The sequence below is a fragment of the Panicum hallii genome, chromosome 5 (assembly GCF_002211085.1).
Source record: "Panicum hallii strain FIL2 chromosome 5, PHallii_v3.1, whole genome shotgun sequence".
NCBI classification, from domain to species: Eukaryota; Viridiplantae; Streptophyta; class Magnoliopsida; order Poales; family Poaceae; genus Panicum; species Panicum hallii.
The window spans coordinates 2,486,347-2,620,126 of NC_038046.1; the positions used below are offsets into that span (position 1 = coordinate 2,486,347).

A 133,780-nucleotide genomic window follows, 5' to 3' on the forward strand; every position below is an offset into this window, starting at 1 on the left:
CAGGAAAGCGCGCGCACACATGCCCACCATCGGATCCGCGCTATCTGCTCACATTCCCTCTTTCCCACCACCACTGCCCCCTTTGGTCCAAACAAAACCGGAAAATCTTTTGTCAAAAGGGAGAAAAAACGGGTAAAAAGGGGGGGGAAGAAGCTTGGGAAAGAGGTGAAAGGATCGAATGGGTTTTCCCCATCCCCCTTTCAAAAAATTAAAGTCATTTTCGGATTCGATTCCAGCCAGCATCATCACACTACGGGCGGCGGGGCAAAAGTTACAAGAAAAAAGCAGTAAAAAAGCTAGGAATGTAGCGTCACAAAGGAAAATATTCTTGGGTCGAGATAAGGCCAGGAAAGCTGCTGCACCATGGAGTCTTCTTTATCCGGATTTCAAGCCCACTACCAGCAGCGGCCTAGGGCGTTCTCCGCTCTCCGGAGTGGAGTCGTGACGGCGGCACACCACCAGCAGCGGCGGCGGCGGATGATGGTGGTGGTGCGGCTGCTTGGCCCTCCTCCGGTCGTCGCACGTGCAGGCGTGTGGATCAAGCCGCTAGGCTAAGCTAATAAGCTGCTTTCGCAAGTCACAAGGCACTGCCGCAAGTGGCCAGCCACATTCTTAAGAAAAGGAGGACCACTGGCTCGCTCGTCGCGAACCAACTTCTCCTGCATCCAGTGTGAATTATGGGGGGGCAGAGATCCATGGCAGCCGTGTGTTGACGAAGGCATGACCAAATTGCAGACGACAAAGATTTATAGTTGTATATATATAAAGGAAATCCTTACCAGAAGAAAATCTAGCGTTGCAGGGAGACAACTTGGGTTGCATTAGGGATGCAAGTTTCTGGTCACTGGGTCGACACAAAACTCATTTGTTGGAGGTGATCCGAGTTCTAAAGAAGAGAAGAAAAAAAAGATACAAATGAGCTAATAAGGTGGTCAAAGGCAACACAGTACTGAGCCACGTCCCACCCCCACCCAGTTCTCATGGAACGTTCTCGGTCCTCAGCTGAAAGGGAACAGATCGTCCTCCCCTGAACATGGGTGCAGTGCAGACGGATCCACCACCTCACGAAAGGGAGATGCATGAGGCCCCCTAGCAACGCAAGAGCAAGCGTGCTGTCAAAGCCACAACAGGACTCGGAAAAAGGTGTGGACTGTTCGGAGCGAGCTCAGACCATCAGCAAGCAGGACGGCGTACGATACGAGGACCACTACTCAGTACTCGCTCACTTGGCAGCTCAGCTGCTTCGCTTCGCTAGACCTACCTAACAGCGAGCGAGAAAGGGCGCAGGGAGCTAAGCTAGCTAGCATTCGAACTGCTGGAACAGGCGTGTACTAATCCAAAGGGGACGCAATGAAATGGGCTAAGCCTGGAGGGGATGATTGGATTAGCTAGTCCTTGCCTTGATGAAAGCAATGCAAAGGGAGGGCATGCGGATGGAGTTTAATGCAAATCTCGTGGGGTGTACGGGTACATGCATGGCTTTATGATGGGCGGCAGAGCAGAGGGGGAGCCGGAGAGTGTACCTCGCTCTGTACCTGGCTGCTGCTCACATAGCTTTTATATGATACGTTTGGGTGCACAGGCACAGTGCAGGTACAGGAGGGCACTGATGGGCCTTGGCACATTTATGCAACAAGGGAAACATTTTCAGAGCGTAAACAAGTTACTACCGCTCGGTGAAAACTTACAAAGGGATCAACAGTTTAGCTCTGGTGTCAGCATTTGATAGACTACTTGCATTGCATGATGCGAACTACTATCCACTAATGTAGATCATGGTCATGTGCAATGCCATGCCTCTCTTTGTTCTTCTTTTTTTTTGCAAAGGAAATGGGACAGGGTGCTAAACCTAACTCCGGAAATCAGGCACGCAATCAGCAACAAACACCGACCTAATCCATGTGCAACGCAAGCATGGCATGGCCTCCCAATGAGGCAGTAACTTACCATGGCAGGCAAGGCAGCGGCAGTACCAGGCCCTAGTCTCTGACTGTACTCTTAGGATAGGTGAGTACTCCACTAATCCCCCGGCGCTGCTGCTGGGCTGCCTACCCAACCCAACCCACATCAATTGCCTCTCCTCTGCTCAGTTATTAGTAGTTGGCGCCCTAGACCAAAAGGCTGCAGCGCCTTTAACCGCGCCACATGACCACTACGACCTAGCATGAAGCAGCAGCAGCAGCTGCTCCTACCTCACCGGCCAGCGTTGCGTTTGGTTTGGTTGCTTCAGGTTCAGGCAGCCACATCCTTGTGTTGTGGTTGTGGCTCATCTGATCTGATCAGAGCCGACCACCACACCGCATGAATGCGTGGGGTCTCGGGGGCACGGCACGGCACGACATGATCGATCGATCGCCTCGAACCCCAGGGCACCTCGCTCGCTAGCTGAGGTGGATTAGAGCGCACGAAACCGGAGCAGATTAGCTGCTGCCTAATTCTGACGTTTTCTGCCTGAAACACTTCCTACCGGAGCCTGTGATCTAGGCTCTGGTTGGTGTCATCAACTGCTCTTCCATGGTGGACAAAAAAAAATTGCTGGCAAGTACCTGTTTTTTCAAGGAAAAGTAATGGGCGCATATGTTCTATTTTTTAAGGGAAAACAATCCGCACAGTATCTTTACCTGGAGGGATGTGTTGTCATGCAGAACCGCAAACAGGTAGGGGCGTGTGTTCTTTACGACTTTTTCGACTCTTTCCTTCTTGGTATGAAATGAACCTAGGGTGTGCCTTAACAGTCAACCTGATTTGACATTACATAGACTTGAGCTGCCTTTAACTTGAAATGCAGCCATTTCCAAACAAGGCCGACAAGACCAGCGAGCAACAAAAAGCTCATAACAAAACCACAAACCAGACAACTAGAGGACTAACCAAGTGGTTTAAGGCACCCCTTTTTTCACCCTCTTCCAATCAAGCGTGTATATCATATGCAAGTACTACTGAAAAGCTAGCAAAAGTTGCCACGAATTATTTTCTTTCTGGCGCAGCCAGGTACCGGAATTAAAACAAAAGGGCCTGATCTAGTGATCTCTGCATGCATGGCTCATGCATGTGAGGCAGGAGGACACGCATCAAGTCCAAAAGTGGCGCCGAGGGTTGGTTGGGTTTTTGTACCACCTAACAAGTGTAGTGTGTAGTGACTGGTGAGCGAGCGAGTCCTCTAGGGCAAAGGTTTCAGGGCCCCAGCCGGCAACCGAGCTGAAGAGAGGAGCGCCCAAGTCAAGAGCATGAGCATCTGCACGTTGCTGTCCAATTAATCAGCTTCCTTGCTATCTCAGCCAGCGCAGCCGGCTGGCCGGGGAAAAGAAGAGCACAAGTGAAGGAAAGGGGCAGCCCCATGCAATGAAATGCTGCTGCTGCTGCCCGGGCCACCACCAGCATGCCCGGCTAAGTGCTTACTTGCAAGTGCAGAGAAGGGGAAAAACAAGGGGAATTGATCGTGCACGACCGTCCAAAAGGTGTGGTCTCACATGCGTGATTGCAGTTGCAGAGCGCCATGCACTGATGGATGGATTGGAGATTGGATGGACGGCTTCAGAGCTTCCTTGGCATCTCGTGGAAATGATGGCGGCTCACATGCGTCGCAACTGTCATTTGTGGCTAGATCCACAGTTAACACCACTGTTTGCCTGGGGGCCAGGACAGATGGATGCGGAGCGGGGAGCAGCCGTGGCCGGCGTTGCGTGGTGTCGCCCAGATCACAAGGGAAAGCCACTGTTTGCTGGATTTGATCGGTGCAGGACGACACACACACACACACAGCTGCATGATGCCATGTAAGCATCTTCTCCTGCTACATGTTTAGTGTGATAGTGTCACATTGATCGGCTCTCAGCAGCAGCTGCTGCAGCAGCACCTTCTCTGTCATCTCCGTGTATGTGCCTGACTGCCTGTGGCATGCGTTGCGAGATGCTTGGTATGCTATTGCTACAGGGGTTCTGGCTGTGGGTGCAGTGCATGCACCATGGTTGTTGTCGCTGGCCACCATCATGTTTGAATCGGGGGCTCATGCGGGTACAGCGGCGGGGGTCTCCGTCGTCTACACCACCTCAGCTCAGCTGTCCGGTGGCCGCTTGCTGCTGCTGCAAACTAGCCTGTCTCCCGTAGGTATAGGAGCGCTGCTGTTCCAGCTCGCCGGCGACCTGATTATTGACTACTCGCCGGCCGGGTCAACACGAGAGGAAATCGGAGTGCCGCCGGATGGCTCCGGGAAAAACGGGACCCGGCACCGGCAGCAGCAGCCACGCCGCGCCAATGGCGACCGAGATCTGAAGCGTAAATGTCTGACGCATGTCCGAGCCTGACGTCGGGCACAAGGAACACCCCCCCCCCTCCTCCTGTCCTGCACGAATTGATCCCCGTCGATCGAATTGATCCTCACGTGAGACGACGAGAGGCCAGCCAGCCCAGCCAGGTGAGTCGATCGAATCAACGCGGCGTGCAGCGCACTCATCCATGGTGCATGGATCCGACACGGAGCGGTGATGAGGCATGGCCCCATGCGCGCCATGGTCCGGCCGGCACTGCTGCTGCCGGCGCCGCTCCTCCCTCCCCGCCCGCAATCAGCAAGCGTGAGGAGGAAGCGTTCCTCCGCCCCGTCCGTCCGTGGATCGATCCCTACCACCACCCCGAGCCGCGACATGGATCCTTCTTGAAGGCGCGCGCGGGCGCCCTCGTCCTCGCGGTCGGCTGGCGGCGGCCCAGCGACGCGATCATCGGCCGTGAGTGATGGCCGAGGGGACGTGGGTTAGGTCCTAGGAGACCGGCCGGCCGGTACCTGCAGTTACGGCACCAACCCGTCTCATCACCGGCGCGCGACGCCCCGGCGGGTCCGGAGCTTTTCGTGATCTGCCAGGAACGCCTGCCTGGGTTTAGGTGCACGTAGGTGACGGGAGGATGCGATGCTAACATGGAGCAGTCACGGCCGGCCTGCCGCTCGGGGTCGGGGGGCCAGCGACGGGGACGGGACGGAGCCCCCCGCCCACCCACGCGGCGGCGACGAGGAAAAATGCGCCGCGGGGCATGTGCGCGGCGCCCCCTACCGGGAGACCTGCCGCGTCAACAGCTGGGTGACTGATGGCTGGGGAGACCGGATGGATGCACACTAGATCGTGGCACCGTTCCTCCCGGTCTTGGTCAGCTGTGGCAATAAAGGCTGGCTACTGCTTGGTCCGCGTCCCATGTCAGAGAGTCTGTTTGGATCCTTTCCTAAATTTTAGTTGCTAAACTTTAGCAACTTTGGATCCAAACAGCTCCAACTAAAATTTTGCTAAAACTTTAATTAGAGCCTCAAAAGTGCTTTAGCCTTTAGCAAGTTAAAGATTGCTAAAAATGATGAAAGTTCAAATTACCCTCGCAATTAAATGAAGGGTGGGGGTGGAGCAGAGAATTAAATATTGGTATTAAGGTCACTTAAAAGAGTTTAGCAAGGGGATCCAAATAGCTCCTGCTAAAATTTAGCAACCTAACCTTTGTTTCGCTAAAAGGATTTCCAAACTTTAGCAAGCTAAATTTTAGTTGGAGCACATTCAAACAGAGCCTGAATCCGGAAGTAAGCAACCATCCTGGTCTTTGGGCGTTCTGCAACGGAAAAAGTAATTGCAGTTACCATTCTTTTCGGAACTATAATTACCATTCAATAATATTGAGCATAATATAGCAAGCTTATTTTTGAGATGAGAGGAGTGTAGCAAATGGGATTAACAATAAATAAATATTGAATTCAACGATCCTCAGCCCATCGGCCCAAATCATTTCCAGCAAGCCGGCCCAATTCCATTTCTCCTTATCTTCCCTCCTGGGCCGGGCCACAGCTAACAAATATGCGGATGAGGACGAGAGCGAATCCCACTCGTTGACGGCGGTGAGCGGCGTATCGCTGGAAATAGCAGTGAGCAGAGGGCGACGAGGGCGAACAGATCGGCGGTAGCCGCGTTCAGACCTGCGGCGGCGACAATCCCACCGGTGGCTGCGATCCACTCGGAGGCGACGACGAGATTTCTATTCCCGCAGCCCCCGCCTCCCTCGTATTAGTTTGATCTCAATCCGGATCGGTCCAACGACTGATCCGGAATTGGTTACGCGCCCCGATCGGGGGCGCACCGCCAACCCAATGGCGGGTGGGCCCCCATCGCGCAGCGCCACAATAAAAGAAAGGGTGGTGGCCGGGGCACGAATGACGAAGTTCGCCGTTTGCCTACGAACCCACCTAAAAAACCCTAATTGATCCGATCGCAAAGGGTGGGCGCTGAAGCGACGGGAAGCACCATCGCCGCCGCCTCTGCACCCACGCCGGCTCCTCTGCATCATCACCGCCGGCACCGCTCGACCTCACCGCCCCTCGTCCGCCCTCGTCCACGACTCCGGCACGACTTCCTCAACCCCATGGCCAACACCAGCGAAGCCGGTTCGTCCACGGGGGGTACGGCATTCTCTCTCTCTCTTGATTCCTATCTAGATCAGTCAAACATTGTTGCCTAGTTAGTTAATTACCGAGCTAATTGACGGTTAGGGGATCCTAAATGTCTATCAATGGTATCAGTTAGCCTCACTAATCGTAATTAGTTTCGGGTAAGAGAGAAAAAGCAATTAGAAGGAGGGGATTTCCAATTAATCCGAAAGACATTGCAAGGGAAGGAGCAAAAGCAAGACTCAGAACCCCTCGGGTGAAAGCCACCTTGCAGCCCGACTCAAACCCTAGCCTGCTAACCCTAACCCTAAGCCTAGATCCATCCCCAATCAAAGCAAGAAAGAAGGAGGAGGACGATTCCTACCTTGACACCGGGAGCTACCTGCTCCACGGGCCAGCGCCGCCAGGGCCTAGGAGCTCCGGCGCTCCACCGACCTCGAATGGACCGAAGCATCCCGAGCCATCCCGAGCTCGCGGATCTCCACCGCGCCGTGATGCGTGGGCCAGCTAGCCACCCCGAGCCCGCTCGACGGCGGTGCGCTCACATCCAGGCGAGCGCACTCGCCGGCGAGGAGGCCCGCGGCGGCGCCACACCTTCGGCCGCTGTCGCGCGGAGGAAAGAGGAGGAGGGAGGAGCGGCTGCGGGGAGCAGGAGAGAAATGCCCTAGGGTTAGGGCAACGCGCGCACCGGGGGTGGGTTTTGATCCACCGGAACCCCCGCGTGACCGTCGGATCTGATCCGACGGCCACAGATCGATCGCGGGCGCGCGGGCCGCTTACGGCCCAGGCGGGGAGCGACTTTCCCGGCCCAGGCCCAGGTTGCGGCCTGGTGCGCGGGTCAGCCCTCCCGCGCGCGCGATTCCGCGTTGGGCCCGCAACCTGGTGCGCGGGTCAGCCCTCCCGCGCGCGCGATTCCGCGTTGGGCCGGGCCAGGTTTGGCCGTTTTGGGCTCCATTTTGGACAGGTTTGGGTCGGGTGCACAGTGAGTTTTGGTTATTTTCTCAGAAACACATTTAACCACTTAATGCATGATTCAATCTCTATTTAATTTTCACCAACGTGATAATTTCTATAGAGAGAAAGAAGTAAGAATGTTTCTGATAGTTAGAACTATTTATTTTTTTTTCCGCTGCCAATTTAATTAAGTTACATCCTTTAATTATTTTAGACCCAACGAGATATTATAATTAAAGGAGTCAGTTTCCAGTTTTTTTCTTCAGTTACAATATTGTTATTTTCTGACCAGCGTTGATAATAGCAATATTACAATTTTTTTTCAAGTCAGTTTTCAGTTTTCTATAGTTATAATATTGTTATTTTCTGACCAACGTTGATAATAGCAGTATTATAATTTTTTAATTAAGTTTTCCATGCATTTGCTCTAATTCTGCCCAACGGTGTTTTAGAATTAATGCAGCTAGTTAATTGTATATCTTATTATTGACCAACGTTAAATTGAGATATGCAATTATTGTTTTATAAAAGCAGTTCTCACCTTTCTTGATTTAAATTTCAGGATCTAATGCAATGACCTTTATTGATGCTATACCGCCGTTGGATGGTTCCAACTACGGGATATGGGCTCAGAAGCTAGAAGTGGCTCTCGCACTCTCAGATATTGACTTAGCTATCACCTCACCATTTCCCGTTGGCCCTGCGGAACTGGTGAGGGATCCAGAAGAGCTCACTGCCGCTTGGCAAGCTCGTCAGAGAGAACATGCAAATGTTCAAATGAAGTACGATCTTGAGAGAGCAAAATGGAACTCTTCCAACAGGAAGTGCTTGATGGTCATCAAGAGTTCCATTATAGACAGTATCAGGGGAGCAATCCCAGATTGCGCCACCGCAGTTGAGTACTTAAAGAAAGTTGAGAGTCAATTTGTTGGCTCTTCAAAAGCATATGCACAAACTCTGATTCAGAGGTTAGTAAATGATAAGTACACTGGCGGTGGCGTGAGAGAGCACATACTGAAATTGAGCAACATGGCGTCTAAGCTCAAACCTATGGACATGGAGCTTCCTCATGCTTTTATTGTCCATTTGGTTCTGGCTTCTCTGCCAAAAGAGTTTGAGACTTTTGTTGTTAACTACAACATCAGCCCAGAGACTTGGGATCTAGAGAAGCTCATTGCGATGTGTGTGCAAGAAGAGGAAAGACTCAAAGCCTCGCATGGTGACACGCTCAACTATGTTAGGCACAACAAAAGAAACAACTCTTCTGACAAATACACGAGGCCACAAGGGAAACCTCAGTTTAAACGAGTTTCCTCTTCTTCTTCTTCTTCGACTCACCCAGGCAAGGGTGGAAAGAAAGATCAACCACATATTGAAAAAGATCAATGCATGTGGTGTCACAAGACAGGACACTACAAGAAAGATTGCCCAAATTTTCTAAGGCATTTAATTAAGAAAGGTGAGGATGTTATCACATTTATAGATGAGACCCTGTACGTAAGTTATTCTAAATCTACTTGGTGGATTGACTCAGGTGCAACTGTTCATGTTGCTAATTCTTTGCAGGGTATAAGTACAAAGACGATGCTACAAAGAGGGGATAGATGGCTGAAAGTCGCCAATGGAGTTAGAGCTGACGTTGAAGCAGTTTGTCAACTCACGTTAGAATTAGAGAATGGCTTTAGACTCCAGTTGCATAATGTTCTTTATGTACCCTTTTTGTCTAGAAATTTAATTTCAGTATCATGTTTGGCAGATGATGGTTATAAGTGTCATTTTGGCAAAGAACAATGTGAGATTATATTTAAAAGTCAGTGTGTTGGTCTTGCCATCCGACAAGACAAACTTTATATGTTGCCTATGCATGACACTGTGAACTCTGTTAGCAATACTACGAGTATTGAACGCACGACTAACGACGCAAGTAATAAGCGCAAACGATGCGACAACGAAAATTCAGCGAAATTATGGCACTGTCGTTTAGGCCATATTTCGAGGGGGAGAATTGAGAGATTAATTAAAGAAAATATTCTCCATCCGTTAGATTTTTCAGATGAAGAACATTGCATCGATTGCGTTAAAGGAAAGTACGTTAAGAAAATAAAGAAAGGAGCCAAACGCAGTTCAGGGGTTTTGGAGATAGTGCACACAGATATCTGTGGTCCATTTCCCATAAAGTCTGTAGACGGTTATGATTCGTTCATAACGTTTACGGATGATTATTCGCGTTATGGATATATTTATCCAATTAAAGAAAGATCAGAAGCGTTAGATAAATTTAAGATTTTTAAGGCTGAAGTAGAAAATCAGCAAAATCTTAAAATAAAAATAGTAAGATCTGACCGTGGAGGTGAGTACTACGGTCGACACACCCCGTATGGCCAAGTTCCTGGACCTTTTGCAAGGTTCCTACAGGAAAATGGAATAGTAGCCCAGTACTCTACACCGGGCGAGCCTCAGCAAAATGGAGTCGCTGAAAGACGTAACCGTACCCTAATGGATATGGTGAGAAGCATGCTAAGCTACTCCACGTTACCGATTAATTTGTGGATGGAGGCGTTAAAAACCGCTATTCATATCCTTAATCACGTACCAAGTAAGTCGGTGCCTAAAACACCGTATGAGTTATGGACAGGGAGAAAACCCACACTAAATTATTTACATGTGTGGGGCTGTCCAGCTGAGGCGAAAGTATTTAATCCAAATATTGGAAAGTTAGACCCTAAGACAGTAAGTTGCCATTTTATTGGCTATTCAGAAAAGTCGAAGGGTTATCGTTTCTATTGTCCTAGTGGATATACAAAGTTCGTAGAAACGAGACACGCTGTCTTTTTGGAGGATCAGATGATGAGGGGAAGCACGGTAGCTTGAAAGATTGACCTTGAGGAGAAGCGGGTTTTCGTACCTACTCCGATGATTCAAGATCCATTTTTCGTACTGCCTGTTGCTGCTTCACCTGTGGTGTCAACACCTGTTGTTAGTTTTCCACCGGTTGCTGAGTCACCTACGGTGCCAGCACCCGTTGTTAGTTCTCCAGCTGCGGCGACGAGTCAGAATCAGGAACCTGTCCTTCAGGATCCGACAGAACCGGTAGTCACACATCAGGGGGAGCAACAGCAGCCCCAAGTAGAAGAAGTGCCGATAGCTGAGGCACCGAGAAGGTCTCAAAGAATTAGAAAGCCCGCTATTTTGAGCGATTATCAAATCTATAATAGCGAGGAAATTCAGATGGAGGGTGACCCCACTTCATTTGAAGAAGCCATGAGGAGCGTTCATTCATCTGAATGGTTGGAAGCCATGAAAGATGAAATGAAATCGATGAGTACCAACGATGTTTGGGATCTAGAAGAAATTCCTAAAGGAGCCAAAACAGTAGGCTGTAAATGGGTCTACAAAACAAAATGTGACTCCAAAGGGAATATAGAAAGATATAAAGCGCGACTTGTGGCGAAAGGTTTCACGCAAAGAGAAGGGATAGATTATAATGAGACATTTTCTCCTGTTTCATGCAAGTACTCCTTCAGAATTATAATGGCGTTAGTGGCGCATTATAATTTAGAGTTACATCAGATGGATGTAAAGACGGCGTTCCTGAACGGGGACCTTTATGAAAACGTTTACATGGCACAGCCAAAAGGTTTTGTCGTGGAAGGAAAAGAAAAGATGGGATGTCGTCTAAAGAAATCCATTTATGGATTAAAGCAAGCCTCCAGACAGTGGTATTTGAAATTCGATGAAACCGTAAGAAAGTTTGGTTTCAAAGAAAATGAGGAGGACAACTGCATTTATGCAAAATTTAAGAATGGAAAATACATTTTCCTTATTCTGTACGTGGATGATATTCTGCTTGCTAGTAGTGATATTGATCTGCTACTAGAGACGAAGAAATTCTTGTCCTCAAGGTTCGATATGAAAGATTTAGGTGAAGCCTCATTCGTTTTAGGAATTGAGATTCACCGAGATAGAAACAAGAGGGTTTTAGGATTATCGCAGAAAGCATATCTAGAAAAGGTACTAAAGAAGTACGGTATGCATGCGAGTAAGCCAACACCTGCTCCTATAGTCAAGGGTGATAGTTATGGGAAATTTCAGTGTCCCAGAAATCAGTATGAAATCGATCAGATGAAAGCAGTACCATATGCTTCAGCTGTCGGAAGCCTACGGTATGCTCAAGTATGTACACGCCCTGACTTAGCTTTTGTCACCGGGATACTTGGCAGATTCCAAAGCAATCCAGGGATAGAACACTGGAAAATGGTTAAGAAAGCTTTGCGTTATGTGCAAGGAACGAAAGACCTCATGCTAACATACAGGAGATCTGAATCTCTAGTGATAGAGGGTTATTCAGACTCAGACTTTGCGGGAGATAAGGATGATAGAAAATCCACGTCAGGCTATGTGTTTACTCTCGCAAGTGGAGCTATATCGTGGAAAAGCTCCAAACAGACAGTCACTGCGTCATCTACGATGTATGCAGAATTTATAGCTTGTTACGAGGCATCGGGGCAGGTTAAATGGCTAAAGAAATTTATACCCGGATTAAGAGTGGTTGATAGCATAGAAAAACCACTAAAGATGTACTGCGACAATGAGCCTGCAGTATTTTACGCTCACAACAACAAGTCGAGTGGAGCTGCCAAACACATCGATATAAAGTTTTATGTTGTTAAAGAGCAAATGCAGGATCATACAATCAGTCTTGAGTATTTGAGCACAAAGAAAATGTTAGCGGATCCGCTCACAAAAGGCTTACCGCCCAATGTGTTCAGAGAACACTTAGCCGGCATGGGTTTACGGGAAAACCTATGATTCCTGGACAGTAAGGGCCCAAAAGTACGGTTCTGTTTCAAACAGAAAAGTGTGTTGTGGCTGTTAATCCAGCGGTAATAACTGTTGAGACGAGGCATGCTCGATGCACTGATCTGAATGAAATCGAACGTAAGAAGTGAGTGAGTAAGTTGAGATCAAAGGGGAGAATGTTAGTTTGATCTCAATCCGGATCGGTCCAACGACCGATCCGGAATTGGTTACGCGCCCCGATCGGGGGCGCACCGCCAACCCAATGGCGGGTGGGCCCCCGTCGCGCAGCGCCACAATAAAAGAAAGGGTGGGGGCCGGGGCACGAATGACGAAGTTCGCCGTTTGCCTACGAACCCACCTAAAAAACCCTAATTGATCCGATCGCAAAGGGTGGGCGCTGAAGCGACGGGAAGCACCATCGCCGCCGCCTCTGCACCCACGCCGGCTCCTCTGCATCATCACCGCCGGCACCGCTCGACCTCACCGCCCCTCGTCCGCCCTCGTCCACGACTCCGGCACGACTTCCTCAACCCCATGGCCAACACCAGCGAAGCCGGTTCGTCCACGGGGGGTACGGCATTCTCTCTCTCTCTTGATTCCTATCTAGATCAGTCAAACATTGTTGCCTAGTTAGTTAATTACCGAGCTAATTGACGGTTAGGGGATCCTAAATGTCTATCACCTCGGTCTCCAATCCGCAACCGATTCTTCCTTCATCCCTGCAGCTCTCGCCTGCACTTGCATTACAATGCACTCGCATGCTTAAGCAAGAAGTAGCCCTGCTGCTCCGCGTCGGCTGCATCTCTGAAATGGCAGAAGTCTGTATATCAGTGATCAAACCTTTTACATCTCTGAAACCCGACATCGAATTTGTTGCAAATGTCTATCAACTCAGCTGTTTCGGCTTAGAATAAATGGATGATCCAGCAAGTTAATCTACACACAAGTACTTAAACACACCAACGACTAAACGAACTTCACCCAGAGGTGACCTTCTTATTTCTTAACAAAACGAGGGGAAAATAAAATCAGATACAAAACGGAATGGGTGCCATGTAGCAGAGCGACTCAATTAGGGCAACTTCTTCCGAGACATCTTTATTTGAGCTTCTTCGTTCGCCATGTATCTAGCTCTCGCATTTGCATGACTAAAATTTCACCTGAACGAGAAAGGTTAGGGCATGTGGCCGTGTCAAATCCCTTGGAGATACAAAGGAAATATATACGTTATGTACAGAAAGCAATAGCAGATTTTTAAATTGGTAATTTTAAGATCAATACCTCTCGCAGTGGTAATGAAATGTAGTGATGGTAACATTTCCCTCAGGTATCTAGCCCTCTTCCTCATCCGTGTAACTCCCTTCCGCGTCCTCTTCCATTTCTCCAATGGTAACTACCCTGGGATGATTGGAGTGGGCATTTGCTTCAGTCCTTATGGCAGCCGCTGCAGCCTTGCTTTCGGAAGATGTCGCGTGTATATTGTGAAGCTCAACATCAGCATGTTTCAGACATGGGAGATGGTTAATACCTAAGCTAAACCCATAAGCTTTTGCCACTGACACAAAGAATGGCACGTCAAGCTTCTCGAGCTTTGGCATCGCCCCTTCTTCAAACTTCACATATGTTGGCCTTGCACCAGAATTACTAATAGAAAGGCGGAATTCCTTCAAACATGGGAATGCATGGCCTCTGATAACGATCCTTTCATTTTGGGCACCCTTGAATGTTAACCACAGAAAAACCAAGGCACGCATCTCCCCAAGTATGCGCAGATCCTCCTCCGTTATTTCCACTAAATTAATGTCTAGGCATGCAAGACGGGTGAGTTTTGGCGCAATCCACTTCGGCATCTTCGGAAAATAATAGCTAGTGCTCATTTGAAAACTTTTGAGAGAAGATGGCAGAGGGGACCAAGAATATAAGAACTGGAGTGGTGTCGCGTTGGGAGCAAATATACACAAAGACTGGAGTTTGCATCCGCCAAGCTTGCATAGAGAGGAAAGTAAAATCTCTTCATGCCTCTTGTATTCCTGAGATCCTCCACCGTCCAGCTGTATATCTAGTTCATTCAAAGCTGTCAGATTCCCCAGCTCCTCCACCGCACCTAATGAACTCTCGATAACATTAAAGCCTGAGATCACCCGTAAGTTTCTCATATTTCCAATCCCATTTGGTATCTTCACTCCATCCGTAAGTAAATGCTGTAGCTTAATGAGCTGAACAATCTCGGGTGGCAACTCTTCGATATATGTACCACTAAGATCTAGCGTCTCTAGACCATATAGCCTCACAATTCCTGATGGTAGCTTCTTAATCAAAGTGTCCCTAAAGCTCAAGTACTTCAGCTGGAAAAGTTTATCTATACCATTCATATCATACTCTTGCACATTTTCGCAACCTTCAAAATCTAGTACACGCAAAGCTTCAAACTCAGCAAGACTAGGCAAGTGTTTGATGCAAGCTGATGTTATCACCGTTAGAGATCGAACATGACTTAAATCTTCATTTGCCAATACAGATGCCTGCTCTTGGTCAATATAATGGACTGACAGTCGCCGTATAAGACCATGGCGATTTGCCAGATCATTCTGCCCATGGCCCATGAAAGCGATGAAATTATCTTCAACCGATTTTGAAATGATGAGCTCAAGCATCATGTCGTGGACTTGACAACCACGAGCCTTTCCATCGTAGCCAATTTCCACTGGTTGGAACATGCTTCTGTTGATTAGCTCATAGAAATGGTTCTCGGCAACCTCTTGTTTGCTCTGTCCACGCTCTTCAGAGATAAAGCCTTCTGCTATCCACCGCCTCACTAACATCTCCCTGTCAATGGCATAATCCTCCGGAAATATGCTTAAGTATAATAAACAGGTCTTAAGATTAGGTGGAAGATCATTGTAGCTAAGGGATAGTATGCTATTCATTCCCTCTAAGCTTCGGTTTTTGTCCAGTGCAGAACCAATAGACCTTCTGACCCTCTCCCACTCGTCTTGTACCACTGGTCGGTTTGCCAACAAACTGGATATACTGATAATCGCCAATGGTAGGCCTCCGCATTTCTTCAATATTTTACTTGAAACCTGTTTTAGCACATCAGGGCAGCAGTCCTCGGAACCAAATATTCTTTTGAAAAACAATCTTTTGGAGTGAAGATCACTTAGGGCTTCCATTTCATAGATGCGGTCAATATCACCACGCGGACAACATGATCTTGCTACATCAACAATTCGTGTGGTGGCTATAATTCTGCTAGAAAGGTTATTCTCCGGGAAAGCACATTTAATAGTGCCCCATGCTGATATAGACCATATATCATCAATAACGATGAGGTACCTAATTGATATAGGTAAATATTGTTAACCAATTATGAAAAGAGTTTAAGTAGGAACAGAATGACATCAAAATCATGCTAAGGCTAGTCAGTATGGGGAGTTTCAATTTGTTGTTTCCAAAAGTGGCACACCATATATAGTGGTTCGAGTTGAAGAATGAAAGAATTGTTGTTTTGTTGTTTCATGCTAAGAATGAAAGTGGCACACCATCTAGTGACACATTTTTACACGTGCTATTTTCTTTTACCATTTGATTCTTTCCCACTGCAATATAGTTGGTCTGTTTACCTCAAATAAATATAGTCTGTCCAGTATTAAGGAATGATCCTAAAACCTAGATAGTTCGTTGAATGAAATTACCTCTTATCTTGTAGCAGTTCCCTTAGCTTCGCAATAAATTTCTTATCATCCCAAGTGTCAATATCTTCTTTAAATTCTTTCTTGCATGGCACTTGGTAGATCAGATCCTTCATAATGTTCTTCACATTCGGCTTTTGAGAGATTGAGACGAAAGCCTGACAATGAAAATGCCCTTGGATCTTGCGACAGACCTCTTTCGCCAACGTCGTCTTTCCCAGCCCTCCGAACCCAACAATAGACAACACCTTGGGATTCTTGGTCGAGCTATCTTTCTCTTCCACCATCCAATTGACAAGATCTTCTCTTGGACCGTCAATGCCCACAAGGTGTTCTTCCTCGACAAAAAGCGCAGACAACCGGGGATCCACAGCGGAATGCTCAAAGGTGCTACCAGCAATATCATCCAGCTTGTAACTGCTCTTGAGCTCTTTCACCTCCTTGACACGAGCCTTCAGCTCGTCAATTTGGTTGGCTATTCCGCGGCGAGACCCAAGAGTCTTGAGTTGGCGAGCAGTCTTCCGGAAGAACTCCTTGAAGCCACCGTTGTGGCAGCCGTTGCCAAGGTGGTGGACGAACTTGTCAACGACATCCTCGGTGTCATAGGCCAGCTCCCTCACCAGCGATATCCATGCCTTCACTTGGACATCAGGATCTTGCAGCTTGGCATACTTCTGGACTGCAGCATGCATGCTGATCAGCTCAGATCTGAGTGACCGGATCTCACGACGGACACCCTTGAGGCGGGCACACTCGTCGGCGAGCAGGGAGGTGAGCTTCCCCAGTAGGGGACCCAACACGCCATGAGAAGCGCTCACCACCTCCATTGACCTATGTGCTCCTACTGCACTCTGCGATCCATCTGTGGTCTGTGTTTCGTGTGCTAGGAGTGCAGAGAAGTGAGGGAAGATTGGGAAGGACCGAGCAATAATTGGGTGCTTGGCTAGTACAAAGTGCAAGCTTTTCGTAAGTGCGCGCTTGGTCAACACCTCACGCCCTAGCAGCCAAAAGATCCCATCACAACAACCGACAACTTTTTAGAAAAACCATGCAACTTGTCGGCCACTTGTATTTGATGGTGCTGGGCAGCAATTTATATGCGAACCAAAAGGCTGCAGCCATCACATCTTTTTTTGTTTTGATAAATATAAGGTGTCCTAAGGATAATCAACAATGCAAATCCAAGCTATTTGATGTTTGAGTCATCTATAATCAATCGAAATACCTGAAGACTCCACCTTTATCATATATGATATATTCCATATATCACATTTCATCATGGAATACGATTCACTTTCAAGATATCTTATGATTGGACGTTCGGCGAATATCATATTCTTGGAATACATTTACTTTAAAGATGTCCTATATCATTTTCTTGGAATAGATTCACTTTAATGCCTTTCGAAATCGTAGCCCTTGAACAGGTTCCCGTAGCGCATCTCTATCCTGTCTGAAAACGCAACTTTTCCAAGTCGGATTCGCTGAATGCCGTAAAAGTGAAAAAACATATATCCTCACATTTATTTGATGCATAGCTAAAATAGGATACCGCTTGATGTGTGGAACCTTCTGATAATATCCAGTATCAATGTGAACAAAACTAATATCATTCGTTTTAACCTCAAAACAGCAGCGAAGGTAAGCAAGTACAAAATTATCCAGCACCGTACGATGACAGAGGAAACCTCATCAAGGCTCGAAAGGAAAACAGGCATGAAAATGTGACCAAACCGTAACATGGAAACACCATTTCCTCTTCCATACACAAACTAACTCCTAGCAAGATTCATGTCGAGGCACTTGACATAGATATGCGGCTATGCCATTTGCAAGGTTCTGTTGGCGGTGCATCCGGTTCACCTTGCTGGCGGTGGTGGTGGAGGGGGGATGTTTGCTCTGGCCATTCCGACCCAAGCAAAAATGCCGACACCAAGGATCACCCATCCACAAACATCATACCAGAAGTCAGTATCCTTCTTCTTCTTCCTTGATTGCTGAAAAGTTAATATATAATATAGTCAGCTTAGACAAGGGTAAGGAAAGCGTCAAACAACAAGGCGTATGAAACCGCAACACTACAAAAAGTAAAAAAAAAAACCGGTTCATAATTTCTCTGAGTTATGACCAATTGGCTTATCATAAGAATTGATGGACTCTAGAACTCAGAACAGGGGCTCAATGGCCAGAAAACAGGGGCACTGTTTGAGTACCCTAGACCCAGGCTCAGTCTAGAGCAGCATCTGAATCCAGCCGCAATCCCTCCAGCACAGGTGGACAGAGAAGGGGTAAAATCCCAGCAGCCAGCCCAACATTTGGCTCCACTACCCAAATCTCTATTCTATTGCGCTCAAACTGTATATTGACTGGCATACAAAATCATAACTGAAGAATGGCATAAGAAATCAAAACACTGGGAAAGAAAATCAGCCTTGATTAGTTCTTAACTGAAGAATACTCGAAAGTAAGAACTAGAGTATCAAATACTGGATTAATGAAGCATATATGAAAAGGAGGGACCAATATTTGATTTTAAATATATACAGCTGAACGCTGGTTGAAAAATGATATAACTTGTAATGACTAACGAGAAAAGTACAACAGAAGAGTTTTGTATCATTTAGATTTGGCTACTGAATTAACCCCCACCCTTTTCTCTCTTTTTTTTTTGTTCATGCTGCAAATTGACTAGTACAATGAGGGAGGGATCTTAGCTATCTTATGATCATGCATGCAACAGAACAAGCCAGCAAGGTGACAAAATGGGGTGCTAGAGTGCTGAAGTAGCAACCTTAGCTGAAAGAGTAGTATCTTATTAACAAGAAGTCTAATCATAAAACCATCAGTCCAATATACAACAATGGTGTATGCAACTATTCTCACGCAACTTCAAATAATTTAAGTAGTTCTTCACAGCAAGATAGATTTACCCTTGGATTTGAGGCTGAGGATGCTTGTGTCGCTGCCGCCTGAGAAGCCATTTGCCTATGGATCTCCAAATGCAGTTCAGGTGCCTGATATAATTGGAAGCAAATGTTGCAATAACGATCTTATACAGGTGATTATCACTCATACAAGCATGACAATAAAAATGCTGCCAAAATGAAAAATCATAATCAATTGTCAAAATTCTGTTTTATCACTGCAAGTTGAAACAAACACAATAATTAAATGTAATAAGTCACAAGGAAAAGAAACCTGATTTCTGACACAAAACTCAAATCCAGTAAGATTATTAGCTTAGTTTAGGCTCTGGTTACAGTTCTATGGATGCATTATCGCTTAACAGCATATATGTCCTGCAGAACAAAAGGGAACAGAACACACCTTAGATGACAGGTCCAAAGACTTCTTGTACAGATCATTTGCAGGTTCCTGCAAACAGGAGCACACATCAATTTCCAGCTAAACCAAAGAGCACAAGGGCAACAGCAGAAACATAAGTTTGTAACTTTGGATGGTGAAACGTAAAAATAGTTCTTTTATGAACATTCTTCCAGATGCCTTCCATGTCAATCTGACTTCATGCAGCGGTCAGCCCACATACAGAAGCTCACATAAAGGAATGGTGGAAATGTGTATAAATGAAGCCAGCAAACTAGCAGCAGAGACATACCACGTCAACAGCCTTCTGGAAACACTCGGTTGCCTTCACAAAGTACTCATTTGCCTTCTCTGTATCTGGAGTGAAGAATCCATGAGAGGTCTGAGCATTTCCCAAGCACCAGAGTGCATCAGCCTTGCTGGGATCAATTTTCAGTGCCTCCTCCAGCTTGGATTCCGCATCTGCGACAAGATTCATACAGTTAGTAAAACACTTAGAACCCTGTTTAATAACATCTACATAAGGCTACATAAGGTGAACACAACATAATCCTATACATGAACTCTCAAATAGTAAAACACTTGGAACCCTGTTTAATAAAGAAAACTTGAAGCAACCAACCATAACAAATACGAACAATGCCACTGTAAGCTTCACTATATATCAAACAAGTAACGAAAAGAAAAATGGAAGCAAGCAGCCAGTTCCCTGACGGATACATAATAAGCAATAATCACCTGAAGTGTTTAGTTCACAACTGCTTACAGAGTATTGAAAAGTGCCACTGGATTTCAGCAGTAAAGATTCAATATACCCAACACCAAGTATTATTGAGTAACATCTTTTAATTTACTATTAGAAACTTTCCAGCGAATATCCAAAGCTAAGAGCACTCGATACCCATCCATAATGTGAACTAATGAAGCAGAAAACGAAGGGACTAAAAATCACGACAGAAGCCAGTCTGTCAGTCCAAAAACCACTAGTACAGCTGCAGTTTTCTGAGCATGGTAACACGAATTGAGCCACAAATTTCCTGAATGCCTGGAATGGCAGCACAATGGATCAAGTAGCATAGTTCATAGGGGGGTCAACACTGCCAGCATACAGCTTAAGGGCCTCACAAATGCAGGGATTGAACATTACGGATTCGTAAAGCACACATTGAGTTCCTAAGCTCATTAGACGGACTGCTAACAAAAAATACAAAACAAAATTCACAACAAAGGGCTCATCCGAATCGCCCAATCCATAATAAGAGGAATCGTCCAATACCTTCAAGGCTCTTGAGGCTCTCGGGGCCGGTCCGCACCTGCGACAGCTCCAGCAGCGCGCCTCCCCACCGCGTCAGGTTCTGCGCGCGGCTCACGAAACACACCACCAAGTCAAATCAGATCAGATCGCGCGGAGTTTGAGTCAAGCGGCTGAAAAGGTAACGGGAGGAGGAGAGTTCGAGATGCGTCGTACGTCGGCGTCGAGCGGGTTCTGCTCGTACGCGGCCTCGGCGTTCCTGCAGGCGAGCTCGAAGAAGAACATCCGCTCCGCGTCGCTCATCGCTCCCATCTCCATGGCGGCGGGGGGCGGGTTCCGCTCTCCGGCGGCGGGATCCGATTCGGGGGTTAGGGTTTTAGGCTCTCCTCCCTCTCTGTCTGCCTCTCCCGATACTTGTCGCTTGGATTTGGGGGGAGGACCGGAGCGGTGGGGGGGCGGTGGGGACGTGGCGTCCTAGTCGTAGGCCTTGTAGGGGAGGAGAGGAGGAGTTGGGGATCAACAGTTCAACACGGCCGCAGCGGGACGCTGGCGTGTGGGCCGAGGGCGCGCGGGACTCACATGTCAGAGGCAGGTGAACGGGACCGGTCCCGCAGGGATGACTTGCGAAAGGGGTTGGGGGGGAGAGAAATATCTCGCGGCCGGCGAAGCCCTAGAATTGGAGCCCAGAAAGAACGGGCTCGATGTTCAAGAGGAAACGGCCCAGTGCGTCTCATGGTTTTACCCGGCCCATATGTCGTCGTCTTGCGTCGGCGCGCAGCCGCGGCCACGCATGCCGCGCTGCAGACCACCTGCCGGCTTCCTGTGACCCCGCGAAGCCGGTGGTTACGAGCGACACATCTGAGTGAGATCCGCGCGCGCCTCAGTTCTCGGCTGCAAACCATGGACCAAAATAGGGTGACGGGATGAGCGCAGATCGGCGCATGTGGATGAAGAAAGAAACCAGGAAGGGCTAAACCGTCGCGAGGTAGAAGAAGGGAAGGGGGGCAGAGCAGCAGCACAGAGCCATGCAGGCGGTGCGGACGCGGCCGGAGCAGCGCGCGGAGGCGGCGGTGGAGGCGAGCCCGCTCGCGAGCGCGCGGTCGTGGAGCCCCGAGGCGGAGATCGGCATGCGCGTGGAGGACATCTGGGACAGCCTCGACGTGCAGCAGCAGCAGCTCAGCCACGGCGACAAGCTCAACAGCTGCTTCGACAGCATCCCCGTCGCATCCTTCCCGCACACCTTCGACGGCGCCCAGCTCGTGGAGATCCCCTCCGACGCCACGCTCGCCGAGGCCGTCGACATCCTGTCGCGGAACAGGATCATAAGCGCGCCCGTCAGGAACGTCGACGCGCCCGAGGACGCCAGCTGGATCGACCGTTACATCGGCATCGTCGAGTTCGCCGGAATCGCCGTCTGGCTGCTCCATCAGGTGGTCCACAACCTCTGCTTCTAATGGCCTACATGCACAGCCCAGTGCATGATCAAGGAAATACTGAACCCGGCCGGCTCGGCTGTTCCTTTTCTTCAGTCTGAAGCCGTGGCGAAGGCCGACGTCAGCGCCGACGAGCTAGCGGCGAAGCTGGGCACTGTCACCCTGGAGGGTGCCGCGGCCGCGGCCGCGAACGTGCGAGAGCCCAAGATGGCGGAGTCTGAAGGAGCGATCGCAGAAGTCTTCGGAGCCCTGCCTTCTTCAGACCTGTTCAACAAAACAAAGGTGATCTTGATGTGCCGCCGCCTGACCATCTCTCATCTGCATCAGATTTTTCGCAAGCTTGGGACTGAGATCAATGGCCATCTCCACCACCTCCATTGATGGCTTGATCGGCGTGGCAGGTGAAGGACATCTCCGGGTCGTTCCGGTGGGCGCCGTTCCTGGCGCTGCAGAGCTCCGACACGTTCCTGACGATGCTGCTGCTGCTGTCCAAGTACCGGATGAAGAGCCTGCCGGTGGTGGACATCGGCGAAGGCACCATCAGCAACGTCATCACGCAGGGCGCCGTGGTGCACATGCTCTCCGAGTGCGTCGGCCTCCACTGGTTCGAGGAGTGGGGCACCAAGACGCTCTCCGAGATCGGACTGCCCATCATGAGGCTCAGCAAGATCGTCAAGGTACACATTTCTGATTCAGATCCCCTGTTTTCTGGTTGCGGAAAAGGCGCTCTTCACGCTTCCTGGTGATGATCCTGATCCTGGAGGTGAAATTGGCAGGTTCGCGAGGACGAGCCGGCGCTCAAGGCCTTCAGGCTGATGAGGAGAAAAGGGGTTGGAGGCATACCGGTTGTGGATGACAGCGGCAGGGCGGTAGGCAGCATAATGATCAAGGATGTCAAGCATCTACTTACGGCATCGGAGGCAAACAGAGACTACAGGTCAGATATAGTACATGGTTTGCATGGCAACGTCATCACTTTTAGAAACACTGTTCAACCGGAACTAAAAGTGCACGTACATGAAAGATGTATATGGAACAAGAGACTAGGTTCAAAACAACCATAAGATACAACACAGAACTACAGAAGCCAAGTATACTAAACAATTTACCACTTGCAGGACACTCAAAGCGAAAGAATTCATTGCGAATGCACGACAGAGCTCCGGCGAAAGGCAAATGAGCATCATAACGTGCAGTAGAGGGGACAGTGTCAAGGACATAATATTGAAGCTGGATGCAGAAAAGAGGCAGAGGATCTATGTGATCAACGAGGAAGGGAACCTGGACGGCTTGATCACCCTCAGAGATATCATCGCCAAGTTGGTGTATGAGCCACCTGGCTATTTTGGAGACTTCTTCAATGGTGTTATCCCTCTACCACAAAACAGCAGGGTTTGAAAAGTTTAGTCGAATCAGGAATTACTTTTTGCCATGCTCTCTCTTGATTCATTGTCTGTAGAACTTGATTATGTTTTCCTTCACATTTCTAGTGTTCATAAGTGTTTAGTGAGCTTACCTTAACCCTTCTATGTAGATAAATAGTTTTGTCATAATGCTTCCATGTGTGGAACACTAATGCTTGTTTAAGTTGAACAAGTTCAATCCTGGAATTCAGCCATGCTAGCTTCACTTATTTTCCTATTACTATTTATCCTGTTCCTCGGACTAGGTACTAGCTTACCACTTATCTCCAGTTTACCTGCCATTTTTATTTAGTGCCCAAATCCAAATGGTTTTCAGGTTGCAATATCTTAAGTATTTTTATGGCAAAAGTAGCCTGTTTCCTTTTCTCCCCTTTTCTTTTGTCCTTTGATTTATAATTTCTCAGAATTTTCTCATTAGTTTCTCTCAGCAGTTTGGATTCAGGAAGCACATCTTCTTGGTTTGTCAGAATAAGTCATATCATTTTACTGTGCAAACTGAAAATGTTTTCTAGATTTTACATAGTTTGTGGTTTATTATTTGTCAAAAATTTCTCGCTAATTACTATCAATGGTTTGAATTTAGGAATAGCATCTTCTTCTCCTTTTGTTCAAAGTTTGCATATCAATTATTATGTAAACTGAAAAGTTTTTTTTAGTATTAACAGTGTCTGTAGTTTCCATTAAATATGTTGCCTAATTATGGAGGTCCTTAACTTCTCCCTCATAGATATCTACCATGTATCTGTACATTAGGCAATATAAGAAGTAATGAATAGAATGGACACATGACACTTCTATTCTGTCAGATATTTACTTAGACATCACATATTTTCTGCATATGAACAGTGGTCTACACGATCACACTATGCAACCTCAGGCGTCTATAGAAAAAAAAATCCGGAAGGCACATATCAAAGTATGAAAGATGAAACTAGGGAATTAAAGGAAAGGTCTCAATGTCATCATCAATCAGATAGCACATGCAAATAACAAATGCAACTAAGTTGGACAAATAGAGAACGCCTATGAACTGACAAGACTAAGAACATCATAAGTCATCATGAAGTTGCTGCCTTATGATCAGAGGTTGACAAGACAATGTGATCAATAGCATGTTCGCACCATTAGTTGCCTGACAGGTAACTATACTTTTTGTATATTATGAACAAATGAATACAGCAAAAGGCTGCAAAAGACAAGCTGAAATTAAGCAAGGTTGCCACAAGTTAAATGTGAACGTAACTGCTAGTATAATTGTACATAAAAATGCCAAGCACCAACATTCTTTCAAGTAAAACAAGAGTGACAAGATGTTACAATCAACAAAAGAAGGGCAAAATGTAAGAATTGGAATTACACAGCTCATGACAGATTCAGTTGTCATAATTCCATGTGCAAGCCTCAATAATGTCACCACTCACCTTGAGAGGATCAAGGATGAGAAGCTAAATCATTCAATTTAGGTTGCTTCATTTCGGTCAGTTCAGGAAGAGTTTAAATTTCCATCTTCAGACCTTCAAAGGACGTATGGAAGGTCAAGTTCCCTGTACAGTAGTGCCAATAAAATTTGGACGGGACTTGGAACTAGCATCATCAAAATTTGCATAGGACTTGGAGGCATCATTGATATGAACATCTCTGAACATAGGAAAGATCAGAATATTAGCTTCTTGGCCAGACTCGCAAAAGTTTCTCTGACTACAGAATGACCAACATTAACTGATAAGTGATGAACTTTGGGGGAAATAATCACCCCTTCATTAATTTTGCAATTTTATCATCGTCAACGTAATCCATCTATGAAGGACAATATGCCATGCCAGTATTCTCTTATAAGAAGCATATGAAAGCCAATTAAACTTGACATTGTGTTCTAAAGGGATTGTGCGAAGCTCTGGCTAAACTGTGGTTCTCAGTTAACATGATGTTCTCAAGCCATAAAAATGCAAAAAGACATTACAGGATAAACTGTGGTTCTCAAATAACATGAAGTTCTCAAGTGCAGGGATTACAAGAAACATATGCCCTTCTGGAACTGAGGCAGCTTGCAGAAACAGCTAGAGGGAATTCAAATTATGGGATTAAGCATTCAGTTCTCCAGGAGAATTTTTTGGATCATTTAAATTTGCAGATAAGAGCTAGCAAATTATTGCCAGCTGATGTATCAGAATCCCTCAGGACATCACATAATTAAGTAGGAAACTTATAAACCATTGAAGAATCTACAACAAATATTGTTTGCTAAACTACAAAACTACTGAAAATATATAACTGTTTGCTGCAAGTTCATGATCTATAAAGTAATCTAAAGATACAATTTCCATAAAATATAAACAGAGTCTGGGAATAGCACCTACCTTGACCATCAAGCATTTGGCCTTTTCCCTTCAAAGAAATCTGAAACCTGGTTCTCTAAATCCTCAGGGTTGTACTTTATGTACCTTGCAGACCCCCTCCCTCCTTCCAACTGGCCCCGAAATCTCCCAACAAATGAACGGTATGCAGGAAGAACCTTCTCCGAGATGGAAATCTTCAGCTCTTCCCTTAACTGAGGATCCACAACCCTCCATGATGTCTGTGTCCTGTACAACTCCTCAAAGGCCAAGTTGAAGTTCTTGAATCTATCCTTCAGTGCGTTCTTGAGTGCACTTGACGAACCCATTGTCTGTGGCAACCCATCATCTCTCAGGCAAGCTAACACCCTAGTCCATGACGACCGGAGATACCCTGTAGAGTACTGCCTTATCTGACCACGGCGCTTGCGAATCCAGTTATCACCAAGCAATGTCTTCAGCTCTGAATCCTTCACCTTCTGCACAATATACAGCAGATTGTTCATCAAAAATATATTCTGCAGCGCCTCATCCTCATACAGCCTCGATTTCTCATCAATTTTGCTCTGTAGGTGTGTGATCAGCATGAGCACGCAATGCCCCAATGGAGTCATGTTTGGATTATCACCCATATTCAGGTCAGCGTCCCAATATTCAAGAAGTTGATTCAGCGAGGCATTGTAATCTGCAAGCAGCCGTACATAGTTCATAACATAACGTGTGAGGGGGTGGATCTCCCCACCGGGCAGCGGCCTCCGAGAAGTCTCTCCCTGGATGGCACTGGCAAACTCAGCAATCGTGCCACGCACTGCATCCCCAAGCCGCACGAGTATCCCCTCAGCCTCTTCCTTGATGAAATCCTTGGCTTCACCCGAGAACAAACCCTCGAGCTCAGGCAGCACCTCAGCTAAAGCTTCATACATACCAAGGATGCGGAACAGCTTCTCAGACGATCTCTTCCCAATTGCAATGGCATCACCAAAGTTGAGCAGCTGCAGGACGCACCCCTTGGCCGCCTCAGTGAAGCACTCCTCCTCGGCGCTTGGGTCAGACGCAAGGATCTGGCAGCAGATGCGGCGCTCCTCGGCGAGAAGGCCCCGGACGACAACCTTGAGCGCCTGGATCCATTTCTTCATCTTGCCGTCAAGCACGCCCCACTCCACCCGCTGTACCTCCTCCAGGCTCATCTTATCGACCCCAAGCACGGCGAGGCACTCCATGAGCGTGTCCCGGCGCACCTCCCCGTAGACCTGGCACAGCTCGGGCGCGTAGCCCGCGCGCAGCATGACGTCCGCGATGTCCCTGAGGGCGCCGACGGTGTCCGGAGCGATGAGGTAGGGCGAGATCTCGTCGTCGGAGACCGAGTTCCTGCCGCCCGGTTCGTCCCCGCCCTCGCCGGCGTGGTTGGCGAAGGAGGGGCAATCTAGGTCTACGGCGGAGGAGTTGAAGGAGGGTACCGTGAGCGAGAGCCGGCGGAGGAGCGACGCCTGCAGGTCCTCCGCGGCGAGCGGCGAGGCCCCGCGGATGAGCATGTGGCGGAACTCGTCCTCGAGCCGCGCCATCGCGGCCTGCAGCGCGGCCTCGGCGCGCGGGCCCGGCGCGCCCGCGAGGCAGGCGGCCGCGGCGAGGTACTCCTCGGCGTCCTCCCGCGAGCCGAACACCGTCCTGTCCCCGGCGGAGGGGGACTCCCAGCGCTCGATCACCTCCGCCGCGGCGTCCCACTCCTCCTCGGCCCGCGCCGCGGCGTCGTCGTCGGGGTCGGGCTCGTCCTCCCCGTCCCCCTGGGAGGTCCCCTCGTCCGCCTCGAGGATGGGACCGCCGGCCGCGGCGGCGGCGCCAGGGGGCGGGGGGAAGAGGTCGGACATGAGGGAGAGGCGGTTGTCGAAGCCGGAGAGGATGCGGATCATGTCGTCGGCGGCGTTCTTGGAGCTGGCGAGCGACTTGACGATGTGCTGCGCCGCCGCGATCACCTTCTCCTGCCCGTCCGGCGGCGCCGCCGCCATCCCGGGTCGCCGCTGGCTGGATCGGGAGCAGGAACCGCCGCTTCGAAGGGGTGGGGGAGGGGACGGATGGGGGAAGGCGAATGGAATGGGAAGCGAAATGGAGTCGACTCCTACTAAATCTGCCCGCTGTGCTGAGCTGGGCGGTTTTGAATCGGTCGCCGGGTGGTTTGCTCGCTCTGTCTCTCTCACTCGCTTCAAGGGTTATTACCACCCCACCAAAGCTGGCCGACATCGCTGGATTCTGATCGTACGGATGGGATTCGGACTCGCCTCGGACTGCCCGATCATCTACCGCACCAGAGCGGCTCCAGCTGTCTCACTGCACTGCCAGTATCTGTAGCGGGAGAGATGCAGTCAGTAGCAGCATGCCAGCACCTGATACTATGGTAGTCTGATCGATGTCACAGCACCGTCCGCTTCAGATGGGTGCTGAACAGCTGTGGCGCTGTAGCTAGTACGAACCAACCAATCGGAGCCGTCCGATTGCCATGCTCAAATACGTGTCCATCTCGTCGTTAGGAAAAAAAGGTGCCCATCTTATGATGGCCGCTTTCCCCTGCCTCGATGGCTGATGGCTGATGGCAAACACCCAAATGATTGCTTGAGATATCCATGCTCAAACTCGTCGCTTACCTGAGCTTGTCATTATTTTACAAATAAAATGAGAGAAGGTTGCCGTGCGCTCTTAGAGGTGCCACCTCATCTAGAATGCAACGGTCCGTCATGAAATCATCCCGTAATTTTTGGTGGGAGGAACTCATCCCTTATTATTAAGCTAACCGCGTACTCATGAGGTATCAGCTGGCCAATTCTATTCTCCAACCCAAAAAAAAACTTAAGCGCCCAACTCAGGCTATCTCCAGCGATGTCCTCTAAATTCCATCCTTCATATCAATTTCAATCCCTATACCAAACCTAACTCCAACGATATCCTCTATTTGCATCCTCTATACCCCACAATCTCAATTTTTTTTTATTTTTTCCAACCGCCCGCAGCCCCCCCCCCTCCTCTGCCTCCGCCCGGCCCCCCCTCCGCCCGCCCGCCCCTCCTCCTCCTCCTCCGCCCGCCCCTCTGCCTCCGCCCGCCCCTCCTCCTCCTCCTCCGCCCATCCGCCGCGCCCGCCCCCCCCCCTCCTCCTCCGCGCCGCCCGCCCCCTCCTCCTCCTCCTCCTCCGCGCCGCCCGCCCCTCTGCCTCCGCCCGCCCCTCCTCCTCCTCCGCCGCCCGCCCGCCCCCTCCTCGGCCTCCGCCCGCCCCTCCGTCCGCCCGCCCCCCCTCCTCCTCCTCCGCGCCCGGCGCCTCCCCTGCCGCGCCGTCCCGCGCCGCCCCCTCCTCCTCCGCGCCTCCCCTGCCGCCCCTCCTCCTCCGCCGCCTCCTCCTCCTCCGCCCCCTCCTCCTCCGCGCCCGGCGCCCGGCGCCTCCCCTGCCGCGCCGCCCCGCGCCGCTGCCGCGCCGTCCCGCGCCGCCCCCTCCTCCTCCGCGCCTCCCCTGCCGCCCCTTCTCCTCCGCCGCCTCCTCCTCCTCCGCCCCCTCCTCCTCCGCGCCCGGCGCCCGGCGCCCGGCGCCTCCCCTGCCGCGCCGCCCCGCGCCGCTGCCGCGCCGTCCCGCGCCGCCCCCTCCTCCTCCGCGCCCGGCGCCTCCCCCTCCGCCCCCTCCTCCTCCGCGCCCGGCGCCTCCCCTCCGCGCCTCCCCCGCGCCCGGCGCCTCCCCTGCCGCGCCGCCCCTCGCCGCTGCCGCGCCGTCCCGCGCCGCCCCGCGCAGTCCCGGCAGTTTCTTCCCGCGGCCGCGCGGAAGGGGCTGCCGGAGATGCGCTGGAGGGCGAGGCGAATGGAGGACGGCGCTCCTGACTCCCTCTGTGCGGGACGCAGTCCCCCTCCCCTATTTTACCGCACGCTTTGGAGGCTGCCGCTGGAGCGTCCGTTTGCTACAGTATCCTCTATTGATACGGTAGCGAACCGTTTACCGGCTCTCGCTGGAGATAGCCTCAGTTCCGCAATGCCGTTGCTTTCAGCAATGTGGCCCGATTGACAGCCACCGTCATGCTTTTGCTTGGCCATTTTTAGGAGGAAATGTCTCGCTCAAATGGAACACATCCACCCCGGTACACTAAGCAACTAGCAAAGGACGGCCACGCAGGACACTGTCCCAGCAAGTCAGCCAACTAATATGATTATTCTCTGGCTGTTTCGTTGCAGTGAACCAAAAGTTTCTCAGGCTGCAGGCACATGGCCTCGTGCCCGTGCTGTTTGCTTGTCCTCTGGAAGGATCATGGAGGGTTGCGCTACCCTAGTATATTCCCCCGAGATCAAGCGCCAACCAACCACTGCTTGCAACCAAGCACGCATTGACAAAAAGAATGCTTGCTCCGCTGTCTCGGTCTGCTTGTCCTTTTTTCTCTCTCCCTTCCGGTGATTGCATCACCACTAATCCCGGGAGTGTCATGCTAATGTCATGTGGGCTGTGTGCAAATGCGCATGCGCACCGGCACCCCTCTTCTTCAACTTCACCTCCGCCGCAGGTCTCGTCTTGGGCGTGTCAATGTCAATGGTCTCCTACTGTTTGCTGCTGCTCCTGATCCTGACGGGCAGCCAGACAGGCAATGGTCAGCGCCGCCCTCCTGGGACCAGCTTATAGCTTACTCTTAGTACAGTACTTGGCATGGGTAGTCAAAAGTTTAAGCAGACAGTTCATACATGACATGGTTCTCAACTCCGAGTGCTTTTGACTCCTGATTTTCGTTCATAAGACACTGAATTAGGATAAAAAAAAAACCTAGTATAAACGAAGCTCTTGTGTGGACTGTGATAGTGTGATGACGTGTCTGCATCTGCATGCCCAATGCAAGGTTCCGATGCCTCTTGTGTTTAATCAAGTGCACAACTGCAGATTAGCTTGGAAAACTGTCATTGAAAAATTGCAAGCTGAAAAATGTAAAGATATGCTCCCCAGCAGGCATGTGCTACCAAGTCAATGATATAAAATCAGGGCCTGTTCGTTTCCTCCTATCTAAAATTTAGACCCATCACATCAAAGAGAATCTTGTTATTTAGAAGTATTAAATAAAATCTGTTTATAAAACTTTTTGCACAGCTAGGTGCTAATTCGCGAGACAAATTTAATGAGCCTAATTAATCCATAATTTGCCACAGTAATGCTACAGTAATTATTCGCTAATCATGGACTAATATACCTCGTTAGATTCGTCTCGTGAATTAGCACTAGGGTTCTGCAATTAGTTTTGTAATTAGACTTTATTTAATACTTCTAAATGATAAGATTCTCTATAAGATTCTCTTTGATGTGACCTCTCTAAAGTTTAGGTACCCGGAAACAAACACAACCTCAGGCGAACAATGATAAACCCCGAGCGGCAGAGCACCTCGGAAGAAACGTTCCTTTCATCCCATCTTTTCAGCAACTATCTTCCTACATTCTAAACTAATAAAACCAGAGACTCAGATTCACATCTGATGCATGATCAGGTTTGCTTAACGACTAATGCAGGATCCGACAAACCTAAGAAGGTTCCAACAGAGTTCACACCATCTCCACCAACCAAAGGTGAAATTCAGTAGAATGAACAAGCTAAGCATAGAAAACTCTGATATTGAAGTCAACAGATCCATACAAGCAACCACTGAGATGAACGGTATATCTACCAGCACCAGGAATATATTGCAACTTTCAGTATGCTAGTACAAAGAAGATACAGATATCCTATTTGTCAGGTAAGTCTTCACTATAAATAATATTTGTTCCCACTATTTTGTAGTTTCAGGGGAAAAAATACTTATCCTGTCAAAAAATGAACCAAAAAAGAGGTGATAATGTCAGTTCCCATCAGAGAATAGTTGTGCGCTCGGTCCTCGGATCCTATGATGAGCACTGGTTCACAAGGAATGATCACGCACCAAAAATAACCAGGTTTACCAGTGGATATGGTAATATGTACACCACTCAAAGATTATTATCCCCACCAGTCTGGAATTTTTAGTCTTCTATTCCTGTGAATAGCAAGGTTAACTGCAGGGATTTTGTGCCTCACCTGCCGCCATATCATATTCACAGCATCACCTTTCCTAGGGGGATACTGGAACTCATAGTGGTGAGATACATTTTTTAGCTTCAACCACATCTCAACCCACTTCTTTTTGGAGATCTGCCTGAGCTGGTTGAGCAAGTAATCAGGTCTTAGAGCTTCTTCAACTGAGAAGAAAAGGGAGAATTCGCTGTAATCAATCTCATCTTCAAAAGGGAGCTCGATGCGACTGCTCACAATCACAGGAACACAGTGACTGACAATGGCATCAAACAGGCGGCACGAGGAAGGAGTGTCCCCAGCAGGATGAAGACAAAACTTCGATGACCGCATACCTTCTGTAGACTGTTAGGATCAAAAAGATTCTGTAAATTTCATGTATCCATATCAAGATGCATTAATAGCAAAAGTTAATATGACACTGACATAGTAAAATTATAAATAAAAAAGCTAACCTATAGTCAGAAAACACTAATAGGGTGAGGGGCATATTCATTTAATATTAGACCACTAAGTAGAGGAGAGTAGAAATGAGAAATGTGCCTTACTATTTTAATGCCGTCGCCTGTGGCAAAGCTATTCTCAAAGCGCACGCCATCCTTTCCTTTTAATATCTTCGCAAGTTTGGCCCGGATCTTCCCTTCCTGGAAAAAATGAATGCCATAAATGTCAAAATTCTGAAACTCTAACCTTAGTATTGCTTTATATCTAGAAAAATTCCACTATGGGGAAAACAGTGAACCAAAATAGCAAATTAGAGGAGGGGAAGAGGGAGTTATTACTATCATAAATCAGTTCCATACATCTTTCCTGACAGTACGGCCTCGAAAGAAAAGCAGTGTATGACGAGCCTCAAATGGATCAGGTGCATCATCATCAACAAAGGAACCCACAACATGCACATATGGTGCCACAACATCTTTCCTCAAGGAAGCCAGTTCCTTTGTGTATCTCCCAAAGTCTGCAACTATAAGAATAGATGCATTCACCATGTTTCGCAGGAATCTGAAAGCATTAGGGTGATGCATGGGAATCACGTGGTCACGGCCTGCAGATCGTTGCCAATATTTAGACTTCCATAGAATCTCCATAAGTTCAACCTACAGGAGAATGAGTAGCAAGATGAATTAAAACAGTTTGATTACATGAAATTACATTTTCTAATGTTACAATGAACTGGGACTAAAAGTCTTTGTTGTTGTTAAAATAAACTGGACATAATCATATACTTCGCAAGGCAAGACACCACCCCAGATTAGCTCAATTCTAACATATCAGAAGAGTTGATTTTTTTTTCTTTTACACATGCGCATTGCGCCATGCAACAGTTTGAAACTTGCCAAAGAGCTTGAAAGGAGCCATCAGACCATCAAACAGTAGAAGAACTTGCACCCAGCCACATGCCCACATCACAGTAGAAGTTTAATTGCAGTGACTACCATAAATCTAGTTGCCATCTATAAGTGTCATAAAAAACATCATAGCTTGATTGCTAACTGTAAGTCTACAGAGGTTGGTATTAGTTGTGCACTTGTGCTTGTGCACATCAAGTCAGCTGCAGATTCCCTGTTCACAAGGAACAACATCTGCTGGCCTTAACGTATATAGGAAGCACCATACCGTGTCCAGTCAAGAATTTCTCCTGACAGATTTAAGCATTCGCAATACTGTCAACCTTAGCAGGTAATAGGTAAATGCAGCATTCCATATCTCAATTGGTTTCAGTTTTGCAGAAACATCCTTAGCAGTGATCAAGGCGTAAGCAACTAGAAATCCTAAACTAAGAAAGAGATCACAGTAACTAAAGTCCCAACAATGTAGAACTAGCTCAACCTGGAACTGGAAGGAGATCCAGGTGAGCAAAACATTACATTAATCACTAAGTGGCATAAAGATGCCACACTATATTATCGAGCAAAGGGGGACACTGGCAAGCCTATCAGAATTTGGAATACACCTTATTGATAGCATAGTTGATGGCAACTGAACACCAACTAGTGAGAGAATTGTCCAAATACCAACAGATTTCCTCTACGGGTTATCTTCGATGTGCTTAATATTTTATTTTCCAAGGAATTTTGATGTGCTTAGCGTTGTGTCCAATGGTTCATTGATCTTTTTGGTAATGCCAGTGCGTGTCTTAGTGCAGCTTTCACAGGGTAATTTTGGCTTCTTTTTCCTGGCATCCTATTATATAGCCAAATGCTTTTCCCCCGAAACACGCAATTTGTACAGAACTGTCTCAATCTGAGCCGAACTAATGCTAATCAATCATTGTCACCTGACACTGTAGAATTGCCAACAGAAAACAAATAATAAAAATTGGTAAAAAAAATCTGAGAATTGCGGCACCTGCAGGAGGCGGTCGGCCTCAGTGTCGGGGTCGGTCATGTTGCGGCCGTGCACGTTGAAGCTGAGCGAGGAGAAGAAGGGCACGAAGAAGGCCTCGGCGGCGTCGGGATCCCGCACCCTGACCGCCCCCCTCCTCCCCGATCCCGCTCCCCCTCCGCCTCCCCCGTCCTGCAGCGACGCCATCATCCAGTACTCCACGCTGTGCTGCCGCCTGATCCCGCCCGCCGACGGCGGCCACGCGGGGAACAGCCCCGCCGTCGCGTTGGGGCCGTTGGCCGCCATCATGGCGACGTGGAAGCGCGGGGGCAGGTCGTACATGAAGACGCGGAGCGGCGGGGCCGCGGCGGGCGGGCACCGCGCGGAGAAGGGCTTGAGGTTGAGGAGCGCGGCGCGGGAGGCGGAGGGGGCGGCGGAGGAGGTGAGGTAGAGGAAGGCGGAGGGCAGCGCGACGAGGAGCAGCAGGAAGGCCGCGCCCAAGGCCACCGCGCGGCTGCTCGGCGCCCCCATGCCGCCACGGCGCCGCCGGCTCGCACTGTACCTGCCGTCTGCGGGCCGGTGGGTTGGCTGGCTGCTGAATGCTGATGGTGGTGGTGTTGGTAGTCGGGGGGGGGGGGGGGGATGGGAATTTATGGTTAAAACTGATGAACGGTTTTGGGTGGAGCGAACTGTGTCCGCGGCGATGGTGACGGCTCTGCTGTGCGCTCGTGTGCGCGCTTCGTTTTCTAGACCGTGACCGTGGTGGTGACCGGGACATAATCGCCTGTTTTTCGTTTGCCGAAACAGGGCAATCTAAGCAAGTGAAAATATTGCCAAGATACTCCAATATAAGTTAAAACAGTCGCAATAATAACCGTATCCAAGTGAAAATATTGCCAAGATATTGAAAGTTAGTACTTTTAATGGTCTACCAATCCCCTTGCTAGTCAGATTAATCATCATAAGCAAACTTTAAAGGCCAGTCTCAGCGCATAGTTAGTAAGATTGAGAATTAGATAACTATATCAGATGAATTTTATGGTGATGAAACTCTTCTCTCATCCTATAAAATTTCCTCCTTCTCTCTTCTCATCGTGTCAGCACAATTAATTATGTAACGTAGAATTTAATATCATAAAACTCTCTATGAAACTTCCATACGCGAAGCACCGTCCATAAATGGCGCTGACGCGTGCATCAAAGAGATCAATGGGCGGCCTAGCAAAACGAGGAATTCCGTTAATTGATCGCATGAGATTCTCCGGCAGGACTACGACCCACAACAGTTGCAGCCTCCTCAGTCCCAGATTGTTCGAGTACGACCGTGCTCTAATAAATCTAACAGGCTGCTACCAGCTCGGTCGTGTGCTTTATAATAAGGAAAAAAAAAACTGAAAAAGACAGTGAATAACTGAGCAACAACTTATCAGGGGAAGGAAACATTAGCTCCGGATCTAGTGCTCCTTACTATGATCCAGATGCGCAGCCCCACGCAGTCTTCAGGACCAAAGTACTTTGCTTGCAAGACACGGGATATATTGATGCTTGCAGACGCAGCATGCAAGACACGGTGACACGCAGGGCCTACGTTACAGAGTGTTAAACGATTTCTAAACACATGTTATGCATCGTGTTGTACCACTAATTCTCTATCTAGTAGATTCAAGGTATTATTTACAAACGCTGGCCATCATGTTCCCTCAGGAATCAATAACTGCAGTGTGCAAATCGCCAAGCATGGTAAAGGGCGGTGCAGATTACCTTCATCAGAGGCTCGATAGCAATTGCAGGTACAGCTCCACATAGTTCAGCTTTGACAAAAAGGGAATAGTTAACAAGCTTTCATTGTTTGCGGTTTCTATATGGTCATACTTCCCGGGGTGGTTTTGAAGAAAACCCCCAAAAATGGGTTTCTGGTTTTGAAGAAAACCCCCAAAAATGGGTTTCTCTGTGTACTAAAATTTTACAGTGACAGCGAACAGAATGATGATGTCGGTGTGTAACTAATTCTAAACAGATTGACCACGAGTAATGCTAGTATGCTTGAATCAAGTTCCCCCACTATTTTTGTTGAAATCGAGCTAAATAATGACCAGCTGCTGGCCCCTCCATTCGAATTGCCATGGTTATCTTCTTCTTATGTGGCTGTTAGCCATGTATATCTCACCTTAGTCACCTATGCAATGTCGGGTAGGACTCTGCCATGATCAGAACAAGAAGTGAAGTCCATCCAGTAAATGACCGTGCACCCTTTCCTTTTCCTTTGTTCTTCTGGTCAAAGTTTTCCCAGAAGAAACCAGTTTCATCGTAATTCTTCACAATATTCCTGTAAAAATGTCGAGCCAGGAAGTAGCATTAGCAATATATTAGACAAGCTGCAGTTCTGCTAAATTCACTAGACTTTAATGGAAGAGAAAAATTAGCACACCGGATAAGATTTGATCTTAGCTTGTCATACAATTCTCCTGCCCTGCCCTTGTATGGGCCATCCTCTACAATAAAGCACAATGTTCTATCAGTGTGCAAACATAGAGAATTGCAGAGGGGATAAAGCAGCCAATTCAAGAGCTTACCATGTGAATAATGATGTAGTGCTGAAAGAATCATGTAGTTCATGTTTATCCAAATGGCACCTCTCCAATATGGGGGATCATGCTCCGTATTACGCTTCATATATATTGAACTGGACCATGTATCAACAGATAATTCAGGCCCCAGTAATTGGATGAGCAAATAATGATGCTATAATAACCATCTCACCAAAAGGTACAGTTTTTTCCCTTTTCTTTTCTTTTTTTTTGGGGGGGGGGACGCAATCTACTCTCATACGGCCATACTTCAAAAATTTACAGGGTAAAGAATAAAATCACGACCATTTATACCTTGTTCTAGAAAGTGACCGAAGGCCATAATCTGTCCACAACATAGAGGTATTGGATATTAGATCCAGCTGTTTCTCAAGAACCCACGATTCCTGAGTAGAGTCAAATGGCGATTATTACTTAGGATGAACATCAGAAAAATCATTGAAGTGACAAACAAACAGCCAGAAGTAAAGAGCATACAGGTGGAATAGCTCCCATCATGAATGGGAAGAGGCTAACGTAACCAACATGGGGTACTAATTGCAGCTGAGGGGGTTGTAATGTTTCTCGCAAGAGCTCTTGTCTCATAGTATCCTTGTCTTGGACATCATACCATCTCAGTCGGACCTACAAAAATGACCTCCCCTCCCAATCAAAGTTGAGAATAATGTGTGGCAAACAAAGTGCAAAAGCTAAGAGGAAGAAAAATGCCTAACCTTTTCAGTATGGTTACCGTAGTCGAAATAAGCGCCAATTTTGTCATCCAAGTGCCACTGTAAAAATGCCAATAATTACAGAATTGAATGTAATAGGCAGTAAGCATTGATCAATTTCGGAAGTAAACACAATATTGTATCATAGAAGGGACAAAATGGGGTTCAGAACATGACCATTATATAAAATAGAATAAAACCCATGATTTGGGGCAGAATTTTTATAAATGTATAACTCTGTTAAAGATTACATAAAGACAAAATTATTGAGAGGTCCACAATCAAGAGGAGAAGTTAGGTTTCATGGAGCCAAGACAGGCCTAAACACTTAGAGGTCTCCAAAAACAAATCCAGCAATACAAAAATTCAAGGAATTGACAGCACAATACCTTGTTAAGTGTTCCAAAATCTGAAAGTTGATTTGACATCTTATAGTAATCCTGCAAAAATTCAACAAAGTTTTTTCAAGAAAGAGCCAAAGTCAATGGCTGAGACAATCAGACAAGTCAACTTGAAATTAGAAATTCATGTTCCCTACATCCATACTGAATTACCTTCTCAAGAGCACTATCCATTTTAAGAAACTCTGCAATTGAACGAATACAATTTGTAGCTAGAAGCATCCAACAACGAAGGTCCACATGGCGTTCTTCATCATTAGGGTGAGATGCACGAGGGTAGTCATCCAATCCAGATGTCAAAGTCTGAAAAGTACTTGGGAACATCAGGTGGGTGCAGAGTGAAGGAACTCTAATCAGTACAGGAGCAAACAACAATGAATTATGAAAAAAGAAAGAAACCTTTGGGTTCAACTCCCTTGTTGTCATGTTGTCTCTTCCATGCCAATAGAAGGTGCCTTCATATTTACCTACAAAATGAGCCGAAGGGGGAAGCGCTGACATGACAAATAAAATCATATATGGAACGAACAATCATATACTCATGGTCATTTGGCCTTCACAAGGGCATAGCTTTTACTACAATTTTGTAGAAAGCTCTAGCCTAAATGGATTTGTAGAAAGCTCTAGACTCTAGTGCACAAAGTGAAGCCAAGTATTCCAACTTCCAAGCTTCAAAGACTCAAAACAGTTGTCACATTTCTTTCTCATTGGAACAGTGGACTTGTGATGTAACAGATACTGAACTAGTTGAGGATCACACTTGCTAAAATATAGTTGAGAACCAAATATATATTTTTGTTCACCAACTTGAGGTCAGAAAATATAGAGAAACCAGAGATCACTTCTGCAAATGTATGTGTATCTCAAGGAAGAAAGGAAGTCTAGCTGATCGACAATATGATTCTGTCAGCTACGTCAATAGTTTATTTTTGATCAAGCTTAGGTTCATATCTTACCAGAAAATTATGCTGACCACAATAAGTGAACAGAAGCCAGCAGTAACTGAGTAATATTCCTCAATCCAACCATAAAAATTAATAGTACCCAATTAAGGATTTGAAGGCCGAATCATATCCCTTCTGATATTTTGTATCATACAACCACACATAGCCTAACAATAGTCAAATGAGCTAGTGGTTCTCGTTATAGGCTTTCAACTATCATGTCCAAAAACCATATTTTACAGCTTGTAGGTTTGCACGTTTGGATCTCTCAGAAAATAATCATGGGCACAGCATTAAACTCCAACCCACAAACTAGTCAGTGAGTACAGAAAATGAAGGTGGAACAAGCAAGCTTACCTGATTGTGTACTGTTGAACCACTGGAACCAAGAATTCAGCCGTATATAAGCCCTTTCAAGGAAAGTGGAAATCTTTTCAGCTTCATCATCTGAAAACTGTTTCGCATGTATTCCACTTGCCAAATCTGTGCCAAGAAAAAAGGGCATGCGGCAAATTAATTGAATATTCAAATGCAAGACTTGATTATAGACCTCCATCCGTTTAACAGACCTGTGGTGCTTGCCAGTCAAAAAAGTTTCTTAGCATTTGATGTTTATAATTTGATAAACATGCACTAAAACTGTACAAACCAACATAATTTTCAAGATTAGTCATAATAGAGAACTTCAGTTTATAAACACCACAAAAAGGAACCTCACATTCTATTGAAGTTGGATATCTCTAAGGCTTTTGACTCAGTGTCTTGGTCCTTCCTGCTTGATCTGCTGCAACACTTGGGTTTTGGTCGAGTATGGTGCAATCTAATTAGCCTTTTATTGTCCACCTCCTCCACCAGGATCCTAATCAATGGTGAACCTGGAGGTTTTATCTCCCATCATAGGGGTCTCCGGCAGGGAGATCCTTTGTCCCCCATGTTGTTCATCCTAGCGATGGAAGCTCTAAATGCTATATGTAAATATGCTGAGAGGGTACAACTTTTGCAACCAATCGCATGTCAACATGCAAAGCATCGTATCTCCTATGCTGATGATGTGACATTGTTTCTCCGGCCATCTATTCAAGATATATCAACTGTCATTAGCATGCTGGACATTTTTGGGCACGCTTCAGGGCTGAAAACCAATATTTCTAAAAGTTCAGTCACTCCTATTCACTGTGGAGATCAAGCTTTGGCCACCATTGCGGACTTGCTGCCTTGTGAAATGAAGAATTTTCCCTGCAACTATCTTGGGCTTCCTCTTTCAGTCCGTAAGCTCACTAAAACTGATTTCCTACCTCTAATTGATAAAGTGGCTAGTAAACTTCCAGGTTGGAAAGCCACACTATTGAGTAGAGCTGGACGCCTTGTTTTGGTCAAATCAATGCTGTCCTCTATCCCTATCTATCAAATGGTTGCACTGGATCTTCCAAAATGGGTTCTGAAGGCAATTGATAAGAAAAGAAGGGGTTTCTTATGGAAAGGGCAGGACAACGCAAGTGGTGGCAACTGTCTTGTTTCATGGGACACTGTACAGCGACCTTTCAAATTTGGTGGCTTAGGCATTCTCAATCTCGAAATCTTGAGTTGGGCCCTACGGATCCGATGGCTGTGGCTGCAAAAAACAGATGTTTCAAGGCCTTGGGCTGGTCTCCCTATTCAGGTTCCCCGGAATGCAAAGGCCCTATTCCAGGTTGCTGTTGTGTCTGTGCTTGGCAATGGAGAATCGATAAAGTTTTGGTCTGACCGTTGGCTGCAAGGAAAGACTATTGCTGACCACTGCCCTAACCTAATTATTTTGATCCCCAAGAGGGCCGCTAAACAAAGGACAGTTGCGCAAGGCCTTGCTGACCACAAATGGGTTTCAGATATTAAAGGGGCCCTGACTTATCAAGTGTTAGTAGAATATCTCCATCTCTGGAATCTGATTGAAGGAGTGGTGATCCGCCCTGACACGGCTGATCAGCATGTATGGCGACTCTCTAATCTGGGAAACTACTCCAGTCAGTCTGCATATCATGCATTCTTCACAGGCTCTATAACCTTTGCCCCATGGAAGAGGATTTGGAAGACATGGGCTCCTTTGAGGTGCAAATTCTTCATCTGGCTGGCACTTAAAAATAGGGTTTGGACAGCGGATAGATTGGCCAAGAGAGGGTTGTCTCATCCAGCAACTTGCCCTCTTTGTGATCAAGCAGATGAAACCATTCAACATATACTCATCTCTTGTGTTTTTGCCCGCCAAGTTTGGACCTTAATCCTTATTAGGCTGGGCCTGGGTGCTTTGGCTCCTCAACCTGGAAGCTCCCGTTTCTCTAGCTGGTGGTGTCAAGGCCTTAAAAATATTGAAAAAAGTTCTAGAAAAGGTTTCAACTCCCTAATCATTTTGGTCGCTTGGGGAATTTGGAAACATCGTAATCTGTGTGTGTTTGAAGGGGTCAGGCCTTGTGTCCAAAGTGTTGTGGTGGCTGTTTTCGAGGAAGGTAGTGCTTGGTGCTGGGCTGGGGCTTCTGCCCTTAGGGGCCTGATCTCACCTCACCTACCTATAGATTAGTTTTGCTGCCAGTTTTGTCTAGTGGCTGGGGTGTGTTTGGTCAGCCATGGCTCTGCCCTGACTGGCCTTGTGTTTGGGGGGGGGGGGGGACCTTGCTGTTCCCCCTTGTTTGTATTGTTTCTTTCTTCTTAATGAAATGACACGCAGCTCTCCTGCGTTTGTTCAAAAAAAAAGTTTATAAATGTGGATTGATTTTATGTGTTATTCTTCAACAATTTTCAAATAAAGGCATGCAACAAATGCAGATTGCACTAAATGTCGAGAAAAACAAAGAATTAGAGATCTCAACACTGATAGAATACACACATAATCAATGGGAAGAGCAAGAAAGAAAGTAATGCCTTACCACGTATCGCAAGAAATAAAGTTGGAGGGTTTCCGTTGGAAGGGTACTGCAGAACAAACTCCTCAGGAACTTTACTGCATGATTGCAGAAGTTGGATGATATAAGACGTGTCACACTAAATTTATCACTGGTTTTGACCATAGTCCATAGTTCATAGCGGAAATTACCTTAAAGCTTCAGCTCCTAAGATTTGCTCCCTAGGAATCCATCCATCTGAATTAAGCAGATCTAACCAATGTCCAATGATATCCATTGATATATGCACATCCCAACGCCTGTACGTCACCACCAAGGATGCATTAGAGCAGAAAGTGGTACTACCAGCACAGACCAACAAACTTGCTGATAATGAACTGGATTATCACAAACCCTTGATTGAACACTGAGATGATGGAATATTACCAAATGACTAATTGATGGAAGCCCTCATCCCACAGAAATCCCCTTGGAAAGAATGAGCGGCTGGGCACAGCTGTATATAACGCAGCTGGCCAATATGGAATATATTTATCCCCATTTTTTTGCTGGCAGAGAAACACAAGCATTAATGGTTGTATGTCACTTGTAATCAGTTTAAGATTCGGATGCAACATACTACAAACAATATAAAAGTAACACACGGCCAATAACAGAAATAAAAGTACCCTGAGATAGCAAAATGGAATTAATGTCAGGTGAAACCCTAAAACTTACTGTAAAACCTTTTGGAAGCGCAATTTTGGACTGCCCATAGAAGTAGCCAACACCACCAAGAAGATTTGACAAGGCAGCTCTGCCAACAGATAATTCTTTGGAATCGATCTGAATCAAAGTAAAAAACCACATCAGCGTAGGTCCAGCACAAAATTTTGTCAAGCTTCACCAATTATCTACAATATTGTTTATCTCACAGAAAAAAAATTAACTTTTAAAATGCTTTTCAACTGTACAATGAAGCGCACAGACACTTATAACTGAATGACACTATTGCACTACTGATATATACACAAACAAATACAAGAGTCATCCCTTGGGGAAAACATTTGAAAGAAATTGCGAAAATGTAATTTGTAGGAAATAGTAATATACAATGAGAAGAGAACAACTGCACATACTGAACAAAAAACAAAATAATGTGGAATGGAAAACAGGATGTTCATCCAACAGAGTGTACCTTATTATTTACATTGAATATTTGATCATATCTCTCTTCAAATTCCTTTTGTTTTGATTCAAGACGGGCGCTCAGCATGGGACCTGACATCATCAATGACTAAGACAATGAATATACTTGTGCTTCCAACACAGTAGAACAAGTCAAGGCTCAAGAGACCAAGTAGATTTGTTGTAATAAAGACTATGGATGGTGTCTTTGCATCTCATGACAAACACACACGAAAGTATCAGTATGCAGTATGCAGCAGAATCACCTGTTAGCTTGCTAATCCGTTCTTCAACCGTTGGATTTTTTGAGGCAGACCCTGACAAGAAAACTATGTCTATTTGAGCAGGAGTCTTTATGGAAACCTGCAAAAATAAAAGTAAAGTATAAATTATAATGTCATAGCTCGCAAGAAACGACATGAGGCCTAAACCAATACAAACATGAAGTACAAACAACCTCAGTTATATCCTCCTTGGTGCTAAATCCATTCTGCTTTTTTTTTGAGATGAAATTCATCCATACATATTAATATAACATAACAGTATGCATAGCTAATGTGCTAATATATTTTTCTACCGCACTGCATTATGCGGATGCTTGATGATGTGTTAGTGATCAAAGTTATGATATGCAACGCCTGCTTCTAGACATTAGTGAGGAAACAAGTACATGTTGCACATCATTTAATCTTTTAGAAAAAGTTAATAAGAGGATGTTGATAATTATTTCTATTAAAAAGGCTCCACACATACATGAGCATATACATTGTAATGACAGAAGAAATTTCCTTGTCCTCTTCCAATTACCTGATAGATCATTATATTTGAAGAATCTTCAGTCATGTCTGGCAAGTTAAGGTTCCCAGTTTGCATTGCCTAGAGAGAAGTCCACATAAGTAGCTACATGGAAACGTAACTTCATAAAACATAAAATGTACAGAATTTTTCCCCAAATAGTAAGGTAGATGATGAAGAGTTTAAATACATTAGTTGCAACGGCCTGTTGTACTAGGTCACTCAGATTATGCATAGTCGTTGATTTGAATCCAGCTCTGTGAATTTCCAGATTGTCCTGTGAGAAAACAGAGTTACATATGAGAGTTACATATGCATCCATATAAAAGTAAGCCAAATGGAGTTCTATCAGCACATCCCAGTAGCAGGCAACACTAAAGAGCTAAAAAGGTCAGCAACTATCAAGACATGGATACCTCAGATCTCAAGTACAATTCCCAATCATCAATCTCATCGTGTGACCCAGATGCCAAAAGAACAGGGCCCCTTGATGAAGGTACATGTGAACCCATAGTGATCGACTTTCCACTTTCGTCGGCAATGTAGAAAAACAGATGTGTGGTGCTTCCTTGAGCATCACTTATACTTGACCTAGATAAATTTTAACACGGAATAAATTCTTTTGGTTTGATTATTTTGCAGGGTTGCAAGTAATGACAGGTAATATCCTACTGAACTGGGATCAGGCAAAAAAAAAAACAGAATCATCATTCTTTCAATCCTGTGTTTAATATGTTCAGAAATTGAAAAGCACTTACATCTTTTCAGTAAAAATTGAAATGCTCTTTTTATTTGCAGATATTGAATGTATGCTTACCTCTCACAGTTAGCATCCAATCGAACTGCCCAGTCTCCACCATAACCACTGCCCTCTCCTTTCTCTTTCAGAAAACTAGTAGTCAAGAATAGGCCATGATCAACCAGCACCTGATGTCCATAATCCCTACCATTGTGAGCTGTCCACCCATATGTGCTCAGCTCATCAGAATCTTGGCAAACATGACGAAGAAAATATTGTCCATTTTTCAAGCCAATCCACATCAATCCAGCAATTAGAGACAGAGGAGTTCTGAAATAATAGTAGCATAAAATTCTCAAAATGCTTGATTCAACAGAATTTTTATTGCATGCAAATGATACTTTCAACTAATAGGAAATAGTACGGCACACACACAGTACTGGAAGGACCAATATAATTAGACCCAGGGGGAGATGGGGGGGATGAAGACATCATCAAAACTAAAGATATAAAAGTCGTGAAATTCAAATGTACTCCAGAGTCGTAGACAACATGTTATAAAGGAGAATAGGGAGCTGTTGTAGCAGTTAAGCACCTTGAACGAATTCCAAGATACACATTTGGTCTGTAAGTGCCCCAATACAAGCTTTCCTTGTGGTCACCTTGGAACTGCAACCAGTTAAACATGAACCATCATAAAGCTAACCTGTTTACAACCAAAACTTAATCACACAAAGAAAAGAGAGCCTTTCGAATATGCACCAGTCAGAACAACTGATAGATGGATAGTGAATTAAAACGCGCCTAGATGAGAAATTCAAATGCATATCAGCAGACGAATTAGAGAATATAGTGTATATTTTTATCAAAACTAGTGCTTGGTTACCAAGAAACTCGAGCTAGCCTTATCCATGCTTCCCAGCAGGCACATTTTGTTAGGCTTGTTGATCAATGGCAACATTTAGTAATGCGTTTCAGATAACTCCATCATCAATCAAATATAAACCAGTGATGCACAACTACTAGTTCATGCTTCCCAGCAAACAAACTTGGTTAGGCCTGTTGATCAATGGCAACATTTACTAACTCATTACAGATAACTCCATCATCATTCAAATATAAACCAGTGATGCCCAACTACTAGTTCATGCTTCCCAGCAAACAAATTTGGTTAGGATTGTTGATCAACGGCAACATTTACCAACGCATTTCAATAACTCCAGCATCAATCAAATATAAACCAGCGATGCACACTGGTTGATGGTAACAATATCACTTCATGCTAAATCAGTAATCAACATTATTTTACGGTTGATACCAATCCAAAATCAACTAGAGGTTCCCATGGCATGCTTCCCTACTAGCTTAGCTCTTGTGCCATTTCAACCTTCAGGTTCTAGACAGTACTGCAAAATATAAAACGCTCGGCAAAACAATGTGGCAAATCAATGGGCATTACCTGAGCCAGATCCATCATCTTAGGCGCCGGCAGCGGCGTGACGGAGCGCATGACCGTTCGCAGCGTCGCCGCGCCCTCCGCTTCCACCTCCTCCCACCACCCACCAGTATACGCCACGAAGGCGACCGACATGAGGGCGAAGGAAGCAAGCCCTAGGAACGCGAGGGTTCGGGGGCTCACGTCCATGAGGCGCAGGGGCCCATGGTCGCCGCGGCCGCGGCGCCGCGCCGCTGCGGCGGCGGCTCGGCGAGCGTCCAGCTCCGGCTCCGAGGAGTCTGAGGGCCTCCCGCGGCTCCTAGCGGCGGTGGCCGGACGCCGAGTGCTGCCTCCACCGCCGCCGGTCATCAGGAAACTCTCGCCGGCGATCTCTCCGTTCTGCTGGGGGCCGTGACTCCGTCGAGTCGTCACTAGAGATGGCAACGGGTAAACTATCCGCGGATATTGCCTCTGGATATCCATACCCGCAACCTAAAAACTATACCCGAACCCGTACCCATTACCCGCAATGGATAGCAAAACGTACCCATATCCGTTACCCGCGGGTAACGGATATCCGCGGATATATCCGCCCGGGGGTCAGTGCTGGGGCCTGGGGGCCGGATCCGGGGGGGCTCCTGGCGCGGGCGGCGGCGCGGGGAGGGGGGAGGGCGGACGGAGCTGGGGCCTGGGGGCCGGAGCCGGATCCGCCGCCGCCGGGGGGAGGGGGGGCGCCCGCGCGGGGGAAGGCTCTGGGGCCTGGGGGCCGGATCCCGGCGCGCGGGGGGGGGGGGGGGGGGGGGGGGGGGCGGGGGCGCGACGGAGATGGGGCCTGGGGGCGGATCCGCTGTCGCCGGGGGGCGGACGGAGTTGGGGGCCGGATCGCCGGCGGCGGCGGCGAGGGGGGGTGGGGGGGACGGAGCTAGGGCCTGGGGGACGGATCGCCGCCGGCGGGAGGGGGCGCGGGCGGAGCGCTTGGCGCGGGTGGACCGGGGCGGGGGCTCCGGGGGCAGGGGACGGAGGGGCCGGCGGCCGGATCCTTGGGGCAGGGGGGCGGCGGCTGGACTCTGGAGTGGAGTGGGAGTAACCGTTATATATATATATATATATATATATATATATATATATATATATATATATATATATATATATATGATTTCTATCACGACTCTTACGACAGATGTGGATTTCGGGTTTCGGATATAGATAGCAATTTTTGTTATTCGTTTCAAAAAATATTATCCGTACCTGTACCCGCGGATATGAAATAGTACCCAAACCCGTATCCAACGGGTTTTTTACCGGCGGTTTCGCGGATAATTTGTGTTCGTTGCCATCTTTAGTCATCACTAGGGGAGACTGGAGATAGTTGCTTTATCTTTCCGCCTTGCAAATTGGTTTGCGTAATGTTATTTTTACGCCTAATCGCCTTGTTCACGGACGGCGTAATTGCAATGTGCTACTTGGGCCTAGGTCTTACCCATCTACAGCCCAAGAAATTAAATACTAAAAGGCCTTTAAGCCCATCTAGTAGGAATGTAGGATAGTGGCATAGTGTTCTCGTCAGGGTCTGTAAGTCTGAATACGTAGGCGAATTATTTTCGAGCATCCCTAGTCTGATCCAAATCCATGGCACATGGCTCCATGAAAGATATCTAGGCCCCTTAGTGGGTTTTGGTGGTAGATAACAAAGCACATGCATATTTAATCGTGTTATCAAGCATGTGTGCAGGTGCTAAGCATGATTAAGCAAAGCGTATTACGAAGCATGAGTCCTCAAAAGGAAATGAAAAGCGGTGTTTCAAATTTACTTGAAGATTAGACTTTATTTTGAAATTGAGTATAGAAACACCGTACTATCAAGAGTAACTTGGATCCACAAGCGTGGACGTGGTAGTTGTGCTCAAGAGAACCTAGAAAAACCATGAGAATCAAACCTACCACTATAAACAGCCTTCTTATGAAATTCCACGATAAACACGGAGTTTCCGGGTCCTGGTCCGGAATGCCCGGACAGAGATGTCCGGAGTATCCGGACATATACCCGGAGTATCCGGGTATCTGTTCCCCAGCCGCAAAATTCCCTGGGTCCGCAGGTCCGGCAGGAGGTCCGGAATCAATCAAATATAAACAAGTGATGCACACTGGTTGATGGTAACAATATCACTTCATGCTAAATCAGTAATCAACATTATTTTACGGTTGATACCAATCCAAAATCAACTAGAGGTTCCCATGGCGTGCTTCCCTACTAGCTTAGCTCTTGTGCCATTTCAACCTTCAGGTTCTAGACAGTACTGCAAAATATAAAACGCTCGGCAAAACAACGTGAATGGGCATTACCTGAGCCAGATCCATCATCCTAGGCGCCGGCAGCGGCGTGACGGAGCGCATGACCGTTCGCAGCGTCGCCGCGCCCTCCGCTTCCACCTCCTCCCACCACCCACCAATATACGCCACGAAGGCGACCGACATGAGGGCGAAGGAAGCAAGCCCTAGGAACGCGAGGGTTCGGGGGCTCACGTCCATGAGGCGCAGGGGCCCATGGTCGCCGCGGCCGCGGCGCCGCGCCGCTGCGGCGGCGGCTCGGTGAGCGTCCGGCTCCAGCTCCGAGGAGGCGGAGGGCCTCCCGCGACTCCTAGCGGCGGCGGCCGGACGCCGAGTGCTGCCTCCACCGCCGCCGGTCATCGGGAAACTCTCGCCGGCGATCTCTCCATTCTGCTGGGGGCCGTGACTCCGTCGAGTCGTCACTAGGGGAGACTGGAGGTAGTTGTTTTATCTTTCCGCCTTGCAAATTGGTTTGCGTAATGTTGTTTTTACGGCTAATCGCCTTGTTCGCGGACGGCGTAATTGCAATGTGCTACTTGGGCCTAGGTCTTACCCATCTACAGCCCAAGAAATTAAATACTGAAAGGCCTTTTAAGCCCATCTAGTAGGAATGTAGGATAGTGGCATAGTGTTCTCGTCAGGGTCTGTAAGTCTGAATACGTAGGCGAATTATTTTCGAGCATCCCTAGTCTGATCCAAATCCATGGCACATGGCTCCATGAAAGATATCTTGGCCCCTTAGTGAGTTTTGGTGGTAGATGACAAAGCACATGGATATTTAATCGTGTTATCAAGCATGTGTGCAGGTGCTAAGCATGATTAAGCAAAGCGTATTACGAAGCATGAGTCCTCAAAAGGAAATAAAAAGCGGTGTTTCAAATTTACTTGAAGATTAGATTTTATTTTGAAATTGAGTATAGGAACGCCGTACTATCAAGAGGAACTTTGATCCACAAGCGTGGACGTGGTAGTTGTGCTCAAGAGAACCTAGAAAAACCATGAGAATCAAACCTACCACTATAAACAGCCTTCTTATGAAATTCCACGCTAAACACGGAGTTTCCGGGTCCTGGTCCGGAATGTCCGGACAGAGATATCCGGAGTATCCGGACATATACCCGGAGTATCCGGGTATCTGTTCCCCAGCCGCAAAATTCCCTGGGTCCAGAGGTCCGGCAGGAGGTTCGGAATCAATCAAATATAAAGCAGTGATGCAGACTGGTTGATGGTAACAATATCACTTCATGCTAAATCAGTAATCAACATTATTTTACGGTTGATACCAATCCAAAATCAACTAGAGGTTCCCATGGCGTGCTTCCCTACTAGCTTAGCTCTTGTGCCATTTCAACCTTCAGGTTCTAGACAGTACTGCAAAATATAAAACGCTCGGCAAAACAACGTGGCAAACCAATGGGCATTACCTGAGCCAGATCCATCATCCTAGGCGCCGGCAGCGGCGTGACGGAGCGCATGACCGTTCGCAGCGTCGCCGCGCCCTCCGCTTCCACCTCTTCCCACAACCCACCAGTATACGCCACGAAGGCGACCGACATGAGGGCGAAGGAAGCAAGCCCTAGGAACGCGAGGGTTCGGGGGCTCACGTCCATGAGGCGCAGGGGCCCATGGTCGCCGCGGCCACGGCGCCGCGCCGCTGCGGCGGCGGCTCGGCGAGCGTCCGGCTCCGGCTCCGAGGAGGTGGAGGGCCTCCTGCGGCTCCTAGCGGCGGCGGCCGGACGCCGAGTGCTGCCTCCACCGCCGCCGGTCATTGGGAAACTCTCGCCGGCGATCTCTCCGTTCTGCTGGGGGCTGTGACTCCATCGAGTCGTCACTAGGGGATACTGGATGTAGTTGCTTTATCTTTCCGCCTTGCAAATTGGTTTGCGTAATGTTGTTTTTACGCCTAATCGCCTTTGTTCGCGGATGGCGTAACTGCAATGTGCTATTTGGGCCTAGGTCTTACCCATCTACAGCCCAAGAAATTAAATACTGAAAGGCCTTTAAGCCCATCTAGTAGGAATGTAGGATAGTGGCATAGTGTTCTCGTTAGGGTCTGTAAGTCTGAATACGTAGGCGAATTATTTTCGAGCATGCCCAGTCTAATCCAAATCCATGGCACATGGCTCCATGAAAGATATCTAGGCCCCTTAGTGGGTTTTGGTGGTAGATGACAAAACATATGTATATTTAATCATGTTATCAAGCATGTGTACAAGTGCTAAGCATGATTAAGCAAAGCGTATTACGAAGCATGAGTCCTCAAAAGGAAATGAAAAGCGGTGTTTCAAATATACTTGAAAATTAGATTTTATTTTGAAATTGAGTATAGGAACGCCATACTATCAAGAGGTACTTTGATCCACAAGCGTGGACGTGGTAGTTGTGCTCAAGAGAACCTAGAAAAACCATGAGAATCAAACCTACCACTATAAACAGCCTTCTTATGAAATTCCAAGCTAAACACGGAGTTTCCGGGTCCTGGTTCGGAAAGTCCGGACAAAGATGTCCGGAGTGTCCGAACATATACCCGGAGTATCCGGGTAACTGTTCCCCAGCCGCAAAATTCCCTGGGTCCGGAGGTCCGGCAGGAGGTCCGAAATCAATCAAATATAAACCAGTGATGCAGACTGGTTGATGGTAACAATATCACTTCATGCTAAATCAGTAATCAACATTATTTTACGGTTGATACCAATCCAAAATCAACTAGAGGTTCCCATGGCGTGCTTTCCTGCTAGCTTAGCTCTTGTGCTATTTCAACCTTCAGGTTCTAGACAGTACTGCAAAATATAAAATGCTCGGCAAAACAACGTGGCAAACCAATGGGCATTACCTGAGCCAGATCCGTCATCCTAGGCGCCGGCAGCGGCGTGACGGAGCGCATGACCGTTCGCAGCGTCGCCGCGCCCTCCGCTTCCACCTCTTCCCACAACCCACCAGTATACGCCACGAAGGCGACTGACATGAGGGCGAAGGAAGCAAGCCCTAGGAACGTGAGGGTTCGGGGGCTCACGTCCATGAGGCGCAGGGGCACATGATTGCCGCGGCCACGGCGCCACGCCGCTGCGGCGACGGCTCGGCGAGCGTCCGGCTCCGGCTCCGAGGAGGTGGAGGGCCTCCCGCGGCTCCTAGCGGCGGCGGCCGGACGCCGAGTGCTGCCTCCACCGCCGCCGGTCATCGGGAAACTCTCGCCGGCGATCTCTCCGTTCTGCTGGGGCCGTGACTCCGTCGAGTCGTCACTAGGGGAGACTGGAGGTAGTTGCTTTATCTTTCCGCCTTGCAAATTGGTTTGCGTAATGTTGTTTTTACGCCTAATCGCCTTTGTTCGCGGACGGCGTAATTGCAATGTGCTACTTGGGCCTAGGTCTTACCCATCTACAGCCTAAGAAATTAAATACTGAAAGGCCTTTAAGCCCATCTAGTAGGAATGTAGGATAGTGGCATAGTGTTCTCGTCAGGGTCTGTAAGTCTGAATACGTAGGCGAATTATTTTCGAGCATCCCTAGTCTGATCCAAATCCATGGCACATGGCTCCATGAAAGATATCTAGGCCCCTTAGTGAGTTTTGGTGGTAGATGACAAAGCATATGTATATTTAATCGTGTTATCAAGCATGTGTGCAGGTGCTAAGCATGATTAAGCAAAGGGTATTACGAAGCATGAGTCCTCAAAAGGAAATAAAAAGCGGTGTTTCAAATTTACTTGAAGATTAGATTTTATTTTGAAATTGAGTATAGGAACGCCGTACTATCAAGAGGTACTTTGATCCACAAGCGTGGACGTGGTAGTTTTGCTCAAGAGAACCTAGAAAAACCATGAGAATCAAACCTACCACTATAAACAGCCTTCTTATGAAATTTCACGCTAAACACGAAGTTTTCGGGTCCTGGTTCGGAATGTCCGAACAAAGATGTCCGGAGTGTCCGGACATATACCCGAAGTATCCGGGTAACTGTTCCCCAGCCGCAAAATTCCCTGGGTCCGGAGGTCCGGCAGGAGGTCCGGAGGTCCGGCAGGAGGTCCGGAATCAATCAAATATAAACCAGTGATGCACACTGGTTGATGGTAACAATATCACTTCATGCTAAATCAGTAATCAACATTATTTTACGGTTGATACCAATCCAAAATCAACTAGAGGTTCCCATGGCATGCTTCCCTACTAGCTTAGCTCTTGTGCCATTTCAACCTTCAGGTTGTAGACAGTACTGCAAAATATAAAACGCTCGGCAAAACAACGTGGCAAACCAATGGGCTTTACCTGAGCCAGATCCATCATCCTAGGCGCCGGCAGCGGCGTGACGGAGCGCATGACGGTTCGCAGCGTCGCCGCGCCCTCCGCTTCAACCTCCTCCCACAACCCACCAGTATACGCCACGAAGGCGACCGACATGAGGGCGAAGGAAGCAAGCCCTAAGAACGCGAGGGTTCGGGGGCTCACGTCCATGAGGCGCAGGGGCCCATGGTCGCCGCGGCCACGGCGCCGCACCGCTGCGGCGGCGGCTCGGCGAGCGTCCGGCTCCGGCTCCGAGGAGGTGGAGGGCCTCCCGCGGCTCCTAGCGGCGGCGGCCGGACGCCGAGTGCTGCCTCCACTGCCGCCGGTCATCGGGAAACTCTTGCCGGGGATCTCTCCGTTCTGCTGGGGGCCGTGACTCCGTCGAGTCGTCACTAGGGGAGACTGGAGGTAGTTGTTTTATCTTTCCGCCTTGCAAATTGGTTTGCGTAATGTTGTTTTTACGCCTAATCGCCTTTGTTCGCGGATGGCGTAATTGCAATGTGCTACTTGGGCCTAGGTCTTACCCATCTACAGCCCAAGAAATTAAATACTGAAAGGCCTTTAAGCCCATCTAGTAGGAATGTAGGATAGTGGCATAGTGTTCTCGTCAGGGTCTGTAAGTCTGAATACGTAGGCGAATTATTTTCGAGCATCCCTAGTCTGATCCAAATCCATGGCACATGGCTCCATGAAAGATATCTAGGTCCCTTAGTGGGTTTTGGTGGTAGATGACAAAGCACATGGATATTTAATCGTGTTATCAAGCATGTGTGCAGGTGCTAAGCATGATTAAGCAAAGCGTATTACGAAGCATGAGTCCTCAAAAGGAAATGAAAAGCGGTGTTTCAAATTTACTTGAAGATTAGATTTTATTTTGAAATTGAGTATAGGAACGCCGTACTATCAAGAGGAACTTTGATCCACAAGCGTGGACGTGGTAGTTGTGCTCAAGAGAACCTAGAAAAACCATGAGAATCAAACCTACCACTATAAACAGCCTTCTTATGAAATTCCACGCAGTAATCAACATTATTTTACGGTTGATACCAATCCAAAATCAACTAGAGGTTCCCATGGCGTGCTTCCCTACTAGCTTAGCTCTTGTGCCATTTCAACCTTCAGGTTCTAGACAATACTGCAAAATATAAAACGCTCGGCAAAACAACGTGGCAAACCAATGGGCATTACCTGAGCCAGATCCGGAGGTCCGGAGGTAACCAAGAGAGATAACAGTAACCAAGAGAGGTCCGGAGGTTCGGAGGTCTGGCCGGAGGTCCGGCTATAGGAATCCGGAGTATCCGGACGTATACCCGGAGTTTCCGAGTTACTGTTATCTGTCCGCAAAACTCTCTGGTCCGGAGTGTCCGGACTCCCTTGTCCGAAGTATCCGGACATATACCCGGAGTATCCCGGTACCCTTTAGCCATCGGCTAGTTTTCTGTGAGAGGGGGTATAAATACCCCCATACCCCTTCACTCACACCTCTCTTGCTCATTTTCGACCAGAACTGCCTACAAGCAAAAGAGAGCCCTCTCACTTCCCATTTGCTCCATTCTTGAGTGATTTTCTTAGGGGATTCAAGTGAGATTGTTGCAAGAGCTAAGATTTGTGCAAGTAAGCCTCGAATCCATCTCTTGAGCACATCATCCAAGTCTAGCCGGTGGATTCTAGTTTGTTACTCTTGGAGCTTCAAGCTCCTAGACGGCTAGGCGTCGCTTGTGAATGCGAAATTGAGTTGTGAGCATCACAGCAAGTTTGTAATCATCTTTCCTCTTCGAGGAATTCATAGTAAGTGACCTTGGGTTTGAGCGTTGGTCTCACCCTTGGGAGAGGAGCATAGGGGTTCTTGAGCACCGTCTCTTGAATCCTTCCTCAACGGAGACGTAGCTCCTTTGGGAGTGAACTTCGAGAAACAAATCCTGTCTCTCTCTTGTGCACAGTACTTGTTTTATTGGTTATTTGCTTGTGAGACTAACTTTCTAGGGTTTGAGGTCGATCTACTTTTATACAAGTCTCTAGAGCAAGACAACTGGTGAGAAACACTCAAAAGATACCACCAGTCTCTCTAAATTTACTGGATCTAATTTAAAGCATCATTATCTTTTTTTTTGTAGCTTGTTTCATACCCGGATATTCCAGATATTATATCCGGAAACTCCGGACTCGATATCCGGATTATCTGGACATATATCCGGAGTATCCGGACATCTGTGTTACTAACCGTGTTCGAAGTGTTTTTAAGTTTCAGATTCGCCTATTCACCCCCCTCTAGGCATCTTGAGGTCCTTTCAATTGGTATCAGAGCCTCGTTCTCCATCCTTAAAGCTTAACCGCTTGAAGAATCAAGATGTCGGGTGATCCTTCAACAAAGTCTCCCACAAATCCAACAGATAAAGTTGATGTTGACAATGAGAAGTCATCGGGAAAGTCTGAGGATAACGACAATTCTTATTCCAAAGACAAGAAAAAGAATGATCGGCACGGAGTAGAAAAAGATGAGTTACAAACAACCGATGATGAGATGTCATTCCAAGAGTGGAAGGCATGGAAGAAGAAAAAGAAGCTGCAAAGAAAGAAAGAGAAATTCAACACAAAGATCATAATCGAGTCAAGCGATGACTCAGACATCGATTACAAGAAAAGATCCTCAAGCTCATCAAAAACGAAGAAAAGAGCCAACTCTCACCGAGTGAATCATGATTACACCTTTCAAATCCCAATTGAACATAATGCCTCAATTCACATGGGAAAGCCACCTCACTTTGATGGTACAGGCTATAATCAATGGAAGACAAAAATGTTTGGTTACTTGAGTGCAAATCCCAATTGAACATAATGCCTCAATTCACATGGGAAAGCCACCTCACTTTGATGGTACGGGCTATAATCAATGGAAGACAAAAATGTTTGGTTACTTGAGTGCTATTCACAAGGATCTTTGGAAGATTGTGGAAGTTGGTTGTGACATTCCGGATGATGATGAGACTCCTACACCGGTTCAAGCTTATGTTTTGCAACGCAATTACCAAGCTTTGAACATTCTTCACTCTTCCGTAAGTGCCGAAGAGTTTGACAAGATTGAAGATGCTCTCACCGCCAAGGATGCTTGGGACACACTCCAAGTAAATCATCAAGGGTCAAGAATCAAGATTTTGGAAGATGACTAAGTCTATTCTCCATGAAGAAAGATGAAACCGTCAAGGAGATGTATAACCACATGAAAAAGATCACCAATCAAATCAAGTCTCTTGGTGGAGATAAATGGGGTGATCGTGAGATAGTGGACAAGCTCTTGACCGTCTACATGGCTAGAGATGTCACACTACCTAGCTTGATAAGAGTCGAAAGAGGTTTCAAACATTTCACCGCCGAGAATATTCTGGGAAGAATTGAAGCTTATCATGATCAATTAAGGAGGGTTAAGATCAATCAAGATTTGGCCGACCTCCAAGAGCAAGCAGCAAAGAACAATGGGTTGGCTCTTCAAGCAAAGTTAAAGGGCAAAGAAAAAGCTACCCAATCCTCAAAGAATGATGACTCTAGTGATAATGAAGAAGATGAGCTTGATGATGAGCAAATGGCTTTCTTCATTAAGAATTTTAGAAGGGTTCTAAGGAAGAGCAATTTCCGAAACCTTAGCAAGAACAAGTATGAATTAAGAAGAAGATCAAGCAAGCCTTATTTTGGTTGCAACAAAGTTGGGCATTTCATTGCGGATTGTCCGGAAGAAAAGAAGAAGAACAAGGACACCAAGGAGAGCTCATCCAAGAGGGACAAGCCAAGATACAAAAAGCATGCCGGTGAAGCTCATCTTGGTCAAGAATGGGATTCAAATGAAGAGAGCAACTCCGACAATGAAGATGTTGCAACCATGGCATTCAAGACCTCTTTTTCACATCAACCAAGTTTGTTTGAAGATCTCACCGATGATGAAGATCAAGATCCAATCATGTGCCTTATGGCAAAGAACATGAAGGTAACATCCCCAAACTTATCGGATGATGAATTAGATGAGGAAGAGAAAATTGCTAGTCTCATTAAACAATATGGCAAAAGTGCGGCAACTAAAATGATGAAACTAATAATGAAACTAGATGATCTAGATTTGACTCTTGAATCACAAGAAGAATTGCTTAGGCTTGAGAGAGAAAAATCCGAAACTCTTGAAAAGAACCTTACCAATGAAAGAAAGGAAAACAAGAGGCTTGAGGACTCTCTAAAAACCAAGGATAGCATACTTCTTGAGATAGAAGAGTCATTCACTAGTGAAAAGAGAAAAGTGAATGACTTAACAAAAAAACTCTCCTTAGTTGAAGACACTCATGCTAACTTGAAGAGAGACAATGAGAAACTTCAAGAAAGCTTAACAAGCTTACAAGCCATTCACACGGCACTTGAAGTTAAAGCTAACACTCTTTTGGAAAGCTCCTTTAAACCTTGTGAGTCATCAAATTCATCTAGTCCTTCAACTAGTAATTGTTGTGCACGATGCTTTAATATTGATATTCAAACTTGTGCTACTAACCATGCCGAAATGCATACCATGAAGAAAGAGATTACTAGACTCACTCAATTAGTGCAAGAAGAAGCACCATCTCACAAGCAAGTACTCAAGACAAATTTCTCACCAAGGGTAGGTGAGTTTGAGAAACATACCAAGGGATTTGGATCAAAGTACATGAGCAAATATGGCTTTGAGAAAGGTAAGGGACATGGAAAGAATGAAAATAGTGCATCTCAAACCATCTCATATGTGAAGAACAACAAGAAGGCCGCCTTAGGAGCAAATGGAGGTCTAGTGAGCATGACTACTCCCATCCGCAAGGGAGTTAGTGAGATCCAAGGGACAAGTTATGTCAAGTTTGTCAAAAGAGGCACAACATGTGATGAAGGTGCCAAAATTGTCGCATCTTCATTAAAGCAAAACAAGTTCCAAGCTCCTAAGACACAAGAATCATCCTCTCAAATTTCTTTTTATGCGGATTATATGTTAACTAGGAACCACCATGGTAAAGTGGTTGCTATGTTTGTGGGTCACCGCTCATGGAACACTAAGGTGAAAAGCCATGTGTGGGTACCCAAGATGCTTATGACTAACACTCAAGGACCCAAGTATTGTTGGGTACCTAAAAGGAAGAAATAATCTTGTTTTGTAGGGATACTTCTCCGGTGGATCCACATGGGTGATTGATAGCGGATGTACAAATCATATGACCGGAGAAGGAAGTATGTTTCAATCTTTGAAAGAATCCGATGATAATCATTACATTACCTTTGCCGGAAATCAAAAGAGAAAAGTGTTTGGCACCGGTAACATTGATCTAAACTCAAAATTCTCTCTTTCAAAAGTTCTCTTAGTTGAGTCACTTGGTTATAATTTGTTGTCCATATCACAACTTTGTGCGTCGGGCTTTAATTGTTTATTTACTAACAAGGGTGTGACCGTCATTAAGAGAAGCGATGGCTCCGTTGCCTTCAAGGATGTACTCAAGGGAAAACTTTATCTAGTGAATTTTTCACAAGAAAAGGCTCAACTTGATACATGCTTGGTGGCAAAGTCTAGCTTGGGTTGGTTATGGCATCGCCGACTAGCCCATGTTGGGATGAGAAAACTCAACAAGCTCCTAAAGGGGGATCACATTTTAGTACTAACCAATGTTTCTTTTGAGAAAGATCGTATTTGTAGTGCTTGTCAAGCCGGAAAGCAAGTTGGTGTTCCTCATCTATCAAAGAGCATTGTCACCACCGTCAAGCCATTTGAACTACTACACATGGATCTCTTTGGCCCGGTGGCTTACATAAGCATTGGTGGTAACAAATATGGCCTTGTCATTGTTGATGATTATTCTCGTTTCACGTGGGTATTCTTTTTGCATGACAAAAGTGTAGTGCAAGATACATTCAAGAAATTTGCAAAAAGAGCTCAAAATGAATTCAAGACCAAGATCAAGAAAGTGAGAAGTGACAATGGCACCGAATTCAAGAACACCAACATTGAAGAATTCCTAGAAGAAGAGGGCATTGGCCATGAGTTCTCCGTTCCATATACTCCACAACAAAATGGAATAGTTGAAAGGAAAAATAGAACTCTTATTGAAGTCGCAAGGACAATGCTTGATGAATACAAGGTCTCGGATCAATTTTGGGCGGAAGCAATCAACACGGCGTGCCATGCCATCAACCGTATTTATCTACACAAGATCTTGAACAAGATGGCCTACGAGCTTCTACTTGGTAAAAAGCCTAACGTGTCTTACTTTAGAGTTTTTGGAAGTAAGTGTTTCATTCTTAACAAGAAGCCCAAGAACTCTAAGTTTGCACCTAAAGTTGATGAAGGTTTTCTTCTCGGTTATGCCTCAAATGCTCATGGCTATCGTGTCTTCAACAAAACCTCCGGTTGTGTTGAAGTTGCGTGTGACGTGACATTTGATGAATCTAATGGCTCTCAAAGGGAGCAAGTTGATATTGTTGTAGGTATGGAAGAATCACCAAGCAAGGCAATAAAGAAACTAGCTACTGGTGAAATAAAGCCTCAAGAGCAAGAAGATCAAGATGATGATGATATGTTGATGTTCAAAGGGCTATCTACATCCAAATCCACAGCGCCACCCGGAAACTCCAGCCAGATGTCCGGAGACTCCGGATCCCCTATCCGGAATATCCGGACTGAGGACCAGACTATCCGGCTCACTGAAGTTGAATCATCAATTCCACATCAAGATCAATCTTAGGCAAAACAAGAAGTTAAACCAATACAACATGAAGCTCAAATTCCTCATCCAAGAGTTCATCAAAATATTCAAAGGGATCATCCAGTAGATAACATCCTTGGAAGCATAAGTAAAGGGGTAACCACTCGTTCTCGTTTGGCTACTTTTTTGAACATTACTCGTTTGTTTCTTCCTTGGAACCACTTAAGGTAGAAGAAGCTCTGGATGATCCGGATTGGGTGATGGCTATGCAAGAAGAATTGAACAACTTCACACGGAATGAAATCTGGTCCTTAGTAGAAAGACCCAAGCAAAATGTTATTGGAACCAAGTGGGTTTTTCAAAACAAACAAGATGAACATGGCGTGGTGACAAGGAACAAAGCTAGGTTGGTTGCTCAAGGCTTCACACAAATCGAAGGTTTGGATTTTGATGAAACTTATGCTCCCGTAGCTAGGCTCGAATCAATTCGTATCTTGCTTGCCTTTGCTACTCACCATGATTTCAAGCTGTACCAAATGGATGTGAAGAGTGCTTTTCTTAATGGACCAATCTCCAAATTGGTATATGTTGAGCAACCACCGGGGTTTGAAGATTCCAAGTTTCCTAACCACGTCTACAAGCTCCAAAAGGCGCTCTATGGGTTTAAGCAAGCACCTAGAGCATGGTATGAATGCCTTAAGGATTTTCTCTTAAAGAAAGGTTTTGAAATAGGCAAAGCCGATCCTACTCTCTTCACTCGTAAAATTGATAAAGATATTTTTGTATGCCAAATATATGTCGATGACATTATATTTGGTTCTACTAATCAATCTTGGTGCGAGGAATTTAGTAGGATCATGACAAAGAGATTTGAGATGTCCATGATGGGCGAATTGACTTTCTTTCTTGGATTTCAAATCAAGCAACTCAAGGAAGGCACTTTCATTTGTCAAACCAAGTATACTAAAGATATGTTGAAAAAGTTTGACATGGAGAATGCCAAGCCCATCAAGACACCAATGCCAACTAATGGACATCTTGATCCAAATGACGATGGTAAGGCCGTTGATTAAAAGGTATATCGCTCCATGATTGGATCTCTTCTTTACCTTTGTGCATCTAGGCCCGATATCATGCTTAGTGTGTGCATATGTGCAAGGTTTCAAGCTAATCCTAAGGAATATCATCTTATGGTTGTTAAGAGAATTCTAAGATATTTGGTTTACACTCCGTACCTTGGCTTGTGGTATCCCAAGGGCTCCGCTTTCAATCTACTTGGCTACTCCGATTCGGATTATGCCGGTTGCAAAGTAGATAGGAAGAGTACATCGGGGACTTGTCAATTTCTTGGCCGGTCCCTTGTGTCTTGGAGTTCTAAGAAACAAAATTCCGTTGCCTTATCCACTGCCGAAGCCGAGTATGTTGCTGCAGGTGCTTGTTGTGCGCAACTACTTTGGATGAAATCCACCTTGAGCGATTTTGGTTGTAAGTTTAGTAAGACTCCACTCTTGTGTGACAACGAGAGTGCAATCAAGCTAGCTAACAACCCAGTAAACCATTCAAGAACCAAATACATTGATATAAGGCACCATTTCTTAAGAGACCATGAGACCAAATGAGATATTGTTTTGAGTCATGTAAGCACCGATAAACAACTAGCCGATATCTTCACCAAACCACTTGATGAGCAAAGGTTTTGTACTTTGAGGAGTGAGCTAAATATCTTGGACTCTCGTAACTTAGTTTGAAATCATGCACATGTTTGATTGCTATAGAGTAATTCTTTTTGAAAAACTTACTAGAACTGTTAGGAGAGTGATTTTCAAGAAAATTTGAATCTTTTCTTGCTTACTTAAGACTATTGTTCCCATTGATTGATTGTTGGCTAGTCTTAAGCTAAGTGAGCCTCTCACATCACGAGATCTTTCTATCGAAATTCAATCCTTGATGATGATGCGTAGGACACGTTATTGCTGTTTTCATTCCCTTTTTGGTACTTGATGACAAAGGGGGAGTGAAAAGATCATTTATGTTCTCATTTGGGGTTTGTATCAAACTTAATGTCATCTTATCGCTCGCTTGAACAATCTTCTTGTAATGACTATGTGCTGTGAGAAAACTTGTAATGCGTGCTACTCTATGTTGATTGTAGTTTGAAGTTTGTTTTTAAGGCTGAAGTGATAGTGTGACTCTTATTTAAATTGTGACGCAGTGTCATTTTGGGTTTTGTGCTGGTGGTCCGGATATTCTGGAAATACTTCCGGAGTCTCCGGGTGTTTGCTGCCAACACAAGTTTTTCTTGATTGAATAACATGACATTTGCATTACACACTATCTCAGCACACACTTGCTCACCCCACTGTAGAAAGTATAAAGAGCTTTCATGTCCTCTTCATAATATGCCAACTTTGACATTTGAGAAGTCAATTTGAAATTCAAATTCATGGCATACCTTAAGGGGGAGCTCTTTGTATGCTTAAGTTTACTTCTTTATGATTATCAAATGAGATACATGTGGGTTGTCATCAATCACCAAAAAGGGGGAGATTGAAAGATATCTAGGCCCCTTAGTGGGTTTTGATGGTAGATGACAAAGCACATGTATATTTAATCATGTTATCAAGCATGTGTGCAGGTGCTAAGCATGATTAAGCAAAGCATATTACGAAGCATGAGTCCTCAAAAGGAAATGAAAAGCGGTGTTTCAAATTTACTTGAAGATTAGATTTTATTTTGAAATTGAGTATAGGAACGCCGTACTATCAAGAGGAACTTTGATCCACAAGCGTGGACGTGGTAGTTGTGCTCAAGAGAATCTAGAAAAACCATGAGAATCAAACCTACCACTATAAACATCCTTCTTATGAAATTCCACGCTAAACACGGAGTTTCCGGGTCCTGGTCCGGAATGTCCGGACAGAGATGTCCGGAGTATCCGGACATATACCCGGAGTATCCGGGTAACTGTTCCCCAGCCACAAAATTCCCTAGGTCCGGAGGTCCGGAGGTCCGGCCGGAGGTCCGGCTATAGGAATCCGGAGTATCCGGACGTATACCCGGAGTCTCCGAGTTACTGTTATCTATCCGCAAAACTCTGGTCCGGAGTGTCCGGACTCCCTTGTCCGGAGTATCCGGACATATACCCGGAGTATCCGGGTACCCTTTAGCCAACGGCTAGTTTTCTGTGAGAGGGGGTATAAATACCCCATACCCCTTCACTCACACCTCTCTTGCTCATTTTCGACCAGAACTGCCTACAAGCAAAAGAGAGCCCTCTCACTTCCCATTTGCTCCATTCTTGAGTGATTTTCTTAGCGGATTCAAGTGAGATTGTTTCAAGAGCTAAGATTTGTGCAAGTAAGCCTCGAATCCATCTCTTGAGCACATCATCCAAGTCTAGCCGGTGGATTCTAGTTTGTTACTCTTGGAGATTCAAGCTCATAGACGGCTAGGCGTCGCTTGTGAATGCGAAATTGAGTATTGAGCATCACAGCAAGTTTGTAATCATCTTTCCTCTCCGAGGAATTCATAGTAACTGACCTTGGGTTTGAGTGTTGGTCTCACCCTTGGGAGAGCAGCATAGGGGTTCTTGAGCACTGTCTCTTGAATCCTTACTCAACGGAGACGTAGCTTCTTTGGGAGTGAACATCGGGAAACAAATCCTGTCTCTCTCTTGTGCACCGTACTTGTTTTATTGGTTATTTGCTTGTGAAACTAACTTTTTAGGGTTTGAGGTCGATCTACTTTTATACAAGTCTCTAGAGCAAGACAACTGGTGAGAAACACTCAAAAAGTACCACCAGTCTCTCTAAATTTACTGGATCTAATTTACAGCATCATTATCTTTGTTTTTTTGTAGCTTGTCTCATACCCGGATATTCCAGACATTATATCCGCACAGTGTAAGCACCTCCCTTGGACTATAAAAGTGAGCGTGCGCCCGTTAGAACACAACCAATCTTAGAGACTCACAATCCTCTCAGGATACAAACAAGCACACTCTCAAGCTCTCAAACTCAAGGGCAATACAACTCCCAAGTGGACGTAGGGTGTTATGTTCCGGCGGCCCGAACCACTCTAAAATTCTTGTGTCTTTCCTGCGTTCATCTGCCCACCGATCAAGCGCTCCTAGCTCTCCTCCAAACCCATCCTTAACTAGGATTAGGCAGGTGCATTCCGCCACCCGGCTGGAGAATTCCTCCGACATTTGGCGCGCCAGGTAGGGGGCTAGGTTTGGTTTGCGCTTGGTTGAAGCTCAAGACCGCAATGGAGCAGGGAAGTGGTCATCACGACCCCCAGTTGGTTGAGGAAGTGGCGTCCACGATGCCACACGCCTCACGCCACCCCACGTCTAGGGTGGCGACGCGCGCTGGACAGCAGCGCCATGCGATGCGGGCTTCCGTGGCCCAATCGGTGCCTGTGCCGAATGGACCGCTCATGGCAGCCAGGGACTTGCTCCGCAACCCTCCTGGTGAGACAGCCTCGCCTGACGCCCAGAGGCAATGGCGTGACGACGTCGACCGCCTCCTCAACCTGGCACAGGCCTCCCCAAGTTCTGCGGGCGGGTCTGCGTCGAGGCAACGCCGTCATCAGGGCGGCGCATCCGGTTCTGTGCACTCTCCATCAGTGAGGAGTGCACGGACTGAGGACCTCCGGGCAGAGCTCAACTGCAGGCATGCGGGAGAGGATGCCCGGCTCACCATTGAGCGGGCGCGTGTGGTAGAACCAATCCGCTTGAATTATTCCGGCTCAAGCGCGCTAGTCATCACTACACAAGTGATACTAACTCAACGCACTTCAGACGGAATAACCCTTGGGTCTGTTGGGTCACCGCCCGATTCAACCACGATTCTACAGGATCGAATAAGGTTTACCTCGCACGACGGCGAGTTCACAATCATATCACATCACAATAGCTCACCACTTTTAATATACAGAATATAAACATTATTACAAACCAAGTTTAGCGTAAACGAAAGTTATACAAGCCAGAGTTTAAAACAGCAAGCTAAACAGCTTGCTCAAGTGCAGCGGAAAACAAGTTATAAAACAAATGCGACTACACGTCGCGAGGTTGATGCCATGCCAAGCCTGAAACATGACATCACTCCGGAGGGTCACTGCCAGCCGGGGACGGATCCCATTCCACGGACCAGCCAAACGGCACATCAAAGGGACAGGAGGGGCTTTCCGTTTGGGGCTCGTAGGTTACACCTGAAAACAACTAGCAAGACTGAGTATACTAATACTCAGCAAGACATAACCGAGATTGCAACAAGCCCATAACTAGACCATGCAGCTTTGAGAGGTTCTGGTTTCTTTTGCTGAAAAGCAAAGAGGAGTATGACTACTTTCAAGTTTTAGCTTTCAGATTCTAGTTGCTTTATCCATTCTAGGTAAGCACCTATACTACATCAATTAAGGTAGAGCTTATCATCCAACAAGTTATCCAACATTGGTTCCAATTCTTACTCTATGTGGTAGGAGGAGCAAGTAGTCTCAATATCCGCGAGAAACGGACGATTCTGAATCGAGTTTCATAACCTTGCAAGGGAAACCTAACTCACACGTTCGGAAGCTTCACTTCCCGAACAACCATTCCCCTCTTATTCCGGGTCGTGGATCAGGGCCACCACAAGCGACTATGGACCATACGCACATCTTGTGCAGGAAGTACCCCTGTAGCGCGACTACATGACCGTACTCCCGTCCGCCCTGCGGAACATATCTCCACACATCGATGCATGTACATAACCAAGAAAAACACCAATCGAGTGGTGGGGTTAAGTCCACTTGCCGGGCCAATCAAGTACTAGGCTTACCGCGTGCCATATTTACGGCATGTGGCTAGTACTTTCAAACACTTGACCACAGCTACCACACACTTCGACCTTATCAACTTTTATCAACACAGACAAGTTAACCTTCCAATTCATGGCGGAGCATGAACTCGTCTGGTATCCTTATAGTGGTTGCAGAATGTAAACATTCAACTCCTATATCGCGCGAGTGACAGGAAATCACTCGACTTCTGCCGGTCCTATTAGCATAGCATCTAGTCGTAAGGACTCGGGCTCAATACATAGGTTCCTAGGATTCATGCATCTAGGGTTCCAAATCAACTCCTAGACTTAATGCAGAATATAAATTTATAAATACTTGTATAAGTGCGATACTTTAAAATAATAGGTTATGCACCGGGCCTTGCCTTCTTGCGCAGGGTTGGGGTCTAAAGCTTCAAAGACTTTCGAACCTTGGTTCGGGGCTTCAGTTAGAATTTCGACGACGTTCGCGGGGTCCTCAGATGATCCCTGCTCCGGTTCCTGGATCAGCTCGTAGATCCCGTCGTCGAGCGTCGTGGACTCTATATGATATGCAAAGATTTAAGTGAGATGGTTCTTGAAAATTTTAATTTTGAAACCTTTATCAGCATTATAACACAAGGTAAAAAGATCTAGACTTGAAAACCTTAGAAACAGATTTGAATAAATTTAAACTTATTTCAAACTTGATTTACAAAGGTTTACAAGAACTTTAAATAAAAAGCAGTGTTCTGCAAGAAATTTTTATACATGGTTACTTATGACTTAAACAAGCTACAAACCAAAAATCACACCAAACAAAGCTTGCATGCAAAAGTTATGCCCAAAAGATCCTTTTCTTAAACTTTTAAATAACTTCAAAAATGTTTGTTTTCAAACCAAACTCTATTAACCAAAGTTGTAGAGCTTGATTTCTAGTTTCCAACAAAACTGGTTTGGCAATTTTTGGATTTTTCTACAAATTTCTATCGATTTTACAAGTTGGCTGACTTGAAAACAAGACTGGTTTACAGACACGTCCCTGGTTTTGCCCGGACCCCTAGGTTTTGGCCGGACCTCTCGGTTTTGGTCGGACCTCTCGGTTTTGGCCGGACCTCTCGGTTTTGGGTCGGACCTCTCGGTTTTCCCGGACCTCTTGGTTTTACCCGGACCTCTAGGTTTTACCCGGACCTCTAGGTTCGAACCCCCTTTTTTGCCCGGACCCCCCCTCAGAACAGGAAAGGTTATTGCACAAAAGCCCTTGCCAGAGTTCGACGGCGGCGGGCCGATCTGTCCGGCGCGTTCTCACCGGCGGCGAGGTCTCCGGCGAGGATGGACTGGCCTAGCATAACCTACGGGACATGGGGAGTCTGTTGGTGGGTGATGTGCTCAAGGAATAGTGGCGGAGCATGGCCGGCGACGAGGGGTGGCGGCGGCCGAGGCGGCGTGATGTCGTTCCCGGCGAAGGGCCGGCGAACATGGGCAGGTAAGGCGCGCATGAGCACCAGGGAGCTGCAAGGATTCGATCTGAGTACCTAGATGAGCTGGAGATCAGGCGGAGGAGGGTTGTCGACGGTGGGGCGGATCTCGGGCTTCTCCGGTGAGCGGTGGCTCGAGGTCGAAGAGATTCCGGCGAAGGAGGGCCGGAGGCTGGACCGGATCTGGTCGGGGAGCTAGTGGAGGAGGTGAGGAAGCGATGTGCGGCTGGAATCTGGGCGGGGTGGAGCGGTTGCGGCGTATTCCAGTGAGAGGCGCTCGGTGAGCTCCGGTGTCGCGAGGAGAAAGAAAGGGGAACAGGCGAGGATGCAGGGGCTTGGGTCGGGTTTTATAGCGACGGGGCGCTCTGTGGAGGAGAAAGGGAGGGGGTGCATGCACCTAGCCAGCTTTAAGGCGACGGGCAGCGCCGGCGGGATTTCGGGCGAGCGTGGCAGTTGCTCGGGATCGACGGCCCAACGTGGCAGCGCGCGGGGAGGACAGCGGGGGCGGCGCTGGCGGTGGGAGGAGTGGTGGGGCGACGCGTGGAACAAGATAAGGCCGGTGCAGAGCTGCAGGGGCTTGGGTAGTAACCGGCGGCAGAGAGCAGAGGAGATCGGGGCTGGAGGAGGAAGATGAGGGACCTGGTTGTAAATTTTCAGAAGTGCAGGGACCTCACTGTACTACTCTGGTAACTTTCAAACCATAGCTCAAATGAAAATGTGCCCAAAAGCAAAAGTGTAGAGTTCAACAAGATCTACAACTTTGCTTTAAGGTTCACTTTCAAAATAGTTCAGGATTTGAAAATAACCAAAAAGTCGAGCGAGGGGTAACTTTTAAATAAAACTCTTTTAAACTACCACACTCAAAATGAGTCCTAGAGGTAGTTTCACTTCTATCTACGGTTTAAAAGTAAGTTCCTGCACATTTTCAAAACAACCCAAGAAAAACATCATTTTACCTCCCACTCTCACACATTTGCACAAAAGGACCTTTATTATTTTATAATTATATAAATACCCTTTTTCTTTAACAATTAAGTTTTTAAACACACTTTCAAGAAATTTTGCACACATCAACACACTAAAATCTAGGGTGTGTTAAACCTAAGTACCAGGATGTCACAGCGCGCAACCGACGGCTAAACATTGAGGGTCGGGATCTTGCGCCCGAGCTCGATGCGGCTGTGGCCAGGCCACAGGGGCTCGCTCAGGCTCCGGTGCCGAGCGTGGGCTGCGCAACGCTCGCAGACCACCTCCGCGCGGTCGCCTGGCCGTCCAAGTTTCGGCCCCACCTGCCGGAAAAGTATGACGGGACCACTAACCCGTCAGAATTCCTGCAGGTCTATGTCACCGCCATTACGGCGGCTGGAGGTAACGAAGCCGTCATAGCAAGTTACTTTCATGTAGCTTTGACTGGGCCAGCCCGGACTTGGCTCATGAACCTCACTCCGGGGACCATCCAGTCCTGGGATGAGCTCTGCGCATAGTTTACGGCAAATTTTGCCAGTGCGTACCAGCAGCATGGTGTGGAGGCTCACCTCCACGCCGTGAGGCAACAACCCGGGGAAACCCTCCGGGCCTTCATCTCCCGCTTCACCAAGGTACGTGGAACTATTCCACGTATCTCCAATGCGTCTATCATCACGGCTTTCCGCCAGGGGGTCCGTGACGAGAAGATGCTGGAGAAGCTGGCAACTCACCAGGTGGAAACCGTCACCACCTTATTCGCCTTGGCGGACAAATGCGCCAGGGCTGCTGAGGGCCGAGCATGGCACTCAACCCCCCAAGATGGGACACCCAAACAGGGGGCGGCTGTGACGCTGCCCCTAGCAGCGGCAACAAGCCGCAAGCTAGAACCCATGACGCAGCAACAGCGCTTGGGGGCCAGAACACGCGCGGCAAGCACCCGCGCCAGCAGGGTGACGACTCCGGGTCGTGCCCTGTTCACCCAGGGGCCCGCCACGGCGCCTCAGAGTGCCGCGAGATTCTGAAGCTCGCGGAGCGCGTCAGCAAGAGGCGCGAGCATGACTCCAGGGATGATTCCTACCCCCTGCAGCGAGCTGGCAAGGAAAAGGTCTCCGGCGCCAAGGCTGCACCTCTGTAAGTTTTATTCTTAGGGGTTTAGCTGGGAATGAATTTTTCCTTTGTAATGAGGTTGCACCTCCGTGTGGTCTAGAGCGGTGGAGGTCCGCCCTCGTAAACCCAGCCTCTAGCGTTCATCGCACATTCCATGGGTAACAATTTACAAAGGAAGAGCTTATTCCGAGTCTGCCCCTAAGATTGTTACAATTCAGCTCTTTTTCTTGCTTTCGGCTTATCCTAACCCCCATGTGGTCCCTTATTCTCGTGCGGTGATGGAGGTCCGAATTGAGTTAGCTGGGTAGCCGCTCAGCCCGGGACCCCCTTCTTCTCAGGAAGGAGGGGTCCGGATGTCCGGAGGACCTTGCTAGGGAAGCGTACTCAGCCCCGGGGTAGGTCCAGAACTGTGTCCACGCTTAGCCTGGTTCCGTACCCTAAGCGTGCACGCTCTGCCTCCCTAGGATGAGTACCGTAGTACCTAGAACTGCGAACCCGGAGGTTCGGACCTCTTCGGTCGGATCCTGTTGACTAGGTCCGGATGTCCGGGGGCCAGAGCCAGGGAAGCGTATTCGTCCTCAAGGCAGGTCCAAAACTATGTCCACGCTTAGCCTGGTTCCGTACCCTAAGCGTGCATGCTCTGCCTCCCCAGGACGAGTACCGTAGTACCTGGAACTGAGAACCCGGAGGTCCGGACCCCTTCAATCCTATGGATCGGACCCTGGTGCTTTGATTTGCTAACCCCAGTCGCATGTCTCAAAGGAACCTAACCGACGAAACTCGGGACCTCGTGGGAATGTTATTAAGTGCCGATCCTAAGTTCTGTGCAGGACAAGACTCCGGTTTGGTGGTAGCCAGTCCCAACTCCTTTCGACTACCCCTGCGGCGGCAGGGGAAACTACGATGGTCGCTCGCACCAAGCATCCATCGCCTTGGCCTCCTTCTCCTGGGGGGCCACCTCGCGCTCCTGGAGCCTCCGAGTCCTAACCAAGACGCGAGCAAGCTGTCCACCCGGCGCATCGCTGGGATATGGCCCCACCTGCGGGTTCGTTCTTCACCCGAGGTGGGCCCGGGGGCCTCTGTCGGTACATCCAGACAGGGGTACCTCCTGCTAGGCTGTCTAGACCCTTAGCGTCTCGCTGTCCGTAGCCTCCCCTTGTCCTCTGGGTAACGTGGCGTACGGCCCGGACCTGTCAGCTGGGATCATGGTCTCCGGACCACCCCCGTGCTCTTATAGGTCCGGGTGTCGGAGTTTATCCGGCTGCCCACCGAGGGGTATGCCCAAGGTGGTAGGTTTTGGGTTGGGATGCGCCGAGATCAGGAACTCGAAGGTGCAAAGCGACACAAGATTTAGACAGGTTCAGGCCGCAATATGCGTAATGCCCTACGTCCTGTATGATGGTTTGTATTGCCTTGATGTTGAATTGAATCGAGAGCGTCCCTGCCCACCCTTATATAACCCGGGGGGCAGGGTTACAGGGATGCTAACCAACACTGGCTAGAGAATCGTACCAGAACATATCTCGAATAGATTTCCCCTGCATCGGTTAGCTTATCTCCTACTTAAATGGGACAAATAAGAGATAAATGAGGTGAATAAGAGATAAGATAAACTTAATCTCTTAAGCCCCTTTAAACTATGCTACATACACAGCCCCGTGGCCCCGGGTCTGACAAGCCCCCGAGCTCTTCGTAGCTGAGCAATGCAGGCTCCTCGAGTACTTCTGAAGCAGTCTTCGACTTCTTTTGAAGCATCGCCTTGAAATCCTTCTTCGAGTACTCCTTTGGCTGCGTCGAAGCTATGAGGTGCTCATGACCCGAATTCCTTCTTCTTGTATGGGGTGCGACGACTAGTCGCACTCCATATGGAGTAGCCCCCGAGCCTTAGGTTGAATCGAAGAATCAGGCTGAGGGTCAGATTAGTCTTGAGTCTTCTTTCCTTATCCTTCGAGTACTTTCGAAAAAATAAGTAGTCGACGCCACGTGTCCCACAGCCCCCGAGCCTTGAATCCAAATTTCACAGATTTTGGAAAAAAGGATCCCAAAGGTCGTGGCATGTAATCGGTAGAAATTGAACTCGAAATTCAAAAAACCTCTTTTTTTCAGGACAATCAACCCTGAAAAAATGGTTAATCAAATAACGGCCCAAAAATCCACCAAAAAACCGTTCGCATTCCGAATATTCCTCTTGTGCGACGCTTCGTCTTCTACACAGTAAACCACTGCCTGACCACTGGTTATTTAACCCCGCAGTCAGTTAGGGTTCTTCCCGTGCCTTCAGATCTCACGCTGCCGCCAGAGAAAAAACAAAATCCCAACCAGATCGCATCCAGCCGCCACCACTCCACCGCCCGGCCTAGTCGAAATCCTTCGAGCCAGCAACCGTAGCCCCCGAGCGTCTCGCGAACAACTCGTGGCTTAATAGATCCGAAATGGCGCCGAAGAAAACCAACCAGAATGAGTTGAAGGAAGCGCAAGCGGCAACCAGCGAGTGGTCAATTAGTAAGTGCTCTCGCCAAAATCTTGCAAGTTTAGTGCTAGGGGGCCTGCTTCAGGAAAGGGACCTCATCAATTGGCGCCTTCCCCTGCGCGATCCGTTCCCCATGGAAAATGTCAACGAAATCGTCTCTTTCTGCTCTTTTTCTGAACGGGGATTGGCCTTCCCCACTTGTTCGTTCTTTCGTGGCCTTCTTTATTACTACGGGATTGAGCTGCAACACCTCAACCCGAACTTGATCCGCCACATTTCCATTTTTATCCACTTCTGTGAAGCCTTCCTCGGAATTGAGCCCCATTGGGCGCTTTTCCGCTATCTTTTCCGCATGAAGCCCCAACCAAACGCCAAAAATCCATCTGCAATAGGGGGCGCTGGCATCCAGCTTAGGCAACACGCCAGTGATGACTACATATCCTACAAATTCCCTTCCAATGTCCCCGGGTGGAAGCAGCAATGGTTCTACATTGCAAACCACGCCCCCCAACTCCCTGTGCGTTCAAGCAGAGCTCCCGTTCAGCGCGCCGAATGGACACAAGAGCCCGCTGAAGCAGAGATGGACCAGGTGAAGGAGCTGCTAGAGTTGATCTTCGCACACAAAGAGGCGGGGGTAACCGGAGCGTCCGTGATGTTGTCATTCTTCAAACGCCGAATCCAACCCATCCAGCAACGCCATACATTCGGATTCGAGTACATGGGAACTGAAGACCCATCTCGTATGTGCGCAGAGGAACTGGAGGACGACACCGCACTTGTTCGCACCAGGCGAATTCTACTAGACGTGGAAACCGTCCCATACGATCCAACAGGATTCTCCGCCCAGAATCGAGCGCCATCAGTAAGTGATCGACTTCTCGACTTCTTTGTTGGTATTGAGAACTATACTAGACTGATAGTCTTGTCGCAGGATGTGACGGCGTTGAACCAGAGTCACCCGCCACAACCCGATCAGCCTCGCCCCTGTCACTTGTTGCCCAGCGCCGCGGCCGCAGCAGAAAGGGCCAAAACCGCGGGCAACGAGTCGACTGAAAGCAGCAGGCCGACCGGGGAGAGGGCGCGGCCAGACAATTCCCCCGGGTCATCCGTGGAGCTATCCGACAACACGCCCCTGGTCCCACGGCGGCGTCGGGAGATGCGGAAACGTAAAGCCAGCACCGCCGACCTCGCCGGGTAAGAGCTTGTCAAACTGTAAAAGTATCGAGTTGTTTTGCTGAAGACTGGAACGAATCTATTTTGCAGGCCTTCGACTTCGATGCCCAGCCCCCAGCGACAGAGGGTAGTCGAAATACCCTCCACCGGGGGTGATGCCCTGGTGACTGAGCCAGCAGGAGCAGCTGGAGCAGACTCCTCGCCTTCTTCTGCCGGCACTGTGACCATCGCTGTGGCAGGCACCACGCGGTGGGTGCTGGCGCCCTTGACTGGAGGTGACCCTCCTCCGGCAACGAGTGCCGAGGCTATCACTACGAGGAGCGCCACACCGACGCTGCCAGCCTCCTCGACTTGTACGCCTGCACCTCCGACTGCAAGCGACGTGGTGAAAAAGTCCCGGAGACTGGAACTGAGGGATCCAGCAATAACCCGATCGCATGTGTAAGTGATTCTCCAGAACCTGACTTCGCCCCTGGTACGGGATGTGTTGTAACGGGGACGTCGCCTCGGTTGGAATAGGACGACGACGGTGGTGGCACTGGACGAGCCAGTAATCAAGGTGGCTCCGCCAGCCCCCGAGCCCGTGCCCGAGCAGGCCAGGACATGCTCTCCGGCCGCCGAGGTTGGCGCGGCTCCGACTGGCTCACCGCCTCCCGAACTCCAGCACAATGAACCCGAAGCTGGTGGTGGGGAGCAAGTCGAAACCGTTGAAGCCGCACCCGCTGAAGCCACAGGTAAATAATCCACTGCCTTCCGGTGCAGACTTGGCTTGTTTAACCCTTATCTTCTTCGCAGCAGCCGCCCAGCCAACAATTCTGGAGGCGTTGGGTGTGACAGAGGAAGCCAGGACATGGCCCGCCCCGGGAGGAGAAATCGAAAATGCACCCAAGGGGGTGCGCCTCACAGGGGACGACCTAGGTCGTGTGCGGGAGATGATCCGAACCTTCGACAAGTTTGCCCTGGTAAGAGTCAACTGCCCTGCTAGTGTTGAGCATGATCGAGTTGTTTATCTTGGTCCGCCGGAAATGGGCAGGATATGAGCAAGAACGCCGACGACCAGGCCGCCAAGCTAGAGGAATCCGCAAAGCGCATCGACGAGCTGATGCAGGAGCGGGCTAGCTTTGAGCGCACCATCGCCGAGCTCCGAGGCCAACACAAGGACCAGCGAAAAACGCATCAAGGTATGATGGATCGGACGCTCGAGTTCTTGCCATTAGTTGATAACTTCGTGTTCTGAATCCTGTTCAACACAGCAGAACTGAAAAAACTTATAAGCTACAAAGAAGAGTTGCTTACTGATCTGAAGAACATGCTCAATCGCCGCGCGGATGAAGTCAAGAAACTACGGAAGGTACTCAATGACACAGAGCGACAATTTGTCGACTGCCTTCAGCAGATCAAGACGCTCGGCGAGGAGAAGGAGACACGCCAGAAGGAGCTGGAGGAGCTGAAGGCGGCAGCCCAGGAGCTTGTCGAGATGGTAGACCCACGGGAAGACGACGCTGAAGGCGAGCCACCACTGCTAGACCGACTCCGGGGAGCGCCGCAGAAAATCCTTGACTTCGTTACCAAGGCTGCTGCCACCTACGTGGGTCATGCCTTAAGTCTTGTAAAGTCCTTCTGGCCGAAGGCGCAGCTTGAAGTACTCGCAGGAGGCGTAGCTGCCGACTGCACTGATGAAAAGTTCCGCGAGTACTTAGCAGAAAACAGGTCTTTGGCTGAAAAAATTGTAAAGAACATGGTCCAAGATTGAACCCGTTGTGATTATGACTTGTGTAATATAAGAAATCACAGTTGTCGTCGTGTAGCCTTGTAAGAAGCCTGAGAGCCCCGCTCGTTTCTGAAGACGGGACGTGCTACCTCCGAGTGCAGCGACTCAGAAAGTAGTCGATATAGCTCTTCTCGTGAGCTCATCGGGTAAGCGAAGTAAAGTCCGCCCATAACGGATCCAACTTGCTCGGAACGCGCAGTTTGTGGCGCAGCGACTAGGATGCCCATAGCAAACAGTCGAAAACTACCCTGAGTTCACGACGTCAGGAGTAGTCGATATAGCCCAGCGAAGGGACGAGCCAAACGAGTTAGATAGAACCCGATCAAGTCGAGCCTAACCAGTCTGGGAAAGACATGATTGTCATCATGACGACACAAATGCGTGTAGCAAGAAGTCGATTTGTATATTGCAAGCGTGGCCGTAGCCTCCGCATTGTATTCAAAAATTACATTTCGGGTCATGTGGCACAAAAGCCGCCATATTGACCCAGAAAGGAAATAATCTCCAGGACGCATACAAGAACTGCGGGCAAAAACAAGTCTTCTTAAGGATAGAAACGCCGCAGATTTTCTATGTTCCACGAGTTGGGTACATCTTGACCATCAGGATGCTGCAGTCGATAAGAGCCTGGTCTTGTAACCTTCTTGACAATGAACGGTCCTTCCCATCATGAATTAAGCTTGTGTAGACCCGTCTCATCCTGGATACGACGAAGGACTAAGTCTCCCAAGTTGAACGACCGCTCCTTGGTGTTGCGATCATGATATCTCCGGACCCGTTGTAAGTATCTGGCTGACTGAACAAGAGCAGAGCAGCGGGCCTCCTCGACAGAATCCAGCTCCAGCTGCTGTGCCTCGTCCGCCTCGCCTTCATTGTACATTTCGACCCTTGGGGATTTCCACATGATGTCCGCTGGAAGAATCGCCTCGGAGCCGTAAACCAAAAAGAACGGAGTCTGTCCTGTGGCTTTGGACGGCTGAGTCCTGAGCCCCCAGATGACGTGCGATAATTCGTGTATCCACTTCCCGCCCTTCTTGGTATTGGCGTCATAAAGTCTTTTCTTGAGGCCGTCAATGATCAAGCCGTTTGCCCGCTCGACTTGCCCGTTTGCCCTTGGGTGTGCCACAGAGACGTACTTGACCTCGATGGATGAATTTTCACAGAACTCCCAGAATTGTTTGGCCGTAAAATTTGAGCCCAAGTCTGTGATAATTGTATTGGGGAAGCCGAAACGATGCAAGATATCAGATATGAAGTCGACGACCCTGTCTGGAGTAAGCTTGGCGATCGGCTTGAACTCGATCCACTTGGTAAACTTGTCGATAGCCACCAGAACATGCGTAAAACCCCCTGGCGCCGTTGTAAAAGGTCCAATCATATCAAGGCTCCAACATGCGAACGGCCAGGAAGGTGGTATGGTAATAAGGTTGTGAGCCGGGACGTGTGATTGCTTGCCGAAGAATTGACAATTTTGATATCATCGCACCAGGTCTTCGGCATCGGACATGACGGTGGGCCACCAAAAACCAGCCCGATACGCCTTGCCAACCAGCGTTCGTGATGCCGCGTGGTTGCCACATACTCCCTCGTGTATGTCTCGCAAAATGTCCTGGCCCTCCCCTGTTGTGACGCACTTCATGAGCACGCCGGACCATGCGCCGCGTCGGTACAGCTTGTCTGCGACTAGGACGAACCCCTTGCTCCGTCGCATGACGCGAGCAGCAGCCGCACTCCTGCGATCGATCCCTGCCGGCAATATGTGATCCCGGATGAAGTCGATAAAGGGTCCCCTCCAGTCCTCACCAACCAGCATGACCTCCCGTTCTGGCCGTTTGGGGCCAGCGCCGGTGGAAACCTGTGGTGAAGGGCTGATGGACGGTTGTTTTAATTCTTGAACAAATACCCCTGCTGGGACCTGCGCTCGGGTTGAACCAAGTTTGGACAGGGCGTCAGCAGCAACGTTGTGCTCCCGTAGCACATGATGAACCTTCAGACCAGAAAATTTATTCTCCAGCTTGCGTACTTCCTGCACGTAGGCCTCCATGGTCTCCTTGTTGCAGTCCCACTCTTTGTTAACTTGCTGGACAACCAATAGAGAGTCACCGTAGACAAGTAGTCGCTTGACCCCTAGGGATATCGCCAAACGAAGCCCGTGAAGCAAGGCTTCATACTCGGCTGCATTGTTGGAGCCTTGCTCGGAGTAAGTATGTTGGTGAGGTCCAGGCCCATCTTCTTCAGCGTGCTGGCGAAAATAAGATTAAGCCCGCTCCTGCCATCGATGAGGACTCGTGTAAGCTTGACTTCCGCGACGACAGGGTCCAACACCAAAGGGAACTTCCCAGGCTCGGAGAAACTCGTCCACTGATCATCACGAGAGAACGAGATGGGGACCTCCGACCACCGGAGTGGGCGTGGTACCGCCGGCTCGATGGACAGGATTTCCCGTAGCAGCAACTTCTGCTCGCGTTTGGAGGAGAAATCTTCATCACCGCCAAAGATGACATTGATGGTCTTGGAGGCATCCTGGAACTTGGCAGTCTCGGATTTGTCTTCTGGGTCCTCGTTGTCGGGCTGCTTGCCCGTCGACTTGTTCTTCTTGCCGGTACCAGGGGAACCGAAGGTACGCTTGAGCTGGAAGCAGTCGATCGCTGCATGCTTGGCATTGACGCACCACGGGCACTTCTTCTGCAGGAGCTTCTCGAACTGCTCCTGCGTGGTCGACTTCTTGCCGCGCGAAGGATGATCCACAGCCGCGACGAGATTGTCTGGCTTGCGTTTTCGGGAAGAACCCGAAAAGTCCCGCTGGCCGTTGTCAGCCCGATTGTCGTTGTTGCGCTTCTGATTGAGGTCGGGGCGTCGTGGAAACCTCTCGCACATCTTTTCTTCTTGCTCGGACCAGTCGTGCATCATGTCACGTAGTTCGGCAACGGTCTTCGGCCTGTTTCGCCCAAAATCACGATATATACCTAGGTCGGTGATGCTGTTGTAGAAACAGTCGATGATGTCCTCCTCGGAGATGTTGGCGATGGTGGCCCGCACATCGAAGAAACGGCGGGTGTAGGACCGAAGGAGTTCGTTCCGCGCCTGCTTGCACTAGGCGAAGTCGTGGCGAGTACCTGCCCGGGTGATCGCCCCCTGGAAGTTGTCGATGAAGACCTTCTTGAGACCCTCCCAGGAGTCGATGGAGTCGTTCGGGAGGCTTTCTAGCCAAGTCAGCGGCGCAGGCTCCAAAGCCATCGGGAAGTAGACGACTTTGGTGGTGTTGGAGCCACCAACCACCTCAACGGCGGTGGAGTAGCAGCGAAGCCATTGTTGGAGTGCCTGCTTACCGTCGTACTTGGAGATGCCGATCAGCTTGAAGCCCTCCGGGTACTTGTAGCTGTTGAATCTTGTAGTGAATGCAGGAAAACAATCGCTGCAATCAGCATCGTCCCGCTCAATTTCCTCGCGTTCCCGTCGCCGCGAGTCGATGATAGACCGGACGTCGAGCCCCTCTGTAGGATCGAGATGGAGGACTAGAGGGGGGGTGAATAGTCCTTTCTAAAACTAATTGCGCCGGCTAACCGAAACTTATGCGGAATTGAAACTATTCGCTTAGCCAAGACTTCACCCCTCTAACTATGACTCTAAGGCACTTCCAAAAAGATCCTACACAAAGCAAATGGAGTGCCAAGCTAGTAAGAGCTCTCCTAACAATTCTAATGCCAAGCCACACAAGTCTAAGCACTAGTACTTTACAAACAAGGGGAGCTCCTACACAATTCTAATGGGCAATAGCACAAAGCCAAACCTAAGCTCACTAGATGCTCAAGGACAAGGATACACAATACAAACTCAAGAGCTCAACTTGCTTAGCTACACAATCTAAGCAAGAGCAACTAATTAAACTACACAAGCTAACTAGTTACACTATGATCTCTACTTCTAGCTACACAAGCAAGAAGATGATTAGCAAGCTACACAAACTAACTAAACACTAGAGAGCAACTATACAAGCACAAGATATATATAAATGTAAATACAAGGCTTGTGATTTGGAGAATGCAAACCACCAAGAAGAGTAGACAAGATCGACACGGTGATTTTTATCCCGAGGTTCACTTGGTTGCCACCAAGCTAATCCCCGTTGAGACAAGCTCCAAGGTTGCCGCCGATCCTCTTTCTAGTGGTGACTCTCAAGTCACACTCTCCCACGTGGAGTGCTCACACCGAGCTCTAGCACATGATCCGAACGAACCACTTGTTGCTCTTCACGTCTCGCTCAACTAGAGTTGCTCTTCGCGGCTCCCGCGGGGTGAGCACAATACCCCTCACAATCTCTTCTCCGGAGCACCACACAATCTTCTTGCGGGCTTCAACGGAGCCTCTTCCCACCAAGCCGTCTAGGAGGTGGCAACCTCCAAGAGTAACAAGCACACCGGCTTGCAACACGATCACCTAGTGCCACTCGATGCAATCTCTCAAAGCAATCGCACTAGAATCGCTCTCTCACTCAATTGGATGATCACTATCAAGTTAGAGTGAGTAGAGGGCTCTCAAGCACTCTCACACATGGACACCAAGTCCCCAAGGTGCTCAGCCCACTCAAATGGCCGGCCACACCCTCTATTTATAGAGGGAGGCCCCAAACTAGCCGTTACACTCAAATCCCGAGAAAACAGAGATTTCGCGGACTGTCCACCTCACAGAAACCGGACCGTCCGCCATTCAAAACCAACGGCTAGAACAGCAATTATTATGTGTCAGAGTCGACCGTTAGAGCCCCGGCGGACTGTCCGCGCCCCTGGGGCGGACTGTCCGCGGTTCAAAACTTCGAACCAACCGATTTGCAAACATCTCTGGCTAAATCTGGAAGTGACCGGCGGACTGTCCGCACCCCATGGGCGGACTATCCGCAGTTCAAAAAGTGAGCACACACAGAAACCGTAGTGTTTCTGTCCCAGAATTTTCAGTAGGAGGCGGACCGTCCGCCCCCAAGGACCGGACGGTCCGCAGTTTATTTTGGACACCCAAGATAGAACTACCAAGAATCTGCGCCCGTTTCAGCTTTTAATGGCGGACCGTCCGCCCCCATGGACCGGACGGTCCGCAGTTCATTTTGGACCACCAATAGAGCCAAAATGGCTCTGTTAGAGCTCATCCGGGATAACGGCAGACCGTCCGCCCCCATGGGCGGACCGTCCGCAGGTCTATTTCCAGCAGAAATGTATCTCGGTAAAACGGCCATAACTCTTAGCTCCGATGTCCAAATTAGGTGATCTTGGACTCTATGGAAAGCTAATTCAGAGGGCTACACAACCGAACTGAATAATTGGTCCAAAACACAATGGATCAAAGCAGTATTTCACTCCAAGAGACAACCTAATTTCCGGAGAAAACCGAAAAACCTTTCTTGCTTCCCAAAGTTGATCAACATCAACTCCAACTCTTTCTCCTTTGCAAATGTGCCAACACCACCACGTGAACAACACCATGTGCATGTGTGTTAGCATTTCACAATCATTTTCAAAGGATTTTCACTTGATCTCACCACGCCACTCGATCCTAGCAACATCGCAATGTTAGATCGCTCAAGTGGCACTAGATGACCGATATGCAAACAAGTTTGCCCCTCTTGATAGTACGGCCATCTATCCTAAATCCGGTCATGCACTTCTCTACACAACCTTTGACCGGTGAAATGAAATGCCCTACAAGTCATACCTTTGCCTTGCGCATTTCATTTCATTTTCCCAAATGTTGATGCCACACAAGCACCAAATTCCATCAAGCCTTTTGATCATCTTCATAAGTTAACACTTGGCTTAATCTTTCTTGAATGATATGATCCACTCCATATCATCACATAACCTCTTTGGTCCATCGATCTTGACCTTGCTCGCTCTTCACCGTTGCCTCGGTCCATCGGCGCCAAATCTTGCCCAAGCTTCACCGCCTCGCGGTCCCTCGCTTCAAAGCCTTGACTTGCCCTTCTCCATTGCAACCGGTCCATCAAGCCAAGCCTTGTCTTGATCTTCTTCATTTTGGTCACATAACTCCATGTTATGTCTCATATGCAATGAGCTCCTCGATCACACTATATAAGCATAGCATCAACCCTTAGCCATTTCTCCTCCATGGCACATGTTGCTCATACTAGTGTCTTTGTGTGGACTAATCTCCTGTGTATCTCAACATAAACACTTATTAGTCCACCTAAGTTGTCCATCAATTACCAAAACCAAACAAGGGCCTTTCACCCTCGTTGATCTTCTGGCGGAGGTCCGGCTGTTGTCGTGGGCGGTTCGGCTGCCTCGGGTTGTTTGCCGGAGGTGGCTGCCGCCTCCCGCCGGTGGCCTGGCTCCCACCTGCGCCAACGTTCTTGTTGCTGCGTTGAGGCTGTGGGCGACCGCCGGTAGTTCGACTTGGGGCCCGGCTCCGGCTTTCGCCGACGCGCTCATCCCCGACGAGTGATGCCGGGGCCTGCTGGTCTAACTGGATCCAGGCCCGTTGGGCATAACGGAGCGCTTGTCGAACGCTCGGATCATTGCTTCGCTCGAGTAGCGCTGTGACCCGAGCGATGTTGGCCACCGGAGTCCTGAAGCCTCGTTCATCCGCAGCAGCAAACTCATCGTCGAGCTCGCGTTGTGCGGAACGGGCACGCTCGTTGGCCCACCTTTGACGGATCGCACGAGCTCTGTTCCTGGCACGCCGCGCGTCACGCTCGGCGTTGTTCTCGTCAACAGCGTCGGCTGTGTCCTCATCTTCTGAGATCCCATCGAGTGCGCTGATGGGGATGAGGGCGTCTTCCTCCCCCTCCTCTGCCATCAACACCTGGAGGGTTGCGAGCTCGTCGGAGGAGGCCTCGACTAGTTCTGTCGAGCCTTCGGTGATGGTAGCCATCGCTCTACCCTCCTGAAAAGGCAAAAGGTCAAGGTGGGCTACCAAACGGTCTTCATGGCCAAACAGATCGGACAAATCCATCCCCTTCCAATGAACAAATCGTCCCTCGGGGGTGGTGGTGATCATGAGCCCACAAGTATCAAGGTAATCCGCAGCCTCCCGACACGCAGTGGTGTTGGAATTCCCAACTTGGAGCAGAGAGTCCAAATCCTTCTCCAACGCCGAGAGAGACTTGGAATTGTTGGGCTCTGCCTCGGCTTCCCTGGCAGAGCCGCAAAACGGCGACTTGTCGAGACTGTCGACAAAGTTGTCGAGCTGTGCAGCAGATGCCTTCGGCTTGATGGCGTTGTCGATGATGTGCCGACGAAAACCGCCTGCGCCGTTGGCGACGCAGACCCACGAGCCGAAGGCGAACGTCGTGCCCTCAGGGAGCACAGGATTGGAGAACCTGAAAAAAGCCATCGAGTTCGCCGGTGGATCTTCGATGCGCCCCCCTACCTGGCGCGCCAGCTGTCGGAGTTTATCCGGCTGCCCACCGAGGGGTATGCCCAAGGTGGTAGGTTTTGGGTTGGGATGCGCCGAGATCAGGAACTCGAAGGTGCAAAGTGACACAAGATTTTGACAGGTTCAGGCCGCAATATGCGTAATGCCCTACGTCCTGTATGATGGTTTGTATTGCCTTGATGTTGAATTGAATCGAGAGCGTCCCTGCCCACCCTTATATAACTCGGGGGGCAGGGTTACAGGGATGCTAACCAACACTAGCTAGGGAATCGTACCAGAACATATCTCGAGTAGATTCCCCCTGCATCGGTTAGCTTATTTCCTACTTAAATGGGACAAATAAGAGATAAATGAGGTGAATAAGAGATAAGATAAACTTAATCTCTTAAGCCCCTTTAAACTACGCTACATACACAGCCCCGTGGCCCCGGGTCTGACAGCCCGGACCCCCCTTCCCCCGGGAAGGGGTCCGGTGCCGCCACGTGCCACCTCCGTGGTGGGAGCGGGGCTGGCCCTGCCACGTGCCCATGGCACATGGCGCTTCGCGAGACTTCAGCCCAACTACCGCATTAAATGCGGGTAGGTGGTCTGTGCGCCAAAGTCAAAGGTATGGCCTGCCACTGACATACAGGGCAGGTAGACTGACACACGGTAAGCCCGCCTGATCTGAAGGCGGCGGGTCACTGTGCTCTGCGCACAGGCAGACGGTGTGTAGTCCCATCACCGCTCCGCGCGCATGGGTAATGATGGCCTGCAACAGTAAGCCGAGGCGTGCGCTGCTACAGTGCGCGCGGAGGCGACAGCATGGCGGGTCATCGCTGCTTCCATGTCTGACGGGTTCTGACCCAACAGTGGCAGCACGGCTTCACTGTTGGGTAACACTGACAGCAGTCACTGTGCAGACAAGACTGATCACAGCCATACCCTGGCTGTGGATACGCACAACAACTCTCCGATCGAGACTGCAGAAAGGAGCTGGAGATGAAGATCTCCATATCTCTTATAGACTAGGCTCCTGTTGGCCGGGCCCACCTGTCGGGGTCCCGCACAGTGTAAGCACCTCCCTTGGACTATAAAAGGGAGCGTGCGCCCGTTAGAACACAACCAATCTTAGAAACTCACAATCCTCTCAGGATACAAACAAGCACACTCTCAAGCTCTCAAACTCAAGGGCAATACAACTCCTAAGTGGACGTAGGGTGTTACGCTCCGGCGGCCCGAACCACTCTAAAATCCTTGTGTCTTTCCTGCATTCATCTGCCCACCGATCAAGCGCTCCTAGCTCTCCTCCAAACCCATCCTTAACTAGGATTAGGCGGGTGCATTCCGCCACCCGGCTGGAGAATTCCTCCGATAGAATCGATAAAGAATAAAAGTTAGAAACATGTTAGCACAATATTTTTGCAAGAGCAGTGCGCAGTTCGTCGAGTACCGTGCAGATAGAAGGGACATCAATGTTTCAATACTACCGACCTCCGTCGCCAAATACTTGGCAACTTGACCAAGACACGAATACCGAGGCAATTCACCTTTTAAGCATGAAATGACCAAACTACCCTTGTAGAGGTACCTTTTAGTATTTCTAGAACATTCCTATAATATTCCTGTGAGGGCAAAATAGGAAATCATGTTTCAGGAAACGCGAAGTGCCAAATATTTTGAAATAAATAAAGTGGTAAAACTGACAAGTATTTGGAAACGGAGGTAAGGTTTGTTGATAGAATTTTGATGCCATCTCGCATGCGACAGTGTGATAAACCTCTTCACATACATGTCTGATGTATTAATACACTATGAACAGGGAAGCTTCTCAACCCCTTCTGGCGCTTCCATTTAGATTTGCAACAGGTTTCAGAAAACACTCTGCCGCACATTCTCGGGCTTCATCACAGAGGATAACAAGCTGCCAATATGCTTCCAAGTTCCAACCTCGATCGCATACTCCTATTTATTCAGAGCTCGAGCTCATATTACAAGTGTACACAGCAGCGATCAATCGAACTGCAAACCTGAAACTTCCACTATCTAACGCGTCTCCCTCTCTCTTTCAAAAAAAAAAGTTTTTTTTTTAAGAGAGTCTCCCTCATAGATTAGGTCCATCCCATGGACTTCCGGCACTTGCTCGGCGGCGTCACTTTAATACTCCCCTTCTTCCTCACCTCCGGCGGCAGGCTGGTGTAATTCTTCCAATCCGCGGCGACGTTCCTGAGGTCATTCACCTTGTTGTTCAGCCCCATGCAGCAGTTGGCGTGCACGGTGCAGACCTTGTCCAGCCGCTCCTGGAAGTCGCAGAAGCCGCTGATGTACTCCGTCTCCAGCGGCTGGATCCTGGCCCCGAGGTCGCTGATGAGCTCGTGCTTGATCGTGTTGAACACCACCTGCTCGATCGGGTTGCCGTCGAACCTCGCCCTCGCCGCCCGCCAGTACTTGATCATCGCGACGCTCCGGTTCGTCGACTTCATGTAGTAGAACCCGACGTTGTTCTCGCAGTCCAGGAGGGCGGGCGCCATCTTGGAGTTGTCCAGCGAGCAGCTCATGTCGGCGTAGACGGAGATGTGCTGGAACGGGTTGCGAAGCCATAGGATATCGGCGTCCTGCAGGAGACCGACGTCTTCAGAATTCAGAGTCGAGTTGCTAATTGTTTCTAGGTGAAATTACCAATTAATTAATCATCTTGTTACCGTGAAGAGGAAGTTGTAGCCGAGCTCGAGGACGCGCTGCTGGATCGAGAGCTTGAGCCAGATCATCTCGACGTACTCCCTGGTCCCGAACGTCTTGGCCCTGTTCATGTCCATGGACCTCACCTCCAGGAGGTAGCAGTGTGGGTGCACGGCCTTGCAGCCGCGGAACGAGCCGGCGTCGACGGTGACGATGAGGACGTGGTTGACGAGGTGCGCTATGCCCTCGCCGTCCCTGAAGCCGCCGAGGAAGATGTCCAGCAGGGAGTTGGGCCGCGTCCAGACCTCGTTCACCGACGTCATTATCACCGTCCGGTCCTCCGTCGCCACTTTCCGAAGCAGCTCAGCGAGGCCCGCGAACTCCACCTGCGTGTAGAACACGAGAGTTCATACATTTTAATTTCCCTTTGTTTTCAGATTGGAGATAAGATAATTAATTGAGTAATATATATACTAAACTGAAAGTAATTGTGAGTTCGAAAGCGGAATATCAAATACAGAATGAGCAAACCCAAGAACACACTGCTGTTCATGTCTGACTAGTGTACTGCGCGGCCATAGAGACGGAACGGCCACGGCCCAAGAAAAAAATTAAGCATTGGGTGCAGCGCGCTCGAGAGCGGTGGGGATTTATCTACGCGCACGCACCTCGTGATCTTGCGCAGGGGCGGGGCGGTCATCGGCGGCGGTGGGAGTATCGGCAACCTGCAGCGCGGCCGTCGTCGTCCCGTTCCCCCGCCAGCTCGTCGAGATGGTGGACAAGCCCTCGCCGAGGCGGTCGGACGCGAGGAGGAAGAGGAGGGCGGTGGGCAGCGCCGCGCCGAGGAGGAAGCTCACCGCGTGGCCGCCCTGCTGCAGCTTGCCGCCGACGAACCCCGGCCCCATGTCTCTCGTCACCGGGCAGCCGGCCGGGCACTGAACCTACCTGCGACGGGCTCGGCAGTGCAAGCGTGCAACGGTAGCTTCCATGCTGTTTGTAGGCTTGTATAGCTAGCTCGCGGCGGTCTCTGCACGGATCGAACGCAGGCAGGGAGGCATGCACGTGTTGTGATCCGATCGAGCGCTCTCATTCGTCGCCGCCTGATACTTTAAACAGGCGGCCTAGCTTGATCTCGATCCGGCCACGGCGTGGACTCTCAGCCGGACAATCAATGCGCAATTAACTACGGGATCAACTTTCGTGGTCACGTTACGTTCGCCGCCGATGCTCTTCGCTGCTGCCACGACGCGCTCCCCAGTATGCCGATTGCCGAGCACACTCGTCGGTTGTTGCTCCGCCGCCGGCGGTCAGGGGGAGACGGAGCCCGCTCGGAATGTGTAGATTGGACCTGGGCCGCTTATTCTCAAGAAAAAAAACTATTCTGGGGCCCATAAGCCCATACAATCAAAATGAGATTTATGGAACCTGCGATTCGATTGCAGCTGGCGGCTCTGATGATTCGCGTATTGGATTTAGATACCTATACTAATCGACATGCTGCCGTCGGATCAGACAAAGTATGAGCACAGTTTAGCTTACCTTGCCCATAGTGGTTACAGACGTGGTATCCTCATTTTATTCTGTTGATCAACGACGAATCCAATTAGTCATTATTTATAAAAAAAAGGGATGAATCCGATTAGTCGCCTTCAAACGCGCCACTTATTTCAGAAGCAATAAGGGCACGTCTCTATCCTACTGTATAACCAAACGAACAGAAATAATTTGGTGGACAGAGAGGCAGATGGCCGGCAGGCGCATGATGCATGATTGAGTTGAGATACCAGATGGGGCTTCATGGGGATGCATCGTGCATCTTACATGAGGGAAATCAAGTTGAGATACCCAGTTGAAGATGATCGAGTTACGAGGCTTGACATCTGTTCAAACTGGTTTGGGGGGCAATAATGGTTTCAACACCCCTACAATACGGGGTCGACTGCTGGAATTATGAGGTTTGTACTTCATAATTTTTCCCAAACTAGTGGGAAAACAACTCCATATGCCTTATCTCGGTTGTTTTTTCCTCTTTCATTATGTTCATCGAACCGTTGATTTTCTCACATATCCATGGTTCTCTCGGCAACCATGATCCATATATACCCGACCACCGATTTAGGATAAATGGTCGCGATAGATCATGTGGTCACATGCACATGTGAAAAATCCACTATGTCAAGCCAATCCAGGCACGGAGCTAGCAACGATACTTTGTAATTCAAGTACTACATACATGTATCCGAGGATTCAAATGCATACATTACCTAATGTGCGGTGTATGTATACCGTACCATTTCTGAAATATGAACAGGCAGCCGCGCGCGCACTCTTTTCTTGTCGGTCGTCAGTGTATGCAGCGTCCTCCCTCGAACGTCCACCCGATCTTCCCCATCCGGCGCTCCCACAGCGGGTGCGCCATGTATCGCTTCCAGTCCGCGACCACCCTCTTGAGGTCGAACAGCTTGTTCTCCAGCCCGATGCAGCAGGTCATGTGCACGGTGGCGATCCGGTTCAGGTCCCGCCCCAGCTGGCAGAACCCGCTGACGGTCGCCGCGTCGATGAACCGGATCCGGACGCCGAGCTCGCCGGCGAGCTCCCGCTTGATCTCATTGAACACGAACTGGTCGTGGTTCTCCGGGAACCGCCGCCGCGCCGCGTGCCAGTAGGCCATGGCGCGGGCGTTCCGGGGCGTCGACTTGAAGTAGATGAAGCCCGTGTTGGGGAAGTTGCCCAGGTCGTCCGGGTCGCCGAAGTAGAAGTCGCTCGACGTCGTGATGTCCGCCGCCATCGTGATGTGCACCAGCGGGTTCCGGAACCACGCCACGTCAACGTCCTGCGCCACCAACGTAACTTTTTTCGCATCAGTCAGTCAACGAGCTACTAGTTCAGAAAAGGCGACGAGCTAGCCTAGAGATCGATGCATTCATTGATCGGATCGGAGATGGATGGAAATAAAATAATTTAGTGTGCTGTGTGTGCGTGCCGTGAAGAGGAGGTTGTAGCCGAGTTCGAGGATGCGCTGCTGCAGCTTGAGCTTGCTCCAGACGAGGTCGAGGTAGTCCTTGGTCATGTAGCTCTTGGCGCCGGAGAGGTCCAGGCCCTCCTTCTCCGGCCGGAGGAGGTGGCAGTGCGGGTGCACGGCGCGGCACCGCCGGAACGCGCCCTCGTCCATGGCCACCACCACGATGTGCTTCACGAAGTGCGAGACGTTCTCGCCCACGCGGAAGCTCTCCAGGAACGAGTCCAGCAGCGACCCCGGCGCCGCCCACGCCTCGTTCACCGACGTCATGATCACCGTCCGGTCCTCCATCGCCGCTCGCCGCAGCATCCGCGCGAACTCCGCCTCGCCGTCGTCGGCGCCGGTCTGCAAGCGAAACCACAACGCCAATTAATGTCCGACCACATACATATGATCTGCTCTCCGCCACAAGAACTAGCAAGGAGTGATGCACTCTACCTCATCATTAGCCGGAGGAGCTGTCACTCCGGCGTGCTGCTCTGCTCCGGCCGTGCCGTTTGCCCGTGGAGTGCTGCAACGCACGGTAGCCGAGCCGGGCACCTCCCCTCTTCTCTGGGCTCCGGCCTCCAGCGCGGGCCACGCGGGCCTCGCCGCCGAGGTGACGAAGAAGACGACCAGCGCGGTGGCCGAGGCCGCCCCGAGGAGGAAGACGACCACCGGAGACAGAGAGGGGCCGACCTTGGAGGTCGGCGCCATTCCTGCTGCGAGCCAATAATGCAGCTACTCGTGTGCTCGACTTAATATGTGATGTGCATCATGCATCTGTTGCGAGCTTGACTTTTCGTAGAGCAATGATAGATGTGCCAGTTCGTGCTGCCCAACGCTCGTGTCTCCTGCAGAATTTTTCTGAACTTACATATTCGTACTGTCTGGTATCACTTGTGCAAGATGGTATATATCATCACAGATGGTCTAGTATGATCACATACACCTCGTATATACTTTTTATTGGATCAGATACGTCCTATATCATGAGATACATATGTAGGAGTAGTTACAAGCGCGTGTAGAATAGAATTTTCCTATATATATATATTTATTTATTTATTCTTGGGCCTTCCTTTGCCCTTGTTAGCAATTGATCTTAAGTCCAGTTTGATATATATATATATATATATATAAAGTACATTTTTTGAAGCAAGAGTTTGAATATAATACATTATACATGGTTCCATTCCATCATTGGGAACATGGGATCCACTTGAGCAGCTGCTGAAGCTTCCGCAACCGCTAGTACTATAACACGCGTCTCAAATATTCAGAGTTTCGGATTCCAAATTGCATGGTTGTTGGAGATCCAGTAAAAAATTCATACGAGTAGCAAGGAGGGGAGCCTGTCCCCATCATTTAGCTGTAAGAGCTTCATGGCATGTTCCATGATGCAAGTGACGCTGGCCCAAGTCTGTTCGCCTACATGCTTAATGATCTTGACGTGCAACACTGCACTGCAACTGCTTGAATTGAAGCGCACGGCACGTGCTATGATGATCAAGCAAGATGGCCACCGCGAAAGAGATCAGCGGAACAAGCCAATCGTTGATCCGGAGACGAGAAAGCAACAACTCGCGACCCATTTCCTCGCTTCCATTTAAGCCGATCGAGACAGGTTTCTGAACGAACGTGTCGGTCTCTCTCTCTGAAACTGTAATTTTTTTGTCCACAGCAACGATATACTCGAGTAGCACTGCATTTAGCAGATCGGGGAAGGACAACGTACGTGGTCGCCCATATCTCTGGCCTCTGTATAAATTGCATTCTACTTTTCTTCTTCAGATCGAAAACCAGCAGCAGCAACCATGTTTTGAATGCAGGAACAGTGCATGAATCCAGCTCAAATTTCGCAGGAAAACTGTTCAATCCCAAACATCAACAACCCAAATTCCCCTTCTCCGTAAAAACAGTTTTCTTCCAAACTGGAATAATTTTTAGTATATCGTCAGGTTCGAAAATGGTTCAATCGAAGATCAGATCGTTGTGGTAGTCTGATGGGCTATACAGACAGACATGTCTTGTTGGGCTTGGTGGGTGGGTGGGTGAGGTAAACCCAGAATCTTTTCCATCTTCCGGAAGAAGAAAAAATTATATGTCTTCAAATTGTAAACAACCCTTTAAAAAAATCGTAAATAAACACCACTGTTCATCATCAATTAAATTGACTATCGTTTAATGGAGCTGACTCTGCCATCGTCGTACAATGCAGCCGATTCCGGTAGTGTTCTTCGCTGGCTTTGAGTTTCATGGTGGAGCTTGGGCCCAGTTCTACAAACGTTTGCTTATACTATCCTTATGCTCAACATTATACTGACTTTGAGATAGTATGGCAAAGCTCTGGCACGAACTCAAAGCCATCTTCACGGCAACTATATATAAGTGTAGGTGTAGTGCAACATAAAGCGGTCGCTTGTACAGGGGTCTCACGGATTTATCGACAGGTCCTTCTTGTCCGGCGTACCGCACTTGGTGGGATCCTTCCACGTGAACTTGCGGGTCCTCTTCTCCTCCGGCGTCAGGCCGGTGTAGTTCCTCCACTGCCCGAGCACTTCCCTCAGGTCGTGGAGCTTGTTGCTGAGCCCGAAGCAGCAGTTGGCGTGCATCGTGCACGCCGCGCCCATGTCGCTGTGGAAGATCCGGCAGAAGCCGCCGAAGCGCGCCGTGTCGAGGAACCGGATGCGCACCCCGAGCTCGCCGGCGAGCTCGCGCTTGATCTCGTTGAAGATGGCCTGCTCGTGGTTCGGCGGGAACCTCGCCCGCGCCGCCCGCCACCGCCGCAGCATCTCGACGGCCCGGTCCGTCGCCCTGACGTGGTAGAACCCGGTGTTGGGCCAGTTGTCGAGGCTGCTGGCGTCGCCGCGGAAGACGTCGCTCGACGTCGTCATGTCCGCGAACACGCTGATGTGCCAGAACGGGTTGCGGAGCCACACGATGTCCACGTCCTGCGCGCCGGCGAGCTCAGCCAATCATTCAGGCATGCCAGACGCTAACTGAATATACAAGTCGTTTCAGATTTGATCGTCTTTTAGGCGCGGCGTACCGTGAAGAGGAAGCTGTAGCCGAGCTCGAGGACGCGCTGCTGCAGCGAGAGCTTGGTCCAGACCAGCTCCACGTAGGCCTCGCTCATGAACGCGTTGGCGGAGCTCAGGTTCATGGACTTGACCTCGAGGAGGTAGCAGTGGGGGTGCACGGCCGTGCAGTGCGCGAACGCCATGTCGTCGACGGCGACGACGAGGACGTGGTCGAGGAGGTGCTCGATCCCCTCGCCGGCCCGGAAGCTCTCGCGGAAGAGGTCGAGCAGCGAGTTGGGCCGCGCGAACGCTTCGTTCACCGACGTGATGATCACCGTCCCCTCGTCGGTGGCGACCTTGGGCAGCAGCTCGGCCAAACCTGCAAATTCGGACTGCGGGCGCCGCTGCATCAATCACATTCAACGGCATACGGCAAGAGGATCGGAAGACTATTGCAACATGGAGTACAATTTAATTTAATTTACACGGGCGTACCTCTTGACCGTGGGTAGCAGTTGGAGCAGCGCCACCGGCTGCTGGAGTACTATTGCCCACCTGAGACGGCGGGCTGCCAGCCAGGGCCGGCAGCTGGGTTGGAGTACGCCCCCAGCTGCTGGAGATGGTGGACAAGCCCTCGCCGAGGCGGTCGGACGCGAGGAGGACGAGGAGGGCGGTGGGCAGCGCCGCGCCGATGAGGAAGGACACCACGTGCTGGCAGGCCTCCTTGCCCCAGAGCCCCAGCCCCATGCTGTTCTGGAGGCTTAGCTTGTTCCGGCCGGCCGGCAGTCCAGGTCTCCAGGACCGGAGATGGAGAAGCTACACTGCTAGCAGCTAGCTCCTATATCATCGTCGACCGTCGTCTCCGCCCGCCTCGCTCGCTAGCTTGACCTCGGTCGAGGCAATTGGCTAGTGCATGCGCAGTTAATGAAGAGTACGAGTAATTACGCGCTATTCCGAGCTAAGCACGAGGTTTGCCCGCGTGTTCATCTGATTCTGTGCACCGACGACACGCTGTGCGATGCCATTTTTAATTCTTAATTTGGTTAATTGCCAAGGCCGCCGTTCCTCGTCAACGATCGATGGTGAGCGGTTTTCAAGGCTTCATCTGGATCCGTTGTTTTCAAACACCAAGGCCACCTCACATCTGCATATGGACTATGGAGTAGCTAGGAGTACTCCTCTCCGCTTCATACGAGTACTATACGGGCTGTTTTTTAAGTCCATTCAGTCAAACCAGTGCCGTTTTGGGCATTCGTGGATTTGGAGTGCTATTTCCTGAACACAGCGAGAACCGGTGCTGTTTCCTGGACCCCCCTTTGAAATTCCTGTTCCTCTCTAAAACTACGACTCAAGGTTTATGGCAGTTCGACAGAGCTTTTGACTATTTTCCATCCTTACAGTTATGTATTTAAATTTGTCACTAATATGTGGGGTCATCTTTCTGGGTTTAATTATGTTATTCAAAACCTATTTAAATACATTTGGATCAAATAAATTCAAACCACAATTGTTAGGAGTTTAATTATGTGATTGAAAACCTATTTAAATACATTTGGATCAAATAAATTCAAACCACAATTATTAGGAGTTATGAGTGATTGCCATCTCCTAATATCTGGATGCATGTTCATGATGTCTCTCTTCACAAAAGGGCCTAATTTCCTATTATAAAGGGGCCTAATGTCCCTGGCGATGGGCCACTTCACGAAATGGGCTGATGTCCTTTTGCCAAAGGCCCAGTTCATTGAAGGATCGGACCTCTTATTCCTTTGTGAAAGGGCCACTTCTTGAACGAACATCATGTCCACTTCTTATTTTTTGAAGTCTCTGCCTCCCGCGGTAACCCAACCTCCCCAAGAGGGAGAAGCTCGAACGGGGCTGCTGCTCCCCCGAAGCTTCTCGCAACGCGTACAGTGAAGCGAGGCGAAAGAGGGAGCGGTTCTTTTCATCTGGTCTCCGCCGGCGGAACCGCCGGTCTTCCCCGCCTCTGACAGCCACCATAGCGTCAGGAGGTGGGGAAGACCGTGGATCTCTTGTCGGCTGGTAGTTTAGGTCCTAGTTTATCTAGGTTCTGGTGTCCTGGCGATGACGGTGTAGCGGGAGCAACGTCGGCGCAGAGGAATAAATCCCTCCGTCCTTGGTCCCGTTGCGGCGGTGCTGGCTCCGGTGCCATCGTGAGGTATGTGAGGGTTGAGTCCTCCAGATCATTAGATCTTTGGAGGGCATGTACAGGAGTTTGTGGTTGCCCGACGTTTCTGCTTCTTGCGGCGACGGCGGCAGCCTCTGTTGTCGAAGGTGAAGAGATGGCTGTGGGTTTGGCGGTGTTGCGGTATTCGGATCTTGATTTCTTCTGCGAAGCTCCGGCGGCGCGCCATGGTCCTGGTCCAGATGAGCGCGGGGTGCATCCCCGGCCGATGGGCGGCATCCGGTGTGATTTTCCCGTTCGTAGGGACGGGATTCTTTTGCGGCTCGAATCAAAGCTAAGGCGATACGGCGCTCTTCTTGGTCTACGTTGCTGCTGTCCAACTCGCTCCGTCGTGTGCTTCAGCGGTGCTGTTCGGCGGCGGCCGGCGATTTCGGCGAGCACAGTGGTTCCCATGGATCTTCTTGTAATTTTCTCTTTCTTTAAGGACCTATGTGCAAATATACTAGGACAGCTGTCTCTTCTGTATCCTTCTAGTACCTGCCTGTACCTGTACGAGTCTGTATCTGTTTTCCTTACGTATTAATACAGGTATGGTTAGTCAAAAAAAAGTACAAATACTGCATTCTGGTGGTATTCCGATTCCGAAGTTTTGCGCATAAGGCCTTCGTGAAAGTAGGCCCGTTAGTAAGACTCGTCAACGACAATTTACACGTTCCAACCGATTGTCTTCCAGCACCTAGCTGGGGGCGTCCACTTGTTGAAAACCCCCTTCTTCCTCTTCTCCGGCGTCAGCGCCGTGTAATTCCTCCAATCCGCGGCTTTATCCCTGAGGTCGAGCACCTTGTTTGCCAGCCCGATGCAGCAGTTGGCGTGCATGGTGCAGACCTTGTTCAGGTCGTCGTGGAACTCGCAGAACCCGCTGAAGTAGGCCGTCTCGAGCGCCTCGATCCTGCCCTGGAGCTTGCTGACGAGCTCGTGCTTGATCTTGTTGAACACCCCCTGCTCGCTGCCGTCGGGAAACCTCGACTTCGCCGCCCGCCAGTACCTGATCATCTCGATGCTCCGGTTCGTCGACTTCATGTAGTAGAACCCCGTGTTGAGCTCGTTGTTCAGGGGAGCAAATGTGTCCCTGAAGTAGTCGGTGGACAAGCTCATGTCGGCGTAGACGGAGATGTGCCGGAACGGATTGCGAAACCACAAAATGTCTGCGTCCTGCAAGCCATGCATAATCAATGCATGGTTAGGTTAAAACAGTTATTACCATCATGGGATGCCAAATTAAACGATTCATGGTGAGTTTTAATTTGGAAAAATCATCTTGCCGTGAAGAGGAAGTTGTAGCCGAGCTCGAGGATGCGCTGCTGGAAGGAGAGCTTGAGCCACACCAGCTCCAGGAACTCCTTGGTCATGAACTTGCTGGCCGAGCTCAGGTTGGTGGGCTTCGTCACCTCCAGGTGGTAGCAGTGAGGGTGCACGGCCTTGCACCGGTCGAACCCGCCGGCGTCGACGGCGATGACGAGGACGTGGTCGAGGAAGCGCTCCGTGCCCTCGCCGTTCCTGAAGCTCTCGCGGTAGATGTCGAGCAACGAGCCGGGCTGCGTCCATGCTTCGTTCGCAAGCGTGAGGATCACCGTCCTGTCCTCCATGGCCACTCTCGGGAGCAGCTCAGCTAGGCCCGCGAATCCGGCGACCTGGGGGGCAGAGTTGGGATTCAGTTAGTGCACGAAACAAATATAGAGTTGAATCGTCTTCGCTGGATTGATTACCTCTTGATCACGAGCCTCCTGAGCCGGTGGGGCAGCCAGCTGCCGGGTCCCACTGCTCCCCCAGCTCATGGAGATGCTGGACAGGCCCTCTCCGAGCCGGTCGGACGCCAGGAAGAATAGGAACGCCGTGGGCAGAGCCGCGCCGAGGAGGAAGGACGCCAGGTGGCTGCCCAGCTCCTTGCCTCCAAACCCCATGCCGATCGTCTCCGATCGAGTTGAAACTTGAAAGTTGAAACTGCGACCACACAACGACAACGCTAGTTGTATCTGTCTGCCCCTAGAACTAGAAGCTAAGACTCGATCTGGATGACTGGATCATACGCACGCATACTGTTCGTTTCCACACCTCGTCCTAATAACCTCTCCCGTTTTGAGAGAACATGTCTCTCCCCCTCTCTGTCTTGACGACTTGTCGTTTTTTAGGACGAACAGGTCGTCGTGGACTTTTTATCAGACAACTAAGACGCAGCAGTTGTTAGCCAAGTACGTGCTCTGATGTCTGATCTAGACATCTAGTAGTATTATTAGTTTAAGCCCACAATTTGCACGCACGCATGTGCGTACGGCTGGCCGCAATGCCAGTTTGACCTGCGAAGTACCCAGGAAAACCAGCGCCCGCAGCCAATGCCCTAGCTCTCCTTGCCAATCAACCCACCAACCCCCCTCCTCGGCGAGCGCGCGAGCGTTCCAATTCGCTAGCACTAGCAGCGCTCCTGCAGAAACCAGCTGGCCACGCAGCTAGCAGCGGGGATAGGTTATCCAGAGGATCAGTATCGAGTTATTGACGCATAAGCGTCTGATGAAGATTCCATCACAGCAACCCCTTCGTCAGACACTCAGATGTGCAGCGTTCATCGCGCCACCTATCGGAGACGACCAATTTTTGAGCCGAGCCCAGGAATCGACATCATGTTGCAAGCGTATCATCAGAATATATAATAAATATATATATAAATAATGGCCACTTGGAGTTGGAGGTCGCATGCCACTCTTCTCTACTAGCCCGCGGGCCTCTGTCAGGGTTTGCGCCAGTGGGACGACTTCCGGCACCTGTCCGGGTACGTCCACTTGAACCCGCCCTCCTTCTTCCTCTCCTCCGGCGGCAGGCTCGTGTAGTTCTTCCAGTCCGCGGCCATGTCCCTGAGGTCGTGCACCTTGTTCTCCAGCCCGATGCAGCAGTCGGCGTGCATGGTGCAGGCCTTCTCCGGGTCGTCGTGGTACTCGCAGAACCCGCCGAAGTACACCGTGTCCAGCGGCTCGATCCTCACCTGCAGCTTGCTCACCAGCTCGCGCTTGATCACCACGAACACCCACTGGTCGTGCCGCCCGGGGAACCGCGCCCGAGCCGCCCGCCAGTACCGGACCATCTCGATCGTCCGGCGTGTCGACTTCATGTAGTAGAGCCCCGTGTTGAGCGGCTGGGCCATGGGAGCGCGCGACGGCTTGAAGTCGTCCGACGAGCAGCTCATGTCGGCGTACAGGGCGATGTGCCGGAAGGGGTTGCGGAACCATATCATGTCGGCATCCTGCAGCGACGACATTGCTGTCAGTCAGCATCACTGTCCGTTCTTCTTTCAGAGTTTCAATTCAGAGTTTGTGTGGAAATGGTTTGGTCTGTGCATGATCGATCTTGCCGTGAAGAGGAAATTGTAGCCGAGCTCCAGGACGCGCTGCTGGAAGGTGAGCTTGGTCCAGACCAGCTCCAGGTAGTCCCTGGACATGAACCCCTTGGCCGAGCTCATGTTCGCGGTCGTCGTTGCCACCCGGAGGAGGTAGCAATGGGGGTGCACGGCCTTGCAGCGCTCGAACCCGAGGGTGTCGAGGGCGACCACGAGGACGTGGTTGAGGAGGTGCGCGATGTTCTCGCCGTTCCTGAAGCTCTCGAGGTAGAGGTCGAGCAGGGAGCCCGGGCGCGCCCATGCCTCGTTCACCGGCGTGATGATCACTGTCCTGTCCTCCATGGCCACCTTCGGCAGCAGCTCAGCTAGCCCCGCGAACTCGACCTGCATTGTGTCAAAATTATACAGTACTAGTTTGGATCTCAAAATTTCACCAATGAATTTTATTAGACCCTGTTTGGAACCTTGGAATTAAATTCCATTCTATTAATCATAATTTAGATACAAATCTATTAAGCTAATATGATTATATACGGAATATATTTATATATCTATTAAGCTAATATGATTATATACGGAATATATTTATATATTATTGTTGGCCATACAAGTAAGATACTTATATGCTATATTTATACTATAAAGGAGTGAGCCAAAGAGCATATAAAATTATGGAATAGAAACACAGTTTGATGGTATATAGAATCAATTTTCATCTTTCGCCCTATGAATTTAGGATAGGTTTATATCTAAACTTTCAAAAGTGGTTGGAAAGTGGTGGGATATCAAATTCTAACCCAAATAATCTAGTTTATTATTAAGTAGATTTCAATTTCTTCAAAATGAGGGAATCCAAACAGCCCCTTACTAGTTTAGAATTCAAAATTCAACAGCATAGTTTGGGTTTGAATAGTCAAACAAGTAGCGTATAGCAAACGGACCTGAAGGGTGAAGCATTAGTATTTGGGCTAAGATGGGCTTAGCTCGGCCTGCTGTTTCAAAGGCCCGCCACGTGTACCGGCCCGGGCTGTTTGGGGCATTGTCCTTTAGAGAAGTAAAACTAGAGGTCCATCAAACTACCTCTAACTCTAACTGTTTGTTTCACAAAAAGGAAAAAAACCTCAAATGTTGGAGTAAATATTTTGTATAGGGACCAAAAGGACAAATTGAATTGTTCAGGTAGTAAAATGATTTTTTTCTTAGATTTTAATTCTGCAGAATATCAGAATCACGATAACTAAACCAACTCAAGTTCGGGTTAGCTAGACAAACTCTTTGCGAAGTACTCCGTCAAAACAGAGCTAAGTAACCAACACTGCACTCTACATGACAGAGTTTGCGATAAGGTTACCTCTTGATCTCGGGTAGGAGCAGCACCATCATCAGCGACCGGCAGCAGCTGTGTCGTTCCAGCACTGCCCCAGCTGCGCGAGATGCTCGACAGACCATCCCCGAGGCGGTCGGACGCGAGCATGAAGAGGAGGGCAGTCGGCAGCGCCACGCCGAGGAGGAACGCCGCCGCATGGCTGCCGCCCACCTTATTGCTCCCAAGCCCCAGCCCCATGTCGACCTGCCTCTTGGAACTCGATCGCGAGCTGAAGCTTCCAATTAGCCGGCCACTGTTCCGTCGATCTCTACTTAAACTCCCAGCTCGAGGGATCCTGTCAGCGTCTGGACTCGCTGACTCGCTGTCAAGCAAGGCACGCAGGCGCGACGAGCCAATAGGATGTGTGCTCCGCCAGGCCACGCAACGGTTTGACGCGCGAGGGATTTCTGCGTGGGCGTGTCGTGTATTCCCCCGTGTCCCACGTAGCGATCGAAGACCGGCGCAGCTTCCGGCGGCTAGCTAGCCTGGCCGCTTTGAGTGCTGATTCGGGAACATATGTGTGGCCTCCGAGACTTTTCTGACCCCTTCATTCCTTATGATTACTGCAATTAATAAAGTATGCCGTCTTTGCTGATACTTGGCATAAACGTATGTTAAGTTTATTGCGTTTTTGAAATTTGAGTTCATTGTGATTTTTGAAATGGGCAGTGTTCCCAACAGTGCCACATGTGCAAAAGAGCATTCAACTAATGATGGAATAGTCCTTCGAATGAATTCTCATAGTTTTGTTGTTCCGTGCGAAAAATTAGCATGAGAGTGTTTGTGTTCGGAATGATGCCTGCATATGCAGTTTCACATAGGAAAAACAAGACCGCATGTGATATCTTAACCGTCCATTTTTTCTCTCACTTAATATCTATTATTCAACGGTTGATAATTTCTCACTTAGATCTTATTCGGTTTGAAGAGGATTGGAGGAGGCCAATCCCCTCCAATCCCCTCAATCCCCTTGAGGAAGGGATTAACCGAACAATACCCTACCGGGCTGGTTTCAGCTTGACGAAACCCCAGTTCTTCTCTATCTTCATTGTTTCTTATCACCTCGTCATAGATAATGACATCGCACCCGAAAATGAAACCTAACATATCTGATTTTGGTCTCACCAACATTCAAATTAAAAGGACGCGAGTTTAAAGTGTACAATACACCTTTTCTATCTTCTCCAGACTGCTAGTGAGTTTGGATAGCATATAGACCTAACCAGTTTATTTAGATCTCAGCGTTAAAATTTCATACTCGATCATGATAAAAGAGTATCTAAATACTGCCCACTTGAGATCGCTCGTCTCAAGGCCTACGCCACCCAATGGAATTCCGACACCTGGTCGGGTACGACCACTTGAAACCACCCTTCTGTCTCTGCTCCGGCGTCAGGCTCGTGTAGTTCTTCCAATCCGCGGCGACGTCCTTGAGGTCGTGCACCTTGGTGTCCAGCCCGATGCAGCAGCAGGCGTGGATGGTGCAGACCTTCTCCGGGTCGTCGTGGTACTCGCAGAACCCGCCGAAGTACACCGTCTCCAGCGGCTCGATCTTGACCTGCAGCTTGCTCACGAGCTCGTGCCTGATGTTGACGAACACAGCCTGGTCGTGCTGCCCCGGGAACCTCTCCCTCGCCGCCCGCCAGTACCTCATCATCTGGATGGTCCGGTTCGTCGACTTCATGTAGTAGAGCCCGGTGTTGAGCGGGTTGTCCAGCGGCGCGCGAGACGGCTTGAAGTCGTCCGACGAGCAGCTCATGTCGGCGTACACGGGGAAGTGCCGGAACGGGTTGCGAAACCACACCATGTCGCAGTCCTGATCCATCGACCATCGATTGTTCTTCAGATTTGCGTTCATGAATCGCAGGTTAATGAAAAGATGGAGACTGAAAGTGTTGGGAGGGTATGATTGATGATCTTGCCGTGAAGAGGAAGTTGTAGCCGAGCTCGAGGACGCGCTGCTGGAAGGTGAGCTTGGTCCAGACGAGCTCCAGGTAGTCCGGGCTCATGAACGGCTTGGCGGAGCTCATGTCCAAGGACGGGGCGTTGAGGAAGTAGCAGTGACGGTGCACGGCCTTGCAGCGCTCGAACCCGCGGGCGTCGAGGGCGACCACGAGGAGGTGGTTGAGGAGGTGCGCGATGTCCACGCCGTTCCTGAAGCTGTCGAGGTAGAGGTCGAGCAGGGAGCCGGGCTGTGCCCATGCCTCGTTCACCGAAGTGATTATCACGGTCCTGTCCTCCATGGCCACTCTCGGCAGCAGCTCGGGTAGGCCCTTGAATATGACCTGCGTGTCAAATAATAAAATAATCTTAGCCTGGTTGAAAGTTTGAAACACAAAATTTGTATATATTAATTTTCAGGCTAAGCTTGATGTTACAGTGACTCTTGAAAAGCCCATTAACTAACCTGCATGGCCCATTCATCTGGGCCAATCGTCAGGCTTGGTCTGTCAAACGGTTCATTGATCATTGCGCCCCATAACCCATTGCGCCCTCTCTCTAAATCTAACTCATTGAAATTGAAAAGAAAACATCCTGTTATCATAACACCATCCCCAAACGAAGCAGAATGCATACATGCCAGCAACCCAAGTCTCGGTCAGCTATCTTGGCATACACAATCATCAAAAGTGAAAATGATCATAAAAAGAGGAGAATATTTAATTCCTTCAAAACTCAAACTATTCAAATTGATCTAATTCACCCTCTAATGGATATGTCTTTTATTTGTTGCTCCTTGTACAGATACTTTTCGGGTTCAAAACTTTTTAGGGGGATAGTAGGCATCATAATCAATTTTCCAAAAAGATATTTTGATTTTTTTTGTTTCATTTCCCATGTATATTCATACCTACAGTGTTGAAGTATTGTAGAATGCTTCTAGTTGATAAAATAATTGGAAAATTCCTTTAAAAAATTATGACATAGGGTATAATGACAACTGTCATCCAGCAAATTTTGAAACCAAAACAAAACTTGTACGTGGAGGGGGGAAAGGACAAAGTTCATTAGGGAGTGGCTCGGTCCAATTTGAATTGTGTTGGGGAGTTAATCGAATCGATAATTTGTTTGGAGGGTTAGTAAATGGACAAACTGAATTGTTTGAGAGTAGTAAAATATACTTTTGCAATCCGCAGGAAAAGACTTGGCGACAAAAAAAAAATCCATCCATGTAAAGTGTAAGAGCAAGGTGTCGGTTCATACGCCACTCATATACACGAACAAAAGATTGCACGCACCGGCATGTGCATGATGTCTCATGGAGTGCAATACGCATCACGTGCGATCCCTACCTCATTTGCACCGTCGCCCGCCGGCGGCACGGCCCCGCTCCCCCAGCTGCGCGAGATGCTGGACAGCCCCTCGCCGAGGCGGTCGGACGCGAGCAGGAAGAGGAGGGCCGTGGGCAGCGCGGCGCCGAGGAGGAAGCTCGCCGCGTGGCTGCCCGCCTCCTTCCTCCCGAACCCCAGCCCCATGCCGCTAAAGAAGCACGCGATCGAGCTGGGCTGAGCTGCGAACGGGCTAGGTGTGGCCGACCGATCGGCAACCCCGGCGACTACTAGTACTATTCCGTTTCCATCCATTTCCACAAACGTGGGCTGGTTTTCAAAGAAGAAGCCATCAAGCAACGTGCGAGCAGGCAGCAGCCGGTAGGCGCGGGTGCGCCGCCTCGCCACGCCACGGTTTTGACGCGCGAGAGGCAGCCAGCGGCGTACGTCCGCGGGCGGTCGGTTTTCCTCACGCCCAGCGTGAGAAGACTGGACCGGAACCGGACAGGCCGTGGGGCGGCGGCGCAGGTGATGCATCAGGTACCCAGCCGGTCAACGGTTTCGCAGTAGGTCCGAGGAATATTTGGCCCGTGCGATCGTGTACGTTTCAGATGGAGCTTCTACTTTGGACTATCTTGCAACAAGCTGTTACGGGAGCTTCTCAAATTGATGAGTTGAAATGCGAATTTTCAATTTCCCCCTCTGTTCCATATATAATATCTCGGGGTAAATTTTCACACACACACACACACACACAGAGATATATATATATATGTATACGGTTTGCTAATTTTTTATCGGCGCCGGTTTGGCGCGCCGCGCGGCCCTACACCGCGTCGGGTACGGCCACCTGGCCTTGCCGGCCTCCTTCTCCGCCGGCGGCAGGGCCGTGTAGTTCTTCCAGGCCGCGACGACGCCCCTGAGCTCGCGGACCTTGTTGTCCAGCCCGATGCAGCAGTTGGCGTGCATCGTGCAGACCCCGCCGTCGATCCCGTCGCGGAACTCGCAGAAGGTGCCGAAGAGCGCCGTGTCGAGGAACGCGATCCGGACGCCCAGCTCCCCCGCCAGCTCGCGCTTGATGTTGTCGAAGATCTTCTGGTCGTGGTGCGCCGGGAACCGCGGCCGCGCCGCCCGCCAGTACCGAACCATGGCCACCGTCCGCGCCGTCGACTTCACGTAGTAGAAGCCGGTGTTGGGCGAGTTCTTCAGGGACTCGGGATCGCCGGAGAAGGCGTCGCACGACATGGTCACGTCGGCGTACAGGTTGATGTGCCGGAACGGGTCGCGCAGCCACATCACGTCCACGTCCTGCTTTGCAGATGATTCGTTCTACCGATCAGTTCAGTTCAGAGCTGCTGGGTTCAATTCAATTCAGAGCTGCTCGAGGTAGTTATTGTAGGTGCCGACCGTGAAGAGGTAGTTGTAGCCGAGCTCAAGCACGCGCTGCTGGAGCGAGAGCTTGGTCCAGACGAGCTCGAGGTAGCCCTTGCTGAGGAAGCGGTTGGCGGCGCTGACGTTGGCGGACCTGACCTCGAGGAGGTAGCAGTGCGGGTGCACGGCCCTGCAGCGGTCGAACCCGCCGGCGTCGACGGCGACGATGAGGGTGTGGTTGAGCAGGTGCTCGATGCCCTCGCCGTTCCGGAAGCTCTCGCGGAAGAGGTCCAGCAGCGACCCCGGCGCCGCCCACGCCTCGTTCACCGACGTCACGATCACCGTCCGGTCGGCCGTGGCCACCCTCGGCAGCAGCTCAGCCAGCCCGGGAAACCTGTCCTGCTCCTCCGGCAGCAGAGCAATTCAATCCACAATCCAAAAGTTCTTCAGTCAAGCATGCAGCCCACAGAAACATGGCCCAGACTCATTTCAGCCCGTCACCAGGCAGCCTAGATACGTGGGCTGGCTCGGCCTAGTAATGGCCAGATGCGCTGCGGCCCATGGAAATAGCATAGATCAGCATGCATTGTGAGAGGAAGTCTAACCTCTTCGTCTCCGGCAGGCGCTGAGCCGCCGTCGTCGCTAGTGATATTTGCCGGTCGAGCCGGGCTGTTCAACAGCTGATACCCATTCCCAATGCTCGATATGCTTGTCAAGCGCTCGCCGACCCTGTCGGAGGCGAGGAAGAAGAGCAGGGCGGTAGGGAGGAGAGCCCCGAGCAGGAAAGAACCGAAACGGCCGAGCCCGCTCCGCTTGCTCATGCTGCCCATATGCGTGCGCTCTCGGTGTCACCTCGCCGCCGGGATCCAGCGAACAGAGGAGGACGGTGAGGGGATGGTGGTCGAGAGGACAGAGACGATGACTGACTAGATGGGCGAAACTGAATGCTCGTATATTAGTAGGCACGTCGCGAAGCTGCCCGAGCCCCGAAGATGGCAGGGATTCCCAAACGCCGACCTGCAGGCGTTTCCACGTGCATTCCACCATGACGTGCGTCGATGCAAATTAAAGCTGGCTCGCCTTTGAGTACGCCTTTGTTTCCTTCAGGTGATGAACTGTACTCGCGTCATTAGCCTTTGAGTGTTGTTCGGGTTACATGGTTTTGGTGATGAATTGTTGATGGTTTAGGCTCGATCTGAAAGTATTCTATTGTCTCATTGACGTATCTGGAATCTGGCCCAAGTTTCTAAGTTGGACCTTCGCCCCTGAAACAAAGAGGCGTGTAGATTGGATCAAGTTTCAGATTATTCATGAATCAACAGTGTTAACTTTCCCAAAGAATGTAACGTCGCAGCAGCATGAACCGCTCGTGCTTCGGTGGGAATCGCGGCACCGCCGCACCGGCTCGTCGCCTTGACGTAGAAGAACCCCGTGCTGGGCCAGTTGTCCAGGTTGTCGACGTCGCCGGAGAACACCTCGCTCGACGTGTCATGTCCGCGAACACGCTCATGCGAAAACCATGCACACTATCTCATTTCCCCCGATTTGTACACGTGTAAAATTACAATAAACTTAACGATGCCATCCACGCTGGGCAATCACACTCGCACGCGCGCACTGATCTGTAGCTCATCGCCGCGCACGCCTGCTCATCAGTGGATGCAAATGCCGGGCACCTTCCAGCGCACCGGCCCCCGGCTCCGCTCCCCTTCGTCCATGCTCCGGTACGCGCGCCACTCCCGCAGCAGGTTGCCGAGGTCGTGGAGCTTGGCGCCGAGGCCGACGCAGCAGTTGGCGTGCATGGTGTAGAGCGTGTTGAAGTCGCGGGTGTTGTTGCAGAACCCGGCGTTGTGCTCCGTGTCCAGGAACTGGATGCGGAGGCCCCGCGTGGACACCAGCTCCACCTTGATCTCGTTCAGCACCTGCTGCTCGTGCTTCCCCGGGAACGACTCGCGCGCCGCGCGCCACGCCTCGAACGCGCCCACCGTGCGCCGGCTCGACTTGGCGTACAGGAACCCCGTGTTCGGGAGGTTCATCGGGCTGTACGGGTCGCCGAAGAAGAAGTCCGACGAGGTCACCATGTGCGCCGCCACAGACATCCGCTCGAACGGGTTGCGGAACCATAGAATGTCCACGTCCTGCACCGTCAATTTCATTTTACTGCACCGTAAGCTATGCAAGAAATTCATGAATGAACAGTTCAGTCTTTTTTTTTAAATTGTTGGAAAATATCCACGTTTTAAAACATTTCAGCCTTTTGAGGAAGGTAACATCTGAAGGGTAATTTTGTAAATGTGAGCACATTGGATTGGACCAACTGTTCCTTTGGTCTGGTCTGAGAACTATTCCAAGTCCAACTGCTTCGCTACGTACCGTGAAGAGGAAGTTGTATCCGAGCTCGAGGATCCTCTGCTGCAGCCGGACCTTGCTCCACACCAGGTCGATGTAGTCCTTGCTCATGAACACCTTCTCGTCGGAGAGGTTGCGCCCGGCGGCCGCGGGGAGAAGGTAGCAGTGCGGGTGCACGGCGCGGCACCGCTCGAGGGCGCCGCCGTCGAGCGCCACCACGAGGAGGTGGTTCGCGAAGTGCGAGATCCGCTCGCCCGTGCGGAAGCTCTCGAGGAAGAGATCCAGCAGCGAGTCCTCGGCCGCCCACGCCTCGTTCACCGACGTCATGATCACCGTCCGGTCCTCGTCCGCCACCGCGCGCAGCAGCCGCTCCAGCTCGTCCTGCTCCGGCGCCGGCGCTCCCTGGATGAGCCAAAAAAGGAAAAATCAGTTGCCAAGAAGACAGATAGAATCAACAAAAGTTGCTGCTTTTGCTACCAGAAAAAAAAGTTCAGAACCCGAGAACCGGGCTGATGTGATGAATTAACCTTTGCTTCGGCGTGAGCAGGAGCAGCAGGTTCTCCCGCCGGGCTCGCCTCTTGGGCGGGAGCGTCAAACTCCGTGGTTCCATTGGCCCAGCTCGATATCCCCGTGAAACGCGCGCCGCTACTCGCGGACGTCAGGAAGAAGATCAGGACGGCGGCGGCGGACGCCCCGAGGATGAAGGACATGAGCTGGTGAAGCGCGTTCTGCTGGCTCCCCATGGCAAGACCCGCGAACTGCCAACGCCGCCGAGAGAAGCCAAGAACGGAGAAGGGGTGCAGAGGAGTGCCGTAAAGGGAAACTGCTTGTTCGACTCTTTGGTTCGTTTTCCACCCCCCCCCCCCCTTTAAAAAAATCCCACGGGAGAAACTTAACAATTTGGTGCGTTAGGGTGTTGATCCAGATTTCTGGTGTTGATCTTGTCAAGGAGGGTGACATTAGCCAATGAGACCGATTCAGTCGTGTTGCAAACGGTGTAGGATATTGGTGTATGGTTATGTTTCACTGTCTTACATGTGCATTTCCAATGCTCATGTGGAGGGTCAAACCTTCTCGGCCTTGATTATGGAAATGTCCTGTGCTTCTTCAGTGATCTGAGTCTGCAACCTATTGGTCCCATGCGCATCAGATTCAGAAACTTCCTACTGGGTATATTGAACTACGTCGCCACCAACCATAATTCTCCTTTAGTTAAATTGCAAATTTTGCAGCGTGATGTGCTGTGCATTCTCTGAAGTGGTAGTATTTTTTTACGTGGGCTCATACTAATAAAGATTATATTCGTGAGCCATCAGAGTTTTTCTTTCTTTTAACCATGCATGTAGATTAATCTCGTTCTGGCCGTTGAACACCTAAATTTATCGCCTGTTCTGCTGTTCTTATGTACAGTAATTTATTAATTTGTTCAACGCTTCACGCTACCTTGTTCTTAATAAATACATTAATGAACTAACGATCCATTGGTGATTTATATTACTAGCATCTTCTGTTGCTTTCGTACGGGTTTCGCGTGGCCCTCGCTGAGCGAAGCCCGGATAACTAACGCAAAATAAAGATGACCCAAGTATCTAACCGTGGGCGACGGGTCGAGCTGGTTCCCTGTTCCAGCTGAATTATTGCTTGGTCTTGTCAAACTCGGATGGCACCGTGCGTCGACGAAATGTTGGTCACCTACCTTCCGGCTCCGGGGCAGTCGGTCTCTTTTTTCCGCCTCGCGGATCTGTGACCTTGAGGAAAGTAGCGGCTAAAAGGATGCGATTGACTGGTTCGTGAAAGGTTAAAAATGCAGGGTATGTTTTGCCCCGTTTATTCGTCGAGGGCATTTCGCGACGTCGCCTTTGGTTGAGACTTGAATGAAAGAAGACGAACGAAGACATATTTCCGGGCCGGGATTTCTTCGCTGTTGGGCCTTGTTATAAACTCAATTGGCCCAGCTAAGGTCTGGCCCACGGGAGCAGGCCTGAGGTACGGGCCACGTGGCCCATTTATTTGCTCCCTCCATTTTAAGCTATAGATCGTTTTAACTTTTTTAAATTTTTTATTTTAAAATATAGGTTGTTTTAGTTTTTCTAAATTTATAGATTTTGCTTATATATCTAAACATACATATTATATCTAGATACGTAGAAAATATAATGAATCTAAAAATCTCAAAATGATCTACATTTTAAAACGGAATGAGTAACCGAAATTTCAACCCAAGCGAGGAGCAACGAACAAATGATCAAAGAAGCTATGTTGCTTGTTTGTTCCTTCTCAGGCGGCTTTCATCAGCAGAAAATAGACAGCATCGTCAGCTGACGAGCAGTTAATCCTCAGGTTTCTCACAGCACAGGCAGTGCCGGTTGCTTTCGTTCCAGCGTGCGCAAGTAAAGCGGCAGAATTCCAAACTAGTGGTGCCAGATCATCCAACGAATGATATTAGTTTTGTTCACATTGCTACTGGATGTTATCAGAAGGTTCCACACATCAAGCGGTATCCTATTTTAGCTATGCATTCAAATAAATGTGAGGATATATGTTTTTCACTTTTACGGCATTCAGCGAATCCGACTTGGATAAGTCAGGAACCTGCTTGCCTCGTTGTAAGTTACAGTAGCAGTTGCATGCTACTAAGCCTACTAGGTCATGCAAATGTATTCCAAGAAATATGATATTCGCCGAACGTCCAATCATAAGATATCTTGAAAGTGAATCGTATTCCACGATGAAATGTGATATATGGAAAAGGTGGAGTCTTCAGGTATTTCGATTGATTATAGATGACTCAAACATCAAATAGCTTGGATTTGCATCGTTGATTATCCTTGGGACGCACACCTTATATTTATCAAAACAAAAAAAGATGTGATGGCTGCAGCCTTTTGGTCTAGGTGCTCCCTCCCTCGTGCCACTATACTAAGAAACATAATATAGAGCCAATAGCATCACATATTTAGGACAGAAGGAAACCCAGAAAAGCTTTGGAATTTTGTAGCACAAACAGCGCTCCTTGATTTTTTTTTGGCTCCAGGTAAACATTTATTGTTCAGCACTTGAGTACCGCCAGTAACAATTTATTTGTTGACCGTAACTTATTGAATGGGCCATGCAGATTCAATTCCTATAGAATTTTATTTTTTTTATGGAACTCTCTAGAACAAAGGATTGAACTGTACCTATTTCTTTGAAATTTGGAATGAGTTATTTCATGGAAACATAGGAGGAAAATAATCACCAGGTGCAGCCTCCTGTTTTCTTTCCTTTTTATTTTAGGATTCCTGTGTTTTAGATCCCTGTATGAGTTCAATTGCATGTAAATTGCTGCCCAGCACCATCAAATACAAGTGGCCGACAAGTTGCATGGTTTTTCTAAAAAGTTGTCGGTTGTTGCGATGGGATCTTTTGGCTGCTAGGGCGTGAGGTGTTGACCAAGCGCGCACTTACGAAAAGCTTGCACTTTGTACTAGCCAAGCACCCAATTATTGCTTGGTCCTTCCCAATCTTCCCCCACTTCTCTGCATTTCTAGCACACGAAACACAGACCACAGATGGATCGCAGAGTGCAGTAGGAGCACATAGGTCAATGGAGGTGGTGAGCGCTTCTCATGGCGTGTTGGGTCCGCTACTGGGGAAGCTCACCTCCCTGCTCGCCGACGAGTGTGCCCGCCTCGAAGGTGTCCGCCGTGAGATCCGGTCACTCAGATCTGAGCTGATCAGCATGCATGCTGCAGTCCAGAAGTATGCCAAGCTGCAAGATCCTGATGTCCAAGTGAAGGCATGGATATCGCTGGTGAGGGAGCTGGCCTATGACACCGAGGATGTCGTTGACAAGTTCGTCCACCACCTTGGCAACGGCTGCCACAACGGTGGCTTCAAGGAGTTCTTCCGGAAGACTGCTCGCCGACTCAAGACTCTTGGGTCTCGCCGCGGGATAGCCAACCAAATTGACGAGCTGAAGGCTCGTGTCAAGGAGGTGAAAGAGCTCAAGAGCAGTTACAAGCTGGATGATATTGCTGGTAGCACCTTTGAGCATTCCGCTGTGGATCCCCGGTTGTCTGCGCTTTTTGTCGAGGAAGAACACCTTGTGGGCATTGACGGTCCAAGAGAAGATCTTGTCAATTGGATGGTGGAAGAGAAAGATAGCTCGACCAAGAATCTCAAGGTGTTGTCTATTGTTGGGTTCGGAGGGCTGGGAAAGACGACGTTGGCCAAAGAGGTCTGTCGCAAGATCCAAGGGCATTTTCATTGTCAGGCTTTCGTCTCAATCTCTCAAAAGCCGAATGTGAAGAACATTATGAAGGATCTGATCTACCAAGTGCCATGCAAGAAAGAATTTAAAGAAGATATTGACACTTGGGATGATAAGAAATTTATTGCGAAGCTAAGGGAACTGCTACAAGATAAGAGGTAATTTCATTCAACGAACTATCTAGGTTTTAGGATCATTCCTTAATACTGGACAGACTATATTTATTTGAGGTAAACAGACCAACTATATTGCAGTGGGAAAGAATCAAATGGTAAAAGAAAATAGCACGTGTAAAAATGTGTCACTAGATGGTGTGCCACTTTCATTCTTAGCATGAAACAACAAAACAATAATTCTTTCATTCTTCAACTCGAACCACTATATATGGTTGTGCCACTTTTGAAAGCAACAAATTGAAACTCCCCATACTGACTAGCCTTAGCATGATTTTGATGTCATTCTGTTCCTACTTAAACTCTTTTCATAATTGGTTAACAATATTTACTTATATCAATTAGGTACCTCATCGTTATTGATGATATATGGTCTGTATCAGCATGGGGCACTATTAAATGTGCTTTCCCGGAGAATAACCTTTCTAGCAGAATTATAGCCACCACACGAATTGTTGATGTAGCAAGATCATGTTGTCCGCGTGGTGATATTGACCGCATCTATGAAATGGAAGCCCTAAGTGATCTTCACTCCAAAAGATTGTTTTTCAAAAGAATATTTGGTTCCGAGGACTGCTGCCCTGATGTGCTAAAACAGGTTTCAAATAAAATATTGAAGAAATGTGGAGGCCTACCATTGGCGATTATCAGTATATCCAGTTTATTGGCAAACCGACCAGTGGTACAAGACGAGTGGGAGAGGGTCAGAAGGTCTATTGGTTCTGCACTGGACAAAAACCGAAGCTTAGAGGGAATGAATAGCATACTATCCCTTAGCTACAATGATCTTCCACCTAATCTTAAGACCTGTTTGTTATACTTAAGCATATTTCCGGAGGACACTGTCATTGAAAGGGAGATGTTAGTGAGGCGATGGATAGCAGAAGGCTTTATCTGTGAAGAGCGTGGACAGAGCAAACAAGAGGTTGCCGAGAACCATTTCTATGAGCTAATCAACAGAAGCATGTTCCAACCAGTGGAAATTGGCTACGATGGAAAGGCTCATGGTTGTCAAGTCCACGACATGATGCTTGAGCTCATCATTTCAAAATCGGTTGAAGATAATTTCATCGCTTTCATGGGCCATGGGCAGAATGATCTGGCAAATCGCCATGGTCTTATACGGCGACTGTCAGTCCATTACATTGACCAAGAGCAGGCATCTGTATTGGCAAATGAAGATTTAAGTCATGTTCGATCTCTAACGGTGATAACATCAGCTTGCATCAAACACTTGCCTAGTCTTGCTGAGTTTGAAGCTTTGCGTGTACTAGATTTTCAAGGTTGCCAAAATGTGCAAGAGTATGATATGAATGGTATAGATAAACTTTTCCAGCTGAAGTATTTGAGCTTTAGCCGCACTAACATGCGGGAGCTACCATCAGGAATTGTGAGGCTATATGGTCTAGAGACGCTAGATCTTAGAGATACATGTATCGAAGAGTTGCCACCCGAGATTGTTCAGCTCATTAAGCTACAGCATTTACTTGCGTCCGTTGGGGCTGCAGGTGGAGTGAAGATACCAAATAGGATTGGAAATATGAGAAACTTACGGGTGATCTCAGGCTTTAATGTTATCGAGAGTTCATTAGGTGCGGTGGAGGAGCTGGGGAATCTGACAGCTTTGTATGAACTATATATACATCTGGACGGTGGAGGATCTCAGGAGTACAAGAGACATGAAGAGATGTTACTTTCCTCTCTATGCAAGCTTGGCGGATGCAAACTCCAGTCTTTATCTATACGTGCTGCCAACTCGATACCACTCCAGTTCTTATATTCTTGGTCCCCTCTGCCATCTTCTCTCAAAAGTTTTCGTATGTTCACTCACTATTATTTTCCGAAGATGCCGAAGTGGATTGCGCCAAAACTCACCCGTCTTGCATGCCTACACATTAATTTAGTGGAAATAACGGAGGAGGATCTGCGCATACTTGGGGAGATGCGTGCCTTGCTTTCTCTGTTGTTAGCATGCAATGGTGCCCAAAATGAAAGGATCGTTTTCAGAGGCCATGCATTCCCATGTTTGAAGGAATTCCACCTTTTTATTGATAATTTTGGTACAAGGCCAACATATGTGAAGTTTGAAGAAGGGGCGATGCCAAAGCTCGAGAAGCTTCACGTGCCATTCTTTGTGTCAGTGGCAAAAGCTTATTATGGGTTTAGCTTAGGTATTAACCATCTCCCATGTCTGAAACATGCTGATGTTATACTTGACAATATACACGCGACATCTTCCGAAAGCAAGGCTGCAGTGGCTGCCATAAGGACTGAAGCAAATGCCCACTCCAATCATCCCAGGGTATTGATATATGGAAAAGGACGCGAAGGGAGTTACACGGATGAGGAAGAGGGCTAGATACCTGAGGGAAATGTTACCATCACTACATTTCATTACCACTGCGAGAGGTATTGATCTTAAAATTACCAATTTAAAAATCTGCTATTGCTTTCTGTACATAACGTATATATTTCCTTTGTATCTCCAAGGGATTTGACACGGCCACATGCCCTAACCTTTCTCGTTCAGGTGCTGCTCTGCCTTGAATGAATGTTGCTGTGAAGCTTCGAACCGACATTCGTTTTGCCTTTCAGATGGGAATACACATGGCGAACGAAGAAGCTCAAATAAAGATGTCTCGGAAGAAGTTGCCCTAATTGAGTCGCTCTGCTACATAGCACCCATTCCGTTTTGTATCTGATTTTATTTCCCCCTTGTTTTGCCTTTCAGATGGGAATACACATGGCGAACGTTGAATTCAATATTTATTTATTGTTAATCCCATTTGCTACACTCCTCTCATCTCAAAAATAAGCTTGTTATACTATGCTCAGTATTCTTGAATGGTAATTATAGTTCCGAAGAGAATGGTAACTGCAATTACTTTTTCCGTTGCAGAACGCCCAAAGACCAGGATAATTGCTTACTTCGGGATTCAAGCCATGTTTGGATGCGCTCCAACTAAAATTTAGCTTGCTAAAGTTTGAAGATCTTTTTAGCAAACTAAAGGTTATATTGCTAAACTTTAGCAGGGGCTGTTTGGATCCCCTTGCTAAACTCTTCTAAGTGATCATGATATCTATATTTAATTCTCTGCTCCACCCCCACCCTTCGTTTAATTGCGAGGGTAATTTAAACTTTCATTACTTTTAGCAATCTTTGACTTGCTAAAGGCTAAAGTACTTTTGAGGCTCCAACTAAAATTTTAGCAAAATTTTAGTTGAAGCTATTTGGATCCAAAGTTGCTAAAGTTTAGCAACTAAACTTTAGCAAAGGGTCCAAACAGATCCAGCGTGCATCCATCCGGTCTCCCCAGCCATTCAGTCACCCAGCAGTTGACGCGCCAGGTCTCCCGGTAGGGGGCGCGGCGCACATGCCCCGCGGCGCGGCGCACATGCTGACACCAGAGCTAAACTGTACCTGTTTTCACCGGGCGGTAGTAACTTGTTTACGCTCTGAAAATGTTTCCCTTGTTGCATAAATGTGCCAAGGCCCATCAGTGCCCTCCTGTACCTGCACTGTGCCTGTGCACCCAAACGTATCATATAAAAGCTATGTGAGCAGCAGCCACGTACCGAGCGAGGTACACTCTCCGGCTCTCCCTGTACAGCGTGGGTGTGTGCCCCCTCTCCTCTGCCGCCCATCATAAAGCCATGCAAGTACCCATACACCCCACGACATTTGCATTAAACTCCATCCGCATGCCCTCCCTTTGCATTGCTTTCATCAAGGCAAGGACTAGCTAATCCAATCATCCCCTCCAGGCTTAGCCCATTTCAATGCGTCCCCTTTGGATTAGTACACGCCTGTTCCAGCAGTTCGAATGCTAGCTAGCTTAGCTCCCTGCGCCCTTTCTCGCTCGCTGTTAGGTAGGTCTAGCGCGAAGCGAAGCAGCTGAGCTGCCAAGTGAGCCAGTACTGAGTAGTGGTCCTCGTATCGTACGCCGTCCTGCTTGCTGATGATCTGAGCTCGCTCCGAACAGTCCACACCTTTTTCAGAGTCCTGTTGTGGCTTTGACAGCACGCTTGCTCTTGCGTTGCTAGGGGGGCTCATGCATCTCCCTTTCGTGAGGTGGTGGATCCGTCTGCACTGCACCCATGTTCAGGGGAGGACGATCTGTTCCCTCTCAGCTGAAGACCGAGAACGTTCCATGAGAACTGGGTGGGGGTGGGACGTGGCTCAGTACTGTGTTGCCTTTGACCACCTTATTAGCTCATTTGTATCTTTTTTTCCTTCTCTTCTTTAGAACTCGGATCACCTCCAACACGTGTTTTACTATCCCAACTTGGATCACCTACAACTCGGATCACCTCCAGTACGTGGCTTCAAGTTTTCTTTATTAAACAGGGTTCCAAGTGTTTTACTATTTGAGAGTTCATGTATAATGTTGTGTTCACCTTATGTAGCCTTATGTAGCTGTTATTAAACAGGGTTCTAAGTGTTTTACTAACTGTATGAATCTTGTTGCACATGCGGAATCCAAGCTGGAGGAGGCACTGAAAATTGATCCCAGCAAGGCTGATGCACTCTGGTGCTTGGGAAATGCTCAGACCTCTCATGGATTCTTCACTCCAGATACAGGGAAGGCAAATGAGTACTTTGTGAAGGCAACCGAGTGTTTCCAGAAGGCTGTTGACGTGGTATGTCTCTGCTGCTAGTTTGCTGGCTTCATTTATACACATTTCCACCATTCCTTTATGTGACCTTCTGTATGTGGGCTGACCGCTACATGAAGTCAGATTGAGATGGAAAGCATCTGGAAGAATGTTCATAAAAGAACCATTTTTACATTTCACCATCCAAAGTTACAAACTTATGTTTCTGCTGTTGCCCCTTGTGCTCTTTGGTTTAGCTGGAAATTGATGTGTGCTCCTGTTTGTAGGAACCTGCAAATGATCTGTACAAGAAGTCTTTGGACCTGTCATCTAAGGTGTGTTCTGTTCTCCCTTTTGTTCTGCAGGACATATATGCTGTTAAGCTATAATGCATCCATAGAACTGTAACCAGAGCCTAAACTAAGCTAATAATCTTACTGGATTTGAGTTTTGTGTCAGAAATCAGGTGTGACTTATTACATTTAATTATTGTGTTTGTTACAACTTGCAGTGATAAAACGGATTTTTGACAATTGATTATGATTTTTCATTTTGGCAGCATTTTTATTGTCATGCTTGTATGAGTGATAATCACCTGTGTAAGATCGTTATTGCAACATTTGCTTTCAATTATATCAGGCACCTGAACTGCATTTGGAGATCCATAGGCAAATGGCTTCTCAGGCGGCAGCGACACAAGCATCCTCAGCCTCAAATCCAAGGGTAAATCTATCTTGCTGTGAAGAACTACTTAAATTATTTGTAGTTGCGTGAGAATAGTTGCATACACCATTGTTGTATATTGGACTGATGGTCTTATGATTAGACTTCTTGTTAATAAGATACTACTCTTTCAGCTAAGGTTGCTACTTCAGCACTCTAGCACCCCATTTTGTCACCTTGCTGGCTTGTCCTGTTGCATGCATGATCATAAGATAGCTAAGATCCCTCCCTCATTGCACTAGTCAATTTGCAGCATGAGCAAAAAAAAAAGAGAAAAGGGTGGGGGTTAATTCCGTAGCCAAATCTAAATGATACAAAACTCTTCTGTTGTACTTTTCTCGTTAGTCATTACAAGTTATATCATTTTTCACCAGCGTTCAGCTGTGTATATTTAAAATCAAATAGTGGTCCCTCCTTTTCATATATGCTTCATTAATCCAGTATTTGATACTCTAGTTCTTACTTGCGAGTATTCTTCAGTTGAGAACTAATCAAGGCTGATTTTCTTTCCCAGTGTTTTGATTTCTTATGCCATTCTTCAATTATGATTTTGTATGCCAGTCAATATACAGTTTGAGCGCAATAGAATAGAGATTTGGGTAGTGGAGCCAACATGTTGGGCTGGCTGCTGGGATTTTACCCCTTCTCTGTCCACCTGTGCTGGAGGGATTGCGACTGGATTCAGATGCTGCTCTAGACTGAGCCTGGGTATAGGGTACTCAAACAGTGCCCCTGTTTTCTGGCCATTGAGCCCCTGTTCTGTGTTCTAGAGTCCATCAATTCTTATGATAAGCCAATTGGTCATAACTCAGAGAAATTATGAACCAGTTTTCTTTTTTTGACTTTTTGTAGTGTTGCGGTTTCATACGCCTTGTTGTTTGACGCTTTCCTTACCTTTGTCTAAGTTGACTATATTATATATAACTTTTCAGCAATCAAGGAAGAAGAAGGAGGATACTGACTTCTGGTATGATGTTTGTGGATGGGTGATCCTTAGTGTCGGCATTTTTGCTTGGGTCGGAATGGCCAGAGCAAACATCCCCCCTCCACCACCACCGCCAGCAAGGTGAACCGGATGCACCGCCACCAGAACCTTGCAAATGGCGTAGCCGCATATCTGTGTCAAGTGCCTCGACATGAATCTTGCTAGGAGTTAGTTTGTGTATGGAAGAGGAAATGGTGTTTCCATGTTACGGTTTGGTCACATTTTCATGCCTGTTTTCCTTTCGACCCTTGATGAGGTTTCCTCTGTCATCGACGTACGGTGCTGGATAGTTTTGTACTTGCTTACCTTGGCTGCTGTTTTGAGGTTAAGGCTGCGTTGAACCTACTTCTGTTTTAAGAAAGTAGAAACTGAATTAAATAGGTTCAGCTTTTCTGCAGCTGTTTTGAAAAAGTTGGTTTTCTTTAGTATAAATTTGAAAGCAGATTGTACCTTACTTTTGCAGCTTTTCCAAATTTATGAAAATACACATCTACTATTGATCATATATATATCCTTTCAATTCTTTTTTATATATAAGAAAATAAAAATTTTCATATATAGGGAAATAAAGAATAAAAAAGTTAACTCCAAATATTTTCATATATATATATAAATAAAGATTTAAAGGAAAAAGAATTTGGTCATCACAAATAAATATTGTATACTGCCAATTTGCACAAAGATAAAAGGTCGACAACTCACAGCAGTTTGAACCAAACAATTTTCAGCTTTTTCACAGCAGATATGTCATAGCAGTTTTTTCAAACAAACATATAGCAACAGTTTTTTCACACCTCACGGATCAAACAAAACAAAGGCACCCCAACCCTCGCGCGCCACTGACCACTGGTTCGCACATGATTCGCTCTCGTGTCACAGGATGTGGGGCCTTGCTGCCGTGCCTGCCGTGGAGGGCCAGCCACACGCAGCTGGGCCTGGTGGCCACTGGCCAGTGCCGCGCGCTACTTGCTGCTGTCTCGTGCCGTCAAGCGCCGCCCTCGTACCGGGCTTCCGGAAGCGAACGGCCCATCCCGTCGCCGCTCTCCGGCAGGCCGGGCTGGACGGCCACGGCCGGCATCCCCCTGCTCCTGAGCGGCGCGGACGTCGCGCTTACCTGCGGCTCCGGCGAGTCGGCGAGAACCGCCCGTCACGCCAGAAACGAGAGAACTGGCCTTTTACCCGTTTTACCCTTCAAGATTTTTGGTTATTCGATGACTTGTATAATTTGCAGTAAAACTGTACAAGGGTTCAGTATATGTGTATTATCCAAACACGATCGCCTATTTACCGCTGTAATTCTTCCTCGCCAAGAAACATCGGGTTAAACAGTAGTAAAACGCGGCAGACGTCTCTGTAGGCTGTAGCGGATTCCACTCTCCGGGCCTGCAAAGAGGAGCACGTTCTTCTTGTTCCCTAAGCCAAGAAGCTGGGGGCTATAAAGGTAATTTGTCCGCACGTCTCCTTCCCCGGCATTCGGAAACCCCCCTCGACGCCTCTCGATTTGAAATCCCCACCCCGATATCGGAAAAAATTAGAAGAGGAAAAGGAAAAGCTCTCGATCTAGGGATCCCCTTCCCCGCCTCTCGTTCCCCTCCTCCCCCAAAACCCTAGGCCAGCCAAGCGGCGGAGCTCGCCCGCCCCGGACCATGGCCGAAGACCACTACTCCTCCGCGTCGTCCGCCGCCCCCTCGGCGGCGGCGACCGCGGCGGCCGCTGCGGCGGCGGCGGTGGGGTCGTCGGTGATCCCGATTGTCAACAAGCTGCAGGACATCTTCGCGCAGCTGGGGAGCAGCTCCACGATCGACCTGCCGCAGGTGGCCGTGGTGGGGAGCCAGAGCAGCGGCAAGTCCAGCGTCCTCGAGGCGCTCGTGGGCCGGGACTTCCTCCCGCGGGGCTCCGACATCTGCACGCGCCGCCCCCTCGTGCTGCAGCTCGTGCACCAGCCGCGGCGACCCACAGACGCCGAGGCCGATGAGTGGGGCGAGTTCCTGCACCTCTCGGGCCGCCGCTTCTACGACTTTCGAGAAATCCGGCGTGAGATCCAGGTCGGTACTCCCTTTCCTCACCGCCGCGTTCGGTGATTCGGCCCATTAGTATTGGGAGTAATCAGTTGTTTTGGCCTATGCTTTCAGTGGATAGGATTAGTGCTAGGGAGTTTAGTGACAATAATGTTGTGCTGTGAGTCTGTGACTGCTCGCTAGGGTTTGAGATGTTTGTTTAGGTGTCATGATGGTGCTCTGGGACTGTAACGAACTAATGATGGTAATGCTGGGTTATGTGGCTTCATCTCTTGTGTTTAGCGTTAGTGGTGATGTTGTTTCATTGCTAGTTCAGGTGATTTTATGGTTGTTTCAAACTACAGAATGTCATCTTATGGTTACTTAGTCGTCTCTAGGTTGGCCCTTGTGGAGTTGTCATAACATTTTTTTTCTGACGTCGAGATTATTTGGATAATCTGGTAGTTTCATCTGGACATACTGGTTTTTTGATGCTATTTGCAGTACAATTTGGTTGCCATTAGTGATTGTTAGGAAGGTCTGCGGATATGTGAACTGTAACTTGGGAGTGCAGAAGTTTTCTGTACAGGATTTTGGGTTTAGTTGGGTTCATCCAGTATTTGATAGAACAACAATATTATCTGTTTGGTATATTGTTTTACTTCAATTATGATGTTTTGTTTAGTTATCATGGGGGTGGAGTTGCAATAATTGCTACACAGATTCTATGAACCCACTGGTAAATGTTCCTTTGCATCTATGCAGGCAGAAACGGATCGGGAGGCGGGTGGTAACAAGGGTGTATCAGATAGGCAGATACGTTTGAAGATTTTTTCCCCAAATGTTCTTAACATTACTTTGGTCGATTTGCCTGGAATCACTAAGGTGCCAGTTGGTGACCAACCAACTGATATTGAGGCCAGAATAAGGACTATGATAATGTCATACATCAGACACAAGACATGTATCATCTTAGCTGTTTCACCAGCAAATGCAGATTTAGCAAATTCTGATGCTCTTCAAATGGCTCGGGTTGCTGATCCTGATGGTACGTGTGCACTGCAAAATCCACGTCTAGTCCAGTACAACATTTCAGTTCAGAGTTGTATATCTTAGTAGGCTGATTTATTGTTCTTGTAGGTTCTCGAACAATCGGTGTTATCACAAAGGTTTGTTTCTGAGCCTTAATTTCAAGGCTACAGACTGTTTATCTATATATTGTGTCCTACTCATTGCGGTCTTGTCTGTTGTTCTATTTCTCCCAGCTGGACATAATGGACAGGGGCACTGATGCGCGCAACTTTCTGCTGGGAAATGTGATCCCCTTAAAACTCGGCTATGTTGGCGTGGTAAACCGAAGCCAGCAGGTACCTTTTGTCTTTCTTGGTTAAGATGATCAATTCATAGAATCTTGTAACTGAAGGGTTCAACTGTATTAACAATTTTGCTGCAGCCATCTAGTTGAAATAGTTTGATTTTGTTATTTATTGTTCAATTGTTCATTACTTGGATAATCGGAACATTCAGTTGTTGCATTTCTGCCTCCTAGTTGCTGATACTGGATGAAAACTTTGTAGCTTTATTATTAAACTAGCAAAGAACTCTTTATATTTAGTTGATAAGATGAACAATTATTATCTGAATCTTGCTTTACCAATCAAATTCATGTATTTTCCTTGGTGTTGCGGAAGGTTTTAATTTAGACTAAGCTATACCTTTGTTAATGATGCAGGATATCAACTCTGACCTTAGTATCAAAGATGCTCTGGCTCGTGAAGAAAAATTCTTCCGTACTCAGCCGGTATGCTGCTCTAGAGTTTGCTATTTTTTTTTTGTTTTCACATTCCCTTTTTCCATATTAACAGAATTTGTTTGCCCCTTCTTAGGCATATCATGGTCTTACTCAGTACTGTGGAATACCGCAATTAGCAAAGAAGCTAAACCAGGTATGGTTTTGATGGAGATGTCCATTCTAGGGCAGCTTTTATATTGTGATTCGAAACTAATTCCATTTATATGGTTTCAGATCCTGGTCCAACATATAAAAACAGTTCTGCCAGGGCTTAAGTCACGCATAAGCAGTCAATTGACTGCTGTTGCTAAGGAGCTTGCTGTGTATGGTGATCCTGTTGACTCAAAGGTCTGTTTTTCATTAGTTTTCTTTTGGACAAAGTGATAACATAAACTGAATTACCTGGCTTGTTTGTTTGTTTGTTTCTGGTTCATCCGCATTCTTGTTCTTTTTATCTCCTTGTGATGGCCCAACAATATGTTTCACGGTTGCAGGCCGGGCAAGGTGCGAAGCTTTTGAACATTCTAGCTAAATACTGTGAAGGTAAATACTGAACCATGACCATTTTTACATGGAAGCTATATGTATGCCTCTATAATAGATAGATTTGCCTATTACTTTCTTGTGCCGTGTCTTTATTTTTAAGCATTAGGTTGTTAACAACTTGTGTATGCTGCAGCATTCTCCTCGATGGTGGAAGGAAAAAATGAAGATATATCAACCATTGAACTTTCTGGTGGAGCAAGAATCCATTACATTTTTCAGTCTATCTTTGTAAAAAGCTTAGAGGTGCGTAGTTACAGTTGATGTGCTGGCTTGTTTTCTTTTATTCCATGCTGCATAGTGTTTTTCATTATACGTGCGTCGTGCGATAATATGAGTATAAAATCTGTCTCGACAGGAGGTTGACCCCTGTGAGGATGTTACCGATGAAGACATCCGCATGGCTATCCAAAATGCAACTGGTCCTAGAAGCGCGCTGTTTGTTCCTGAAGTAAGACACACACCTGTCTTTTTTTTGCGTGCATTGTTGAGACATACCATTAGCCTTTGAACAGTTTAGATGACAATTCTTTTGCAAACAATCACTTAGGTACCATTTGAAGTCCTTGTACGTAGGCAGATCAGCAGATTGCTTGATCCAAGTCTTCAGTGTGCACAATTCATATATGATGAGCTAGTAAAGGTATATACTTGTCTACATCAATTTTATGGCCTTTTTTGGGCAGTTTTTCTTTACATACCTTGTATGATTTCAGATTTTGTAATGTATCTAGGCGTAAAAATCCTTAATAATGGGTCAGTCCAGTTGTATACATTTTTGGAAACTGAAATATGTATTTGTTTGATCACTTTATTACTGTGCTATCTAACATACTGTATAATCTTTCTATTGCTACATCTCATAACTTCACTCTTTTGTTGTAGATGAGCCATCGCTGCCTTGCAACAGAGCTGCAGCAGTTTCCTATACTCCGCAGAAGCATGGATGAAGTAATTGGGAAGTTTTTGCGGGATGGGCTTAAGCCAGCAGAAAGTATGATAGCACACATTATTGAGATGGAGGTACACACTCTTGCACTGTGGTTATTAACTTAATTTTTCCCTGGCAGCTGCTTGACTACTGAAACTTGATATGCTTACCCATCTCTGATCTGAAGTTCTAAATCTCCAAAGCTATTCCTGACTGCACACTAAAATTGTGACTTGTTTAAGAAAATTTAAGAACAATTGGGTAAATCTTTGTGGTTTCTAATGGCCTGTTTGGAAAAGATGGAGTGGTCTAGGAACTTTTGGCATTTAGTTTAGTTTCTACTAAATCGTAGGGAGTTGGATCCTAAAACCACCTTTCAAATAGACCATAAGTGTGATCACCTGCATGATACTTTACCTTACTCTTTGCATTCATACATCTTTTCTTGTTTTTCTTCACTAGCAATGATATTAATTGTGCAGGAGGATTACATAAACACATCACACCCGAATTTTATCGGTGGCAGCAAGGCTGTTGAGCTAGCACAACAACAAGTTAGGTCTGCTAAAATGTCATCGTCGGTGGTAAGAAAGGTATGGATATGTTGTTTACTGTTATTACAAATGTTGCTATGAGTGATCTTTAGAATCTATACCAGCCATATAATATATTAACATCACATGTTCCACATCCATTATTTTTCTTTTAACATTTTTGGAATGGTGCATGCAAATGAGGGTAGTCTGTTATGCTTCAAACTATAATGGCCATCAATGGACTGATGTCAAACTATGTTTTTTTCCTTTTGGAATTTGTTTGACAAATGGTTAAGCAAAACTCATAGGACCATGCTAGAACTCTTGGTGCTAGAATGAAGAATTGGAGTTGTGACCACTTGCTGTTTCTTGTTTGATGGGAAAGGCATTAGGTTATCTTTGGGACACTTTTAGTGTTATGAAGATTTATTCCACTTAGTCTGCTATTACTTATTTCACATGTACTTTTGTCCTTTTATTTTGTGGAAAGGTTGCTTTTCTCCTATTACCCTCCGTTTTTAAATATATGGGCTTAGGACAAACTAATCTGTTCATACATTTAGAACAAGCTAACGAGTTCTTTTGAACTAATTAACCATCATATATTTTAAAATGAAGTATTTTTTTGGAGGCATATGTTTCTCTTAGGTAGTTGTTTGCAAGTTAGTTCAGCTCACATCTTACCAATTATCCACAAATACTCAATAATATATTGAATTGTAGGATGGAGTAGATGCTGATAAGGTACAGGCTTCTGAAAAAACTCAAAAAACGCGTGCAGTATTGGGTAGAACTGTAAATGGAGTAATTACTGATCACATCCAGGTTTTTCTCATCACCATCTTTTAGCAGTTATGTCTGTTCATTTGGTGGAATTTTTTGGCACATGTATCTTGACTATTCCTCTCTTTTTTTTTAATTACCAGGGGGTAAGGCCTGCCTCCGAGGCTGAGAGACCAGGATCTTCTGGTAAGGAATTTCACTGCAAATGTAAAATATATATTATGTGTTACGATATATAAAAAAGTTCTGCATCTTTGATTTATTTCTCTCTCTTTTTTTTTGCTTTTATTTTTATGATTCTTTCCCTGTGCATTTTTATTGGCATGGTGTTTTTGAAACAATGTATCTCAGTCCAATTACCTGGCATCTTTTATCATCCTGGTGTTCTGAAACCATTTATCTTACTCCAAATTACCTGGTATCTTTAGGTAGTGGAAGCACATCCTTTTGGAATTCAATATTTACTTCCAATGAGGACCGTACACATGCTTCTGCAAAAGATAATTCAGCAAACAGATCCTATGCTGTGCCTACACCCAATCTGGAGCATTCATTCTCAACGATACAGTTAAGAGAGGTGAGATATCTTATTAATTTTCTCATTAGTGCTATTCACATACACTGAGTGATTGATGGAGAGACCCTTGTTGAACAGCCACCGGTCGTCCTTAAACCTTCAGAACACCAGTCTGAGCAGGAAGCACTCGAAATAGCAATCACAAAATTTCTATTGAAGTCATATTACAATATAGTCAGGAAAAATGTGGAGGACTTCATACCAAAAGCAATTATGCATTTCCTGGTATGTGATTACTAACCAATTTGTCCACAAGATTTTCTATTTCTGTGTGCATGTCATTTCTTATGCAATCCTTGCGCTATATTTTTAATGGCATGCGTAGGCTTAGAGGGGAAGTGTTATGAACACTGAATCTATGGTATCAACTATATGTCTATTTCAAGTATGGTTGCATACCAATGGCACTGTTATCCTTGGCGGACACTGTTAAGGGCCACTATTGTTCTGGATTGATCATGTGCATGGTCATTAAGTTATTGGTTTATTCTTCATCAGTCCTAAACATTGCATTCTAGTGACCAGATTGCTCCAATATGTTCCAGATTTCATTGAGTGAGACGAGATATGGATTTGAGAAAGTTAAGGGATGGATTTGAGAAAGTTGTATTTTAACATTTCACTCATCTGTGACGCTGATTCTGTTGCAGGTTAATCACACAAAAAGGGCGCTGCATAATTACCTCATAACAAAACTTTACAGGTAGGTACATGTTTACTCTTGTTTGATTAAACTCTATTGTATGTATGAGCAAAGAAATTTTATGTGCTATGGTACAATTTCACGTCAAACTCTTAAATATTCTCTATTGCCCAATTCAGAGATGATCTCTTGGAGGACTTGCTCAAAGAACCTGATGAGATAACCATAAAGAGGAAGCAGATACGAGAAAATCTCAAGGTTCTTCAGCAAGCTTACAAAGTATGTTTTCGTGACTCTAGTTCCTCCATTCGAAAGTCTCTGGTGCCACTTGATCTCACCAACACTTAGCTTTTTTTTCGCCTCACACGTTTCTTCTGCATTATTCAGACTTTGGACGAGATACCACTCGACGCGGAGGCAGTCGAGAGGGGTGGCTATTCCCTTGACTCTGATGTGATTGGTCTACCAAGGGCCCACGGGCTTTCTTCATCCCTACATGGATTCAATGATGGAAGTTCACCATATTCAACCCCAAAGCAGTCAAGGTCAAGGAGATCCAACCATTCAGGGGAGCAGCCCCCTTTCAATACCAATATGAGTGGCAATGGTTTTTGATGCCACCTTTCACTGTCGCCTCTCCCAGATTGGTGATTGAACCGCATCAAGTTTGTTGGCATCCATAGATATATGTTTTTTCTAGTTATATTCTTTGTAGCGCCGCGCCGATGAAGCCTGACATGGTGCTAGTTTTGTCATTTCGCCTTTTTGTACAGTATATCTTTACCCAGTCATTTTGTCTTAAATGATATCGGTGATGGGTATAGTTTTGTTCGGACCCATGGAAGAAGCTATGGAAATTTCTGCTAGGTGTAGTAGTGCCGAGTGCCTGTATGTTACCACGGATTTGCCGTGCAAAATATGACATGGCTGGTATGGTGGTGCAAGAAGTTGTGGCATCAAATTGTTCCCTTTCTTGTTGTTTTGATTTGTTGAGTCTTCGTTTAATAATTGTTGATTTGTTAATCGGCATTATGATTTGGTGAATAATTTTTAAGCGAGAGGATCGTTCTTTGTTTTATATAATGCATCATGTACTGCGGCTCTATACTTGAGGCTTGAGTTAGGAGTAAGTTTTAATTGTGATTGCTCATGAATAATTTCAATTTTGTTATTTCAAACTTGCAGAGTCCAAATTGAAACGCCGTATTGCATTGCAAATAACACAGGAAGCGCAGCTCAGCTTTCATTATCTAGTTATCTATTCTTGTTGCAGCAGCAAACGCATGACGCGAGAAGTGCAATCCGCTTCTCTTCCTTCCATTATCTACTTGTTCGTTGCAGCAGCAAAGAGATGGTGCGAGCGGAGCAATCTGGTTTTCTTCCTAGACTCATGGCATAACCAAAGAAGTGCAACTGTAAAAAGGATTTCCATTTTTAAGAAAGTACAAAGGATAAGCACAATGGAGGAGCTCCATCGTATACGGTATACATACAAACTTTAGTTGTCTCTGAGCAATATACAGTGAAATACATGACATAAAACACAAACTACATTAAGCGACTGCAGAAAAAAAAAATTCAGCAAACGGCCTATTAGCTATATTTATACAAAAGGACCTCCTCGCTGTCTGAAATTCCTGCCTCTAGTTGTCTGCAGACTGTTGACGGTGCATCTCGCACATGAACACCCTAAGCTAACCTGCACGCACAGAGCTCACAATCTGATAAGCTGGCCCTTTGGGAAGGCTACATTTTGAATTATTAGAAATAGCAAATCAAAAGTTGGTGAAGATTCATCGATTGAATTTATATTGAGCAAGTTTCTCTGAGGTACCTTGTGTCAAAAATTACCATGAGCTAGTCACAGATCATTGAGCCGATCAGTTTGGAGCTTGTAAAATTCCTCAAAGCACCAATGACAGTATTTTGTGCTATATCTGGATCAGCATTAAAGATTTGCAAAACTCTTGGGTGATTCCACTTCAGTCTTCCAGTTACGGTTGGGTCAGCCTTCTGTTAATAGTCTACTTGGCCTTCTTTTTTGCTTTCTTCTTTTTCTTTTGACCAGCTTCTGATTCACGTTTGAAGATTGCCAGGATTTCAATGCTGCATTAGCAATTTCATTTAGTATGATTCAAAGTTCACAGTATACACATCAGAAAGCACATTGTTAGATATGAAATGATGGAAAAATTCCTTGAAAAATTCCAGATACGAATACAAGACACAAGAATGATCAACTTTACTACAGAAACTTCAAGTCTATAATGACCCAAAACAGGTGGCAATTAGGATTGATCATAGCAACTTTATAGTTGGAAGGGCCAATTTTTGTTCTTGCAGTCCCACAACTTGGTGCGACACGTAAGGATATTTGTTGCAGCAAAATATAGTTTAGTGCTTTCCAGTCAAGTAGCAGAAATAGTTACCTCTCTGTGCCAGGGAAGAAGTTAAAAGCATGGGCATTCTCCAACTGCCAGGCCTTGCTGGATATCAAGCTTTTGCAGTCCTGCAGAGGAAATGATTACAGATACCAGAACGTCACATGACTGAGTCCAAAGGGTATAAATTGGGGACTGCTTAGAAGTTACATAACTAAAAATCGAGTTCTGGGTCTCACCTTCTTAAAACTTTCCCACCCACAGCTAATGTATATAAGGGTTTCAGGCCAGGTTTCAGTGCTCTCTTCTGTCGCCGTATTATCAACATGAACAGCTGCCTCCCTTGCCCGTAAGATCCATGGTCTCTTCTCATCCTTAACCTTTGCAAGTGAACTATGTTCATAAAATTAATATCTTATTAATAAAGTTACAACATGGAGAAGGAATTCAGAATTGCAGAAAATTAGCACGCATATTACTAGAAATAAAAGCATGAAAGTAAAAAACCAATATAATGCTGCAAGCTACACCTTTTAGCCTTGTATGCCTTGCGCTCAGACAAAGCAACTTTCTGTAAAGCACTGATAACAGATGGATGCAATCCCTTCCTGGGAGGATCCACAATAACGACACTTGACCCTTCAAGCCAGTGAACAGGTTCCTGTTGCCATAATGCAAAATTGAATATTACAATGAATACCTAATATAAGATATATGCACAGTAGAAATACAAGATTGATTGCTTACAACTGAAGCGTCAGTATTGTGCCAAGTGATAGTGCAACCCAGGTTCGCTGGAAGTCGGCTTGCTGATGTCTCAAAAGACATCTTCGATTGTTTGTTAATCTCAACACATTTCACAGACCTGGAAGTAGAATGACTTTTAAATGAAAATAACTGGGTAGGAAAGCATTCAACCTAAAGTAATGTGCTGAAAGTAGGCATGTCCAATTGGATATGGACAGCACTGAACTGCATCGTAAGGCACACAATGTTTTTTTGTAAATGTCAGTTTTTTTCATAAAATATTTATTAGCTTATTAACAATAGTTTGTTTTCCCATGCTTATAGCTCAGTCAATAATTGGTTTCCAAAAAAAAAGCTGGGCTTGGGGCCAAATCACATAAGGCCATGTTTGGATGAATGGGAAAGAGAAAGAGAAAGTGCAAAACTTTTGCTCTTTTGCACTTTTTTGCACTTTTGGATCCAAACACCCCAAAGTGCAAAAGGGCAAATGCTACCGTAATTTTGCTAATTATGGATTAATTAGGCTTAATAGATTCGTCTCGTCATTTAGTCCTCATCTATGTAATTAGTTTTTTAATTAAACTATATTTAATACTTCTAATTAGCGTCCAAACATCTGATGTGACAGGAGCAAAAATTTTGCCATTTGCCCTTTTGCCATTTGGGGGTGGATCCAAACATAGCCTAAGGCAGGACCAGACTTGGTCTCTGGGCTTTGGCCTATTCAGCCGAGGCCTTTGGAAATAAAGTCTGAGCAGTACCACGCTCAGCAAGGTCTACCATATAAGTACTGGTTTTGGCTGGTTAGCTGCCTACAACAAACAAACAACACCTTAGTCTTTTGTCCCAAGCAAGTTGGGGTAGGCTAGAGATGAAACCCACAGAAAATAAGAATAAGAAACACAAAAAGGGCACAAGACAAAGGAAGAGTTAGGGGTTAAACAAAAAGTAACAAAGGTCACGGTTCAGATACGTTAATTGCTAATCTCCAAGCGCTCCTATCCATAGCTAATTCCTTAGCGATATTCCACTCCTTAAGATCTCTCTTAACCGTCTCGTCCCAAGTTAGTCTATGTCTACCTCTACCTCTCTTTACATTATCGCCCCGCTTTAAAACTCCACTACGCACCGGCGCCTCGGGAGGCCTCCGTTGTACATGTCCAAACCATCTCAACCGATGTTGAATCAACTTCTCATCGATAGGTGCCACCCCGACCCTATCTCGAATCTCTTCGTTCCGGACTCTATCCCTTCTTGCATGCCCGCAGAACCAACGCAGCATACGTATCTCTACTACACTCAGTTGCTGGACATGTCGCCTTTTTTAGGCCAACATTCAGCACCATATAGCATCGCTGGGCGAATCGCCGTCTTATAGAACTTATCTTTTAGCCTCTGTGGCACCTTCTTGTCACAGAGGACGCCCGAAGCCTGCCGCCACTTCAACCACCCGGCTGAAATTCTATGTCTAACATCTTCATCAATGTCTCCATCTTTCTGAAGCATTGATCCTAAATACCGGAAAGTATCCTTCTTGGCCACCACTTGACCTTCGAGGCTAACGTCCCCATCCTCATGCCTAGTCGGGCTAAAGTCGCACATCATATGCTCGGTCTTGGTCCTACTCAGTCTGAACCCCCTCGACTCTAACGTGTGTCTCCACAGCTCTAACTTCATATTAACCCCTGCCCTACTCTCATCAACTAGCACCACATCATCAGCAAAGAGCATACACCAAGGGATATCACCCTGTATGTCCCTTGTGACCTCATCCATCACCAAAGCAAATAGATAAGGGCTCAATGCTGACCCCTGATGTAGTCCTATTTTAATTGGAAAGTCACTGGTATCGCCATCACATGTTCGAACCAAGAAGGTGCCTACAACTAATAAAACATATAATGCCATGCCGAACCGCTGTCGACAAAAAATATCAACCAAGAAACCATATGGAAGCAAAAGCTCCTAGAATCATGCATTAAGACATTACATCAGGTTGCAAATATTTTAGCATGTGAAAGCATATTGAAACATTGGACTCAGCATACCGTTGCATCTGTCCTGACCAGCATATGTGATTTACCAGATGTAAAACAGAAATAACATCTGTTCCTGTTAGGATGCATTTATCTCACCTACATTTCCTCGAAGCAGCAACTGATAGCCCAATAACACCAGCACCAGAGTACAAATCAACAACTGTTGAACCACGTGGTACATACTTGTTCAGCTTATGCAGCAAAGAGTTAAATGACTGCAAAGAAAACAAAGCACTGTGTAATAGCAAGAAAATAGCACGAGAAACTCACATAAACTTTAGAACTGTAGCTCCAGACATATCTGAGATATTTGCGCAAGTACACAACAATACATGTGGTGCATGGAGCTCTCAGGGTATCAAGTAGCATGCAGAGAATCGAATTGCCAAGACAATATATCAGGAAATTTAGCATGCTATACTCAGTGAAGTTCTACATGAGCAGGCATGATTTAATTGCACATACCAGAGTATTAGCCTGGCCAAAGCTACAAGGGTCCAGCGAAATATCAACTCCTCCATAACGCTCCCACAGGTCTCTCTCCCCTTTGAGATGTCTCCATTTATGCCCAAAAATTATCTGCAGAAGCGGCACATTGTTATAAAGGAAAAAACATGTTCCCTTTCCTGTAAAGAAAATCATATACTGAAGTGAACAAATTAGTTGCTCAACAGATCTGGCAGCCAATGTTTGATCGAGGCAAACAGCTAAGAGTGACAACAAGAAGGAAGAACAACAGAACCTTGAAATTTTGACAATCTAGTTGACTAGTCCAACAGGATTTTTTACCCGCTCTGTGCATCTCGTACATATACTGATATGCATATAACTTGCATAGATGTGACTGATAGCATATGTAATCCTATAAGGCAAGGAAAAGTGTTCTTGGTACACCTGGAAACTCAAACCAAGGACATGACCTAATGACAGCTGAAATCCTCCTAGATGCTGTTTATATGTGGGCCCCGATATCTGGATTTGTTGACATGTGGGGTGGTTACCAACTTACCATATGTCCACTGGGATTATCCACTCCTAATTCCTACATCTTCACTCTGTTTGATTGTCTCCCTTTGCAGAAAAATACGATTATTTACAGCGACTGTAATGATAGTTCCAAACGGTGGGTGTGTATTGTTTGGATGCAGCAGTATAAGAAGTATAGGACATGGTTTACATTCATAAAAACTAAGAGAAAGGTATCTTACATTGCTTGTTGATGTCTGAAAATTGGCCCACATGGAATGGATCAGATGAACACTACCTTTTGGGCCACCATTTCTCCACAAGAACTGACATAAGAAGTATATTCACAATGATTTAATGATACAGCATGTAAAGCAGGGGAATATGTTGGTACAAGATTCTCAAGGAAATATATGGAAACTGAACAGCTGCACATGTTGCAGAACTGCAGTTTCAAGTTTCAACAACTTACTTCTATCAATAAAGTCAGCTTCTCTGCATTTTGGGAACGCTCATCTCTTGAATTCCAAACCAACGAAACTTGAACTCTCCCTGAATGGTAATGGGATTTTTCGATCACTTTGGCCATGGAGATCGATGAAAAGAGCATTCAGCAAATGAAGAGTTGGAGAATCAGACTAACCTTGCTCATATCTTTTATCAACTGGAATAGATGTGTTGTATGTTGTCACAGCCATCTGGAGAACATAGCAAAACAAATAAATTCTATTACAGCAGGGAAGACAACTATACTCTATGTCTGCATTCTATATTAGAAGCTACAAATTCACGGGTGGAGTATAATGCTGGGCCTAGAAAAATATAAAGTTTCATTCATATGGTTATGTGATACTTCAAGAAAACTAACAATTACCTGAACATATCTGAGTTCACCGGTTCCAGCATCTTCGTCATATGGCTGAATATTCAGCTCAGATATACCTACAACTCCAATATATTAAGCTTTACTTGACAGGCTGAAGACAGTATTTATGCACATACACTGAAGAAAGCATGAAGCTATGATGGTAATGTACCTTGCCTTAGCAGCTTAACAGCAGCATTAATGCTTGGGTGGTGAGCTGAAAAATTGTGAAATTAAAACGGATTTATATTTCAAAAACAATAATATGTAATATTCCAGAGCTGAAACGAGTTTTAGTAACTTCTTTAAATAACTATTATGAATTTATGATAAGTAAATTATGATCGCTAACCTCTGCACTCCGGAATATCTGTAACAACATGCGTCCCTTCCTGGTATAAACCGATCAACGGGTTCTCTGGTGTTCCACGAACTGCTAACTTTGCCCGGCATCGCCATTGGGACTAAAAACACAGTTGTCCATTTAGCAATAAGTAAAAGCACCCAAGAGACAACATGTCCACTTTAGTTAGTCAAATAAAATACACTTTCGGGCATGTAAGAAACAAGTTAGAGGTTCTATTCACCAAGTGAGTTCCAGTTTGAACGAGAACCACAAAAACGAGTATATTACAGGTTGACAACTGCTAAGCTAATTACAAAATTGGAGCAGAACTCAACAAACAGCATACAATTGCATGGAGACTGGTAAATTGGATGTTACGCAGAAGGAATGTTTAGAAGCTACACGACTGGATGGGTGCACGTACCAGCCTACCCCTGCTGAAGGTGAAATCTCCGATACCGTGGCCCTTGAAGAAACTCGCCACCTCCTGCAACACCGGCGGCTTGTCGAGGTCTACCTCGTGCGTGCAGCCTGAGCACCTACGAATTGGGTCAATGATAAATTAACTCACACGAGCGGCGGCACGGGAGCTCTGCGTGTGTGTCGGTGGAGAGAGAGAGAGAGAGACGTACTTCCCGAAGTGGACGCAGTCGAGGCAGGTGGACGACGAGGACGTGGTGGAGGCAGTGTCGGGAGGCAGGGGGGTGGAGGCGGCGGTTGGTTTTGGCGCGGCGGGTTCGAGGCGGGGCGGTGGTGGCGTCGTAGGAGGCGGAGGGGGAGGTGGAAGGCGGACGCGAGTGTACGGGGGAGGAGGAGGAGGCGGGCGGACGCGGGTGGTGCGAGAAGGAGGGCGAGTCGGTGTTGGGGTGGTCAGGCGCGTGGTGGACGGCGATGGCCAGGGGAGCAGCCCCGCCGGGGGAGGCATTGCTCGCCGGCGGTGAGGTGGGGAGGCGGGAAGTGTAGAGAAGCAAATGGGGATAAGAGGACGGAGACGCATCCTCCCTCTTGGATTATCCAAGCACAGATATTTTTCAGTGGGCTTAGCCTGCTCTGGGGGCCCAGGCCCGTTATTTTTTCTCGGAATACGGCCCATCAATCCTTGTCGGGCAGTCTTCGAGTCGGCTCCCAAAACATTGATGAGGTGACAGGACGCACTCCACCCAAACCGAAGGAAGAAGACGACGCCCACGAAACAAAGCAGCAGCGAGGGGAGGAAGCAAGAGGAGGGCGCATCAACCCGAATTGAAGCATGTAAGCTGCCCAATTCCATCTTCTGCTGTCTGTATGCGCACTCTAGATTGATCCCCAAACTGTTCTACCAATGGTTTCTCGAAAATTTTTCTATTCCCATCCTCTTTTGCCTGTGAAAAAATTCTGACTGTGATGCGCTGGGGCGATGGTTTCTGGCAGGAGGGCGTCGATTAATCGGCCGCCGACGCCGAGCGCGGAGGAGGGTCGGGACAAGGAGCCCTCCCTCGAAGAAGCCATCAACATCAAGGTACTAACTAGTACTGTTCCCCGTCTTTGCTGAAATCGAGCAGGAAAATCGTGGATCGCAGGCTTTCTTATTTCTTTGGCTCGAAACTAGAGGTCTTAATGCTCACAAGCTGGAGTTTCTAGCTTCTGGCGTGTGGTCCAAGTGGGTAGTCTCCGTTAGATTTGGTTAGGGTTTGGTTGTAAGGAAAGAGGAGGTTCTGGGGTAGTTGAAATGAAGAGGAAACAATTAGTTTTACTTCTATCTCTGCTGTTGTTCCTTGGGTGTGTTAACAATGAGGTGGGCTTTGGTTTGTGAAGTTGGTAGAGAGTGGGGAGAAGGAGAAGTTAATGGAGCTCCTCCGTGAGCGGCTCGTGGAGTGCGGCTGGAGGGATGAGATGAAGGCGCTCTGCAGGTTTGGCTTCTCACCCACTAAACTAAAATGTCATTGGTGCTGAGTGTATGTTTGCTATCGACAAAGTATGTTCAATGATTCGTAGTAATAAATCGCATTCATCTTAGTTTTATTCAAACGATGCTAGCAAGTGGTTCATATTCCTAGGGTTCTGATCTGTGCATTTAAGCATAGCAAATTTTTGGACTTTTTGAGAAAACATGATGTTTTCTCCTGCTTACGATTGTCTTATACTCAACTGATGTTGGTGAATTGCAGCTGAAAATGTGTGAAAGCCTGTCAAAACCCTTAGTTCTATCTTGCTCAAAAGTACAGCTGAATTCTGAAGCAGAAGCAAGTGTTTCCTCATGAAAAATAACTTGCAGGGGTTCTGTTACTTCATAATAAATTGGATTATTTGTAAAATCTAATGCACACACAAGTTAGTTTCCATAGAACAACTTCCGGCTGGTTTTTTCAAAATTTTCTGGTAAATGAATAGCTGCAATGATTTTACACGATGGCTACTGCGGTTATAACAATCCATGCAAATCTGCAATTTGTTTCTTTGTTCATTCTTTTTCCTGCAAAAAGTTTCTTCTCGAGTAAACATGTGCAGAGATTTAAGGTTCTGAGCAGCATGCTCTTTTGCATATACAGTTATTGCTCATACGAGGGATTTAGGGTTTAACCACTTAGCACATATACTGACATGTTTCAGCTGAAAGTGGGTTCCTTTATTAACTTTCTCCAAATTCTGTGCTAAATGCTCATTGCATCCAATAAGATTTAATCTAATTCTGGAATCTTCGAAACCCTAAGCTGCCACTAGTGTTTGAAATGTGTGCTACATTACACATTCCGTAGGTTAGGAACAAAGAAAGTGTGGTTTTAACTGGATAATATGTATCCTCCCCATGCTCAACATTCTTTATTGTGCATCTCCTTTTTGTGTTTGTCTGTAGGGCATATGCAAGGAAGAAAGGAAGAAATAATGTGACAGTAGATGATCTCATTCATGTTATTACTCCGAAAGGAAGAGGTAATTGATTTCACTATATGTCAAAAATTGGAGTGTCTTCATATGCATTCATCTTTCTTTGCGTACTTGGAACTGGACAATCCGTAATGCATACTCTGTTTTTTTGCCCCATAAAAAATGCTCATTGTTGGGCAGTTTTACACTTTTACTTTCCTGGTCGAGAAAATTTGCTCCTCTTTGTTGTGGCCCCTCTTACAGTGTTTGCAATTTATTTCGCATGTGAAACAGCATCAGTGCCTGATTCAGTGAAGGCAGAACTCCTGCAACGTATCCGGTCCTTTCTCATGTCTACCTCACTTCGGTAGTCATTTATCGCGACGGTTGGAGCTACATGTACCATTGTACGAGTACTGGGAAGTTGATCTTGTTGTGGACCAAGGGTGCAGGAAAACAATGCATATGGCAATATCATGACATGAAAAGAATCAGATTGATCTTCATGAGGCTGTCCACATGTTCCTTGGTCAGACAGATAGTTGGCATGATTTTCAGGTGTCCAAGACACGGGGTTGTAATCCTTGAATACTGTATTTATTAAAGGAACCTGAGCTTGTAATGCTACATTGTGTTATTATCGCTCAACTGATGCTTGATTTCACAATTAGGAAACTGAAATATCCTGATATAAATGATAATGTCCATGTGTTACCTGGAACCTGATTGGTTCATCTCCAGTGGGGCCCAACGTGAATAGATTCCACTTTGTCATTGTGTTGTGATGCTCGTGGATGTTATAGTATTGCTTGGCACTCGTTCGCTGGATCGGTTGTCTGCGTTGTCATGTTTGATCGTATGGGCTCGTGGCTGCTGCTCACTTCGTTGTTGGAACTTGCTGTTCTGCGTCCGTGATGCGTATAATGTCTGCACTTCCAGTCAGACTTGTCTGTTCAGGAACCACAGGATTTGCGGGCCATTTGGCCATCCATGTAAGCTTTGACGATTATTCCTGAATTATTGCTTGGTGGTTAGGGGAGAACAGAAATGACGAAGGATCGTGGTGTAGTCTTCCCACATTCTGAGCAGATAGCCTGTCCTTGTCATAAGCTCCATCAGCGCTGAAAAAGAAAAAACCCCGCACCCGGCTCGATTCATGACACCAATGCCAATTATTTTTTAGAAGAAAGTTCTCATGATTGCCATGGCCATTGCAACATCTGAGGGGCAAACACAAAGGGTACACTTGGTACAGGATAGAGCAATACATTTGTCAGGCGTCAATCATGCAAGAGCCAAGAGGGCATCACAATAACATGAACTGTAGAAAGGTATGGTATCCCACTTCCACATGCCACATGCCCTAGCTCAGCTGGCGGTTGACATCTGGAAAAATATATGTTTAT

The 133,780-nt window shown here is 47.8% G+C and overlaps 21 protein-coding genes across 27 annotated transcripts in view; 5 read left to right on the forward strand and 16 right to left on the reverse strand.

Moving 5' to 3' along the window:
* Positions 1-13,011: 13,011 nt before the first annotated feature.
* LOC112893327 (putative disease resistance RPP13-like protein 3) lies at positions 13,012-16,963 on the reverse strand. Its single transcript, XM_025960589.1, has 3 exons — positions 15,859-16,963; positions 13,445-15,499; positions 13,012-13,323 (listed from the first exon to the last, which is right to left on the reverse strand). Exons 1-2 carry the CDS (start codon positions 16,680-16,682, stop codon positions 13,495-13,497), a joined length of 2,829 nt encoding a protein of 942 aa, XP_025816374.1. The 5' UTR covers positions 16,683-16,963; the 3' UTR covers positions 13,012-13,323; positions 13,445-13,494.
* A 451-nt stretch (positions 16,964-17,414) lies between these two features.
* LOC112892111 (probable mitochondrial import receptor subunit TOM20) lies at positions 17,415-20,906 on the reverse strand. The gene is made up of 6 exons (XM_025959189.1): positions 20,648-20,906; positions 20,456-20,534; positions 19,472-19,641; positions 19,183-19,230; positions 18,786-18,869; positions 17,415-17,852 (listed from the first exon to the last, which is right to left on the reverse strand). The coding sequence occupies exons 1-6, from the start codon at positions 20,747-20,749 to the stop codon at positions 17,715-17,717; spliced, it is 621 nt and encodes a 206-aa protein (XP_025814974.1). The 5' UTR covers positions 20,750-20,906; the 3' UTR covers positions 17,415-17,714.
* A 130-nt stretch (positions 20,907-21,036) lies between these two features.
* Positions 21,037-24,141, forward strand: LOC112892110 (SNF1-related protein kinase regulatory subunit gamma-1-like). Its single transcript, XM_025959188.1, has 5 exons — positions 21,037-21,861; positions 21,961-22,146; positions 22,266-22,541; positions 22,641-22,801; positions 22,983-24,141. Exons 1-5 carry the CDS (start codon positions 21,457-21,459, stop codon positions 23,260-23,262), a joined length of 1,308 nt encoding a protein of 435 aa, XP_025814973.1. The 5' UTR covers positions 21,037-21,456; the 3' UTR covers positions 23,263-24,141.
* LOC112892109 (exocyst complex component EXO70B1-like) lies at positions 22,858-27,741 on the reverse strand. 2 transcript variants are annotated; one of them, XR_003228668.1, is made up of 3 exons: positions 25,646-27,741; positions 24,710-24,926; positions 22,858-23,238 (listed from the first exon to the last, which is right to left on the reverse strand). XR_003228668.1 is itself a non-coding variant. In XM_025959186.1 (2 exons), the coding sequence occupies exon 1, from the start codon at positions 27,622-27,624 to the stop codon at positions 25,654-25,656; it is 1,971 nt and encodes a 656-aa protein (XP_025814971.1). In that variant the 5' UTR covers positions 27,625-27,741; the 3' UTR covers positions 24,515-24,926; positions 25,646-25,653. The 2 variants fall into 2 exon arrangements, 1 of the variants encoding a protein (XP_025814971.1); XM_025959186.1 differs by lacking the exon at positions 22,858-23,238 and having other exon boundaries at positions 24,515-24,926.
* A 3,468-nt stretch (positions 27,742-31,209) lies between these two features.
* Positions 31,210-34,592, reverse strand: LOC112892063 (probable arabinosyltransferase ARAD1). The gene is made up of 4 exons (XM_025959129.1): positions 34,015-34,592; positions 32,466-32,762; positions 32,211-32,306; positions 31,210-32,007 (listed from the first exon to the last, which is right to left on the reverse strand). The coding sequence occupies exons 1-4, from the start codon at positions 34,519-34,521 to the stop codon at positions 31,591-31,593; spliced, it is 1,317 nt and encodes a 438-aa protein (XP_025814914.1). The 5' UTR covers positions 34,522-34,592; the 3' UTR covers positions 31,210-31,590.
* Positions 34,593-35,802: 1,210 nt separating this feature from the next.
* Positions 35,803-49,769, reverse strand: LOC112892061 (alpha-glucosidase 2). 4 transcript variants are annotated; one of them, XM_025959128.1, is made up of 23 exons: positions 49,616-49,769; positions 45,667-45,908; positions 44,803-44,876; positions 44,286-44,537; positions 43,885-44,059; positions 43,659-43,745; positions 43,481-43,549; positions 42,940-43,036; positions 42,684-42,766; positions 42,224-42,331; positions 41,933-42,054; positions 41,698-41,805; positions 41,531-41,604; positions 38,991-39,116; positions 38,089-38,156; positions 37,843-37,992; positions 37,678-37,728; positions 37,292-37,348; positions 37,056-37,202; positions 36,873-36,964; positions 36,564-36,673; positions 36,419-36,482; positions 35,803-36,316 (listed from the first exon to the last, which is right to left on the reverse strand). In XM_025959128.1, the coding sequence occupies exons 1-23, from the start codon at positions 49,737-49,739 to the stop codon at positions 36,163-36,165; spliced, it is 2,634 nt and encodes an 877-aa protein (XP_025814913.1). In that variant the 5' UTR covers positions 49,740-49,769; the 3' UTR covers positions 35,803-36,162. The 4 variants fall into 4 exon arrangements, with proteins under 4 accessions (XP_025814913.1, XP_025814912.1, XP_025814910.1 ...); XM_025959127.1 differs by lacking the exon at positions 49,616-49,769 and adding an exon at positions 46,190-46,329 and having other exon boundaries at positions 45,667-46,073; XM_025959125.1 differs by lacking the exon at positions 49,616-49,769 and having other exon boundaries at positions 45,667-46,331.
* A 33,170-nt stretch (positions 49,770-82,939) lies between these two features.
* On the reverse strand, positions 82,940-84,776 carry LOC112894968 (uncharacterized protein At1g28695-like). Its single transcript, XM_025962824.1, has 3 exons — positions 84,417-84,776; positions 83,772-84,134; positions 82,940-83,684 (listed from the first exon to the last, which is right to left on the reverse strand). The coding sequence occupies exons 1-3, from the start codon at positions 84,651-84,653 to the stop codon at positions 83,181-83,183; spliced, it is 1,104 nt and encodes a 367-aa protein (XP_025818609.1). The 5' UTR covers positions 84,654-84,776; the 3' UTR covers positions 82,940-83,180.
* Positions 84,777-85,862: 1,086 nt separating this feature from the next.
* LOC112894839 (uncharacterized protein At4g15970-like) lies at positions 85,863-87,489 on the reverse strand. The gene is made up of 3 exons (XM_025962666.1): positions 87,206-87,489; positions 86,732-87,112; positions 85,863-86,581 (listed from the first exon to the last, which is right to left on the reverse strand). Exons 1-3 carry the CDS (start codon positions 87,461-87,463, stop codon positions 86,093-86,095), a joined length of 1,128 nt encoding a protein of 375 aa, XP_025818451.1. The 5' UTR covers positions 87,464-87,489; the 3' UTR covers positions 85,863-86,092.
* A 1,591-nt stretch (positions 87,490-89,080) lies between these two features.
* LOC112895248 (uncharacterized protein At4g15970-like) lies at positions 89,081-90,685 on the reverse strand. Its single transcript, XM_025963189.1, has 3 exons — positions 90,265-90,685; positions 89,799-90,161; positions 89,081-89,700 (listed from the first exon to the last, which is right to left on the reverse strand). The coding sequence occupies exons 1-3, from the start codon at positions 90,514-90,516 to the stop codon at positions 89,182-89,184; spliced, it is 1,134 nt and encodes a 377-aa protein (XP_025818974.1). The 5' UTR covers positions 90,517-90,685; the 3' UTR covers positions 89,081-89,181.
* Positions 90,686-92,509: 1,824 nt separating this feature from the next.
* On the reverse strand, positions 92,510-94,074 carry LOC112894803 (uncharacterized protein At4g15970-like). Its single transcript, XM_025962616.1, has 3 exons — positions 93,682-94,074; positions 93,238-93,606; positions 92,510-93,127 (listed from the first exon to the last, which is right to left on the reverse strand). The coding sequence occupies exons 1-3, from the start codon at positions 93,874-93,876 to the stop codon at positions 92,621-92,623; spliced, it is 1,071 nt and encodes a 356-aa protein (XP_025818401.1). The 5' UTR covers positions 93,877-94,074; the 3' UTR covers positions 92,510-92,620.
* Positions 94,075-94,591: 517 nt separating this feature from the next.
* Positions 94,592-96,927, reverse strand: LOC112894719 (uncharacterized protein At4g15970-like). Its single transcript, XM_025962514.1, has 3 exons — positions 96,652-96,927; positions 95,316-95,684; positions 94,592-95,207 (listed from the first exon to the last, which is right to left on the reverse strand). Exons 1-3 carry the CDS (start codon positions 96,862-96,864, stop codon positions 94,698-94,700), a joined length of 1,092 nt encoding a protein of 363 aa, XP_025818299.1. The 5' UTR covers positions 96,865-96,927; the 3' UTR covers positions 94,592-94,697.
* An 833-nt stretch (positions 96,928-97,760) lies between these two features.
* Positions 97,761-100,218, reverse strand: LOC112894317 (uncharacterized protein At4g15970-like). 2 transcript variants are annotated; one of them, XM_025961984.1, is made up of 4 exons: positions 99,960-100,060; positions 99,074-99,171; positions 98,589-98,951; positions 97,761-98,482 (listed from the first exon to the last, which is right to left on the reverse strand). In XM_025961984.1, the coding sequence occupies exons 2-4, from the start codon at positions 99,134-99,136 to the stop codon at positions 97,976-97,978; spliced, it is 933 nt and encodes a 310-aa protein (XP_025817769.1). In that variant the 5' UTR covers positions 99,137-99,171; positions 99,960-100,060; the 3' UTR covers positions 97,761-97,975. The 2 variants fall into 2 exon arrangements, with proteins under 2 accessions (XP_025817769.1, XP_025817768.1); XM_025961983.1 differs by lacking the exon at positions 99,074-99,171 and having other exon boundaries at positions 99,960-100,218.
* Positions 100,219-100,721: 503 nt separating this feature from the next.
* On the reverse strand, positions 100,722-101,274 carry LOC112895970 (uncharacterized protein At4g15970-like). The gene has a single exon (XM_025963989.1). The coding sequence runs from the start codon at positions 101,229-101,231 to the stop codon at positions 100,722-100,724; it is 510 nt and encodes a 169-aa protein (XP_025819774.1). The 5' UTR covers positions 101,232-101,274.
* Positions 101,274-102,127, reverse strand: LOC112895976 (uncharacterized protein At4g15970-like). Its single transcript, XM_025964000.1, has 2 exons — positions 101,912-102,127; positions 101,274-101,711 (listed from the first exon to the last, which is right to left on the reverse strand). The coding sequence occupies exons 1-2, from the start codon at positions 102,125-102,127 to the stop codon at positions 101,307-101,309; spliced, it is 621 nt and encodes a 206-aa protein (XP_025819785.1). The 3' UTR covers positions 101,274-101,306.
* A 688-nt stretch (positions 102,128-102,815) lies between these two features.
* LOC112892326 (uncharacterized protein At1g28695-like) lies at positions 102,816-104,509 on the reverse strand. Its single transcript, XM_025959495.1, has 3 exons — positions 104,183-104,509; positions 103,680-104,057; positions 102,816-103,444 (listed from the first exon to the last, which is right to left on the reverse strand). The coding sequence occupies exons 1-3, from the start codon at positions 104,396-104,398 to the stop codon at positions 102,959-102,961; spliced, it is 1,080 nt and encodes a 359-aa protein (XP_025815280.1). The 5' UTR covers positions 104,399-104,509; the 3' UTR covers positions 102,816-102,958.
* A 2,518-nt stretch (positions 104,510-107,027) lies between these two features.
* On the forward strand, positions 107,028-111,200 carry LOC112892325 (disease resistance protein RPM1-like). Its single transcript, XM_025959494.1, has 3 exons — positions 107,028-108,065; positions 108,426-110,489; positions 110,611-111,200. Exons 1-2 carry the CDS (start codon positions 107,242-107,244, stop codon positions 110,437-110,439), a joined length of 2,838 nt encoding a protein of 945 aa, XP_025815279.1. The 5' UTR covers positions 107,028-107,241; the 3' UTR covers positions 110,440-110,489; positions 110,611-111,200.
* Positions 111,201-112,520: 1,320 nt separating this feature from the next.
* On the forward strand, positions 112,521-114,713 carry LOC112892327 (probable mitochondrial import receptor subunit TOM20). The gene is made up of 4 exons (XM_025959496.1): positions 112,521-112,721; positions 112,964-113,011; positions 113,316-113,399; positions 114,332-114,713. The coding sequence occupies exons 1-4, from the start codon at positions 112,536-112,538 to the stop codon at positions 114,467-114,469; spliced, it is 456 nt and encodes a 151-aa protein (XP_025815281.1). The 5' UTR covers positions 112,521-112,535; the 3' UTR covers positions 114,470-114,713.
* A 1,134-nt stretch (positions 114,714-115,847) lies between these two features.
* LOC112892278 (dynamin-related protein 3B-like) lies at positions 115,848-123,194 on the forward strand. The gene is made up of 20 exons (XM_025959432.1): positions 115,848-116,429; positions 117,147-117,429; positions 117,522-117,550; positions 117,647-117,748; positions 118,114-118,182; positions 118,268-118,327; positions 118,408-118,521; positions 118,668-118,716; positions 118,853-118,962; positions 119,075-119,167; positions 119,267-119,359; positions 119,602-119,739; positions 120,130-120,240; positions 120,907-121,008; positions 121,110-121,152; positions 121,395-121,543; positions 121,622-121,768; positions 122,194-122,246; positions 122,366-122,465; positions 122,574-123,194. Exons 1-20 carry the CDS (start codon positions 116,031-116,033, stop codon positions 122,799-122,801), a joined length of 2,472 nt encoding a protein of 823 aa, XP_025815217.1. The 5' UTR covers positions 115,848-116,030; the 3' UTR covers positions 122,802-123,194.
* A 400-nt stretch (positions 123,195-123,594) lies between these two features.
* On the reverse strand, positions 123,595-130,487 carry LOC112892279 (uncharacterized RNA methyltransferase pc1998). Of its 2 annotated transcripts, none has more exons than XM_025959433.1 (16): positions 130,163-130,487; positions 129,955-130,069; positions 129,537-129,648; positions 129,357-129,401; positions 129,194-129,261; positions 128,963-129,017; positions 128,792-128,871; positions 128,562-128,645; positions 127,819-127,932; positions 127,450-127,568; positions 125,315-125,432; positions 125,098-125,228; positions 124,807-124,960; positions 124,616-124,695; positions 124,021-124,292; positions 123,595-123,885 (listed from the first exon to the last, which is right to left on the reverse strand). In XM_025959433.1, exons 1-15 carry the CDS (start codon positions 130,453-130,455, stop codon positions 124,211-124,213), a joined length of 1,650 nt encoding a protein of 549 aa, XP_025815218.1. In that variant the 5' UTR covers positions 130,456-130,487; the 3' UTR covers positions 123,595-123,885; positions 124,021-124,210. The 2 variants fall into 2 exon arrangements, with proteins under 2 accessions (XP_025815218.1, XP_025815219.1); XM_025959434.1 differs by having other exon boundaries at positions 123,601-123,885; positions 124,038-124,292.
* A 152-nt stretch (positions 130,488-130,639) lies between these two features.
* Positions 130,640-133,114, forward strand: LOC112892281 (transcription and mRNA export factor ENY2). The gene is made up of 5 exons (XM_025959437.1): positions 130,640-130,781; positions 130,941-131,028; positions 131,325-131,419; positions 132,364-132,440; positions 132,669-133,114. Coding segments are annotated over exons 1-5 (339 nt in total). The 5' UTR covers positions 130,640-130,779; the 3' UTR covers positions 132,746-133,114.
* A 579-nt stretch (positions 133,115-133,693) lies between these two features.
* Positions 133,694-133,780, reverse strand: part of LOC112892280 (uncharacterized protein At3g27210-like) — a 2,797-nt gene continuing 2,710 nt past the window's right edge. Inside the window, exon 3 of the mRNA XM_025959436.1 lies at positions 133,694-133,780. This exon is cut by the window's right edge and continues 672 nt beyond it. The gene's annotated coding sequence lies outside the window, so the exon portion shown is untranslated.

Bases quoted from the DNA above. Each gene is read 5' to 3' on its own strand.
- LOC112894719 (XM_025962514.1), bottom strand. From the start codon at position 96,864: ATGGGGCTGGGGCTTGGGAGCAATAAGGTGGGCGGCAGCCATGCGGCG. The intron at 95,685-96,651 runs GTAACCTTATCG...GACACAATGCAG, and splicing joins CTCCTACCCGAGATCAAGAG to GTCGAGTTCGCGGGGCTAGC. The intron at 95,208-95,315 runs GCAAGATCGATC...TCGTCGCTGCAG, and splicing joins GCTACAATTTCCTCTTCACG to GATGCCGACATGATATGGTT.
- LOC112892061 (XM_025959125.1), bottom strand. From the start codon at position 46,125: ATGGATATCCAGAGGCAATATCCGCGGATAGTTTACCCGTTGCCATCT. The intron at 38,157-38,990 runs GTAAGCTTGCTT...CTCATTTTGTAG, and splicing joins GTTCAACAGTACACAATCAG to GTAAATATGAAGGCACCTTC. The intron at 36,965-37,055 runs GTATGCTCTTTA...GACTCTACTCAG, and splicing joins TGATGGGAGCTATTCCACCT to GAATCGTGGGTTCTTGAGAA.
- LOC112892279 (XM_025959433.1), bottom strand. From the start codon at position 130,455: ATGCCTCCCCCGGCGGGGCTGCTCCCCTGGCCATCGCCGTCCACCACG. The intron at 129,649-129,954 runs GTACGTGCACCC...CTGTGTTTTTAG, and splicing joins CCTTCAGCAGGGGTAGGCTG to TCCCAATGGCGATGCCGGGC. The intron at 124,293-124,615 runs GTAACTATTTCT...TTGCTAATGCAG, and splicing joins TTCTTCCCTGGCACAGAGAG to CATTGAAATCCTGGCAATCT.
- LOC112892326 (XM_025959495.1), bottom strand. From the start codon at position 104,398: ATGGGGAGCCAGCAGAACGCGCTTCACCAGCTCATGTCCTTCATCCTC. The intron at 104,058-104,182 runs GTTAATTCATCA...TGGCTCATCCAG, and splicing joins CTGCTCACGCCGAAGCAAAG to GGAGCGCCGGCGCCGGAGCA. The intron at 103,445-103,679 runs GTACGTAGCGAA...TTGACGGTGCAG, and splicing joins GATACAACTTCCTCTTCACG to GACGTGGACATTCTATGGTT.
- LOC112892109 (XM_025959186.1), bottom strand. From the start codon at position 27,624: ATGGCGGCGGCGCCGCCGGACGGGCAGGAGAAGGTGATCGCGGCGGCG.
- LOC112892281 (XM_025959437.1), top strand. The intron at 131,029-131,324 runs GTACTAACTAGT...TGGTTTGTGAAG, and splicing joins AAGAAGCCATCAACATCAAG to TTGGTAGAGAGTGGGGAGAA. The intron at 131,420-132,363 runs GTTTGGCTTCTC...GTTTGTCTGTAG, and splicing joins GAGATGAAGGCGCTCTGCAG to GGCATATGCAAGGAAGAAAG.
- LOC112892110 (XM_025959188.1), top strand. From the start codon at position 21,457: ATGCAGGCGGTGCGGACGCGGCCGGAGCAGCGCGCGGAGGCGGCGGTG. The intron at 22,147-22,265 runs GTGATCTTGATG...TCGGCGTGGCAG, and splicing joins ACCTGTTCAACAAAACAAAG to GTGAAGGACATCTCCGGGTC. The intron at 22,802-22,982 runs GTCAGATATAGT...TACCACTTGCAG, and splicing joins GAGGCAAACAGAGACTACAG to GACACTCAAAGCGAAAGAAT.
- LOC112894317 (XM_025961983.1), bottom strand. From the start codon at position 100,142: ATGGGGCTGGGGTTCGGGAGGAAGGAGGCGGGCAGCCACGCGGCGAGC. The intron at 98,952-99,959 runs GTAGGGATCGCA...TTTGACACGCAG, and splicing joins CGGGCGACGGTGCAAATGAG to GTCATATTCAAGGGCCTACC. The intron at 98,483-98,588 runs GCAAGATCATCA...TCGATGGATCAG, and splicing joins GCTACAACTTCCTCTTCACG to GACTGCGACATGGTGTGGTT.
- LOC112895248 (XM_025963189.1), bottom strand. From the start codon at position 90,516: ATGGGGCTGGGGCTCTGGGGCAAGGAGGCCTGCCAGCACGTGGTGTCC. The intron at 90,162-90,264 runs GTACGCCCGTGT...CGGCGCCCGCAG, and splicing joins CTGCTACCCACGGTCAAGAG to TCCGAATTTGCAGGTTTGGC. The intron at 89,701-89,798 runs GTACGCCGCGCC...GCCGGCGCGCAG, and splicing joins GCTACAGCTTCCTCTTCACG to GACGTGGACATCGTGTGGCT.
- LOC112894803 (XM_025962616.1), bottom strand. From the start codon at position 93,876: ATGGGGTTTGGAGGCAAGGAGCTGGGCAGCCACCTGGCGTCCTTCCTC. The intron at 93,607-93,681 runs GTAATCAATCCA...TCTGCCCCCCAG, and splicing joins AGGAGGCTCGTGATCAAGAG to GTCGCCGGATTCGCGGGCCT. The intron at 93,128-93,237 runs GCAAGATGATTT...CATGGCTTGCAG, and splicing joins GCTACAACTTCCTCTTCACG to GACGCAGACATTTTGTGGTT.
- LOC112894968 (XM_025962824.1), bottom strand. From the start codon at position 84,653: ATGGGGCCGGGGTTCGTCGGCGGCAAGCTGCAGCAGGGCGGCCACGCG. The intron at 84,135-84,416 runs GTGCGTGCGCGT...TTCTACACGCAG, and splicing joins CCCCTGCGCAAGATCACGAG to GTGGAGTTCGCGGGCCTCGC. The intron at 83,685-83,771 runs GTAACAAGATGA...GGTCTCCTGCAG, and splicing joins GCTACAACTTCCTCTTCACG to GACGCCGATATCCTATGGCT.
- LOC112892278 (XM_025959432.1), top strand. From the start codon at position 116,031: ATGGCCGAAGACCACTACTCCTCCGCGTCGTCCGCCGCCCCCTCGGCG. The intron at 119,360-119,601 runs GTATATACTTGT...CTTTTGTTGTAG, and splicing joins TATATGATGAGCTAGTAAAG to ATGAGCCATCGCTGCCTTGC. The intron at 120,241-120,906 runs GTATGGATATGT...ATTGAATTGTAG, and splicing joins CATCGTCGGTGGTAAGAAAG to GATGGAGTAGATGCTGATAA.
- LOC112892327 (XM_025959496.1), top strand. From the start codon at position 112,536: ATGAATCTTGTTGCACATGCGGAATCCAAGCTGGAGGAGGCACTGAAA. The intron at 113,012-113,315 runs GTGTGTTCTGTT...CAATTATATCAG, and splicing joins CTTTGGACCTGTCATCTAAG to GCACCTGAACTGCATTTGGA. The intron at 113,400-114,331 runs GTAAATCTATCT...ATAACTTTTCAG, and splicing joins CCTCAGCCTCAAATCCAAGG to CAATCAAGGAAGAAGAAGGA.
- LOC112893327 (XM_025960589.1), bottom strand. From the start codon at position 16,682: ATGGAGGTGGTGAGCGCTTCTCATGGCGTGTTGGGTCCCCTACTGGGG. The intron at 15,500-15,858 runs GTAATTTCATTC...TATATCAATTAG, and splicing joins GAACTGCTACAAGATAAGAG to GTACCTCATCGTTATTGATG.
- LOC112895970 (XM_025963989.1), bottom strand. From the start codon at position 101,231: ATGTGGCTGCGCGACCCGTTCCGGCACATCAACCTGTACGCCGACGTG.
- LOC112895976 (XM_025964000.1), bottom strand. From the start codon at position 102,127: ATGAGCAAGCGGAGCGGGCTCGGCCGTTTCGGTTCTTTCCTGCTCGGG. The intron at 101,712-101,911 runs GTTAGACTTCCT...CTGCTGCCGGAG, and splicing joins CGCCTGCCGGAGACGAAGAG to GAGCAGGACAGGTTTCCCGG.
- LOC112892111 (XM_025959189.1), bottom strand. From the start codon at position 20,749: ATGGAGATGGGAGCGATGAGCGACGCGGAGCGGATGTTCTTCTTCGAG. The intron at 20,535-20,647 runs GTACGACGCATC...AGCCGCGCGCAG, and splicing joins AGAACCCGCTCGACGCCGAC to AACCTGACGCGGTGGGGAGG. The intron at 19,642-20,455 runs GTATTGGACGAT...ATCTTGTCGCAG, and splicing joins GAGCCTCAAGAGCCTTGAAG to ATGCGGAATCCAAGCTGGAG.
- LOC112894839 (XM_025962666.1), bottom strand. From the start codon at position 87,463: ATGGCGCCGACCTCCAAGGTCGGCCCCTCTCTGTCTCCGGTGGTCGTC. The intron at 87,113-87,205 runs GTAGAGTGCATC...TTTCGCTTGCAG, and splicing joins CTCCTCCGGCTAATGATGAG to ACCGGCGCCGACGACGGCGA. The intron at 86,582-86,731 runs GCACGCACACAC...TTGGTGGCGCAG, and splicing joins GCTACAACCTCCTCTTCACG to GACGTTGACGTGGCGTGGTT.
- LOC112892325 (XM_025959494.1), top strand. From the start codon at position 107,242: ATGGAGGTGGTGAGCGCTTCTCATGGCGTGTTGGGTCCGCTACTGGGG. The intron at 108,066-108,425 runs GTAATTTCATTC...TATATCAATTAG, and splicing joins GAACTGCTACAAGATAAGAG to GTACCTCATCGTTATTGATG.
- LOC112892063 (XM_025959129.1), bottom strand. From the start codon at position 34,521: ATGGGGGCGCCGAGCAGCCGCGCGGTGGCCTTGGGCGCGGCCTTCCTG. The intron at 32,307-32,465 runs GTATGGAACTGA...CATTTTTTCCAG, and splicing joins GCCGTACTGTCAGGAAAGAT to GAAGGGAAGATCCGGGCCAA. The intron at 32,008-32,210 runs GTAAGGCACATT...TGATCCTAACAG, and splicing joins CAGGCGACGGCATTAAAATA to TCTACAGAAGGTATGCGGTC.